The 141,294-nt window shown below is 46.1% G+C and overlaps 6 protein-coding genes across 8 annotated transcripts; 3 read left to right on the top strand and 3 right to left on the bottom strand.

Annotated features, from left to right (window-relative positions):
* The first annotated feature begins 7,046 nt into the window (after positions 1-7,046).
* Positions 7,047-20,041, top strand: LOC138391369 (schlafen family member 13-like). Its single transcript, XM_069481030.1, has 6 exons — positions 7,047-7,075; positions 8,369-8,514; positions 15,257-16,336; positions 17,029-17,160; positions 18,337-19,060; positions 19,254-20,041. Exons 3-6 carry the CDS (start codon positions 15,277-15,279, stop codon positions 20,026-20,028), a joined length of 2,691 nt encoding a protein of 896 aa, XP_069337131.1. The 5' UTR covers positions 7,047-7,075; positions 8,369-8,514; positions 15,257-15,276; the 3' UTR covers positions 20,029-20,041.
* A 19,087-nt stretch (positions 20,042-39,128) lies between these two features.
* Positions 39,129-47,047, bottom strand: SLFN5 (schlafen family member 5). Of its 2 annotated transcripts, XM_069481028.1 has the most exons (4): positions 46,004-47,047; positions 44,880-45,005; positions 40,266-40,986; positions 39,129-40,099 (listed from the first exon to the last, which is right to left on the bottom strand). In XM_069481028.1, exons 1-4 carry the CDS (start codon positions 47,013-47,015, stop codon positions 39,298-39,300), a joined length of 2,661 nt encoding a protein of 886 aa, XP_069337129.1. In that variant the 5' UTR covers positions 47,016-47,047; the 3' UTR covers positions 39,129-39,297. The 2 variants fall into 2 exon arrangements, with proteins under 2 accessions (XP_069337129.1, XP_069337130.1); XM_069481029.1 differs by lacking the exon at positions 40,266-40,986 and having other exon boundaries at positions 40,068-40,099.
* Positions 47,048-68,517: 21,470 nt separating this feature from the next.
* On the bottom strand, positions 68,518-98,544 carry UNC45B (unc-45 myosin chaperone B). Its single transcript, XM_069481027.1, has 19 exons — positions 98,377-98,544; positions 97,482-97,518; positions 96,608-96,783; positions 95,371-95,460; positions 90,478-90,645; positions 89,775-89,943; positions 87,553-87,723; positions 84,781-84,952; positions 82,030-82,330; positions 81,012-81,106; positions 80,681-80,822; positions 79,856-79,996; positions 77,305-77,432; positions 76,403-76,469; positions 75,615-75,728; positions 75,140-75,255; positions 74,202-74,319; positions 71,654-71,809; positions 68,518-68,778 (listed from the first exon to the last, which is right to left on the bottom strand). Exons 1-19 carry the CDS (start codon positions 98,542-98,544, stop codon positions 68,518-68,520), a joined length of 2,790 nt encoding a protein of 929 aa, XP_069337128.1.
* A 3,880-nt stretch (positions 98,545-102,424) lies between these two features.
* NLE1 (notchless homolog 1) lies at positions 102,425-110,941 on the top strand. Its single transcript, XM_069481026.1, has 13 exons — positions 102,425-102,442; positions 102,577-102,720; positions 103,674-103,891; positions 104,502-104,581; positions 105,771-105,847; positions 106,029-106,126; positions 106,470-106,662; positions 107,195-107,330; positions 107,477-107,523; positions 108,302-108,504; positions 109,678-109,837; positions 109,934-110,004; positions 110,585-110,941. Exons 1-13 carry the CDS (start codon positions 102,425-102,427, stop codon positions 110,595-110,597), a joined length of 1,458 nt encoding a protein of 485 aa, XP_069337127.1. The 3' UTR covers positions 110,598-110,941.
* Positions 110,942-113,221: 2,280 nt separating this feature from the next.
* Positions 113,222-118,916, bottom strand: FNDC8 (fibronectin type III domain containing 8). Its single transcript, XM_069481025.1, has 4 exons — positions 118,708-118,916; positions 116,402-116,768; positions 113,991-114,227; positions 113,222-113,374 (listed from the first exon to the last, which is right to left on the bottom strand). Exons 1-4 carry the CDS (start codon positions 118,914-118,916, stop codon positions 113,222-113,224), a joined length of 966 nt encoding a protein of 321 aa, XP_069337126.1.
* Positions 118,917-120,398: 1,482 nt separating this feature from the next.
* On the top strand, positions 120,399-140,929 carry RAD51D (RAD51 paralog D). Of its 2 annotated transcripts, XM_069482293.1 has the most exons (10): positions 120,399-120,685; positions 121,058-121,119; positions 121,307-121,425; positions 127,593-127,674; positions 127,919-128,053; positions 128,572-128,667; positions 132,335-132,425; positions 132,555-132,625; positions 137,909-138,073; positions 138,245-140,929. In XM_069482293.1, the coding sequence occupies exons 1-10, from the start codon at positions 120,604-120,606 to the stop codon at positions 138,326-138,328; spliced, it is 987 nt and encodes a 328-aa protein (XP_069338394.1). In that variant the 5' UTR covers positions 120,399-120,603; the 3' UTR covers positions 138,329-140,929. The 2 variants fall into 2 exon arrangements, with proteins under 2 accessions (XP_069338394.1, XP_069338395.1); XM_069482294.1 differs by lacking the exons at positions 121,307-121,425; positions 127,593-127,674; positions 127,919-128,053.
* The last annotated feature ends 365 nt before the right edge of the window (positions 140,930-141,294 follow it).

Below are 141,294 nucleotides of genomic sequence, written 5' to 3'. Positions count from 1 at the left end.
ACAAGCCAACCTTCCTATGCTCAGGGAGGATCACAAAGCCTTCTGCCAAGATTCAGATTAGCTGCAGTTCAAGCCTTGCCTCTGTGGCTTATGTAGATACATTCCAAATAACCATAAGTAAAACAAAACCAGCAACCAGAATGTAATCTCTTATGCTCCCACTCCATTCATGCCCCAATGCAAGTCTTCCAGAAGCAATAGCAGACTGAGGAAAACTGCAGAGAAGATAGAAGAAGGAAGCTACTGATGGAACGAATGGTGATTTAAAACCATCACCAAGAAGACTAAGTGAACCTTGAGTCTGAAAATACTAAAAAACAAATAAAAGTAAGTGTTATATTAGATTACAGCACAGACTACAGCTAAAGGACTTAATAGATAATGGCAAGTATGTGATATGCATAGCAGTGATCAGGAGAAAATTCATACCATTAAACATTTTGATCAGTAAAAATGAAGGAATGGAAATAAATTAATTAATTACCTGTGATGGTTAATGTTAGGTGTCAACTTGATTGGATTAAGAGATACCCAAATAGCTGGTAAAGCATTACTTTATGTCTAGGTATGTCTGAAAGGGTGTTTCCAGAAGATGGGTATTTGAATCAGTGGACCGAGTAAGGAAGATCTGCCCTCACCCAATGTGGGCAGGCACCATCCAATCCTTTGAGGGCCCAGGTAGAACAGAAAGGCAGGGAAAGGTGAATTCTCTCTTTCTTCTGGGGCTGGGACACCCATCTTCTCCTGAACTTGGACATCAGAACTCCAGGTTCTCTGGCCTTTGGACTCTGGGTCTTGCCTAGCAGCCCCCAGGTTCTCAGGCCTTCAGCCTAGGACTGAGAGTTACATTGTCAGCTCTCTTGGATCTCAAGCCTTTGGACTTGGACTGAGCCATACTGCCAGCTTCCCTGGCTCTCCAGCTTGCAGACAACCTACTGTGGGGACTTCGCAGCCTTGATAATCATGTGAGCTAATTCCCATAGCAAATCCTCTTTCTCTATCTCTCTATCTATCCCTCCATCCTATTGGTTCTGTTTCTCTGCAAAATCCTGACTAATATATACCCAATTCAAACAAAATAAAACAAAATAGAAAAAGAACAACAAAATAAATCAAAAAGAAGTGCAAAGAAAAAATAATGAATATAAAAGCAAAACCCAAGGAAATAGGAAATAGAAAAATAGTAGATCAAATTAATAAATCAAAATTCTATTTTTTGAAGAAATAAACTAGAAAACTCACTAGCAAACTTCATCAAGGAAAAAAGAAAATACTAATATACAAATTAAGAACTAATAAAAAGAAACAGAAACTGAAACAGAAGAAAAATTTTAAGCCAGGAGACTACTTTGAAGATTTCTATGCACATGAATTTTTTTTTTTTTTTAAACAGGGTCTTACTCTGTTGCCTGGGATAGAGTGCAGTGGCGTCAGCCTAGCTCACTGCAACCTCAAACTCCTGGGCTCCAAGGATCCTCCTGCCTCAACCTCCTGAGTAGCTGGGACTACAGGCACACGCCACCATGCCAGGCTAATTTTTTCTATTTTTTTTTTTTTAGTAGAGACTGGGTCTCAATACTTGCTCAGACTGGTCTCAAACTCCTGACCTCAAGTGATTCTCCCACCAGGCTCCCAGAGAGCTAGGATTACAGGTGTTAGCCACTGTGCCTAGCCTATGCACATGAATTTTAAAACCTAGAAGAAAGGATAATTTACTAGGGAAATACAAATGACCAAAACTGACTCCATTAGAGAAATAAAGCTTAAACATACCAAATTTCACAAAAGAAACAGAGATAAATGAGGCAATGCAAAAGGAGTATGTGTCAAAGTAGTCTGAGCCCCTGCTCATGCACCATCCTTGGGTCTTAACTGACCTGATCAAGCCTAAGCTTAAAAGCGGCTTCTTTAGCATTCTGGTGGGGTCTCTTCTCTTGAGAAAAACATTAATGAGATGAAATACAGCCCTTGTTGCTGTAGCTGGTCTTGAGGCTACAACTGATACTCATTATCTCACTCTTCTACCTCTGCTTCTAGATCTCCCCTCTCCCCTTGTTAGCATTTCTGCTGCTCTGGTGGCTTCCTGGTGGGATGACCTAGTCCTCATTACTTAGGGGTCTGAGTCTCTGGCACCCAGCCTTTCTCAGGTTTTGGCAAATCACATATCTGACAAAGGAAATAAATGTATTCAGAATCTATAGAGACCTCTCTAAACTCAACGGTAAGAAAATAAACAATCCAGTGAAAATAAAAAGTGGGCAAAAGATTTTAACAGCTATTGTACAAAAGATGATGTATGAGTGGCAAATAAGCACGTGAAAATATGCTCAAAGTTATTGGCCAGTAGTGAAATGCAAATTAAAACCACAATGAGTAGCATGACACATATTAGCGTGGCTAAGACAAAAAAATAACTGACAATATAAAGTGCTGGCAAGGATAGGAACTCTCACACATTGCTTGTGAGAATGCAGAATGATACAGCCACTCAGGAAAACACTTGTGTGGTTTCTTATTTTGTAAGAAAGATACACTTACTATGTGACCCAGCAAGCCTACTACTAGGTATCTATGCTTGAAAAGTGAAAACTTATGCTCACACGAAAACCTATACATGAATATTTATAGCAGTTCTGTTCATAATCAATAACTCTTGGAAACAACCTAAATGTCCTTCAGTGGGTAAGTGGTTAAACAAACTGGTACATCCAAACAATGAAATACCATTTGGCAATAAAGAAGAATGAACAGCTGATACATACAACAAGGATGAAACACAAAGGTGTTATGCAAATAAGCCAGTCTCAAGTGGTTACATGCCATATGATTACATTTACATGACATTTTGGAAAAGGCAAAACTGGGAGCAGAGAACAAATCAGTGTTTGGCAGGAACTGGAGCTGGGGGAAGCTTGACTATAAAGGGGCGGCATGAGTTGTTTTTTTTTTTTTTCTTGTAATGATGGAAATATTCTGTATCATTATTTGTGGTGGAGGCTACATGATTCCTTACATGTGTTAAAATTCATAGAACTGTACACAACAAAGTAAATTTTTCTGTACATAAAAAAGTAAATTCTCTCGTATTTTCATAAAGGATTTAAAAAGGCAGGGAAATGTGAACTGGGAAAAAGGAAGACATCTCATACAAAATAAAAGAGAAAGTGAGTAACCTCATTTGCAAAGATACATTTTATTTAAGTTATGGAATCTGAACTTAAGAAAGGTTCCCATATAATTGGCCAGGTCCTGGGTATATTGGTCATATCATCATGACCTTAATCATTTTCCACCTATGTCTAGGGGAAGGGTTAACACCCATGACATAGTGGGAACATAATGATTTTGTATTTAAAAAATACTTCCCGGCCGGGCGCGGTGGCTCACACCTGTAATCCTAGCACTCTGGGAGGCCGAGGTAGGCGGATCGTTTGAGCTCAGGAGTTCGAGACCAGCCTGAGCAAGATCGAGACCCCATCTCTACTAAAAATAGAAAGAAATTATATAGACTGCTAAATATATATATAGAAAAAATTAGCCGGGCATTGTGGCACATGCCTGTAGTCCCAGCTACTCGGGAGGCTGAGGCAGGAGGATTGCTTGAGCCCAGGAGTTTGAGGTTGCTGTGAGCTAGGCTGACGCCACGGCATTCACTCTAGCCTGGGCAACAGAGCGAGACTCTGTCTCAAAAAAAAAATAAAAAAAAAAAAATAAAAAATACTTCCCTATATTATCTTTACTGATTTTGCCTTTGGTATTTATATTTTTATTCTACCAGAATTGCTTTTGGAGTGAGCAATGCAAATTAATTTTGATTCCTATAGAGACAAGAGATAATCTCAGCACAATGTATAAAAATCTCTTCTCCATTGATCTGCAGTGCCAACTCTGTCATAGGTTTTCCATAAATAAGTGAGTCAGATATAGGCTCTATATTTTATTCCATTGCTTCACTATTTGTCCAATTACTATTCCTTTATGGTAAAATTTGATATCTGTCCATACCCTATTTTTCCTTTTTAGAAGTGTCTTAGCTCTTACATATAAACTTATAATCAGTTTGTCAAGTTCCGTGAAAATACTATTGGGACTTAAAATTGAATCTCAATAGCTCTATCAACCAATTTGAGGAGAATTGATGTCTTTCATATATTGAGTCTTCCAATCCATGGACATGGTATATGACTTAATGCATCTATTTATCATCTTTCAGTAAAGTTTCAGAAACTTTCCCATAAACACCTTTCAGATCTTTTCTTAATTCCCCCCCCCCACACACACACACTAATAGCAGCTGCCTTATGTTCCCTCAAAGACTCTTCCACTTGTTCCTCCAGCCCTAGGGGTAGTGGCTCTTGGCTGTAGTTATCTCCATAATACCTTGGTGTTACCTCTCTGCCTTTTCCATTATCTAATTGAAAAGTCTGTATACCTAGGAAATAGTTCTCTATTTTCAAATCTCTTGCTTCAAAGTAACTGTTCTTCTGACAGGACCCTGACTAGTAGAATAATAGAAATTATTCTCTAGAGTGATCCCAGGAAACAGACCCCCAAAGATACGATTTTAGTACTGTTAGGTTGTGTCTTTGGGTATCAGTTCTTTCATTTAATATTGTACTGGAAGTCCCAGCCAATGCAACCATACAAGAAAGGGCATAAGAAAAAAGTACATAGATTAGAAAAGAAGAAATAAAACTGTCATTATGCACATTTGATAGTATTGTATTCTTAGAGTAACTAAAAGAATATATAGCTCAATTCTGAAAATCAACTACAAAGTTTAGCAAAGTTGGTGAAAGATAGACATACAAAGTCAATTGTATGTTTGTAAAGCAAAAACAGGTAAATGAAATTTTTGTAAAAAAGAAAGAAAATAAGAGGCACAAGAAAAACTCCTTTGTTGGCTTGTTATTTATGCATTTTTATTCCAGTTTTTTTAGTGGTAGCTTTAGGAATTACAATATGCATCTTTAACTTATCACAATTAAATATTAAATGACTTAATGTATAATGAAAGAACCTTAAAATGATATAGGCCTATTTTTTCCTTCTATCCCTTATGCTGTAAGGGATAGATTTTATTTTCACATCATGGTATAAGCACCACAATACATGGTTATTTTTTCTTTAAACAATCTTTTTTTTTTTTTAAGATGGGGTCTCACTCTGTTGCCCAGGCTAGAGTGCATTGGCATGATCATAGCTCACTGCAGCCTCCAACTCTTGGGCTCAAGAGATCCTCCCACCTCATCCTCGCAAGTAGTCGGGACTATAGGTGTGTACCACAATGCCTGGCTACATTTTTTATTTTTTGTTGAGTTGGGGGTCTCACTATGTTGCTCAAGCTGGTCTCCAACTCCTGACCTCAGGTGACCCTTCTGCCTCGGCCTCCCAAAGTGCTGGGATTACAGACATGAGCCACCACACTTGGCCTAAACGAGCATTTTAAAAATAAATTTTAACGGTGTAAAAGAGCATCTTTTATATTTATCTCCATATTTACTATCTTTAGTGCTCTTCATTCTTTTCTATAGATCTGAGTTCCATTATGGTATCCTTTTCTTTCAACCTAAAGAGAACTTCCTTTAACATTTTTTTGTAAGACAGACTTCCTGGTGACAAATTCTCTAAAATTTTTTCTGAAAAGGTCATTATTTTGCCTCCATTTGGGAGGACTTTTTTCTTTGGATGGTTATAGCATTCTAGATTGACAGTCTTTTCCTTCAGTGCTTTATAGATGATTTTGGTTTAGATATAGGTTTGTACAATCTGTAAACAACATTTTAGAGAAAAGTGGAGAAATGTAAATAGGATGACATTAAGATTTGCTGAAATGGAAAGGTGGAGGTCATTGAAAAAAAGGAGGTTATGAAACAGTATGTGCATTATGATCCAATTTTAATAAAAATATGTTACATATACATAGAATATGCAATAGATTATATACATATATAGAATATATATATATGCATACATATACATATGATCCGGAAAGATATATACAACAAGGCGTTAACAGTGGTCAGCAGTAATCCCTGAGAGGGAGTACTGCTTGACATTTTATTTTCTCACTTTAGCTTCCACCGGAGCCTGGTTGTCGACCCAGAATTAACCGCATTAATCGCTGTTCCTGCCCTTGGGCTACTTGTCGCCAGCGGGAACTAGATCTACAGGCAGGGACGCTGCGGACACGCCTGACGCCGGCCCACTGGGCGCTCAGCAAAGCATGGGGAGTTACGAAATCCAAGTACTCAGACAGAAACTTGGCAGTGTGCGAAAAGTCTGTGACAGGGCAGACAATCAGAAAGCAGGTTGGTTTTCTCAGCGCACAAGTAGTCTGACGGTGACCAGGGTTGACCCAAGGTCGCCGCCAAATCCCACTCTCCAGCGGGCGCCGAGCAGCCCCGCCTCGGCCGCCCAGCTTGGACGAACCCTGCCACGAACCGATCGCGGTCCGATCCGTGCACCTGCAGCATTTTGGTGGGGGATCCGGGACAAAAGCGGAGGCTCAAATTCTTGCCTTGGTCTCCAGGACCCACTTTCCGGGGCAGGTGGGGACAGAACCCCAGCTTGGGATCTGGGGCAACTGGAGCGGGTTAGAAGGGTAACGCTCTGATGAGAGCTCGGCCGGACCCTCGGAAGGGTCCCGGGCAGGTGGGACAGCAGGCGCCAAGGAGGAGGGGCGCGAGGAAGGACCCGGGCCGCTGCGCCGGGAGCGCAGGAGCAGGACGGCTGCATGCGCCTGGGGAGGCTCTTCTCACCTTCTGAATAATCTTTATTGCTGCTTTTACTGTAATTTCGACAGACAGATGGCAGGGAGGAGCGAGGAGACCAGAAAGGCGGGAAGGAGGCAGGAGGCGGGAAGCAAAAGGGAACTGGGAACCGTCCCCTCCTCCCAAAGGCAAGCACGCAGTTGGCGCTTCTTTTCAAAAGGGGGCAAAGTTTCCGGGCTTTATTAGACACTCCGATTGGTCAGTCCACCCGCGGCGTCAGCACCAGCGCTGGTATATAAGGACCAGAGGCCCGCGCCTCCAGGCAAACGCGACGGGGACCTCGGACGCGCTGGAGTGAAAAGGTAAGAGTGGGGTCCCAGCTCTTTTTTTCCCGAGTCCGCAGAGTTCCCGCTTCTCCCCAGCCTCAGGGGTCTAGACTGGCCTGACCCCCCACGGGGCGGAGACCCGGGCGGGGGACCCAGAAGAGAGCCGCCGCGACCCCGGGCCACGTGTGTTTCTCTCCTCCCCGGGAGGCCCAGCGAGTAGCTCAGCCAATTCCCTGAAAGGCGCACTGTGGAGGGCTGCGCAGCAGGGCGTGGGGGGGGACTGGAAGGGATTGCGGGCGGGCTCGACCTGTGCGTCTGCTCTACGTGGAAAGCCGAAAGAGTCCCCAAACACCCGCCCGCCCGGTTTCTCCGGGGGCGGGACGGGACGCCCAGCCTGGGCTCAGTGCCCAGCGCGCTCTGGACAGATCCCAGGGCACTGAAGGCCGGGGCTTCCAGAGTTTTTGGAACTGGTAGAGTTGAGAAACCAGCTCTGCAGGTGATTGTGTGACTGACCAACCACTGTAAATTATTGTCCGTAATCTAGGAGCTAAAAAGCAGAATTAAAATTGCCATTACCCTGCGGGGAAGTTTATAATTTAGAGAGGGAAGAAATGAAAAAAATGTCTTCCTCGCACAAGGTCTGTAAAATGCAAGGGTACTATTGGAGGAGGGCAAAGAGCTCTATGATTTTAGTTTCCCAATAGGTCATTTCTGTCACAGCCCATTTCCCTTTCTGTTCAGTTTGTGCCCGAGGCTCGCTATCCCCACCTGTTTCCCTCAAACCTTTATCCCATGGTTGGGAGGGAGGAGTCTGCTGTCCTGACTTTACCTACAATACACCTGTTTTTACCTACAACACGCCTGCATGGGAGGCCTGAACTGTTTCCATCAACTTCCTCAAAGAAGTGAGAGGCAAGAATGTCACCTTTCTTTAATTATTCTCATGCCTTTGTGCTGGCCACTTACCAACTAGCATCCATTGCCCCCAGGGGCTTCTCACAGGCCCCTCTCCACTCCCCAATCCTCAAACCAGGGTCCCTGGATTCTGGGCCATTTCTCTGCATGTTTATCTAGCAAATCTAGTACAATAGGTTTACTTTGTGTCATGTAGCATTTTAAATGCTTTACAAATATTACCTCATTTAATTCTCACTAAAACCCTGAGGTAGGTTTTTTGTCATCACTATTTTGCTTCAGTAGAGAGAAGTCAAGTAAATGCCCCAAACCACACAGCTAATAAATGGCAGGGCTAGGATTTGAAGCCAGTTAGTCTGAATCTTCATCCCTGACCTCTGCTGCCTTTCTCTCTACATATGTTTTTGTGTATAGGTCCTTCAGGACTGATTTTGGTGGAAGGAAACAGCAGATAGTGCTAATTCACTGTGTTGGTGGGAACTCTGGATACATTTAAAGGTTGGAGAAAGTTATCCCGTAAACCCAACAGAAGCAGGTGCTTTTGTTTTTACACTTCTTTGGTAAGTGTCTGGATTTTTTTTTTTAATTCTCAGTTTTTTTATTGATTTAGTTCAATTTTATTTACAGCTCCAAATTTGTATGGAAAATATCTGCACAAAGAATCTGCAAGTGGCATTGATCATAATTTTCCTTTAAATCTAAGGATAGAGATGGAAATAAAGTTCCCTGAGCCTTTTCTGCCTGCAGGAGAATCTAAACAGATGGGTGTGGTTGCCATTTTGAATGCAGTTACCAATGAATAAATATCAGCATATACTCCTTTAATATTAAAGTGTATAGGGCAAAGAGAAAATATTTAACTTTGAAGTCCCCCATATATCAAAATGAATATTTTACAAAAGACAAGGATGTTTCAATGATCTTGGAATGCAGAACAGAGTCGTGAGAAGTATAAATTTCTCTGCAAGAGGGTAAGATTGTAGATGTGCCAGCCTTCATTTTTATCTAACAAATTTCTTCTAAATATCCTCACTGCTCCATAATCTCATTCTTTCTGTCACCTGCATAAATATCCACCTTATCTGTTTGGAGCTACTAGCATCTACTAACAAGTAAGAATTGCAATTTCAAGCCCTTAGGATAGATTTTTGTAGGAAAGGAAAATAAAGCTGTGATAGTCTACTTCTACAGTTTGTATATATCCCTAATGACTTCAAAATAGTTTTTGCATTTATTGATTGTTCTAAATTCTGAGTTTTTGTAAATTTTCAAATAATGCTCCCAACTATTTGTGGATTGTATTAATCTTTTAAGAAAATGCTTAATCTTGATTATCTATCCATAATTTTTCATTTGTCAGTTTACTCTGCCCGTATATTATTTCCCTTATTCAGTCCTAGAATCCATTGACCTTTTTACTTTGTCCCCATCCATTGGATCCCTGCTGCCCTCACTCTCTGTCCTATTTATCTTAGAATGCATAGTCCAGACATCAGTCACTTCCATGATAAAATTTGGGGGAGGATGGCTTTTTAAAAATTGTGTAATAATTCAAAATTCCAGAAATGTAAATTGAATATAGTAACCAAAATGCATGTCTCACCCACCTCTGACATTTAATAGGCTTACCATTTTGCCATATTTAACACAGGTCTTTTCCCCCCTGAACTTACAGTGTTATATATACAATTAAAACCTTCTTAACTCTCCAGTCTCATTCCTTTCCATCCCTATTGGTAACCTCTGTTAGGAAACCAGGGTGCATCCTTATTCACTATGTTTTATCCTTTTACTACACATATATATTCACAAATAATATTTATTGTAATTGTGTCTTTGCATTTTTATCTACATGCTATTATATGTAATTTCTGTAAATTTGCTTTTTGATATAATTTTTATTGATATAACATAGTTGTACATATTTTGAAACATGTAGACAGTATGTAATGATCAAATCTGGGTAATAGGGATATCTGTCACCTCAAATACTTATCTTTTCTTTGTATTGGGAATGTTGCAATTCTTCTCTTCTAGCTCTTTTGAAATATACACAATAAATTATTGTTAACTATAACTTCCCTCTTGTACTATGCAATACTAGAGTTTATTCCTTTTATAAGCATACCTACTCCTCCTCTTTTTTGGTTTCCATTTGTGTGGAATATCTTTATCCATGCCTTCACTTTCACTTTCAGTCTGTATGTGTCTTTATAGGTGATGTGAGCTTCTTATAGGCAGCATAGAGTTGGGTCTAGTGTTTTATTCCGTTCAGCCACTCTATGTCTTTTAATTGGAGAACTTGATTCATTTACATTCAATGTTATTGACAGGGAAGGATTTACTGTTGCCATTTTCTTACATTCGTTGTGTACTTCCTCTCTTCCTTTCTTACTGTCTTCCTTTGTGGTTAAGTGATTTTCTCTGGTAGTATGTTTTAATTCCTTGCTTTTTATTTTTAGTATATATAGTATAGATTTTTGCTTTGTGGTTACCATGAGGCTCACAAAAAACATCCTATGGTTATAACAAGTGTTTAAAACTGATACCAACTTAACTTTAACTACAAAAAATGAAAAGGAAACAAAGTTTTAAAACCTCTGTACACATTAACCCTGTTCTCCCCCAACACTTTGAATTTTTGATGTCACAGTTTACATTTCTTATATTACCTATCTCTTAACTGTTGTAGTTATTATCATCTCTGATAGTTTTGTCTTTTAGTATTCTTACAAAAGATGGAAGTGATTTACATACCACAATTACAATATTAGTATAACAAACACATTAGTGTCCTGTTCTTTTGGTTTGAATAACTCCTTTAAGCATCTCTTATGGGACAGATCTGGTAGCAATAAATTCCCTTAGCTTTAATTGTCAGGAAAGTGTTTATCTCTTCTTCCTTTTTTTTTTTTGAAAGATAACTTTGATGGGTACAGTATTCTTGGTTGGCATTTTTTTCCCTTCAGTTTCTGCTGGGAAGTCTACTGCCAGGCATCTTGGATCTCCCTAATACGTTATTTGCTTCTTTCTCTCAGTGCCTTCGGATCCTCTCTTTGTCTTTTTGCCTTTGTGAGTTTGATTAAAATATGTCTTGGGGTGTTCGTATTTGGGTTGAATCTGATTGGTGGCTTTTGCTCTTCCTGTACCTGGATATTTATATCCTTCTCCAGGTTTGGGAAATTTTCTGAGATTATTTCTTTTTTCTTTTTTTTTTTTTTTTTTACAGAGTCTCACTCTGTTGCCCGGGCTAGAGTGCCATGGCATCAGCCTAGCTCACAGCAACCTCAAACTCGTGGGCTCAACCAATCCTCCTGCCTCAGCCTCCCAAGTAGCTGGGACTACAGGCATGTGCCACCATGCCCGGCTAATTTTTCTATATATATTTTTAGCTGTCCATATAATTTCTATTTTTAGTAGAGATGGGGTCTAGCTCTTGCTCAGGCTGGTCTCAAACTCCTGAGCTCAAACGATCCACTCGCCTTGGCCTCCCAGAGTGCTAGGATTACAGGCGTGAGCCACCGCGCCCAGCCTTGAGATTATTTCTTTGAATAAACTTTCTACCCCTTTGTCTTTCTCAGTTCACTCTTTAACTCTGATCACCTGAATATTTGCTCTTTTGATGTTGTACCATAGTTCCCATAAGCTTTGTTCATTCCTTTTCATTCTTTTTACTGTTTTCTTTTCTGTGTATTTTTAAATAGTCTGTCTTTGAGCTCACTTGTTCTTTCTTCTGTTTGATCAATTCTGCTGTCAGTGTTCTCTGTTGCATTTTTCATTTCATTCATCATATTTTTCAGCCCCAGAATTGTTTGAATTTAAAAAATTATGGCCGGGCGCGGTGGCTCACGCCTGTAATCCTAGCACTCTGGGAGGCCGAGGTGGGCGGATCGTTTGAGCTCAGGAGTTCGAGACCAGCCTGAGCAAGAGCGAGACCCCATCTCTACTAAAAATAGAAAGAAATTATATGGACAGCTAAAAATATATATAGAAAAAATTAGCCGGGCATGGTGGTGCATGCCTGTAGTCCCAGCTACTCGGGAGGCTGAGACAGGAGGATCGCTCGAGCTCAGGAGTTTGAGGTTGCTGTGAGCTAGGCTGATGCCACGGCACTCACTCTAGCCTGGGCAACAGAGTGAGACTCTGTCTCAAAAAAAAAAAAAAAAAAAATTATTTCAATCTCTGTTGAATTTCTCTGATAAATTTCTGAGTTGGTGTTCTATGTTTTATTGAAGTTTGTTGATCTTCCTTAAAACAGCTATTGTGAATTCTATGTCTGAGAGATCAAACATCTTTATAACTTTAGGGTTGGTTTCTGGTGCCTTATTTTGTCTGTTTGGTGAGCTCATATTTCCCTGAATGTTCTTGATGCTTTTGCAAGTGCTGAGGGAATTTATTGCTACCAGTCTGTGCCTAGAGGGATTAGGTATTTATTTTAGTCTTTGCCGTCTGGTTTGTTTTGTGCCAGTCCTTCTTCAGAATGCCTTTCAGAGATTTAAAGCCACCTGTCATGTCCCCTGAGCCTATGGCCACTGCAGCCATCTCAGCCCTAGAGGACACTATAAGCTCAGACTTTCCATGAGCCTCAAGAAGACTCGGAGGTTGATGTGGCTTTCTGGCCACATTTGGACCTGGGGAAGACCCAAGGAGGGTTCTGGGTCTGTGTAAGAATGCTGGCCATGGATCTGCATCTAGAAGACTGTCCCAGTGTTCCAAATGGGCATGCCTCCCAGCAGATCCATGCAAAGGCAGGCTATGCCTGCAACTGCAGCAAGAGGGGCTAGAGTTGAGATTGGGCCCCTTGAGGATGTGCTCTGGGAAGGAGGCTGGTGGGCCCATCTCACTCACTCAGACAGGTGGGTATCACCCTGCAGGTCCCTGAACATGTGGAGTAGTTCCTTAGCCACAGCAGGAGGGACTAGAAGCTGAAACTGGTCCCACTCAACATCAGCTGTGGGATGTTAGTTGGTGAGCCCATCATTGAGGCTCAGATTCTTGCGTAGAGAGATATGGACGAGTCTCCATCTGGGTCCTTGTGGGAGCAGCTCTCAAGTAGGACCTCAGCTGAGGAAGGCTGGAACAGTGCCACAGGGCACCTTTCGGGTTCACTGCCAAAGCCAATATCAGTGGGCAAACAAGCTTTTCTGCCAAAGCACTAGTGTGTGTGATTCCTACTGGACCCCTTGGCAGATGGTTTTGGTTGCAAGCTTAAAGCCAAATTGTGCTATAGCCAAGTCCCTTGGGAGACTGAGCCAGTTTCAGGCTTGAACTCAGAAGTGAGCTTGGCAGGGCAGATCAGACAACTGAGTGTCAGTCTGCATTCTCAAAATGACCTTCCTAGGACTTGGGCTCCAAGTCCTGAGTCCTGAATCCTGAGTCTCCTCCAGAGAGATTTTTGACTGTGCATGGTACAGAATTCTTGTTGTCATGGGGAATATGAGCAGGTTACCTTCTATTCTGCCATCTTGGTGATATCACTGGAAACTTGGGTTTTTTGCTCATCATCATGCTTTATAAATTTATCTATGTTTATATCTGGGGGGGGGTTACTCATTTTATCTACTGTATTAATCTTTCCTTGTATGTCAGTCCTTTGTTTCCCATGTCAAAAATCTATCTTGTTCGTTTTGCCTGTTTTAAACTTTCTCCACTCTATTAAAATGTTTTTGTCCTTCTGCCTTTGCATCAACTGCCTCTGTCTTGGGATGACTTTATTTCCTACCTCAAAGGGAAAAGAGAAGGAATTAGAGCATGCTTAGTCAACTTCCTCCCTCCAAACTCACAAACCTACCTTCACCCATGCCAGCTAATTTCTTTTCCCCTCCTCCTGATTTTCTTCCTCATTCTGGATCACATTCCTTCCCTCTCTTTTCAGGGCCTTCAGTATTTCAATCATCCCACCTGCCTTCTAAATCTTAAAATTTTCACTTCCCTGCTGGATCCTTCCCATGCACGTTAAATATTTTGAAGCCTTTCCCAGTTCGAAAAAACTCTTCAGCTTCTTCTCTTCCTGCAGCTTCATATCACTGTACCTCTCCTCTTTCATAGCTTGATATATCAACAAGTTGCACAGACTCAATAATGTTATTTCCTTACTTCCCATTCATTCTCCAACACATTGCAAAATGATGACAATAATACAGGTTCCTTTACTGAATACCTGTGAACCAAAGCATAGCATTAAATGCTTGCTGTGAATTATCTTAATTAATCTTCATAATAACAGTCATATTAAGGTAGATGCACCACAGATGGAAATAACTTTCACCGGGTGTCAGGCAGGTGGGAAAGGGGAAGCGGGGATGAGTAAATTCACACCTAAGGGGTGCGGTGTACACTGTGTGGGGGATAGGCACACTTGTAGCTCTAATTCAGGCAGTGCAAATACAATATATGCAACCTAAACGTTTGTACCCTGGTAATATTCTGAAATTTTTAAAAAGGTACATGCACCATGTCTTATAGAGAAGAAACAGAGTTAAAAAGAGGAAACATTTAGGCTAACAGCATAACACTGTTAAATGGCAACTGGAATTCAAGCTGTCTTCATTGACTCTGGTGCCTAAGACCTTAGCCCCTTATATGTTGCCTCCTACCTCCTACTCCCCAGTTGTCTGAACAGCATTTTTCAAAGTCACCAATTATCTCAATTTTACTAAATCTCATAACACTTTCCAGTCATCACCTAGCTGCACCTGTCAGCAGTACTAGGTACCATAAAAGTTCAGCAGGTGACCTTGTTTGGACTTCCTTAATGCCATATTCCCTTGGTTTTTCTCCTACCTCTTTGGATTTTCAAGCTCAGTCCTCTCCGCAGTCTCCTTTTTGATGTTTTCTCCTTTTACTCATTCCCTATGTTGATATTCATTGGAAATTTGTCCTGAACAGAGGTATTTTCATGCCATGGTGCACACATCCCCCTCAGGTGATCCCACCACTCATGTGCTTCAGTGCTGATGACTTCACCTGGCCAACTCCAGAGCATCCTATAGGTCCTGGATTAAATGTTACTCCCTCCTGGAAGTCTTATTGAACTATTGTCTCCAGATTAATTCAGATACTCCTTTAATGTGTTTCCTCTCTTATAGTCCATATCACACACGATGATAAATGCTGATTTCATAGCCCCCTTTCCTGCCAGACAGTCAGCTCCTAAAGGGAAGGGACTATTTCCTATCTTGCTCAGTGGTCCATTGCCTTCTCCCAGCACATATTTGACACACATTAAAGATTTTCTAATAAATGAACTGCATGGATGGAACAATTAATTTCTTAGTCAAAGTGAAACAAATGTTCTGATAGTTTCATCTGTAGGAATCAACATGGAGAAAAATCAGTGCTACCTGGTTGTGGAACGATCTTGCCCAGACTTGGTCATCGAAGTAAAAGTCACTCTTGGAGAAGGAAACAGAACAAGCATGAAGACAATTCAGAAAAAAGAGAAGGCAAAATTTATAGAGGCTGTGTGTGCTTTATTAAACTCAGGAGGAGGAGTGATTCGCATTGAAATGGCAAATGAGGATGAGCACCCTGTGGAGCTGGGACTAGATTTAGAACAGTCTTTGAGAGACCTTATTGAGTCTTCAGATTTGCAGGCTTTCTTTGAGTTCAAGCAAGAAGGGAAGTGTTTTTACATTTTTGTTAAGTCTTGGAGCAGTGGCCCTTTCACTGAAGATAGTTCTGTGAGGCCCCGCATTTGCAGCCTCAGTTCTTCACTACACTGTAGATCTGGCACCTCTGTACTTCCCATGGATTCAAGACAGGCATTCAGTCTCCTGAAGACCAAGAAAAAAGATGCAAAATATAGTTTGATTAATGACGGATCTCCCCCTAGTAAAATTCCCAACGCTGACCATCAGAGCACCTCTGAATCAAATCCTGCATACAAGGTTTTCCAAATGAACAGGCTTAAATATGGTGAAATCTTGCCATTTCCTGAGTCTCAATCCATAGAGTTTAAACAATTTGGTACCAAAAACATCCCAAAATATGTAAAAGACATAATTCCAAAGTACGTCTCAGCATTTTCAAACAGCAAGGGAGGCTATCTTTTTATTGGAGTGCATAATGAGAGTAGAGAAGTTCGGGGATGTACAAAAGAAAATGTTGACCGAAACTCTTTGAAAAGTGTAATAGAAACAGCAGTTTCCAAGATGCCTGTTGTCCACTTTTGCTCTTCCAAACCAAGGCTGGAGTGTACCACAAAAATCATAGATGTGTTTAAGGGAGAAGAGTTGTATGGTTATCTCTGTGTGGTTAAAGTGGAGCCATTCTGCTGTGCAGTGTTCTCAGAACATCCCAAATCATGGATAATGAAAGACTTGGACATCCGCAGCCTGAAAGCCAAGCAGTGGGTGGACATGATGATAGATCCAGATCCAGGTAAGGGGAAGCAAGTGCCTCCCTCCCTGCCCTTCTGCCCCCTCAGCATCTCCATGTCCTCCTACATTCTCTGTAACTCAGCTCCTCACACCCACTCAAATTTACTTTCTTTAAATCCTCATGCTTTTGATATATGGAAAGTTTTATTGGGTGAGAAAAAGCCAAAATCAGATATTTTATGAATGGTGATTTCCCAGAAAAGAATTAGTAAAGAGAAATTTGCAAATGGATTCCTTTATTAAAATCCTCTAATTGGAATTTGCTAGACCCTCATAGTAACAATTACCTTGTACCTCAGTTTAGCATGAGATCAACCGTAGAAGACAAGAGCCAGTGTTGGGTGAGGTTTGGTTGGTTGGGGTTAGTGGAGGTACATGGGCAAGAATATAAAATACATGTTGATTAGAATTTAAAAACAGAGTGTTTTAAGTGTCTCTACAATTCCAGGAAAGAGCTATTCAAACATGGAAGAGGTAGCATTATATTGAATAGGAAAACACCATTCAAGATCAAAAAGAAGGGCTTTGTAATGGGGGATCTTTGGGAAGATTGACATTGGATCAAGGAAGGATGAAGTGTCTGACTTTGGGGCCTGATTGTACCATCTGAAGTGAAATTTAGGCACAGCTTTCAATGGCCTATTCTGGTGGTGAGAGATGAAATCCTACAGGATAAACTGTTCTTTCTTTCAGAGTTACTTTCAGAGTTGGCCGAGACTTTTGAATCTCAGCTGAGCCTATCAGGCAGGTCTCCACTTTGCAGACCGGTGTATTCCAAGAAAGGTCTGGAACATAAAGCAGATCTCCAGCAACATTTGTTTCCAGGTACTTAGTGCCAGTTTTTACACTAGGAGAAAGGGAGGTGATTTAATACAGTTGGTTAAACACAAGTCCGTGAAAGACTGTGTTCTGCAAATCCAAGTGTATAAAGTGCCACAAGCCTCTTGGGGATGAGTTTCAGGTACCCTGAGAAATAGCTTAGTGGTTGCCAAATCTGGCTGATTACCAGATATACTGTAGGAGGTAGTTAAACATGCAGATGTCCAGGTCCCCACCAAGAACTTATAAACATGTAATTTCCAGGGATGAGGACTGGGCGTGTGCATTTGAGCAGCTTTTCTCAAATTCTTCTGATGCTCTGCTGGGTTTGGAACCACTTATCTAGCACAAGTGTAGGCAAACAGGGGGGCACTGTGGAATAATTGACCACTACTGGTCACCATTTTGGAGATGGAGGAATCATATCTGTAATAAGAATAAAAATGTTCACCTGGTAGAATATAAAAACACAGAGAAAGCACAAGGAATTTGTCTTGAAGGAACTAGAGGGGATGAGTCACCAGTAGCCCAGAGGCAGCAGAAAATAATCATTGAAGACCACGGACAGTGTTAGGTAACCTGTTTCCCTGCTGCTCAAATATGTTTTTAGCAAGATTCTGTGCAGGAGTTCATACTTAGAAAAGGAAACCTATATTTCTTGATGAGGAAAATGACTTGAATATCTTCCTACATTGAAAATATTAAATGTGTGATCTAACAGTAGAACATAATATGCAAATATCCTATAATCTCTAGACATTTATTAAGGGCCTGATCGTTAATATATTATGTCTGCCTTAGGCCCATTTTCAGCCAAATAGTTTTCTTACTTATCTGAGATCTTGTAGCTATTAGCTTATGAGGATGGTTTTTTAACGTTATGCGATAAGAATATGAGGTACAAGCATAATCCAGCACATACATGGTTTTCACTTTCTCAGGCTCAGTAAATTCCATTTTAGTTGAGACACTCTACTCTCCATGAGATACATAGAAGGGAAGCATCATTCAGTTTACCACATTTGTAGGGTGTGTGTTAAAGAGTGGTGCACCAGAGGGGATTTCTCCTAAATTGCACAATTATCTGGGGGGGCTTTACTGTCCCTTTTAAATGTAAGATGTGATTCATACAAAATAGTGCAAACACATTTTGGAACTCTTTTCTATTTTTTCCACATCTAGTGGCATCAGGTCCTTTGAGATACACTCCCGAATCCCTCTGGAAGGAGCTATCCTCAGAGCATGAAGGGCTGGAGGAGTTAATAAATAGGCAAATGCGTCCTTTCTCCCAGGGAATTTTGATCTTCTCCAGAAGCTGGGCGGTGGACCTGAACTTGCAAGAGAAGGAAGGAGTCATCTGTGATGCTCTGCTGATAGCACAGAACAGCCCCCCCATTCTCTACACCATTCTCGGGGAGCAGGAGGCAGGGGGGCAGGACTACTGCACCCACACAGCCTTAACTTTGAAGCAGAAGCTGGTAAACACGGGGGGCTACACCAGGAAGGTGTGTGTCATCGCCAAGGTCCTCTGCCTGAGTCCTGCGAGCAGCACAGAGTGCTTGCGGGGTGCAGTCTCTCCAATACCTTACCCCAGTTCCTATAGCCTGGCAGACACCCAGCAAGTGGAAGCCTTGCTCCAGGCCCTCGTGATTGTCCTGCTCGGCTTCAGGTCTTTCCTGAGTGACCAGCTCGGCTGTGAGGTTTTAAATCTGCTCACAGCCCAACAGTATGAGCTATTCTCCACAAACCTCCGCAAGAACCGAGAGTTGTTTGTCCATGGCTTGCCTGGCTCAGGGAAGACAATCATGGCCATGAAGATCATGGAGAAGATCAGGAATGTGTTTCACTGTGAGGCAGACAGAATTCTCTACATTTGTGAGAATCAGCTGCTAAGAAACTTTGTCAGGTAAGCAGTTGGACCTTATGTCTATAAGTGTTATTTAATCTGGGTTTAATTTCTTTGCTATGTCACCTTGTTCCTTGAAAATTAGGTGGTAAGTTCATCTATGGCAATAGACCATTCAGGTGGGAATGATAGAGTAATTTTCTCCCTTTTTTTAGTTAGAGAAAACCTTAGTGTGTCATTTTAATTTTTACAGTAATAAGAAGATCTGCCAAGCAGTGACCCGGAAAACCTTCATGAGAGAGAACTTTGGACATATTCAACACATCATCATTGATGAAGCTCAGAATTTTCGCGTTGAAGATGGGGACTGGTATTGGAAGGCAAAAACCATCACTCAGAGAGCTAAGGATTGCCCAAGAATCCTCTGGATCTTTCTGGACTACTTCCAGACCAGCCACATGTGTTGCAGTGGCCTTCCCCCTTTCTCATACCAGTATCCAAGAGAACAGCTCACCAGAGTGGTCCGCAACGCAGATCAGATAGCCAAGTACCTACAAGAAATAATGCAGGTGATCAGAGAAAATCCTCCACCTAACCTCCCCTCTGAGTATCTGGCCATGAGCTGTGAAGCTAAATGGGTTGCAGGTGTTGCAGGCAACGTAACGGTTAAAGAAGACTTGGACTTGGAGGAGATGATGGTCTATGTAGCAGATGAGTGCCACTTTCTCTTGAGGAATGGTTACTCTGCCAAAGATATTGTCGTGCTTTTCAGCACAGCAAGTGAAATGGACAGATATAAAGATGAGTTTTTGAAAGAAATGAGGAAGAGAAAATTTTCTCAGATTGATGATGAATCCACTTTTACTGATGCCATATTGGACAGTGTCCGTCGATTTTCAGGCCTGGAGAGAAACATTGTGTTTGGGATCAATCCCAGCACAGCTGAGCCAGCCATTTTTGACAATCTTCTGCTCTGTCTGGCCTCCAGGGCAAATAAACATCTGTACATTCTCAGGCTTTCGAACTGAGAGGAAGACGGCAGTCTAAGAAGTAATAAAGATAAAATATCGCCTTTGTCCCTACAGTTTCAGAAAAGGAGTGACTATTCTGATCAGAAAAGTATTATTTTTAACAGCAGAGCCTTTAAAGAGAGCTAGCTTCAGAGTTGTTGCTATATTCTTTGAAAGGACCTTCTGAAAAGTCTGATTCTGATTGGTTGTATTAATTAATACTCTTCTTACCTTGGTATTCATATGCATATTGAAATTCCATTGTTAAAAACTTACAAGTATGTTTTCTTCACTAAGCCCAAAGAGGATTGTTGATATTTCCTTCTTTGTCCACACTTGGAAATGCAATGAAACATGTGACTGCACTACATGTCTTTTTATGAAGAGTTCAAGAATCTGTGCTGTGGTTCTTTAAATTTAAGGAAGAGTAATATGAAGTGGACCATTAATCTACATGCTGATTTCTTGGTCAATATGCACACCATGGTCAATTTCAAGCTAACTATGTGACATCAGCAGGTTCATGACATCCCTGAAAAATTAATATTTTGCCTTTGGGAACAGGTGTGAGCTAGCTCCAGTGCATCACTACAACTTCGGCCATTCTAGCAAAATTTGGTGTGCCTCTTTCCCATCCTCAATATTTTTAGAAAGAGGAAACATTTATATCAGAAAAATGGAATATTGTCAACTTTTAAGTACTTAGTTGTTTTTGCATTGACATTTATAAATATTGTGCTCTGGTCAAAATGTGAAATTTACCTTTTTACTGAACAATTCATAGCTCAGTTGAATTATCTCAAAAGGTGACTTTTTCAAGTGGAAAACTATTACGATATTCATACCTCTGAAGACTAATTTCTACTATTAATTTAATATATTATGCAATATATTAGCAAAAAGAATAAAGCTCACCAGAAATACATGGCCATGAAGCAGAGAAATGTTGCCACACAACATTTCAACATGAAATTTTTTAAATATTATGAAGCAATTGCAACTACAGAAGGATATCACAAATCAGAAATAAGAAAACAAGGATAAGACATGGCCCAACAAAAAGAGGGTCTGAAATGTAAACTCAATCAAGAGAGGAAGCAAAACACAAAATAATTTCAGAAGACTAGATTACGAGATGCACAAGGGACAATAGACACATGGAAAGCAGAGTAAGAAATCTGAAAATATAAATAAGAAAAACCAAAAAAGTAAATAGAAGTAAAGATTTTTAAGAGATTAGAAAGAGATACATACAGAAGATAGGCAATGCATTTTCAATGTCTATAAAATTGGAGTCCCTCAAAGAGTAAAATAAAGTAGTAGAACAGAACAAATATTTAAAATGATAACTTATTAAAACATGTCTGAAATAAAAGAACACCTGAATCTACATATCATAGAGGCCTATGGTGTATCTGGGAAGTTTAACACGGATACATAACTGATACACTTGTTGGGCTGTAAAAATAGACTCCACTGGCAGCCACACAAAAAGACTGACTCACTTATAAGAAGAAGAGTAACAGGTTGGCACCAGCCTTTTCAGCAGAATGTTCCATGCCAGAAAAGAGCCAAGCTATGCCAACAGAAGAGTCCTGGAAAGGAAGCATGAGCCATGGATGTGGAAGCCAATGTTTTTACATACAGCATGTGTATATGTAAGAACTCGGGGAATCTTAATCTCATGAACCCTTCCTGAGGAATTCATTGAAGGATGAGCTTCACCCAACCAAGAAATAATTGTAGAAACTTTGGCAAAAGGATTATCAATGAACACGGCCTATAATTAACTGCAGGATGATAAAAACAAGGCCAGGTGCAGTGGCTCATGCCTGTAATCCTGGCACTCTGTGAGGCCGAGGTGGGTGGATTGTTCGAGCTCAGGAATTCGAGACCAGCCTGAGCAAGAGTGAGACCCCGTCGCTACTAAAAATAGAAAGAAATTATATGGACAACGAAAAATATATATAGAAAAAATTAGCCGGGTATGGTGGCGCATGCCTGTAGTCCCAGCTACTTGGGAGGCTGAGGCAGGAGGATTGCTTGAGCCCAGGAGTTTGAGGTTGCTGTGAGCTAGGCTGACACCATGGCACTCAAGCCTGGGCAACAGAGTGAGACTCTGTCTCAAAAAAAAGAAAAAAGGATGATAAAAACAATACATAAATTACATATACCATGACAATATGGAATTCACATACTTAAGGAGAGAAAATACAGGAGAAGGCAGAAAGCTTTCTTATTGCCTCGTGGTCATAGCTGACAAAAAGATCACTACTTTAAATTGGTAAATAAGTCTGTTTATGAAAATTAAGTATATTTAGAGGTATAAACACTAAAAACAGAATACTATTAAATTGGATGATAGAGGAGACAATTTACTTTCATCAAGATAATTTTATCAAGGTTTATGGTAGGGAACTGTCTAAAGAAGAGGGTATTTTATAGCTATTGCATGTTTGTTTTATTTTTCCCTATGAATCTCTCTCCTGTCTTCTATAGTCTTATTCTACCCTAAAATTCTGTTCACTTCCTAGGCAAAGTGCTATAGATTTTGTTATGATTTGTTCCTTCTTCTAACCAATCCTCTCATGCTCTTATCTTTCACCCGTGGCATAGACTGCTGATTGTCTCTCAAGATTTATGCTTTTCTTTTTCTGTAATAATAATCATTTTGGGGGAGCAAATGACAAACTGAAACAAAAAGTAATTTTTCCCAGCCTCCCTTGAAGCCAACTGTGGCCACAGGACCAAATTCTGGCCAAAGGATATGAGCAGAAATGATGTGTTTAACATTCAGTAGGTGTCCTTAAGCAGTGCTTCTTGATGGGGTTTTTTTGGAGAAACGATGCATTTTCCCATCAGCCAATTCTGTTGAGTGAGTGAGTATTATTAAGTACCCCCAGAGAATTCTCTGGGCTCCCCCATAGTTTTTTTGATCTACTGTGTAGCCGCAAACCAATTTCCCCTTCATAATCAGGATCAATCACCCAGCCAGTAGGATAGCCACCTCTTCTCAGCAGCCTGAGAAGCCCAAAAAGACCAGGATGACTGGGTGTGGTGGCTCACACCTGTAATCCCAGCACTTTGGGAGGCTGAGGCAGTAGGATTGCTTGAGGTCAGGAGTTTGAGACCAGCCTGAGCAAGAGTGAGACCTTGTCTCTACCAAAAAAGGAAAAATTAGCCAGGCGCAGTGGTGTGCCTCTATAGTCCCAGCTAGTTCCCCACCAGGTAACAGAAATACTGCTGGCCTGGGGTGTTCAGCAAAATTGTTTCAAAGTAGACTAAGCAGGTACCAAGAGAACTATGGGGGTGGGAGGAGTGGGGGGTTGTGCCCAGCACTTTCTTGGGTGTCTCAGCACTTTCTTGACTTGCAACTGCCAGCACAGACTGGCCCTGACTGCTTTAGCAGTCCTATAGAGCCCTTTAGCCAATTGTATGCTGAAATCCCCATCTAGTAGAGAACTGTAATATCATTAAGATAACATGAGTTGCATGAGGGCACTATGTGTGTGTGATTTGTTTAACTGTGAACAAACAACGATACAGTGTAAAAGCTGTGCATCACTCATTGGGAAGGGATTTAAGACAACACCACAGGGTGAGCAGATGTGGATTTTGCATGCAAGAAACTCCTGTGGAAGAAATTCCTGTGCTGCTCAGGAGTAAGCATTCTAAGTAACCTCTAATAAACTCATCTAACTTGTCAAGCTGGGCTTGTCAGAGTCATTCTTTGGTCTCTTGGAAGCCTCTCAATTTGGGGGGTGGTTTTTCTATACTGTCATAGGATTTTCCCGAAAGAAGCCTTGACTTACAATTTAATGGGACCAGGACTATGTTTGGGTATTAGAACCTCCAAACCTACTGGGCCCAAAGTGACAGTGGCTGGTAAAAGGTCTACTCTATCCCACTTCCACCCCTTGGTTCTCAGACTGGTATATTCTGGTATATACTATCTTCCAGAGGGAAGAACCCCAACCTTGTAGACGTTGTCTCCCAGCTGGGGTGAAGCTAATCTGCGGCAGGCTACACCTTCCTTCTGTAAAGCCAGCTGATTCTGAGTGGGGGCCACATGGTAAAAATAGTGAATTCTGTGGCCTTGAGCCCATTGCTATCTATACCATTGTGGTATACCATGGAGGTAAGATGGGTTCCTTCGCTTACCATTGTGGCGATATGACTTCCTTGTTTGGAGGCAATGTTTTATGGCAATAAATAAGGCATTCTCTAAGTCCATGAAGGGTGATACTAGCAGGAACTTTGTGGACAGGGAAGGAACATTCACATCTGGAATATGTAAGTGTTCCTATGAGCCACCATGTTTCAGCTGGTTTCTGTTGGGACTGCTGCTATTTTGAGGACTCTGCACTGGCCTCTGTTGTCAGCAGGGTGAACACGCAGCAATGGTAGGAGCCTGATCAATCTTGGTAAGGGGAAGTCCACGTTCACTAGCCTGTGCTTACCCTCTCTTTCAGAAATGTTTGGTTATAACAGGATTCCAGGGTGTGGAACCCTAATTATAGACAATACCTTCCATGGTAGCTTAAAATCACAAAGAAAACATTAGGCCCAAATGGTTTCACTGGCAAGTTTTATCAAATGTCCAAGGAACAGATAATTCCATTTTACACAAAATATTCCAAGGTATTAAAAAAAGAAAGAACGCTCCTCATTTCACAAGAACATTATGAAGAAAACACCCTAGGCCATTCAAACCAATAAACAGGTGCAACTATTCTTCAATAAATGTTAGTAAATCAAATATTTATACATCATTTATCCCAGGAATACAACATATGCATTCTGCCAAGAATATAATACATACATTTATCCTGGGAGTGCCAGGTTTGATTTAACATGTGAAAATCAATTAATGTGATGTACCACATCAACAGATTAAAGGAAGAAAATGATGTAATTAGCTCAGAGGAGGCAGAAAAAGCACTTAAATGTTATTTGACATACATTCAAGATAAAAACCCACAGCAAATTAGAACTAAAGAGGAACTTCCTTTTCCTGGTAAAGGGTATTTTCAAATGTTCCCGCCACATGTTATACTGAATGATAAAATGGTGGGCACTTTCCCTTTGAAAGATTGAGGTGCTGGTTTAGGGGACCAAGACTGAGAAGTAAGAAGGGCCATTCTTGCAAATTCCCCACCAAATGGAAATCACCTTAATTTGTTTGACCTCTGTGTAAATTTGGGGGAGTCTGGTTTGGGATGTGATGAAATGTAGAGAAAAAGTAATGCTCCAAAATTCCTAGGGGGTGGTGGAGGAAGGCAGAGTGGAAAAGAGAAGTTGGAGCTGATACTAGGTGCATTGGTGCCCCCACATTATCAGGGGCTATTATCTGGCCTTTTTACAGCTGACCGGGCAGCATGGGCAGGGCCAGGAGGGGTCCCAGCACCCACAGCTGCACATCTGCGCCCACAGAGGGCTTCGTGGTGGGCCAAGGAGACGGTGGGAATGAAAGTGGTTTCTGAAGAAGGGCTGAGCCCAAGGTCTGGCCCAGGGGGTGAGGGAGGGTGCGGGGGGAGGAGGAGGAAAGTATAGAAGAGAAGGTTCCTTCTGGTTTCATCGGTAAAAGTTAATGTTACCTATACTAGTTTAATGTTTAACTTTGCTTCTTTGTTAAGAGAGGAAGCATGACTTGGTTTCTAAAAATTTTAACAGAATGGAAAATAACTGCTGGGCAGTGATCCAATCCTTCGTGAACAAAAATTTCATCGTCGTCACAGATGATGTCCAGAATTTTCCCATGAAAGATGGTGACTACCAGGAAAAGGCACAAAACTTGACCCAGAAAAAGAAATTATAGAGGAATTCTCTGGATCTTCTTACATTACTTTCAGTCTATTCACTTATTGATAGATTGTTGGACTTTCCCCGTCTTAGACCAGTATTCATGGGAAGAGCTGATGAGCATCTACAATGCGATCCAAAAGCCAAATATCTACAAGAAACTCAGGAGTTTGGCAGGAATAGTCCATTTAACACTGCTCATCCTCACCCCACTCCCTGTAGCTGAATGTGCTCAAGGCATTCCCAGCACTTTAAAAATTAAGATTAAATTGTAATTGGAACAAGAGGTGACCCTCCTGGTCAGACCAGGTCCTTGTTCTTTTAGAACAGTCAGTGGTTCTCAGCCGGGAGTGATTTTGCCTACCCGGGGGACATTTGGCAATGTCTGGAGACATTTTTGATTGTCAGAATTGGGAGTGCCACTGGCATCTGTGTTATAAAGGCCAGGGCTGCTGCAGAATCCTACAAGGCACAGGAGAGCCCCACCAATAAAGAATTGTCTGGCCCAATGTATGAATAGTGCCAAGGTTGAGAAACCCTGTGTCTGAGTAATGTTGTTTGTCTAAGGAGTTCATTCTTTTTATCAGAACATCAAGGAACATGGACTTGTATAGCTAAGCTTCTGAAGGCAACAAGGAAGAAAAGAGTGAGGTCCAGACCATTAGGGCATCTGAGCACCTGTATGAACACAGTGGGATGAACATGGAACTGGTGTCAACCCTGGAAAAGAAAGTCACGTTGGAGATCCCTCCGAGGACAGCAGAGCCAACTGCTCTACAGGATTTCCACTCTCTCCAGCCTCCAGGGTGAAGACACAGCTGTATATCCTGAAGGGTGATGACCGATTGGAAGGCCTCCCATCTAAGAGGAAAGAGGCAGCTCCTACCTCAGTCTGTGTGAAACTAGCAGATGAAGTGCTGGGAGTCCAGAGGCAGACTTGACACAAACGCCCTGGAATACGTGAAGAAAGACTAGTTCGAGGAATGACAGCGTGCGAAAGCAACAGTAAGTTGTAACACAAGGCAGCACAATAGAAGGGTTCTCGGTATCTGTGTGTGTCTGTCTGTGTGGTCTGTCTGTCTGGTCAGAGGGGTTGGACGTTAGACTGGGAACTCTGGGAGGCCTCAATGAGCAAGACCCGCCTGGGAAACCCTAGGACAGGAGCTTCCTGGTCTTGGCATTGCACACACAGCACAGTGAGCAAGAAAAGCCTGGATGTGTCGGGCAGGGCGGGTGGGAAGGACAGAGAGGGGCCGTGTGTCCGGCCTCGCAGGGGCCGAGAGAGGCGAAAGCAGGGACAGGGTGGACAAACAGCACCAGAGCAAACGTTGTCAGCTGCAAGTTATCATTTTTGCAACACTGATTTTTCTAGTTACTTCCCCCTTTTTCCTTTCTTTGGCTGGATTAGTCAATATGTTGTCAAAAAACATTTTTTTCTTTGGGTTATTGTGAAATCCTGCTATCACTATTCATTATTATTTCCCTTTTAAAAAATATTTCATCACCTCTCTCATTGCCTCAGCGTTCCCGAGAGAAATATTTTCTCCTTGACTTAACTCAGAGAGAGCCAAAAGGAGGAGCCAGCTGCCCCCAGGTGTTTTTGGCTCTGCTGAGTCCTTAGAAGTCCAGCGAGGCCTTACTGGGCCATCCCTGCTTAGAGACAAAAACCTGTGATTTGTCACCACTTCCTCTAAACTACCACAAAGCCTAAAAAAAATCACAAGCCAGAAAGACTTATAGTTCCTAAGAGAAAGAAACTACAAAATGATTCTTCAAAGGAGTCATTTTTCAATTATATATAAAAAGTAGCCCCATCATCTCCCTAGAATGTAGGCTTTTACTTTTCACTCAAGAAGCACAAGCTTGAGTAGACATGTGTATCACACACGGGAACCAGTTCTGGTAATTAGGTACAGGACTGAGAGATTTGCTTCATAATTTTATTATAAATATAAGACATGTTCACAGAAAAAAATGCAAGATTTGCCTATTATAAAATGACATTGTCTTGAACGGTTCACCCCAGAGCTGTACATGATGACATCTTAGTACAATAATTTATGTACAGTTTACAACTCTGGCTAATAGATGTCAGACTAAGGCCAGACCACATAAACTGGACAAAAACTGTAAAGATACAGCCAAAAATTAGCCAGCAATGCTGAGCTGCAGAGAAACAAGCAAAGGGTGTGGTCTCTTGCCAAAAATATCCAAAAAGAGTGGCCAAGAAAAGAAACAAAAAATTCTTGGCTTCCTTATATGACTCGTCTCTAGCCCTGCCCCAGAAGAAGTACTGGGAAAAAAAAAAAAAAAGAAAGGAAAAGAAAAAAAAAAGTGAATCAACAAAAGTCTGTTGAATTTTTATGAAAACAGATTTAAAGAGAAGCAGCTAAAAAGGTGAGCAGGCAGCTCCGGGAAACAGGGAGGAAAACACTGACCAGTTTCCCCTGAAGAGCTGCACCTGCCAGCTCCTGAGTGAGGTCTGTCGGGGTGAGGCCTGGCATGCTTTACTTTAACAAGATTCCAGGTCATGCAGAAGCGGCTGGTCTGCAAACCTCCCTTTGAACCTAGAATAGTTTTTTTTCCTACTAAAAATAGATGGATTCCAGATGTACTGACTCAGAATCTGCATTAAAATGAGATCCCTCCCCCCCGCCCCGCCCCCACCAGGTGACTCATATATACCTTTGAGAAGTGCTGGTTAGTTGCTACCTTTCTGGGTTTATATTATTAACCTGATGTATACTGCGGAGGTCCTGGCAGATAACATGTTAAATTAAACTAAATTTGGCCTCAGAGTGCCTCCCTCCTTTGAGTCCCTATGTAACAAACTGCCACCTTAGTATGTGAACAGACTGAAGGCTTAACTTCGGGGTATACTTTTTGTAACAATTAGCTGAGTCTCAGCCAATCACAGCAGCTGAGCTTTGACCAATCACAGGCTGCCAAGTGATCGTACCAAGTCCAAATAAGCTAACACGGTGCTGCAACCAACAAGCTGTTTGTGGGTGTCACTTCCTTTTTCTTTCTGTAGGTACTGCCTGCCAACCTTGCTGGGCAGAGCTCTCTCCTGGTTCTGAGCGCTGCCTGATGTATGAATCATTCTTTGCTCAAATAAACTCTGCTAAACTTAGTTTCCCTAACAGTTTTAACAGCATAAAACCTATCTGCTGCTGCCCCTACATCTGGACCCAGCCATTAGGCCTCAGTTGGTAGTTATAGGAGCCTTCTCCCACCACCCTCTCCAAGCTCCGCTCACCTCAGTCGGATGGGAGTTTTTACCGGGTGGAGTTGCTTAAACTTTCATTTCTTTAGGATCTGAGTCTGTGGATCTCACCCAAGTCTGAGCCGCCTGCCTTTACAGCTTATTCATGTCTTACAGACCCGTTAGGGCTCGATCCCATATTTAGGAGTTCCATTTTATGATGGAATTCTGATGTGTATGATTTAATGAATCAGATGACCCCTAGGATGCAGTAGGACCTCAGGTCACACAGTTATTTGGTGCCCAAGGGTCAGATGTTCAGTCTCAACAGGGCCCTGTGGGAAGCCTGATACTGACTTCACATGGACGGTATTTGTTGGCAGAGGATCTTCCATTATCATCAGGTCTGCTGGGTCAGCGTGTGCAAATGGCAGAGTATCTACACTACAACCTGGACCTACTACAGGGAACGTTCCTTCTCTGGCAGTCTGGTGACCAGAACATGGTGTTCTGGTTTCCCATGGATGTTCTTCACTAGACAGTTTCACTTTCAATCTCAGATTTTTCACTGTCTATACTTCCTAGAGCTATAGAAAACTCCAGTTTACTCTACAGTCTTCATAATTACTATTGTTGCCATAGAAACTAAATTGCCTTTAGAAACTAGATTCCCAAACTTGAATTCCCTGGGCTCTGCCCTCTACCGTCACTTCATCCTGTGCCATGACTGATGACAGCTGGTGTGCTCTGATGCCACCAGGTGAGTGTGTAAAACCATTAGCAAATAGCCTGAAAGGATGCCCACCCAAATCATGATAGTTATTGCCCCTGGGGGAAGAGGAGAGAAATTGGATGTGAAAGACAGCAAGAAAAATTCATATTTAGCTGTGGTATTTTATTTCTTTTATTGAAAAAAAAAGCTTGAAGCAAATATCTTAAAATGTTAACATTTATAAATTCCAAATGGCAAAGATTTATTATTTTTGTATTTCCTGCATTGTTAAAATCTTACCCTCCCCATTATTTATTATTCATTATGATCATGAGGGGCTTATCCCAGGGTACAGGTTGGTAGAAAACTAAGAAATTAATTCATAAAACCATAACATCAACAAGCTAAAAAAATAACACACCTAGAAAAATCACATCAAAATTATTGGTACAGAAACCGAAAGTCATAAAAAGCAAAAGCTATCTTTTTTCTCACTCTGGCACCCATTTGCTCTTCCCCAGAGTCAAACACTGTTATCAGCTTTTTAGATATACTTCCAAAGATACACAGTGCATTTACCTACATCAGCTCTATAAGCATAAGACAGACGTTTTTTGGCATGTGGCTTTGTTGACCATACAGCACATCTTAAAGATAGTCCCACATCAATACACATAGAGATCTCTCTTTTTTTTATGGCTTCATAGTATTACAGTGTGCTGATATGCCACACACTCATCCATTATACCCTTCTGGGTGGATGTTTACTACTTTGCAGACCTCTGCTATTAGAAATAAAGTGAAATTCAATTACCTGTACAGAAGTATTTCACATGTTTCAGTATACATGTAGAATAAATTCCTAAAAGAGAAATTGCTAGAGAAAGGGATATGTGCATTTAAAGTTTTGGTAGCTACTGCCAGAGTGCCCTTGATAGAAAGAAGCTGTACTATAGCAATGCAGGAAAGGTCTTTTCCCCTGCCAAACAATGTTATCAGACTTAATGGGTTTTGTCCATTGATACTTCTGCTATCATGAGTAATGTTTCCATGTGTTTAGGAACTGTTTAAAATTCCTTTTCTGTCTTCTTCTGTTGAAACGTTTGTCCATTTTTCTTTTGGGATCCTAGAATTCTTCTCTTTAATTTGTAGAAACTTTTTTTTTAAAAAAATAAGGAATTAACTATTTTTCTGTGATACTTGCAAATATTTTCCCAGTGTATTGTTTCTTGAACTTCTTGTGCTGTTTTTGCTATAAAGATAATTTTGTTTAATATTTTTGTCAATATTGTCTTCTCTGGTTTCTCATTGGAGGCCATACTTAGACATTCCCCATGCTGAGATTATAAAAAAAAGTCCTACTTTTTCTCTATGTACTTTTATGATTCCACATTTTTATTTTTAAGCATTTCATTCATCTAGAATTTATTTTGGTGTCAGGTATAAAGTATGGCCTAAGCTTAATTTTTTTCCAGCTAAGTATCCAAGTCATTCAATGTTATTTATTGCATAATCCATCTTTCCTCAGTTAATTTGAATGCCATCTTTAACATATGCCACACTCCCACATGTATTTGGAACTTATTTTTGGACATTTCATTCTGTTCCGTTGACCCACCATACATCAGTACCACATTGTTTTAATTTATAGTAGGTTTATAAGATGTCTTAATATTTGGTAATGCTAATTACACTCAAATTTCTTCTTTTTTAGATTTTTCTCGGATATTCTTGCTTTTTATTTTTCAATGAACTTTAAAATCATTTGAATGCTCTTGGGGAAAATCTGTCAGTATTTTTATTGGGATTACAATGAATTTAAAAATTAACTTAGTAAAAATGGATATATTTATGATTTTGAATCTTCTTATCCAAAAACATAGTCTGCTTTTTATCTGTTCAAGTTCTCTTTTGTGTTCTTTAGACTCATTGTACAGTTTTAGTCAGGCAGAGCTTGTATTTTCTTGTTACAGTTATTCTTAATTATTTTATCTTTTTACGACTTTTTATTATGACTTAATTATTTTATCTTTGTATGACTTTTTCTTTCATTATATCTTCTATCTAGATGTAGTTTGCAATATGAAAGCTATTGACTTGTTTGGCAATTAGAAAATAATCCCTAGAGACTTAACCCTATGTTTTGCTAATTTATTTGTTCACCCATCTTGAAACCACTACTTTTCTTCTCAGTTTATTTTTCTCTTGCTGGTATACATTATTCAGTGATTCTTTCAGGAATGGGCTATAGGTGATTTTTTTTAAATTTCTAGTTGTTGGAAGTCATAAAATCTGCTTATTTTGGCCTCAACCCTGAATGATAGTTCGACTGAGGAGAGAAGTCTAAGTTCAACATTGTTTTTCCACGGCAGTTTGACCACGCTGCCTATATTCTTCTTACATCCAATCCAATGAAATAGTAATTGTCAAATCCATCCTTCTTTTTGTAGATTATCTAAAATTTTTCTTTTTAGGATTAAATATTCTGAATCTTGACTATAATGTGTTACATGTTTGACATATATTCTTCCCACTATTCTGGAAACTCTTTTCGTCCAAAGAGGTATGGTGGTTGTGGTTTTGCCCCTCAGGGGACATTTGGCAATGTCTCCAGACATTTTTGGTTTCACAACTGACAACCAGCCCTGGGTAGGGGGTGGAGGAGGTTGGTGGATTTGCTACTAACATCTAGTAAGCAGAGGCCAAGGATGCTGCTAAACTTCCTACAATGCATAGGAAGCCCCTCATGACAAAGGATCATCCAGCCCAAAATGCCAATAGTGCGAACGTTGAGAAATCCTGAGACCCTGGTATTTTAGTTCTAGCTTTGGTCTGGCCAGTTAGGGGCAAAATGGATTTGGCCTCAGACTCAGGCCCACACTTTCTGTCTAGGGGATTCAGTCCTGGCTTTGCAACTACGGTCGTCCTGGCATGGGGCAGTGCCAGGCTCGGTATATGACTATGGTTTACTCCACTCTTTCCTACTCGTACTAATGCCTCATAGGTTTTAGTCAATGGAGAGGTGCTTGTCTTGTTTTTGAGTATGGCTATGTATATAGTAATGTTTTAAAATATCTTTTCCATTATTTTTATGAGTTTTGTTTTAGGAGAGGGATATTTCAGCATGTGACCTTCAAAGTCCTTATATAAAGGTATAAAGTCAATGAAATTCATTTTAGCAATACTGAAAGATAAAAGGTTAATAATATTCCAGAAAGCTTGTAAAAAAATATATCAGAGAAAATAGGAACTGCTGCATAGAAGTAATCATAGTAAATGGAATATGATACATACTATTTAAAAATTATTTTTACATTTATTTTGCTTGAACTTAACTAAAGAAAAAGCAATCAATAAAATTGAAGGAAGAGCTGAACCACAGAATATATTTCTTTAACCCAAGGACTTTTAGTTACTGAAAGATTAACCCAATATTAAAATAACTAAATTTGCAAAACACAAAAATGTTTGGAGCCATTTTAAAAGTTATTTTGAAATATGTATTAACATAGATTGACTCCTTACCATGAAAGATGACATTGGCACTCAAACTCCCTAACTTTTGTTCATTACTGTAATGGACATCTATTGTTTTGACCTACCCAACATCCTTTCCTCCTACTTTGGTAAGCGATATTCTTTTGGGGAACTAATCTTTCCACTTTACATTGAGCTTTGTGAAGATTTTCAATCAAGGCACCTGCCCTGTGCTAGCTAAGAATTGAGTACAGTGTCCAAAGTAGGCAAATACAACACCCTAACTGTAATTTGACCTTCATAAACCAAGTAAAGAAAATGGCAGTGGCCAATTCATACGTGGCACCTAGATCCCTGTAACTTCCCAGGTATCTATCCTCTGTAAGGACCATTTGGTCAACTTGTCCTTTGATTCTCTGAGTAGTCCCCCTATAATGCCAATAAATTCTTTTTTGTTTGTTTAAATAATCCAAAGCCTGCTTTTATGGATTGAAACCCAAAAGATCTATCTGACATAGAATATTTTTACTTTTTGAAGATTTATAACAGTCGTTTCTATAATCATAATTCCTACATATCTTAATTATATGTATGTGAATGGATTTAAAGTTTAACATCAGTCCAGTTACCATTACCCTTTAATTTCCCATATTGTTCGCTTAGCTAGATTTCCTTACTGAGTGATTTTTCTTCAAGAATGATTCATGGGTCCCGTATTTCTAGAATTCTTTCTTGTGCAAAAATACCCATGAGTTGCCTTTTTACTAAAAAATGTTTTGGCTATGTTTAATATTTTTAGGTCAAAATTTCTTTCCCCAAGTACTGTATACATGTTATTTCCTTGTCATCTTAGATGTTTCTGCTCATAATAGAGTATCAGGGACCATATTTATCCTCCCTTCTGAAACAATCACAAAATCAAACCAAATATATGAAACTAAGCTCTCAAGATGCTGGAAATCAGCCATTCTTCATTCCATGTCGAGAGTGGGATGTGGGAAGCTAATGAGGTCATCTCTGTGACTGCCCCAGTTTAATGCCTGTGGAAGGTTTCTAGGGTGCGGTTCAGAGAGGGAAAACTCAGGTACAGTGTGGCAGTCTTTCAACTCTTTTTTAATTGAATTTATGGACTTCTCAGATTCTTCTGTAGCATGAGACATCAGTGGGGAGTTTTCTTTTGTCCCTTGAGTTTTAATCTCTTTCAGGGTGGGTTCTTCCTCTGGTTCATACCATGTTTCTCTTCTACATTTTTTCCCTATAGTCTTTCTGCCTAGTGATCATACTACTTATCTTTCTAATTCTTAACAAGGGCAGCTCAGCAGAGTTCTTCTGTTTACCTTACGATGGTATAAAGGGGCTCTCTTTGACAAATTTCTTCTACTGGGTAGACTGTCTTCCTCTCCAATGTGTGGGCAGTATCTTCTATCTACTTTTCACAGCCCGATCTGCCCTGGTATTATATGGGACCCTCACTGTTAACCTGGTTTGTACCTTTCACTGTTGCCTATGACATTCCATTAAACCCAATGAATGCAATGAAGGAGGCAAAGCACCCAGGAATAAGACAGAGTCCCCTTCATTGAATTCACAGGAAATTCTAGAAAATACTTCCTACCTCTGCAGAGTCCTTGGGGACAGTCAGGGACTTCTCTGCTTGAGGGTCTCCCTGGTGTTTCCCTGAGCTGCCCACTCAATGCCTCAGCTGCCACTCTTTAAATCGGTCATATTAACCAGAAGTCTAGTTTTCTTTTTTTAAATGCACCCTCTGTACTAAGTACTACTTTGGGTAGGTGAGATAATAGCTATGACTTGACATAAATCTTTTCTACTCTGTTTTCAAAGTTTTCATGCACATCTGCTGGATGTTATATTAAGGCTGAGCTCCATTCTTTGCTTCTCTGTTGCTGGTAAACTTTTGGTTATATTTTTACTAATTTTGCTCATTCTTTTATGTATTGGTAAAGGGAGAATCTATGATCTGGGCTTATTCAAATCTTTATTCAGAATTAACAATTTTAATATTGATCATTTTAAATGTTTCTCTCTATACTATTCTAGAGTAAGCGATTTGCAATATATCCTAAGTTAGCTGCAAACCATTTCACGATAGACTAATTTCATGCTTTCCTGTGAACATGTCTTAAAAATTTTAAAGTAGAGTTCTTTATTGTAACTAGCTGCCAGAAATAAACCAATTCTAGGCCGAGCACCATGGCTCACCCCTGTAATCCCAGCACTGAATTCAGAGGCCAAGACAGGAGGATCACTTTAGCACAGGAGTTCAAGACAAGCCTGAGCAACATAGCAAGACCCCGTCTCTGCAAAAAATAAAACAATTAACCAGGCATGGCGGTGTGTGCCTATAGTCCTAGCTGCTAGGGAAGCTAAGGCAGGAGGATCCCTTGAGCCCAGGAGTTTGAGGTGACAGTGAGCTATGATTATGCCACTGTACTTCAGCCTGGGTGACAGAGTGAGACTCTGTCTCAAAAAAAAAAAAAAATCTAGTTTCAAGTTCACACTTCTTACAATGAAAAATTTAAATTTATTCTTGGGAAATAGCAGAATAAATCATAAACATTTTTAATAGAGAATTAACTCTGAATTTTTTAGGTTTTTTTTCCTTAGAAAAGATGGATTTGTTTGGCTTTAAGTACTGAGAGAGTTTCTGAGAGACATATGGCAAATAGGGAATTTGCACTTTTGTAGCAATGACTTTTGAAAGACTATCTGAAATCCTGAGGACGCAGCAGAACAAACATATTAGACTTACCTTATCATTTCATTGTTTAGCAAGTTAAATGGAAAACAAAATGGAACATTTGAGTCCAGTACATTCATCCCCTTAGGCCCTCTGTCATCTTAAAATCAATTAATAAAACACAGTGTGGGCCGGACGCGGTGGCTCACGCCTGTAATCCTAGCACTCTGGGAGGCCGAGGCGGGTGGATCGCTCAAGGTCAGGAGTTCGAGACCAGCCTGAGCAAGAGCGAGACCCCGTCTCCACTAAAAATAGAAAGAAATTATCTGGCCAACTAAAATATATATAGAAAAAAATTAGCCGGGCATGGTGGCGCATGCCTGTAGTCCCAGCTACTCGGGAGGCTGAGTGAGGCAGTAGGATCGCTTAAGCCCAGGAGTTTGAGGTTGCTGTGAGCTAGGCTGATGCCACGGCACTCACTCTAGCCTGGGCAACAAAGCAAGACTCTGTCTCAAAAAAAAAAACAAAAAAAACAAAAACAAAACACAGTGTGTCTTCCTGGGGGACTGTGGCACTCTTCTCTCCATGTAGTCACCTAAGATTCTCCACAGGAATCATATGAAAGCAGACCAAAAGAGCAGAGATTCCAAATAACCAAAAGGCACACATAAAGTATATTAAAAGACAGTGATCCAAAACGCTAACACCATTAAAAGAAAAAGTGGAAAATAATAAACTAATATAATGTGGTCCTGCAAAAAATTACAATGTGTAGCTTGGGTTCTTACATTATGAAATATGTCTCGGCCGGGCGCGGTGGCTCACGCCTGTAATCCTAGCACTCTGGGAGGCCGAGGTGGACGGATCGTTTGAGCTCAGGAGTTCGAGACCAGCCTGAGCAAGAGCGAGACCCCATCTCTACTAAAAATAGAAAGAAATTATATGGACAGCTAAAAATATATATAGAAAAAATTAGCCGGGCATGGTGGTGCATGCCTGTAGTCCCAGCTACTCGGGAGGCTGAGACAGGAGGATCCCTTGAGCTCAGGAGTTTGAAGTTGCTGTGAGCTAGGCAGACGCCATGGCACTCACTCTAGCCTGGGCAACAAAGTGAGACTCTGTCTCAAAAAAAAAAAAAAAAGAAATATGTCTCACCCATTCCTGGCTCCTGCAAGGGCAGGCACACTACCCCTCTACCCTTTCGATTCTCCTTGCCCATGCCATTCAAGCATTTCTGCATATGGCTGTTGTATTAGTCCATTTTGCGCTGCTATAAAGAAATGCCCTGTGGCTGGGTAATTTATAAAGAAAAGAGGTTTATTTGGCTCACGGTTCTGCAGACTGTACAAGAAGCATGGCGCCAGCATCTGTTTCCAGTGAGGGCTTCAGGGGCTTCCAATCAAAGTGGAAGTTGAAAGAGGAGCAGGTGTGTCACGTGGAAAGAGTGGGAGCAAGAGAGGCAGGAGGAGGTGCCAGCTTCTTTTAAACAACGAGCTTTTGTGAGAACTGGTAAAGCAAGAACTCACTCATTATTGGGAGGGCAAAATGCCACTCATGAGGGATCTGCCCTCGTGACCAAAATACCTCCCACCAGGCTCCACGTTCAACACTGGGGATCAAATTTCAACATAAGATTTGGAGGGACCAAACATCTAAACCATATCAGCTGTGTTAAAAACAATTTTAAAAAATTAGGTTATTAAGTATGAAATGTCCGATTTCCTTAAGTACTAAGTTTGACAGTTGGTATCATTTACATTTCATTTTGACACTTTTTGTTTTATTTTTATTGTGTAGGTACATCCTCAGTCTTTCAAACACACATTTGGCTTGTGATTATCTTTCAAATTTGTTTTTAGAGCAATTTTTGTGAAACCATAGCTAAGTCAAAAATTTGTGTTATTTCCTAATATGAGTTCTGCCATGGAACCAATGCAGCATAGACAGCTGGAAATATCAACGAAGTGTTTGGGAAGGATGTGGTTAATGAACGCCCAGTATATCGATGGTTTGAGAAGTTCTGTTCTGGTGATTTTATTCTTGAAAATGAGCCACGTGGGTGACCTGAGACCAAGCGGATAATGATGAGCTAAAAGCTGTAGTGGAAGCGAATCCATCTCGACCTACGCATGAATTAGCAGCAAGGTTTGATGTTACTATTCCAAAAATATTGGACAATTTGAAACAAATCAGCAAGGTAAAGAAGCTGGATAGATGGGTTCCTCATGAATTAAACAAACGTCAGAAGAGAAATTGTCTCAAAACTTGCCTTTCTTTGCTGCCATGACATAAAGGTGAACCATTTCTACACCATATTGTTACATGTGAAGAAAAATGAATTCTTTTTGACAATCACAAGTGTTTGGCATAATGATTAGATAGTGATAAAGTGCCGAAACACAGTCCAAAAGCAAATATTCATCAAAAAAAGCTAATGGTGTCTGCTTGGTGGTCCAGAACTGCTATTATCCACTATAGCTTCATGAAACCCGGTCAATGGATTACAGCGGATGTCTACTGCAACCAGTTGGATGACATGATGCGGATGCTTGTGATTAAGCAGCTGAGATTGGTCAATAGAGACAAGCCAATCCTCTTGCAAGACAACACTCAACGACATGTTACACAAACAACACTGCTCAAACTACAGGGACTTGGAAACTCTCTGTCATCCACCATATTCACCAGACCTTGCACCAACTGACTATCACTTTTTCCAGGCCTTGGGCCACCTCTTGCAAGGATAAATATTCAATTCTCAACCTGCTGCAGAAAATGCCTTTCCGAATGTCATCGCCACTTATCTCCAGGCTTCTTCACTGCTGGCATAAACGAGCTACCATTAAGATGGCAAAACTGTGTCAATAGCTTAGTTGCATATTTTGATTAATTGTACTGCTTCTTGTTGGAGATATAATAAACTACACTTCTGATTCAAAATAGGACATTTCATATTTAATGACCTAATACCTGGTGTCTGCCTGGCACATATACCTCAGAGATCTTGTGACTAGTTCTTTCCTTATTCAGCACTTCCATACCACCCTAAATAACCAATCCCTCCACCTCCTACCCCCCCTCACACACATACACACATGCGCGCACGCACATGCACACACACTATCGTTAAGTCTCAGGGCCCTCTAATTACTGACATCCCTAATTACTATTGGAAATTCTTTGTATTTGTTTACTTGTCTGTGTTCTGCCTCTGCCCCAAAGGAGGACTCTGATGTCTTGTTTGTCACTCATCCTCAATCCCCAGCACCTGGAGGAATATATGGCTTAGTAAGTAAATGCTCATTAAATATTTGATGCTTTAATGTTTAGATTAAATAGTTTCACAATTAACTAGAGGTCAGAGCTACCTAATTATTTCTTTGGGGTTTTCCATCAGATAGAAACATACAAAATATACAGATGTTTCCTTGCCCTGGAAGACAGACAGACCAGAAGATTGCGGGAAACAGCTGTTTCAGCAGCCGCTGGGTTGACTCCAAACACGATATTTCTTTCTAGGCCCGAAAATCGACGGACACTGTCCAATACAATACTATTACTCAAAATATCTGATGCATCCTTGATCTGTATTAACAGATGGGCCTCCCGGTTGAGCTGAAACGTTCTTCTCTTCCTCATTGCTAATAGTAGCTTATCTTTACATTTGTCCACTTCACTTCTTTTGCTTAAAAGCACAGCAATATCTCTGGGAGAATAACCATTCCTGAAGAAAAAATGGCACTTATCTGCCACAAACTTCACCATACTCCCCAAGTTCAAGTTTCTAATAATGTCTAAGTTGCCTGGTATACCCTGAGGCCATTCAGGTTCAAGGAGCATCTGTAGGTTGGGTGGAGAATTTTCTCTGATCTCCTGCATTACCTGTTGCAGGTAGTTGGCTATTGGATCTGCACTGCGGAATACTCTGGCGAGTTGTTCTCTTGGGTTCTGGTCTGAGAGATGGGGGAGGCCACTGCAATACATGTGGCTGGTCTGGAAATAGTCCAGAAAGATCCAGAGAATTCCTGGGCAATCCTCAGCTTTCTGAGTGATGTTTTTTGCCTTCCCGTACCAGTTCCCATCTTCAGTGCGGAAGTTCTGAGCTTCATCAATGACAATATGTTGAATATGTTGAAAGTCATCTCTCATGAACGTTTTCCGGGTCACTGCCTGGCAGATGTTTTTCGTGCTGAAAATGTAAGAAACAAAGTCAAGTTTCCCCATTAAAACAAAGAAAGCCAATTCTATTCTTAAATTCCTCTGGACATGGTAAAAACAATGTGAATCTTAGCATGTAAACTTAAAGCCACACTAGCCAAAGTTTCTCAGGAAAAGAAAGTGAACAGAGACAGACTGCGTACCTTACAAACTTCTTTAGGGGCTCGTTCTCACAGATGTAGAGAATGTGATCTGGTTGACAGTGAAACACATTCCTGATCTTCTGTATGATTTTAAGAGCTAGGATAGTCTTCCCCGATCCAGGCAAGCCATGAACAAACAGCTGTCTAGTCCTGCGAAGGTTCTTTGAAAGCAACTCATACTGTTTATCTGTAAGTAGGTGCAAAACCTCAGAGCCCACCTCCTCACTTAAGAAGGATCTAAACCCAAATAAGACTATCACAAGCGACTGTAACAGAGTTTCCATGTCCTGAGTGGTTGTAAGGTTATAGGACTCGGGGTAAATTTGCAAATCCGAACCATAATGAGTCTGTGATGTTCTATCAGGATTGAGCAGGAGGACCAAAGGAATGATGCATAATCTTCCAGTGTATCCACCTGTGTTCACCAGCTTCTGCTTCAGAGAATGGGCAACTATCATAGAATAGCCCTTGCACCCCGCATCCAACTTGCTGAAGACGGAATAGAAGATTGGGGTATTGTTCTGGGAAATTAGAAGAGCTTCACAGATGACTCCCTGCTTCTCCTGCAGACCTAAATCCACAGCCCAACTTTGAGAAAAAATCAATATTCCTTGCGAGACAGAGCGCATTTCTTTATTTATTAATTCTCTGAGTCCTTTATGTTGTGAGAAAAGTTCCTTGTAGAGGCTTTCCGGAGTATATACCACTCTATCTGGTAATACTAGACAGAGAAAAATTGGAATAAATTAGAGAATCATTAGACAAGCTAGTGATCATCACCATAGATAGTAGATTCAATCAACATTTGGACCCTACCATGTGTTAACAGGTTATACATTAGTAACAAAAAGATACAGCAATTCTTAGTCTGATGGAGCTGGTAATGGGCTGGTATAAACAGAGACAACAATAATTAAGATGCAAAGTGGTACATACAACTGGAAAGAAGTACACAAAGTATGATGTGAATACCAAGGAAAGGTATAGTTTAGGAAAGAGGAAAATATGAAAGTCTTTATGAAGAAGAAGACACCTGAGCTGATTCCTAAAGGCTGACTTTGAGTTACCCAGTTGAAGGATGGGAGACTAGAGACACAGTCAAGACGGGGGACAGGAGCAAGCCCAGGGAAAAGAAACAGCAAGGTCCATTCAGGTAACTCCGAGCAGTTTGTGTTGCTGACGTCTAAAGTGAGAAGCAAAGAGGTGGAGATGAGGATAGGGAGGAAGGCACTGAACCGCCATCTCAATACCTAGCAAAGATTACATACTGTACGGTTTTACCTATGTGCCATTTTGTAAAGCAAAACTATAGGTATAGAGAACAGATTGATCGTTGCCAGAGGTTAGGGATGGGGGCAGAGTTTGACTGCAAAGGGGCAGCTTGAAAGAGATTTTTTGGGAGTGATAGAACTGTTCTGTATCTTTTTTTTTTGAGACAGAGTCTCACTCTGTCACCCAGGCTAGAGTACAGTGGTGTAATCATACCTCACAGCAACCTCAAACTCATGGGTTCAAGCGATCCTCCTGCCTCAGCCTCCCAAGTAGCTGGGACTACAGGTGTTTGCCACCACATCCGGCTAATTTTTAAATTTTTTATAGAGATGAGGGGCTTACTATGTTGCTCTGGCTGGTCTCAAATTCCTGGGCTCAAGCCATCCTCCTGCCTTGGCCTCCCAAAATGTTAGGATTACAGGCATGAGCCACCGCACCCAGCCTGTTCTGTATGTTGACCATGGTGGTGGTGAACACAAATCTATATGTGTTTTAAAACCCTTAGGACTACATAACAAAAAGTCTTATTTTATGTATGTAAATTTTTAAAAATATTTTTAAAAGTACCTTTTAAAAAGCTTTTATATATTATATATAATATGTATTATATATTATTTACATTATATATAATATATATAATGTTCTTAAACCTTTTGGGGTCACAAGCCCAAATCTGAAATCTAGCTAAAAGGAAGAACTCTCTTTCAAGAAAAAAAATCAAATGCACACAAAATTTAAATTTCAAATTCAGCATAGAGAGAAGACTCAAGGATAAATCCAGATTTCTGTGCTTGGCTGGATGCAGGATGAACTCTCCAACTGATAGAGATAATGTAGAGAAATAGTAGCAAAATAATAATTAATATAGAATAATATGCAGAGTATACAGAAAAAACAGCAGATTGCCAGAGTGAGAGATCGATTTTGGAAATGCTCAGTTTGGGATACCTGTGCCACATCAAGCTGTCCAGGAAGCAACTGGACAAAGCAGCAAAGTCTGGGCTGAGAAATACTATAGTTATTTTCTATGAAAGTGGACTAAACCCAGGGCATGTCCTACTACTACTTTGATTTAACATTGTTCTGGAATAATTGGCCAAAGAACCGAAACAAGTACAAAAAAGCGAAATATATAAATATAGGAAGAGTTAGTTCAAAATTATCTTTGTTTTTGCATTAATAAGATTGTTAAGTAAAATTTTTGGAAATGGAACAATGCATATACTAAAACTGAGAGTTTTCCTACATGCTAGCAATTCATAATCAGAAATTATTATCACATAAGGATCCCATTCTGGGAATAAATGTAACATACACAGTAACAATATGGATAAAATTTTGAAACAATTGAGAGATATACCACATTTCATTGGTTATAAATGCACTTTAATATCTCTGAAGTCAGACTCCATCTTATAGCTTAACTGGAAATATTTTCTTTATTAGTGTTAAATAAAACAATAGTGTGATGTTTTAAGTTTCACAAAATATGGTACAAGAAGACTTGAGTCAATTCCTAAATATTCCATGCTCAACTATGAGAAAATTCACTGTTGTAAAAATGACAGTTCTTTCCAAATTTATTTATTGATTTCAGGTAATTGCCATCAAAATGACCTCAGATTAACTTTTTTTCTTTTTGATAGGGCAAAACGATTCTAAGATTCTTCTAGAAGAGAAACACTGTGATAACACCATGTTGGTGAAAGTGTATTTGGGTATATGTTTTGAATTACAATTTGGCGATGTTCATCAAAATTACAAACCATTGCTACTGCTTGGAATTTATTCTTAAAGAATACCTCAAGTATTTTGTAGAAAAAATGTATCTTGTAGCACTGTTTAAAATAGAAAAAGTTAGACATCATCTAAAAGTCTATCAAAAAAGACACTGTTAAACAAATGATGGCAGGGGTGTTTGCAAAGTTCTTTTTTGTTTTTTAACCTGGGTGTTGGTTACATAGGCTTCATTGTACAATTACTTATTCAATTATATCTATGCACTTTCTGTACATATAATATACTCCACAATAAACAACAGCTAAATATAAGAACATTTATGTTTAGGAATATTATGAAATACTGTACAATCAATAGAAGAATCAGGTAAATCCAGGATAAAGATTGTGACAAGATATACATAGACATTACTCAGATTCAGTCCTGTGCTTGCACATAGCTGTATACTGTGTTCATTTTCACTGCTGAATAATATTCCACGGGGTGACTATACTAAATTTATTAACATTTATCACTAATGGATTAAGCATTTCTTCATAAATTTATTGAACAAATGCGCTTCCTTTTCTCAGAAATGTATCTTTATAGCTATTGCCCATTTTTCTGTTGGGTTGTTTGGACTGTTAAAAATTCGTATAAATCACATCCACGGCTTGTGTAAAAAAATTGTATTAATGTAAGTTCTTTATATGTCTTTGATACCAATCGTTTGTCAGCTACATGGATTACAAACATCTTCTTCAAGTTTGTAGTTAAATCTTTCCACTTTCTTTAAGGTAGCTTTTGAAGAACAGGAGTTCCTAATTTTATTTATTACTTATCTATTTATTTATTTATTTTCAGAGACTGGTGCTCTGTCTCCCAGGCTGGAGAGCTGTAATCATAGCTCACTACAACCTCAAACTCCTGGGCTCTTGCGATCCTCCCACCTCAGCCTCCATGGTAGCAGGGACTTTTTTGCCATTGGTCTCTCAGAAACTCTCCCAATACTTAAAGCCAAACAAATCCATCTTTTCTGAGAGACAGAAACTAGAAAATTCAAAGAGTTAGTTCTCTATTAAAAACAGCGAGACCCTGCTATTTCCCAGGAATAAATAAATTTAAATTTCTCGTTGCAAGAAGTATGAACTTGAAGCTAGAATTGTTGTTTTTTTGTTTCGTTTTATTACTTATTTACTTAATTAATTTATTTATTATGAGACAAGTTCTCGTTCTGTCACCCAAGCTGAAGTACAGTGGCACGATCATAGCTCACTGTAACTTGGAACTCCTGGGCTTAATCGATCCTCCTACCTCAGCCTCCTAAGTAGCAAGGACTACAGGCATGTGACACGCCACCACACCCAGCCTTAATCTTCATGTAGTTAATTGTATCAATCTTTTTGTTTCAGTTTAGTACTTTTGTGTTTGGCTTAGGAAATCTTTCCTACACCAATGACAAAAATTACTCATGTACATTTTCTACTAAAAGTTTGTTTGTGATATTTAAGTCCTTACGCCTTCTGGAACTGATTTTGTATAAAATATAAAATAGGAGTCAATTTTTTTCCCATACAAATGAACAATCAACACATTCCAAAGCAACCAGAGATGACAAATTACCTGGAAAGTAACGATTCCGCCGTTCTTTCAGACATTCCAAATTCTTATGAGTGTACACAGCTCTGCTGCGGGGTGTGGCGGATGACAAACTCAGCTCAAGGACCATCTCAGAAAACCTGGAAAGATCTTGGGAAATAAGAACCAAGGGTTCAATATGCAAAAAGTCAGACCCCATCTTATAGCTGAGCTGTGTTGCAAAGTCTTTCTCTTGGTCTTATAACTCAAACCACAGCCCACAGATATTCGTGTTTATGTTGCAAATCAGCTCAGGAAAGCCTACTGAGGTTTCTTCTGGGGCGGGGGAGAATAGCATGGAACAACACTTTTTAATTTAACTATATTGAAAGAAAACCATTTTTATATTTTTAGAATGTGATTTTTTTTAAGAAATATGATTAGAAGATGTGAAGGTCAATGGATATAGACTTCTGAGCAGATTCTAAAATGGACTTTTGTTTTCTTTGGACTTTTGAAGAAGCTACCATTGATTTTCTTTTATCTAATTTCATCTCAGTCTTTCCTTTGCCAAGGTGGATGCATGTCACCAACACTGCTCTGTGACTTTTCAATAATGGTTAGCATCACGTTTTGTCTCCCAAAAGGAAATGTGGAAAAAAAGAGGGAAAGCCATGGTTTGGTCATCTTTTGGTTCAAAAATGGAAGTGGGGCAATGAGAAAGGGAGAATCTCTAATCCAGGGAACCAGACAAGAGTAAGAAGTCTGAGGAAAGTGATAGTAAGTTAAAGAGGACGTATCTGTACATGTGAAAAAGGAATTTCCTGAATAATTTAGTGCAAGTTCGTAATTGGGAAGGATAAGAAAAGATTAGAATATGAACATGACAAAGGATGTGAAATAGAAATAAGTAGGTCAAACAGCCCCCTGCACCAACCTCTAGTGGGGTTACAGCCTAGGGCATCTGCTGAATGCAGAATATTCAGGATGGTGGAGGGAAAGAAGGGGAGAGACCCCTCCTGCATCTATAGGAGTTAATAAATCAGGCATCTGCAACTCAGAGAGTACCTCTGTCCCCCCAGATTCCAAAGAATACCATAACACCCTTTCCTCTCTGTCCAGCCCACCACCAGCAAACGTTACAATCATTGTTGGTCTTGCTCCCTGACCTGGGTCGGCTTCCATCATCCAAGCGATCCATTCTTTTGTGGCCAGCTGTTTCACACTGCAGTCTTTCATCTGCCAGGAATTAGGATCTTTGGCAAACACCGCACAGCAGAATCGCTCCACCTTGATTGCACAGACATGTCCATGGAGGGCCCCTTTATCGTGTACTTCAAGGAATTTAACCACATATCGTATCCCACGCCTCTGTGCGCAGAAATGATGGACAGGTAACTTCTTAATACAGCCATTAACAGCAGCCCTCAAGGTGGTAAGTTTTATTTTGTGTTTTTCACATCCTATAACTTGATGGGTCTCATCATGCACACCAAAAAATGCATATCCTCCTTCAGTATTTGCCAATGCAGAAACACACTTGGGGAGTCTCTCCTTAATACATTGTAACACATTTGCTGAGAACATTATAAATGCAGTATGTGTGGACTCAGGAAAGTTGAGTTTTTCCAGATACTGAAGCTGTCCTCTATCAAATAAAGCAGCAGCCAAGGCCTCTATGTTACCTTCATATTGTGCATCTCCCTGAGCTTCCTGTGGACGTAACGAATTGGAATCATTTACATTCACTGGAGTCTTAGTCCTCCCTTTGAGGAACGCCAGAGCTTCCCAAGGACCCATGACATCAGTAGATGTTCTCTGTCTGTGGTACAAATTGGAGCACAAAGTAGCAACTCGTACACCAGCTTCTGTGTTCCATGATTTCACAAAAATCAAAAAGAGTTTTCCCTGCTGCATCGCATCTAAATAGCCTCTGAAAATCGAGGGCAAATCCAACCCTACTCCATGACTTTCATGATCGTAGTCTTCGTTCTCAATCTCAGCCTTGATCATGCCCCCACCAGAATTCAGCAGAGCACATACTGCTTGCATGATGATTTCATTTTGTTTCTCCTGCAGTTGAGGGTCCATTTCCCTCCTTTGCTGAGTCCCAAGGATGATTTTTCCTACATCTAGGACATACTCAGCAAAATTTGTTTCCAAATCAACCTTGAGACTCATCTTCTCAGCACTGGGTCTATTCCTGAATAGGTCTTTTCCTGAAATGTTCTCCTGAAAAACAGAAAGACAGAACTGTTAGAATAGGACAAGAACAGGGAGGCAGGAAAATCAACAGGTTAAGGCCACCCTTCTGAGTTTAGTCACTTCATTTATTCCCTTATAACTTGAGGCCAGATTCACGCATGAATTAAGTGTGTAGGGCAGGTTGAGGAGCTAAGTCCACTAGAAGCCCACTGCCACCGCAGAAATGATCAAGAGGTTATTTTTTTATTTTTTTAAGACACAGTCTCACTCTGTCACCCGGGCTAGAGTGCCGTGGCGTCAGCCTAGCTCACAGCAATCTCAAACTCCTGGGCTCAAGCAATCCTCCTGCCTCAGCCTCCCGAGTAGCTGGGACTACAGGCATGCGCCACCATGCCCAGCTAATTTTTTTCTGTATATATTTTTAGTTGTCCAGATAATTTCTTTCTATTTTTAGTAGAGACGGGGGTCTCACTCTTGCTCAGGCTGGTCTTGAACTCCTGACCTCGAGCAATCCTCCCGCCTCGGCCTCCCAGAGTGCTAGGATTACAGGCATGAGCCACCGCGCCCGGCCTAGGGGTTATTTTTATGCTATGATTTTGGTAACTTTCTGCCAAGTTCTCTAAGTGGCAAGGTCTCTCGGGTCACCTGCAGAAAATAAGAAGTTTTACAATGATACTCGTGGACTGGAGCCGGAAAGCAACTGGAAAGCTTTCAGAGGTGTCTCTGCAGTGTGCTGATGTTTATTGTTTTTCTTGGTGCTTTGTCTTTCTCCTCTCACTGAGACCTGGTCGATCCTCAGATTGTTTTATAGTCCAATTTGGGGAAGGAACCAATCTGATTGGGTTGGCAATTTATTATTGTTGCTATAGAGCAGATCTTTTAGCTTCTCCTGACCCAAATGGTTCCCATATTGTAAAAAAATATATATAAATATATATCCTAGCTCGGTTTCTGGGAGCAGAGGCCATTGAGGGGCAGTTTCAGCTAGAAGGGCATAGACAAGACTGAGCCTAACATCTCAGCACCAGGACACAGCTTGGTCCATATTCAGCTTGCTCCATAGTAACTCTACAAAACATTAAGCACTGCTGCAAAAAATGTACTTTAGTAGAAAAAAAGGATCTGAGATCCAGTAGGTAGTAAATCTTAGATATACAATATAAACATTGGCAAAAAGAGCTTAAGTTGACGTTGGGGTATTGCCAGGAAAAGCCACGTGTCCCAGCTGGCAAAAATCACCACTGGAATGGCAGGTCCTTTGTGAATTTAACTGTATCCCAAATCTAGTCTTAGTCTTCTAGGATCATAAAACTAATTTTTTTAGGATCCCAAAGTTGACAGGCCTGAAGGAAACTGATTTACTACCCAAAACTCAAAATAGACTGAAGTGTCTGAGCCAGAATGGTACTTGGTTACTGTTCAGTGAGAAATGTAACTGTCAGGGAACTCGGGCATTTATTTCAAAGTAACTGACACTCTTCCTGTAGGTATAGAACATGTGGAGCCAGATTTCAGAAGGTTGTTTGATAAGTGTGTAATCAGTTCAAAGGGGGGATTTTTATGACTTGATTGATCTCAATACCCAATAATTTCATGCAGCTGTGCTACAAGGCAATAACCTAAAGGAAGATGGCATGGTGCAATAGTAAATGGCTTGGGCCGTAGAAGGAGAAAAACCCGAGTTTACACTCTTCCCCCAGTATTTGCTAGCTTTGTGTCTTTGGGAAAATTACAACCTATTTTTTGTTTGTTTGTTTGGAGACAGAATCTTGCTCTGTCTCCCAGTCTGAAATGCAGTGGTGTCAGCCTAGCTCACAGCAACCTCAAACTCTTGGGCTCAAGAGATCCTCCTGCCTCAGCCTCCAAGTAGCTGGGACTATACATGCGTGTCACCATGCCACCACACCTGGCTAATTTTTCTCTTTCTTTCTTTCTTTTCTTTTCTTTCTTTCTTTTTTTTTTTTTTTTTTTTTTTTTTTTTGTAGAGACAGGGTCTCACTACATTGTTCAGGCTGGTCTTGAACTCCTGGCCTCAAGCGATCTTTAAACCACTTAAAGAAAAAAAATACCTGTCAACCTAGAATTCTACACTCAGTGAAAATACCTTTTAAAACTGAAGGTAACTCAATAACAAAAAGAGAAACAATACAATTTTTTAAATGAACAAAGAACTTGAATAGATGTTTCTCCAAAGAAGATTTACACTTGGCCAATAAGCCCATGAAATTATGCTCAACAACACTAGTCATTAGGAAAAACCAAATCAGAACCACAATGAGATACCACTTCATAGCCACTAGGATGGTTATAATGAAAAAAAAAACTGAAAATAACAAGTGTTGGTGAGGATGTGGAGAAATTGGTACCCTCATACATTGATGGTGAGAATGTAAAAATGTACAGACACAGTGGAAAACAGTTTGGCTGTTCTTCAAAATATTAGACATAGAATTAACATGACCCCGCAGTTCCACTCTTAGGTACATACCCAGCAGAACTGAAACTAGGCACTCAAACAAATCCTTGAGACTCAGCAAGTTACAAATGTTCATATCAGCACTATTTACAGTAGCCAAAAGGTAGAAACAGCCAAACGTCTATCAACAGAAGAATGGATAAACAAATGGTGCTATATCCATAAAACAGAATATTATTCAGCCACAGAAAGGAACGATGCACTGAATGATGCTTCAGTGTGGATGAGCCTGGCAAACATGCTTAGTGAAAGGAGCCACACACAAAAGGTCACATACTGTAAGATTCCATTTATGTGAAATGTCCAGAATGAATAAAGTCGCTGAAACAGAAATGAGATTGGTGGTTTCCGGGAACTGGGGGAAGAGGGAAATGAGGAGTAACTGCTTAATGGGGTTTGATTAAGAAGTCATGACAGTGTTTTGCAGCTTTATAGAGGGAGCAGTTGCACAACATTGTCATTGTACTAAAATGACACTGATTTGTTCACTTTAAAATGGTTAGTTTTATGCTATGTGAATTTCACCTCCATTTTTTAAAATTAATTTTCAAAATCAAGGTGAAATAATAACTTTCTCAGACATACAAACACTGAAAGAATTCATTAACAGGAGGACTGCAATACAAGAAATGTAAAAGAAAGTGCTTCAGGCAGGAAAAAAATGATACAGTTTAAAAGTACACAAAGCAGTGAAGAGCATCAGAAATGGTAACTACATGGGTAAATACACAAGATTTTTTAAAACATAAATCCCTTTAAAAGAAGAACAAAATTGGAGTACTAAAATTAACTGATTTCAAGCATTATTAGAAAGTTACAGTAATCAAGATCATGTGGTATGGGTATAGAGACATAAATAGATCCATGGAACAGAATGAAGAGTTTAGAAACAGACCCACACGTATACGGACAACTAACCTTCAAAAAGGGTACAGAGTAGAGAAAGTGTAGTCTTTTTAACAAAATGGACTGGAAGAGTTAGATATTCATATGCAAAAGAAATAAACTTCAATCCATAGTTTGCACCATTTATAGACATGTGCTCAAAAAATGCTATAGGCCCGAATGTAAAACCTAAAACCATGTGGAAATAAATAAAGACTGCCCCAATGAAAACAAGCAGAGGATATTTATTCAGAGCTCGCTGTATCAAGGGAGTCAGCCACTATCATTTGCATTTGGCAGAGACTCAAAGGCAGGCACAGGTGTGGGGAAGCTCTATAGTGGGGGGAAAAAGGAAGGCTTCAAGTATGCTCTGATTTGAGATTGTTGTCGTGGGGAAGGTGGAAGTAGCCTTGCTAGAAATGGGGCGTCCTACATGATTGGTTTGGAGAATATATTTGACCTTCTCTGGTTGGTCCTGAGTTGGAAGCAGGGGCAAAAATTAGGGAAGCCAGTAGTTACTGGCCAAGTCCTGACGGCTTTTGGCCAACTGGTTTGGCTTCCCTGACTGTTTGCTGCAGAGGTTGTGTTGGGAAGTGGGACACAAATTTATTTTGAATCCTGTCTCACACTGGTTCTAAAGCCCTTTCAAAATGTTATTATTCGGACAAAGGGGCTATTTTCCATTCTAATTTCTGTTTTCGAATTAAGTCTCCAATTCAGCTTTAACTCCATTGACAAAATGAGATGAAAGGCTGCGGCTACGTCAGCATCTTCTTTAACTCCTCAATGTTGTTGCAAGTTATTTCCTAGTCTAGCCTGAAAAATCGTCTCTAAATTCATCTTTTCTGTGTTTGCATGATTAAATTATGGTCCTAGAAAAATTGGCCGGGCATGGTGATGCGTGCCTGTAGTCCCAGCTACTCGGGAGGCTGAGGCAGGAGGATCACTTGAGCTCAGGAGTTTGAGGTTGCAGTGAGCTACGATGACCCACTGCACTCTAGCCCAGGTGACAGAGCAAGACTGTGTCTCAAAAAATAATATATGGTCCAATCGCTTTTTATTGGAAATATGTTGGGTATGGTTTTTAAGAGACCCTACTTTTGGGGCCTTTTTATTTTTTTACTCGAAGATTTACTATGGAAAGAGGGATCCCGTAGGTCCCTTTCTGAATCAATCCAATCAGCTTTTGCCCTCCAGGATTTAGCATTTGAGTTTCCAACTGACGTGTACAAGTTAATATACCTTAGGTAACCCTGAGTCACATGCAACCAAAAGAATTCTAAATTTTTCTATTAACATTTACTGACCTTATCTGGGCTTGGGGAAGTGCTTAAGCACAGCTTTTAATTCAGCTTCGTCCAAGGTTTAGTCTATAGTTGCCTGCTTCCTTGGCTCAATGAGAAGGACAGATCTTCAGAGGCACCTGGCATTTTGGAGTTTTAAGAGAGTTCTTGGTTAAAAGGAAGGGGTCTAGGCCGGGCGCGGTGGCTCACGCCTGTAATCCTAGCACTCTGGGAGGCCGAGGCGGGTGGATCGCTCAAGGTCAGGAGTTCGAGACCAGCCTGAGCAAGAGCGAGACCCCGTCTCTACTAAAAATAGAAAGAAATTATATGGACAACTAAAAATACATATATAGAAAAATTAGCCGGGCATAGTGGCGCATGCCTGTAGTCCCAGCTACTCGGGAGGCTGAGGCAGGAGGATCGCTTGAGCCCAGGAGTTTGAGGTTGCTGTGAGCTAGGCTGACGCCACGGCACTCACTCTAGCCTGGGCAACAAAGTGAGACTCTGTCTCAAAAAAAAAAAAAAAAAAAAAAAAGGAAGGAAGGGGTCTAGACAAAGGGAAGACAAGGGAGGAGTTGACTGAAGTGCAGGAGAGAGATCAGAGATACAGGGGAAAAGAGAGAGCTGGATACCAGGAGGCAAATGGACGGCAAGGACGGGAAGGATTTACTAGGGATATGATTCTTATTGGTTGTTGCTTCAGTGTGTCAAATTGCTCATGAGCTTTGGGCAAAGAATCTTTTAATGAAACAATTTCTGCTTCAGAATCTCATTTGGAGACCTCTGCATACCAATCAAAAACTGCTACCCAATTCGTTCTGAGAAATCGTATTCCTTTTACTTTTCTAAGGTGCCTCTCAAATGAACAGTTTTTTTCCAGTCAAATGTTCCCCAAAGTGGCCACTGAAGGCCCAAATCATCCTTGAAGGTATGACATTTAGGAAGGCAGGTGCACAAGGTAGCATTGTGCATGTAAGAAGCAGTTTTTCCTGAAGAGGGAGGATCTAGACCCCATGCGAGCTGGCGACTGTCGGTAGGAATGCAATGCTTGTACACTTCGTGTCTGAGGTCCCCAGCCTTACAGTTGGCCGCCTCTGAACACAGATATGATAATCTGTGCCCTTTCCCAGAAGGTGGAAAACCAGAGCGAACACTCTCCCTGGATCACAGTGAAGATCAAATACTCAAGATGGAAGGACAACCTCATCTGGTTTTACTGGTGACTCACAGCAAAGTTTTTCCAAGCGGACACCAGTTCAGGGAGAACCACAAACTCGCTGTCTGTGCGGCCAATGGAACAGGTTTATGGAGCCTAGGCCTGTGTTCTACCCTGTCATTCTCCTTCCCAGGACAAACACTGTTTAAATGGCACAACACAAACTAATACAAAAGAAAGCAAAAAGGAATGGAAAGGAACGTCTTGATTCCACCAAGGATGCTAAACAAATGGAACTAATTACCAAACCCAGTAATAAAACCCAGGTACCAAACTGAGCATACATATTAATAGCTGAGGAACTCAACACACAAAAAAGAGAAGTTCAGAGCCAGTGCTGACTTACCACATCAGCACACGCTCAACAGGCTGCTAGCGGCGAGGCACCAATGGCCTCTGTAGGTAACACACCTGGTTTGAAGGCTGGGGTCCGCAGTGATAGGAAGTGCAGATGGTATATTGGTGGAAGCTCCAGGAAAACTGTGGATATTAGTGAAGACTACACAGATGGGAACAAGCAGAGGCTATTTATTCAGAGCTCACTATAATAAGGGAGTCAGCCACCATCACTTGCATTTGGCAGAGACTCAAAACCAGGCAGGGCAGTGGGAAAGCTTTATAATGACCAAAATGGAAGGCTCAGGTATCGTGTGATTCGAGGTTGTTGTCACAGGGACGCTGCAGTCAGGCTAACTCGGAATGGGGTGCCCTGCATGATTAGTTTGGAAAACATATTTGGCTTTCTGTGGTTGGTCCTCAGTTGGAAGTGGGAGCAAAAATTAGGGGAGTGGCCAGTTATTGGCCAAGTCCTAACCACTGTTGGCTAACTGCCAGAGAGGTTGTTACTCTAGATTATGTACAGAGTACTCAAAAACTAATAATAAGGCCTGGGTCAGGTGGCTCACGCCTGCAATCCTAGCACTCTGGGAGGCCGAAGTGGGAGGATCAATTGAAGTCGGGAGTTCAAGACCAGCCTGTGCAAGTGCGAGACCCCATCTCTACAAAAAATAGAAAAATTAGCCAGGTGTGGTAGCCAGGTGCGCCTGTAGTCCCAGCTACTTGGGAGGCTGAAGCAGGAGGATCATTTGAGCCCAGGAGTTCGAGGTTGCAGTGAGCTATGATGAGGCCAACTGCACTCCAGCCTGGATAACAGAGCGATATACCCTGTCTCAAACAAAACCAAAACCAAAACCAAAACCAAAACCAAAAACAAACCAAAACCTAATGATAAGGAAACAACGCAATTAAAAAATGGATAAAAGATTTGAACAGACACTTCACCGAAGAAGATATATGGATAACAAATAAGCACATGAAATTATATTCAACATCTTTAGTCACTAGGGAAATGCCAATTAAAACCTCAGTGAGATACCACTACACACTGGTTAGCATGACTAGCCATATGCAGTATTGGCAAGGATGTGGAGGAATGGGAACCCTCACACACTCCTGGTAGGAACATAAAGTGGTACCATCATTTTGGAAAAGAGTTTTCAAAATGGCTACCCACAAATGGATGAATCTCAAAATAAATATGCTGAGTGAAAGAATCCAAACATAAAAGGGCACGTATCATATGACTCTATTTACATCAAATTCTAGAAAATGCAAACTAATGTATAATGTCAGAGAGCAATCTGTAATTGCTTGGGCAGGTGGGGGAGGAGCGGAAGGGAGGTGTTACAGAAAGGCATAAGGAAATTCTGGAGATAATATGTCCACTCTCCACTACAGTGAGGATTCCATACACATCAAAATGTGTCACATTGTAGACTTTAAATATGTGCAGTTTCTTGTCTGTCAATAATACCTCAATGAAGCTATTAAAAACTACTTACATGGAGAATTTTGAAAAAATGGGTTTAAAATATTTTATTGTAATATAATTAGCTCTAAAATCAACAGGAGATTTTTGTGACTATTACTGTTTTTTTCCATAGACACTAATTCTATGATAGGATTAGTGTTAGAGTCTCAAATTCTGCATATTCCAGATAGAGACCCTTACATGCACCCTAAATTCACTTGATAATAACGCCCTACCATTTCCCTTGGATATGGCACATTTACACTTCTCAAGCTTGCCGAGTCTTCTCTCAGTAGAAAACAGCAGGCTCTCCTAACCACCAGTGAAAATTACTCCAGCAAAATAAAAGAAAATGTTCTCTCTTCCCCTTACAGGTGCATAAAATCGGGAGGTATTCTGCTCCATTAAATAGTCCTTGTAGATTTTTTTTTTTTTTCTAGGAAAGGAATCCTCTAAGTAAGACACACCTGGTCTTCAGAGACTATTGCTCTGGCCTGTGAATGTGCCCGTCGGCCTTGAGAGATACTGATTTATGAATGATTGTTTACTTACGTCCTGTTGCCATGACTATAATACTGAAATCCATTTCTGTTTACTGATAGGTATACAGTAGTCCCTCCTTATCCTTGATTTCCTTTTCCAAGGTTTCAGTTACTGTGGTCAACCCCACTACAAAAATATTAAATGAAAAATTCCAGAAATAAGAAGTTTTAAATTGCACCCATTCTGAATAGCATGACGAACCCTCATGCTCTCCACTCCCTCCAGCCCTGGCGGTGAAACACCCCTTTGTCCAGCCATCCACCCTGTACGTGCTACCTCCCGACTGCCTGCCCTTTCCCTTAAGTAGACTGACTGACTGACTGTAGCAGTGCTTGTGTTCAAGTAACCCTTACTTTACCTAATGGCCCCAAAGAGCAAGAGTAGTGACACTGACAATTCAAATATGACAAAGAGAAGCCATAAAGTGCTTCCTTTAAGTGAAAAGGTGAAAGTATAGGGAAAAAAACATAGTATATAATTCCTACATACTCTATTTCCTACTATCTGCGGTTTCAGGCATCCACTGAGGGTCTTGGAATAAGCCCCTGTATAAAGGGAGACTACTGTAAAAACCTGTGAATTTTCATAATCAGGCAATGAGCGGATCGTGACATTTCCCTCTTCTTCCACTTGCATGGAGGTAATAAAACTTGTGACTGCTCATTTTTTAAAACAAAAGAGTTTAAATCGTGCGACATTTAAATGAATACTTCCGGCACAGGCTGCTCACACAGCTGCTCGCCTGGTATCCGGCCCCAGGAACTCTCCCCTCCCCACCCCGCGCCACACAGACGGATTAAGAATCAGTTTCTGTTTCCCCACCAAAGCAGGCACAGGCTCGCCCCCTTCGGATCTGGGCCAAACTTTAAGTCACAGCTCCGATCTCCTCCTAGAGGCTTAGCTCCGAACCACCACGTCCGCCACGCCCCACTGGTAGGGGAACGCGAGGGTCTATGATTACAAAAGCCCCACAGTCGAGCATCCCCGGTGTCCTGCACTAATCCTGAAGGATTTCCTTCCGGCTCCTAGGACAGTCCTGTGCAAATGGGAAACGGAATCGCTCCCCGCAGCCTCCGCGTCTGCGGACAGAATCCATAGAGGCTCTAGTTTGCCACTTTATTGAGGGTACAGCGCTGCGCGGGCTACCCCGGAGCCTGCCCACCCTGTCGGATGTTTGTTAGTTTGGAGACCGACCTTCCAAGCCAGGGACACTGACCCTATTTGTCCCCAGACCGCAATCTCCCTTGGCTTCCTCCTCAGGAGCGTCGGCACCCGAGTTAGCCGTTATCGCTGAAGTCCTTCGTGCTCCCGAACCATGGGGGCATTTGACCAGGCTTGGTTTGGTAAGATTTAGGCGGCGCCGCTCCGCGCCTCTCCCTCCTCCCCAGCTCGCCCCGCGTCCCAGGCTTCCCGGCGCCAGGGTCCCCCACGGCCCGCTCTCGTTGGAAGTTGCTCCGGAGAGTCAACAAACCCAATCTTGGGAGCGGGAAAGCAGCTGTCCCGGCAATCTCGGGCCTGGGGGGGCTGCGGTCGCCGCACCCCGCCTTCGCCACAGCGCCCTCGAGAACCGGCGGGGACCTGGGGAGATTTTTGTAGGATCTGCGCGAACAAGCGCGGGGGACTCGTTACCTGACGGTGCTTCTCCTCTGCAGCGCGTCTCCCTTCCGGAGTAAGCCACGGAGCCTTCCAAGTCCAGAACAGACCCTGCAGTCCGGGTCCTTATATCAGCCGAGCTCGGTGACACTTCACGGGGCGGGGCGTCGCGCAGCAGACGGACGGACGGACAGCCCAGTGGAGTCGTCTACACGGACTGGGAAACCCACTCCTGCAAAGAGGACAGCCTTGGTTAACTTTGGGTGGATTAAGGAGGCCGAGGAGGAGGCTTCTTTGTTGCTTTTCTGTGTTCTCCGATTAATTTTTTTGAGACTTGTAGTTCTTACTCCACCCAGGGAAGGAGATCTGGGCGCAGCCCGAGGTCCTCCAGACCTCCCGGCCCTGCTCAGGGTCTGCCCAGGACGCCCCAGGCTCCGGGGCGCTCCGCAGGTCTCTTCCCCCGCGCGCCTCCAAGTTCCGCATTCCTGCTGGAATTCGCCGGTCGGCGGGTGGAGCACGCGGGCTGCCGGGGCGCGGGCGCGGGGGCGGGCGGGGGAGGAGGGAAGGAGCGGGGACGGGGGTTGGGGAAGTTGATAGGAGGGGGCACGGCGCGAAGGGGAAGCAGAAAATTAAGCTTCTGCTTTCGCCCCCACCCCCTGCCCCCAATAATTCGTGGATGTTGATTCCACCTCCTTTCTTTTGCGGGTGCTTTAATTTGTAAAGGGGTGATGCCGCCGCCAAGGCGTGGCCGCTGGAGCGGATCCGGGCAGGCGCCCGCAGGGGCTTGTTGCCGACGGGAAAGAGGACCGGTTCTTTGGATTCCTCGCCTACTGCAGACTTCGTCACGTCCTGGGCTTATGCGAGACTGTCGGTTTTCAGATTGTTGCCTTAATTCTATTACCAAACTTGTGCTGGGCGCTCGCGAAGGGTCTGATGCTGCTACGCCCGACCCTGGGGACCCGCTGGTGCGGTGGCGCGCGCTGTTGCCGGGCGGTGGCCGCTGTGGGAAACCGAAGGGCGGGAGTGGGACCCCCGGCTGCGCAGGGGGGCCAAAGGGACGGGGAGCGGGCTGCCGGGGGTGGGGGACGGATTCAACCCGCGCCCCGGGGGTGTACGTAGCGCTTGGGGACTCCAGGAGCATTCAGTGCAGTTCTGAGTCCAGCTGCTCCTCTCTTGGCGCCTTCCGTCTGTCCTTCCTCCGCCCTCTTAAAATTCTGGTGAGTAGATGTTTGTCCATCTCAAATCTTCCAATGTCCGCGCCCAGAGCCCAGAGCACCCCTGGAGCCTCCAGGGCAAGACCCTCTCTCTCCCACCTTCTGCCTAGGAGCTCGAGGTCTCAGTGGACCGGGCAGAGGAAACAGGCCGCCTGTGAGCCGGAGCCAGGCGGAGACTGGGCCCTGGGTCTGGCCCGGGAGCGCTCGGCGGTCTCGCTCACTTCCCGAGCGTGAGCGTGTTTCTCCTCTGCAGCGCGTCTCCCTCCCGGAATAAGCCACGGAGCCTCCCAAGTCCAGAGCAGAGACCTCGACCCTGCAGTCTGGTCCTTGTATCATCGCTAAACCCTCCAGGGATCAGGCTCGACCAGACCCCTTGGGCATGAGGAGAATCCCGAGCTTTGAGCTATCCGGGGAACAAGGTCACTGTAGGACGGCACAGGTCTCTGGGGACGCTACCTCACTGCCCAAGCGCATTCCAAGCCCTGCCCAGAAAGCAGGAGGCTCCCGAGGCTCTTCCCCTTCCTGGGACTCCCGCATGGTCACTCCCTCCCCACAGGGGCCCCTGCAGGGCCGGACAGTGTGGCCAAACAGGGATGCTGGCCAATCGCCCGAAAATCAAGGCAGAGGGAAACGTCTGGAAGACATCACTTGTGGCCATCGCTGGAGCCTGGGGTTAGAGGATGACTCATCAATTGTTAAATGTTTCTCCAAGTAGCTGAGGTGTACATAAAGTACAAAAATAAAATAAAATAACAAATTGAACACATGTATTCACCACCCAGCTTAAACAATACATCGAAACTGTATGTAAATGGTGTCACGTGGTATGCATTCTGCAGAATCCACAAATCTAGATCACTCATTTTCACTGCTGTATGAGCTGGATTCTTCCTGCTCATCTTTCCATCTATCCCCTTTGGTCCCCAGATTATCTAGGTCTCCCCAACCTTGCCTGCAGAAGACCTCAGGACCACCAGCTGCCAGGTCATAATTGCTCCAGCCCCACATCCCCATCTCTGGCCCCGCCCTCCTCTCCCAATACCACTCCCCCGCCCCCAGTTCCCAAGCTCCTGGTGCATCATGAGGAAGGAAGTGTCTTGGTAAAATGTTGTTCTTCCAGCTGTTTGCACGTTTGTTTGTTTGCAGTGGGAGAGGAATAAGGACAGATGAGATTTATTCTGAGTATTAAATCAAGTTTTAAAGTAGAACCCTTAGCCAGGCGTGGTGGTGCACACCTGTAGTCCCAGCTAGTTGAGAGGCTGATGCAGGAGGATGGTTTGAGCCCAGGAGTTTGAGGTTGCGGTGAGCTAGGCTGGGGCCATGGCACTCTACTGGTGGTGACAAAGTGAGACTGTGTCTCAAAAAGAAAACAAAATCTACTTTGTTACAAACCACAGCAGTTGTTTTTGCCATAGATAGCTAAGTAGCATTTGGGGCTGATTGGTTGTCTGCCACGTGATTCTTTATGCAGGGACAAGAAATACATGTTATAGCAGAAAATGTCTTCAGCCAATACTTAATTTACAGGGTTACCTGGAAACTCCTTAAAAGTAGATCTGTAGTGCTAAACAGCCTGGTGAGTGGGGAGAGCATAGTCTTTCGAGTCAGATGGATGTGGGCACTGTCAAGCTTGAGGAAGCTATTTGACTTCTTTGAGCCTCACGTTCTTCAATTGTAAACAAAACAGCCCCCCCTCTAAGAGCTGTCATGAAGATTTCATGAGTTAAAAGTGAACACATTGGAACATGGTAGAGACTCATGGATGTTAGTGTCCCTTGTACTTTGAATTCAGAATTAAACTTTAAGAAACTCTTTTTAGTAAGATGAAAACAGAAACTCAGCTAAAATATATAAATGAGAATTTATACAAAACACTTTATAAGGCGATTCCACTTGTACCATGTCAAATATGAAGAAATTCACCCAGCAGTGAAGTACACATTTTAAAAATGAGTTTCATAAAGCTAAAACAAATTATCAAAATTATATATGACTGATTGGATGAAGGTAACTGAGGCTTTGATTTATGAACGATTTCAGGAAGAAGAATATAACTCCAAGGTAGTATCAACTTTGAGACAGCAATGGTTGGCAGTCTATGAACAAAAGGAACCAAGCTTATGCTGAGGCACAAGAAGTCAGACTGGAAATGGATTGTCCTTACTTGGCCCTTTCACTGTTTTGTGCTCATATACTTCCTTTTATACTCAGGTCCTGAAACAAAAACAAAACACAGGCTCTGCAACAGCTGAAGAAACTCAGCTCTCTCTAAAAAGGAAACTGACTTTGCCTAACCACTTCCTGCATGTGCTACACCCATTGAAGATTGAGACACAGCCTTGGTGGTATAGCGCTCAGAGGAGTTCTAGGGCAGGGAAACTATTCTGTATGATAACATAATGGTGGATATGTGTCATTAGACATTTGTCAAAACCCACAGACTGTACGACACCAAGAGTAAACCCTAATGTAAACTGTGGACTTTGGGTGATTAAGATGTGTCAATATAGGCTCATTTATTGTAATAAATGTATCCCTGTGGTGCAGAATATCAATAATGGGGGAGGTTGAGCCTGTGTGGGGACAGGGAGTATATGAGAACCTTCTGTACTTTCTGTTCAATATTGCTGTGGACTTAAAGCTGCTCTAAAAAATAAAGTTTATTATGTTTAAAATCAACAAAGAAATGAATAATAAAATTGAGGCACCCACCCCGCAAAAAAGAAAACTGACTTTACCTAACCACACTTCCCGTGTGTGCTGTGCCTGTTAAAGAAATGACCTCGGTGGTGTCGTGCTAAAGTGCAGAATGTCCTCATGTTGGTGGGGGTGCAAAAGGTATTACAGTGCTCTGACATTATGTCTTCATTTATTCTGGTATCTGTAAGGTCTACATGAATTACTGGGGAATCTTATTAAAAATACAAGTATGGGCTGGGTGTGGTGGTTCATGTCTGTAATCCTAGCACATTGGGAGGCTGAGGCGTGAGGATTGCTTGAGGCCAGGAGTTCAAGACCAGCCTGAGCAACATAGTGTGACCCTGTCTCTGCAAAATAAACATATATATAGCAGGGCATGATGGTGTGTGTGTGTAGTCCCAACTAACTCAGGAGGCTGAGGAGGGAGGATGATGTGAGCCCAGGAGTTTGAGACCAGCCTCGGCAACATAGCAAGACACTATCTCTACAAAAAAAAAAAAAAAAAAAAAAAAAATTTTTTTTTTTTTTAATTAGCTGCACATGGTGGCGCATGCCTATAGCCCCAGCTACTTGGGAGGCTGAGGCAAGAGGACAGCTCAGGCAGCAGTGAGGTATGATCTCACCACTCCAACCTGGGCGACAGCAGAGTCCCTGTCTCAAAAGAAAAAAAAAAATCTTTTCTTCCTGTGTATTGGTATCTTTAATTTGAACACGTTTCATGTTAGTTCATTGCCAAAATAAGTATATTCAAATTGGACATTCTCTTCCATGTGTAAAAGGTCTTCAATCTTTTGCTTGTCAAAAGAACAGCGGCAGACTCTATCACCATCTCTAATTCTCTTAGGCTCAAAGGAAAAGTAATAATTTGGTGATAGATGATTTTTTTTTCCTAAAAATAATGAATTGGAGATTTTGTTCCATCAAGGTATACACCAAGAAGTTGGAAAAACCAAATGGAATCGAGAGACTTTCAAAGCATGTACAAAACCAAAATTAATTCAATAAACAAATCTAGAATTCAGATAAACCAATGAAGAGGGGGAAAAAATCACAAAACTTACAGAGAATTTAGGATTGTTGGCCTGTTTTGGATTTAGAGAACTTCTAAAAATCTGTTATGCAAAGCTTGTGGGAGGCCATTGTTTTGGACTTGCCTCTGTATTAGGCCCCAGCAGACCAGACCAAACCCAAATGAAGTCACTTATGCCTAGTGTCAAGTAATCAAACTGAAACTTTAAGGAAGCAGGTAAATCCTCAAACAGACCAGTTTTTCCTGAAAACAGGAGATTCACAACAATCCGCCAGAACGAGCCCAGTCTATAAGTCAGCATAAGGAAATTTCTTGTTTTAACCCTTACAAGAAAAGCACATGCTTTACATAATAACAATCTCATCCTGACCTTTCCCAGGTATATTCTAAATGTGGAGAGTTTTAGGTCTAGCATTTGTTCTCTCCAAAGTAACTAATGAAACTTCAGTGCTTGGCTCTGAAAATTACAGGTCTGGATGGAAAAAGAAAGGATAAGCAAACAATGTCTCTCTGACACCTGACAGCTGCAGAAAAGCAGATATGTCTTTCCCGATGTTATTTCTAGCAAAGAATTGTATAAAACAACTGGACTTCTGAGACTGTTGCTGAAGTAATGAAAGTTCTAACAAGTCCGTCATCCTGATGGCTTGCTTAGCTCCCAGATGTGCTGTTCTGATAACATTAAAATTGACTCCTTTTTCCTGGCAGGGATATACACTTAAGAATTTGCTTTGTTAAGCCAGAAGAGAGAAGAACTTTTCCCTGTTCCCTTGCATGCGTGGAGATGATAAAATCTATGCTTCTGCTCAATTTCTTAAGAGTTTGGGAGTTTGTGGTTCATTGAAATTAACATTTCTTACCCAGGAACTGCTTGCCTGGCAGCAGGAATTTCAATCCATTCCCCAGTAATTTTGGAGAATAAATCCCTTGTCCCAGCCAACACACATCGTTAACTCCCACCTGCTGGTAGCCCCAGTTCCACCGAGCAGCTGTTGTTCCTCCATTCTTTCCCATAGCCTCTACGACTATTGCTTTTCAATGTTAAGATTTCATTTGCAAGGCTTCTGCATTGTACGGAAGGTAAAAACCACGTTATGACCTCAGTGTAACTGTCAGCTATGAATGGTTATGACTCACCTGACACAGCGTAACTGTCAGCTATGAATGGTTATGACTCACCTGACAATCACAGCTGTCCACACTGCAGCAAGCCTCTTGCATGAAAACCTGATAACACTTACAGTTTGGTTGGGGGTGAAGTCCCCAAGCTTAGTGGTGGATTTCCAGGACAAAACAAATGGAAGAAGGCAGAATGTCGCCCCAGCTATGCTCTTTTGGTGGATGGGAGGGTATCCTGGGGTTTGTATCACAGGTACTTCAGCTACCAACCAATCCCATGTGAGCAATCCAGCCAATTCTGAACAGTTCTAACACTTTCCCTTCCCAGATCTTACCCTCCCCCCCGCCTCCCCCTCCCTCCAGCCCCCCAACTCCCCCCTCCAGCAACACACCCGGAGCATCCTCAGCCCACCTTCCAGCGCCCCCTGCCTCAGGCTCTGCCCTAGAGGATTGGTTCTAGTTCCCAGGTCCACAAGAAATAGATGGGAAAAGAAATCTTGTTTCTCACAGGCCTCAGCCACAGGGGACTGGTACCCCACAAGAGTCTAGTTGGTCTTGGCCAGGGGATACACTGGGCTGTATGGGCTAGCCCAGGTCCTGCCCACCCATCCCACGTTGCCCTACAAAGACGCCCAAGACACTGCTCACAGGCCATCATGGGGAACACAACTCCTTGTAAATAATCTCAGAAACCTATTTGTACCCAAGACCCAAAGCTCACCTATCTTGCCTGGATCCCAGAAACTCGGCTCACAGAGTGATTGTTTCTCTAAAATCTTTGGCATTTATGAACGGTGAGGAACTCTATTACCTTGGTATTCAGATATACTGGGTTTTGAATTTCAATACTAGGAGGGAAACAACCCACAGACCTCAGAACCCCAAAGAGCAGTGCCAGAATGGCATATTGGCAGAACTGCATAGAAAAGGGAGGTGACACATGTCCTCCTTTGTGTGGCACTCGTTATGTTATTGTATTGGGTGCATTTTCCTTACCTCTCGTTTCCTTAAAGATGATAAAATCCTATGGGAGAGTACAGAGGTAAATTCTCGGTACCTCTTCAGCACAGCGGGTGCACCTGCCGCTCCTGCTCTGTGCCCCTGCATGCTCTCAAAAGCCAAAGGAGGAGGGACGTCCAGGGACTCTGGTGGCCTGCACCTGACTGAGTGTCCCTGGACTTGGGCATCCAAAGGCCCCCGTTCTCATCCCACCAGACTGCCACAGCCTCGCTTCAAACACTCTGAAGCCCACCTCCTTCTTTCTGTGTCCTCTGTGCTCCCAAGTGGTGACATCTGGCCTAGCCCCGCCACGCTGTCTTTGTGGAGAGGTCTCTGCCGGGTCTGGGGCTAAGAAGCGCTACACCTGGGCAGGAGAGGAGCGCACTGGGCAGCACCCACGCCCAAGGGGCGCAACCCGTCCTCGTGCTCCTAACGGTGATCAGGAGGGGACCAGAACCCTGAGGGTTGGGGAGAGCGCGGTTTTTGAGGATCTGGGAGAATCTCCTTAGCGGCTAGCACATCCACCCCGCGGGGGTCTGCACGGCTGCACCAGCGCGCTCCAATCTCCCGCCTGAGTCTGCTCCTAGTGTCCGGCTGGGGACGCCACCCGGCCTGGGTGCCACGGAAGTGAGGGCACCGAGCAACTACAGCATCTACTCGAATGGAAGGACAACAGTCGTGGCTGTCGCTGTGGGCCCAGGTGCTTCCCCACATCCTCAAGCAAGAGGCCCCGCTCTGCTGGCTGCTCGGCCACCCGGCAGGCGCCGCTGAGTCCCACACCCGGGCTGGCACTGCCATCCACGCCTTTCCCTGCCGTTGGCCGGGCTGGCTCAAGAGTTCCTGTCTGAATTGCCCCCATTCGCCTCGTCGCCGTCCCCCCCCCCCCCCCGCCTCGGGGGTTGGGGAGAAGGAGAAGGGAAATTGAGCCTCCTCCGCTCCTGTAAACGTGCACAGACACACATACACACACACACACACACACACACACACACACAGCTGAGAACGTGGTTTCCCACTCTTTATTTCTTATTGTTGAGATTTGTAAAGCATGAGTCTAAGGCAAAGATTCTTAGCCTCGCCAGGGCTCTGAGATTCAGCAACTGGAGGTGACCGGTGCTGGTGTTGGAGTTCAGGGAAAATGAAATCGAGCAAATATTTTCTGGGCGCTCGCGGTGTGCCGGGCTCCGCGCCAGGGACACCCCGGCAGGCCCAAGAAGGCCAAGGGCGCGCGGACCAGGCTGCGCGGAGAGCGGACGCGGACCCACGGGTCCTGGGGAGTAAGTAGCGCAGTGGGGAATCGGGAGGTTGATCCAGTTCCCGCTCCAGCTGCAGCTCTCACTGGGCGCCCTCAGCCACTCTGCCTTGGAATAAACGTTTCTCCGTTTCAACACTGCCCGCTCTCTTGCCCAGAACCCGTAAGTTACCCAAACACCCGGAGGCGAGAGGCCACCGTTCCTTAGGGAATTTACAAGTGTGAACTGCGCTCCTCGTCAGTCACCTGTTCGCCTAAGTGACCTGTTGGTACAGATTCACAAATAGGTTCGCTGGTCCTGGTATCACATTGTAACTCTACCCTCAAGGAACAGGGACTATCAAAAGGATTAAAGGAAGGGGACTAATTTATATTGAACCAGGTGCCTTAGATCATCATTTTATGTAATCCTTACAACTCTAAGAAAATGGTATTATTCCCTTTTTCAATTAAGCTTTTTAAAAGTGAAACAAAGACCAAGAGCAGTGGCTCACTCTTGTTATCCTAGCACTTTGGGGAACCAAGGCAGGAGGATCCCTTGAGGCCATGAGTTCGAGACCAGCCTGGGCAAAATAGTGAGACACCCCCCCCCATCTCTACAAAAAATAGAAAAATTAGTCAGGCATGGTGGTGTGCACCTGTAGTCCCAGCTACTCAGGAGCCTGAGACAGGAGGATCCCTTGAGCCCGGGAGTTGGAGGCTGCAGTGAGCTATGATGAGGCCACTGCACTCTACCCCAGGTGACAGAGCAAGACCCTGTCTCAAAAAAAATAAAAAAATAAAAAAAGAATACTACATTCGGCCGGGCGCGGTGGCTCACGCCTGTAATCCTAGCACTCTGGGAGGCCGAGGCGGGTGGATCGCTTGAGGTCAGGAGTTCAAGACCAGCCTGAGCAAGAGCGAGACCCCGTCTCTACTAAAAATAGAAAGAAATTATCTGGCCAACTAAAAATCTATATAGAAAAAATTAGCCGGGCATGGTGGCGCATGCCTGTAGTCCCAGCTACTTGGGAGGCTGAGGCAGGAGGATTGCTTAAGCCCAGGAGTTTGAGGTTGCTGTGAGCTAGGCTGACGCCACGGCACTCATTCTAGCCAGGGCAACAAAGCGACACTCTGTCTCAAAAAAAAAAAAAAAAAAGAATACTACATTCATTCTAGATAAAAGTCCTTTATTGATTAAATGTTTAGCAAACTTTTCCCACTTGGTGGCTGACTTTATTACACTCCTAATGATGTCTTTTGATGAATTGAGATTCCTAATTTTAGTGAAGTCCAGTTTATCAGTATTTTCCTTTATGGTTAGTACTTTTATGTCTCATTTAAGAAATATGTGCTTACTCCAAATCATGATGATATTCTCCAGTGTTATCGTCTAGAAGATGTCTAGTTTTACTTTTCTCCTTTAGATCTCTGATCCACCTGATGTTTGAGTATGTTGTGAGGGAGGGGTTGTTTCATTTTTTCCATGTGGATATCTAGTTGACCCAGTAGCATTTGTTAAAAAGTTTATCCTTCCCCTCAGCTCTGAATCATCACCTTTGTCATAAGTAAAGTATACCTGTACATGTGAGTCTATTTCTGAATTCTCTATTCTGTTTCATTGGTCTATTTGCCTATTTTTGTGCCAATATCACACCATCTTAATAACTGCAAACTATATTGATATTCACTGTTAGTATTCCAACTTTATTCTTCTTCAAGACAGTCATTGCTATTCTTGACTCTTTGCACTTTTATACATATTTTGGAAACAACTTATCGATCTCTGTCCCCTAAGAGCCTCAAAGTTTCTATACACCAACTTGGGGAGAATTTACATTCCTATAATGTTGAGTCATCCAATTCATGAACATAGTAATATCTCTTCATTTATGTAGGTTTTCATTTATTTCTTTCAATAATATTTTATAGTTTCCTATGTTTAGTCCTTCAATATCTTTCAAATGGTTTATTGCTGGGCATTTGATATATTTTATGCTATTGTAAGGGGCATTTTTTTTTTTAGAGACAGGCTCTCACTCTTGTGGCCCAGGCTGGAGATCAGAACTGTCAACCCTTCAATAAATGTGGGTAGAATTGGGACATACTGGCATGGCAGTACTAAATCATAGCTATCTTAACCATGCTAGAAAGGCAATATTAGTAGAGAAATTCAGATCTACAAACATATTACTTGTGTCATTCTTTTGTGGCTAAGTCTGACCTATAGAACATGTTCTTTGATCTGCCCAACATACATTCTTTTGTGGTTATATGCCTCTTTCATTCCTTAATAAGTCTAATCAGTCAATTGGATAGGGATGGAGCTCCTTCTCACCCTAGACTTGTATATATGACCCAGGCCTGGCCAATTAGCATTCCACCCCTGGCTCACGGATGGACATGTGACCTGCACTAGACATACCAGAGTCATCCCGGGAATTTTGCTGGGTTACTAAGAATGCTCCTCTTTCTTCTCTTCCACAATGAATTTTAACAACTACGTCAGTCTGGAGCTGCTAGAGAGTATCCTTCCTAGCACATGGAGAGAGTCTGCCAGAGAATGAGGTCAACCCAGAGGAAATCAAAGACAAGATATGGGATGAGAGAGAGAGACAGACACCTACATGGAGAATAATATTGGTGAAAACATTTGAACCTCAGGGTCTAACAATGTCAATGTCAGGCCTTTCCCTGGATAGTCAAGATATATGAGCCAATGGATTATTTATTTTTTGCTTGAAGTACTTTGAGTTGGTCTCTTTTATATTCATCATGTCTGCCTTGCTTGGAAGACTTTCCCAAGTAAATTGCAAAGGTCATGTTACAGTGTTGAACACACACTGCATTTCCATCACAGTTGAGTGATGGGAGTGGGCATGGGGCCAGGACAGATCACTGCAGGTAAAACATGCAGTTCTGAACAGCCTAATTCAAACAGTATGAGAGAGAAGGTTTGAAAACCAGCACAGATCAGCACTCAAATCCAACCACATTAACCTTTATAGTTGAATACCTGTTAGTTTCTATTTTACCATACAATCCATTTTCCAAAATATAAAGAACTTCAGCCCATTGTCCTGGCCTTTGGAATGGATACAGAAAGAATTATCCAACCTGTCTTTTAATCTTGGATGAAAATTACTCTAGAAATTTCTGAAACATGACAAATGTAAGGAGATAAAGAGCAAGAGAGCCAGTGAAACATCCAAACTTTGCCAGGACAAAGGGGAAGATTCAGGGAATAATCAAGTCTTTCCTTTATATTGAGACTTCATTGTCACTGCTATGATCCCTAGATGACCTGACACTCTGGGAGTACCCAGCCCAGGACTCTGCACAGTACAGAACCAGTCTCAGTAGCCCTGTGGGTCCCTGTCTAAGACACTGGTTTAATGAAGCCATAATCCATGCACTTGATGAGACATTCCCGGGCTGTCTGAATCACTTCTGCCTTCTTCTCGTCTGGTTCCTGTTTGCCCACGACAGTCAGGATCTCCAGGAGCTCACTCTCCACCAGCTTCTTGGCCAGCTCAGCATCAGCCGCCAGCAGGTTGTAAGCAATGACCAGGCCTCGGTGTTGGACTGACAGCCGGTCATGCAGGCAAAGCCGCTGTAGGATCTCCAACCATTGGGATGTCTGGAGAGGCAGAAAAGGGTGAGGAAGGTTCTAGGTTAGGGTGTCTCCCAGAATTCATGTGTTGGAAATTTGGTCTTTGGTATGGTGGTGTTGGGAGGTGGAGACTTTAAGGGGTGACTAGGTTGTTACAGGAACTAATGCTGCTCTAATGTAGGGTTAATTCTTTCAGCAGTGAGTGAGTTCTTGCATTTGAGGGACTGGATTAGTTACCACGAGAACCCCTCATGGCACCACATGCCACCCTTTGTGTTTTGCCCCTTTCATATGCACCCTCTGCCCCTTCCATTTCTCTACATGTTATGACACAGCATGAGGCCCTCACCAGAAGATGACCAGACACAGCCGCCCAATCTTGGACTTCCCAGCCTCCAGAACCATGAGCTAAGTAAATCTCTTTTCTTTATAAATTACTCAATCTGGTATTCTGTTATAGCAACAGAAAGACTAAGACAGAAAGATTAGAGGAATCAGTGGGGAGATAGAGGAGATTTGGAGATAAGATAAACAGAAAGGATTGGCCGGTAAGTTAGCTGTGGTCACACATCCAGAAATAGTAGATGGAATTAACATCCATTTATTTTTTAAGCAGCTTGAGAAGCAAAGGGGCAGGCCCACGGCATGCCTGAGCAATGGGGATGCACAGTGTTCAAAAGGAGGATTCTCACCCTGGGCACCTGGGTAACCCAGCTTCTGTCAACCCAGATGCCCTTTGAGAAATGAGTGCCAGGCATGCAGACATGCTCTCTACCAGGCCTGACTTTAACTGGAATCAACACAAGAGTCTGGAGTATATCTTCTCCTCCATTCCCAGCTGTAATGCAAAACAACTGCTATGCATGGGGAGGCAGAACTGTAGACTACTCCGATCACCCCAGGAGGCAGAAATGAAGCTGAGAATAGACCCAGAAGGCTTAACTCCTGTATCATTCAACAGACACACACAGGGCAGCAGAGTAGAATAGTCATCTTCATGGAGTTTGGAGTCAGAGAGACCAGTGTTCAGGTCCCAGCTCAGCCACTCACCAACTGCATGACCTCAGCTAAGTTATTTAACCTCTCTAAGCTCAGGAGCCTCATCTGTCATCTGCTATGCCTACCACTGAAATTGTGGTGGTTTAATGGGATGATATGTAGAAGGAGCTTAGCATGGGGACTGGAGCACAGAAGTGCTCAACAGGTGGAAGTGGAAAGGGATGATAATTTAAGGCATCATCCCCAAGATTTCCCCCTTGGGCTTCTTCATACCTGTTACCCTCACCTGGCATTTGTCAGCAGGGATAATTTTCTACATGCACTGCTCTCAGATGGGAGACAGACACAGAGGGGAAGAAAAGGCAGATTCTTGGCTTCTGAGTGTTGAAGCAGACTTTTGTAAACTCTGCACTGAGTCTCCTTCCCCAAGGAAAGGAAATCAAGCCCAGCTCGCTGTGGTAGGGCCCAGGGAAGGTTTCTGTGCTGAAGGGTCCAGGGCCCATTGCTCCCTGGGATGAGTCACTGGAGGCTCAAGAGAAGGGGCAATAGAAGCCCGGTAGTGTGGGACTCCGGGGCAGGAGGAACTGCTGCCTGGCTTTCCAGGGCATATCCCAGCTGATGCGAGACTGCTGTGTCGAGCATCCCACATGTCCACAGGGTCACACAAAAGATGGATCTGGGCAGCTTCACAGACTCCCCAGGATGCCCATGTCAGGACAAAAATGCAGCCAAGATTTCTGAGCCCCTCAGGAGGAACAAAGAAGTGGCCAAGAGTGGGTCAGCAATCCTGAAGGATTCCAATCCACTCCCACTAACTGGCTGTGCAGCCTTGGGCTGGTTACTTTTCTGCACCCCAGTTTCTTCATCTGTAAAGCAGGGATAACAATAATAATAATATCCACCTCACAGGGTGGTTGGGAGGATTAAGTGACTTAATATATGTAAACACTTAGAGCAAGGAGTCACAGAGCATCCTGCGAGGACCTGGCGACAGTTACATGACCACAGTTACTCCAGCAGAGGCTACTCTATGGCAGCGGTTTCATGGTGTGGTCTCCAAGCCAGAAGCATCCCACTCGCAAGCTGCAGAATCAGAATATCTGGGGAAACTGTTTTAACAAGCTGATTCTTATAGTTATGAGAATGCTCGCCTTAGGGAAAGAGGCTGAAACCCAAAGACCATGCAGGATGAACTCCAACCAGCAGAGACCCTCCCCTGGTGCCAGGACAACAGAAGCCCCCTTGGAACTTAGAGCACACGCCCACCCATACACACACCTTAAGTTGGCTATCTAAGAGAGAATGCCTTTAAACCACATGTGAGTATCTTTGAATTGAGATGTCTACATCTTTCACCATCACAGAAGATGATGAACTAAGTTCAGTTTGGCGAAATAAGGACAGTTTCATTTTGCACCCCCATGTTTGTGACTGTTTGTGACTGTGTAAATATCATTCCCATTACATCTGCTGTGATGGTCCCCGTCCCACCACAGGAGCTGGTCCTCGTGTCCACTGAGGAGAATCTGCAGCCTCTTTTCTAAACCCTGAGCTCCCTATAGTAGCCCAACCACTTTCACTTTTCTCTTGAGAAGCTCAGGAGCTCCGCAGCAGTAGTTAGAGTTGTTGTTATTATTAATAAGATACATGCACCACCAAAGGCAGTGGGTGAAATTACAGTGGGAGGGATTTGAGCTAGCACACTTGGGAAGTCCAGATAACGAGTGTAAGTGCAGAAAGGTACAGACCCTCCTCTGTTTAGTGGTAGCAACAGACACCTGGGGGCTGGGAGGGGTTACTGCGGGGTCTGGCCTCCCAGAGGACCATCCAGGACAGTGTCTGGGGGTGGGGAGATTCCCTAGAGCCCACCCAGCCCCTCCCTGTCCCCAGGGCCCGCTTGTACCACTTGAGTCATCTTGAGGCACAGTTTCTTGTGTGCCGCTGTCAGCATGGCCAGGGCCCCTGCAGCTGCATTCTGCACCTTGTCATCATCCTCCCCGCACAGCAGCACCACCAGCTTCAGCCGGTCATTCCCGTCGGCCAGGAACCGCTCCTGCACCTGTGGGAGACAGGTACGTGGCTCAGGGAAAAACGCCCACCACCTGCCCAGCCTGAAGAGGAAAGATGCATCTGAAGTTCTCTGACCCAGGATCATGTGGAGTCTTCCTCTGAGCAGCTTGTTCATGCCACCTCCCCCAGGAAGCCTTCCCTGATTGGCTGGATGAACTCCTCCAGCTAAAGGATCAAGGAAATAAGGGATTCCCCATGCAGGGTGAGTCACCACATCTGTTTGCATTCAGCTCTCCACACCAGGGGAAAGAGGCAGGCAGAGACTCCCGGAGAGTAGATGATGCCTGAAGAAACATGTTTCCCTTCCTTTGGGGGAAGCTTGGAAGGTTTTTCCCACAATGGATGGGGCTCCAGGGTCTGCTAAATGACTCTGCAGAGACTTGGGCAGAGACAATTAGGTTGCTTGGTATTAGGGAGCTGCTATACGGTCTCCACCAGGCGAGAGACCAGTCGTCCCTACAAGAGCCTCCTGGGGCCCAGGGCCCTGCTGTGTCCAGAGAGGTATTAACGCCCGGCAGCATGTCACTCCCACCCCCCTGCACTACCGTAAAGTCTGGTTAGTTAAGTTTAAGGGCATTTTACTGGGTCGGGTTTCCTAGCAGTGGAGCTCCAAAAGGGGACAAAGGCCACAGCTGCCCAGGTGTGACCCTCCACCTGCATCTCCCTGAAGCTGGAGCCGTGGTCACCAGAGGTGAGAGCATGGCAGAGGGGTCAGCATGGTGCCCTCTCATGGGCACAGTTGCTGCGAAGCAGCCGCCCTGCTGGGGACTCTATTCATGCCCTCTCACACCTCGAGGTGGCGGTACCTGGTTCTCATTGACAGGACCTGAGCAGAAGTGATGTGTGTCACTTTCAGGCCACCATGGGTGGGTACTACTGGTGCCTCTGGTGTCATGGTCTCTCTCCCCACGCACCACTGGAATGGAGATGGACCACAGAGGGGGAGACGGTTCTTGATGATCGAAGGAGTCTGGGTCCCCAGGCCATTGTTTGGAAGCGAGCCCCCTGACCCAAATGGGACTATGGCACAGTGACCGAGAAATGAGCCTCTATCCCGCCAGGGCCCCTGTGCATTTTGATTTGGGTTGTCACACCAGCTAGCGCCCCCCAGGGAAGGCTGCCTTCCCCCTCCCATTGTCTGTCTCTACCCCCCAGCCCTCCCCACCCCTGCCCTGCTTGGACACACCCTCTTTCTTCCACATGGCTGCCAGGACCCCCCCAGCACCCTGGGGGACTCTGGTGGCTTTATTTCTCCTGACTGAAACAGGCTTTGGGGGTCAGGTTTTCCTCCCATAACAGTGAGATCCAGGACTTAGGTATTGGCCGGGCACGGTGGCTCACACTCTGGGAGGCCTAGGCAGGAGGATCACTTGAGCTCAAGAATTTGAGACCAGACTGAGCAACAGCAAGACCCCGTCTCTACTAAAAATAGAAAAAAAAATTAGCCGGGAGGTGGTGGCTTGCATCTGTAGTCCCAGCTACTCGGGAGGCTGAGGCAGGAGGATTGCTTGAGACCAGGAGTTTGAGGTTGCTGTGAGCTAGGCTGATGCCATGGCACTCTAGCCCGGGTGACAGAGTGACTCTGTCTCAAAATAATAAATTTAAAATAAATAAATAAATAAAAGACTTAGACATTGAGGGCAAACAGACCGGGTCTCACACCAGCCCTCATGTTAGGAACAAGGAGGGCCACTGGGCCCAGCCCTCATGTTGACTTAGACCCTGCATTTATCTCTGAGATTGTACCTAGAGGCACAGCGATTCTCTGACAGGACAGGAAAAAGAAGACATTCACCAGACGGTTATAATCTGTCCCATTACTGGACCATGAGGCCTATGGCATGTTCTGAATTCATTTTCTTTTTTATAAATCCTATAGTTATTCTGTGAAGAGCGCAGCTATATTGCATTGCAATTTCTATGGAAACAGTGATAGTTCATGACATGCTAACACTGAAAATATTCCAAAAGGGTGTGTAACTGTATTTGGCATTTCTTCATTTGTGTATATATTTGGAGCTTCAATAAATGCAAGTGGTCTCAGCTTCTCTTGAGCTCTCAGAGGCCCTGGTCTGTCAACCTGCTTTGTTATGAGGTTAATTAGGCCCAAGGAACTTAGGGAAATGGCACCTTCTGCCTCATCTAGCCCAGGCTTTGGGGTCAAAGCCCCAGCTTGGGATACTACTACTTTGTGTTTTTTCCCTTCATGCATGTATGTTTCTCAGGGATCCTATAGGGAAGGGGGCCTGTAAACTAGGAAATATTTGGGGAGTCCTGGGTTCTCTGGCCACAGTAATAGCCCCCGATCTCGCCCCAGGTCCTGCCCTCTGGCCCCCTCTCTGCCTTAGCCACACCCACCCTATCCTGAGTCTCCGCCTCACCTCCTTGTTGACCACCATGTTGCACATGCACTCGGTGGCCGCCTGCCGCAGCTGGTCATGATTCTCAAACATGTAGTTCTCGATGTCTGGCAAGGCCCTCTCCTTAAAGATCTTCTGCCTAGGGTGGGAGGGTGGAGGAAGAGAGGCCCTTGAGTCCTCTGCAGTGAGCCCAAGGCCATCCCTCCATCCCGGTGGTGTCCCTCCCACAGCCTCCGCCAGCATGGTTGTGTGGCATTGAGCCTGCCTCCAGCTCCAGAGGGAGTACCCAGGAGCATAAACCCAATGACATAGCCTAGCATCTAGGCCACAGCAGTGGGCTCCGTGATGAACACGTCACCCAACTGAAGAGCCTCTGTGTCATTGTTGGCAAAGAGAAATTCTCTTTCCTGTTGGACATGAAGCCAAGAAGATGTGAAGTCCAGGGCTGGCCCTGTGCCCACAAGAGAGCAGAAGAGCCCATGTGAGGATTAAGACAACAGGGAAAGGAGAGGAGAGGCAAGAGAACAAGGACCCAGGGCAGCTTTGTAACGCCTGCCTCAAGCTGCACCTGAATCTGGTTGCCCCAGATTCTTAGTTTACATAAATCAATAGATTTCCTGTATGCTTAAGCCAATCAGAGTTGAGTGTTCTGCTACTTGCAACCAAAAGAATCCCAACCCAAGACATTCCACCGAACTCCTGCTTCCAAAAAGGTATACACTATCCCCATCCGTCCTCCTGGATATCTTTGTGCTACTTTAGAAAGAAGTGCCTTTGTGGTGTCCTGTGGCATCCCACATCCACATGTGGTCTTTCTGAGAGCTGACTCAAACCCTTCCCACTGCCTTTGATGCCGTGCTCTGAGGAGAGGCATCAAAGCAGGTTGCCTGTGACACTCCAACCAAACACTTTGTGGGCGCCTCTCTCCACCCCTGCTCCCTCCACCCCGCCCCACTCACCGGAGTTTGTCACTCCGCCCAGACAGGTTGGTGAGGCCCAGGAGAGCCTCGTAGTTCTGGATGCCGTCCCTCTGCGTGTCCAGGAGCCTCACGAGGGGCCGCACCACCTCATACACCTGTCGGGGAGGGGCAGAGGGGCGGGTCAGATGGGGACTGCGTTCCCCCAGCACCTTACGTTTATAGGCGCCCAGCTTTAAATCTCCCGAGTGCTTTTCCATACATCGTCTGATTTACTCTGCACCATGATCCTGGGAGGCGGGATTACCTCCTTTGCTCTGCAGATGAGATAACTGGGTTTGGGGAAGACGACCCTATTTGTCAGAGGCAGAACCAGGCCTGGGATACAGGTGCCACTAATGTAATGTATTTCACTCCCTGTGACAGCACCATGCCCCGCTCCTAGACTGGGGCTGGTGACAAGGAGAAAGCCCCCTGGGAGCAGAGGCTGCCGTATCCCACCCATCCAAACACCCACCCGCTCCCCGGGGAAGGCGATGTCCGGATTGGAGACAGCGGCGATCTTTGCGAGGGCGTGGGCTGCCTTCACCTTGCCCACGTCTGTGCCCTCCAAGGCCAGGGGGATCAGGGCCTGCAGGAAAGGGCAAGGTCACCACTCAGTCATCGAAAATCAGATACTTAACCACGATTCCCTCCCCCTGGTTCCCAGAGCACATGAAGGTCTTTACCCCCACTGCCTCCCACCCATCCAAATGTTCCTTCAGCTTTTGGAAAAATAAGTAATTGAACAAATGGATTTTTTACTTTCTGCCCAAGCCAAACCCCATCATAATCGCAGTCATTTACTGAGCACCTACTGGGAGCTAATAATTTCCATGCATTTTCTCTAATCCATGTGACATTCTGCAAAGGGAGTGTGTCATCCCCGGCCCCCCTGTTTTCCAGATGAAGAAATCATGGATTGGGGAGATTAAGTAATTTGTCCATGGTTACACAGCCAAAAAAGAGCAAGAGCAAGGTCTCGGCTACAAGTCTTCCCCATCTACCTTGGCTCCATGCTTCCTTCCAACAGCAAGGAGGATAAAAGGGATCCCAGAGTACACACCACGACACAGCATCAAGTCAAGCAGAAATTGGTTTGGGACTATGAGCACAGGCAGTGCAGATAGACAACCGAGTGGCGGAATTCCAGCAGGCTGGGTTGGGGCAGGGGGTACTTTATTCTTGGGCCCGGCGCACACACAGTGTGCTTCTCCCCCATAGGACACCTTCTAGGAAGGCAAGGACCTTGTCCTGTCCAATTACCTTGCCACCACCTTGAGCCACAATGGTGCCTCGGTCCTTTGGATTGTCACACAGTGCCAGGAAGACCCTGTAGGACCACCGAGAAAGGAGAACATTTACTGCACCAGCACAGCCTCAGGGACTCAGCAGACCAGTGAAACCCTGGACAGTGCAACTTGTGCTCCCAGAATTAGCAGCCCTGGGAAGATACCGGCACGGATGTAAGTGGCTGGGAAGGAAGTGAGGCCAAGTGGGGTTGCAAAGAGCCCCCATCCTGCTTTAGGGAAACAACCACCTCAGAGAAACTCTTTAACATGGGGACGCCCAGGACCTCAACCATCTGGCCTTGGTGTAATCTAGCACGACTCTCTCTGGTGCGCTCCCTGCTCCAGACATGCTGTCAGAGAACCCCAAATCCACTCACTCTCCCCCATCCTCAGTGTCTTTGCAGATGCTGCTCCCTCTGCCTGGACCCTTCCCTCCCTTGCATTTGGGTGGATCCTTTTCTTCCTTCAGGGCTCTATTGAGTTGTCACATCCTCCCGGAGGCCTTCCTGGCTGCCCACTCACCTCCCTCCAGTCCGTGCTCCAACCAGCCCTCTGGACTTTCCTTATCATGGCACCCATTGCATTGTACCGCAGCTGTGACCTTGCCTGCCACCCCCAGTGGGCTGCACAGAGACTGTGCCTTTAATCTCTGGGAACAAGGTAACCAGAACGGACAGGGGCTCCTTCCTGCTGATGCAAACTTCCACCTGTGATGACCCGCCCACCATGCTGCTTTTCAAAATTGAGCCTCCCTCAGTCCCTCTCCAGGTCCCTCAGTGGCTCACCCCCTCATTTAGACCCGCACCATTCCTATCTCTGCACAGCCTCCTGTTCTCCAGGCCCCTCAGCCCCCAGCCCTGGCCCACTGCACCACACCTGGCCAGCAGCTCCTTGGTCTGGTCGGTGAGAATGGCACTGTCTGCTTTCACCATACAGGCCATCGTGGAGATGACACCCGCCTTCAGAAGCCGCTTTACGCGCATGTCTACAAAATCCTTCTTGTCCTGGGGAGATGAAGGAGTGGCAATGAGGAAGGGGCCCACACACCAGGCCAGTTTGTATTGGAACCAAAGATAGTGCATATCTGAATTCTGAAGGTAGGTTGAATGGCCGCCAGAGATAACCACAGCCGAATACCTGGAACCCATGAATGCGTGACCTTACAAAAGCAAAAGTGACCTTGCAGGTGTGATTAAGTTAAGAATCTTGAAATGGGAAGATAATGTTAGATTATCTGGGTGGGCCCAATGTAATCACAAGGGTCTTTACAAAAGGGAGTCAGGGGCCAGGCGCAGTGGCTCATGCCTGTAATCCCAGCACTTTGGGTGTCCAAGGCTGGAGGATCACTTGAGGCTGGGAGTTCGAGACCAGTCTGAACAACATAGCTCAAGACCCCATCTCTACAAAAAATTAAAAAATTAGCCAGATATGGTGGTACAGGCCTGTAGTCCCAGCTATTGAGGAGGCTGAGGCAGGAGGATCTCTTGAGCCCAGGAATTCAAGGCTGCAGTAAGCTAGGATCGGGCCACTGCACTCCAGCCTCAAAAAAAGGGGGGTTGGGGGAGGCAGAAGATCAGAGTTAGTACTAGGAGATGTGAAAATGGAATGGAGCAAGAGGTTGGAATGATTCAGGTCTCCAACCAAGGAATGTAGGTGGCCTCTAGAAGCTGAAAAAGACAAGAAAATAGATTCTCCCCTAGAGCTTCCAGAAGAAAGCAGCCCAGCTGATACCTTGACTTTAGCCCAGTGATTCTGAGTTTTAGGACTTCTGACCTCTAGAACTGTGAGAACATAATTGTGTTGTTTTAGGTCACTATGTTTGTGGCAGTGTGTTATAGAAGCAACGGGAAACGAATACACTTCTCCAGATCCCTTCTCCAGACAACCACCAAGGTGTATACAGTATGTCTGCTGCTGTGCGTTTCTTCTCCTGTCCTTGCCCTCCCTGCTCCCAGTACCCAATACTGAGCCTGCAGAGTTGATACTGTAAGAAAATCAATCCCAGAGGCCCTCTCATTCACAGAGGAGTGACATAAAAGAAAGATAATCTAAAACATTAGATGACCCATATATTGCTTTCCTTGCAAAAGATTGGGGTGGGGTGGGGGTGGGGAGAGAATATGGGCTGCAGTGAAAGGGGACAGCAGGTGAAGCTGCCATGACAATGGATTGGGTTTTGCTGGAAACCCAAAGTCAGCCCAGGGTTGAACAGTCACCACAGATAATTCTCAGAGGGAGAAGTGGTTAGGAAGAGGCTGACAATTGTGGGCAATCGTTAGAAGCCACATGGGAGCTTCATAGCTGCGGAACATGCTCTATGCTCTTGCCTGGATGAAATCCTCTGCAGCTTTTAAAACTGATTCAGAGAATGAGATGACAACGAGGAAACCACATAAAGCATGTTTCCAGAATTGGGCCCAAAATGATAACTACATTCTGATTATAACTATGAAAATTAAAAAGATGTTCAGAGGGCCGGGCGCGGTGGCTCACGCTTGTAATGCTAACACTCTGAGAGGCTGAGGCGGGAGGATCACTTACAGCCAGGAGTTCAAGACCAGCCTGAGCAAGAGCAAGACCCCATCTCCACTAAAAATAGAAAAAGTTAGCCGTGTGTGGTGGCACATGCCTGTAGTCCCAGCTACTCGGGAGGCTGAGGCAGGAGGATCGCTTGAGCCCCGGAGTTTGAGATTGCTGTGAGCTAGGCTGACGCCACAGCACTCTAGCCTGGGCAATAGAGTGAGACTCTGTCTCAAAAAAAAAAAAGATGTTCAGAAAAAACAAAACCTCTGGCAGGTAATAGAACATACCAAAATTCTGACAGTGGTCACGCAGAGATGATGTCATTGTGAGTGGTTATTCTCTGTTATCCACCTTTTCATTTGTTTTGCAGCATGGTTATATTACTTTGATCATTTTTTAAAATCCAAATGATTTTACTGGCTGGGAATATTTTGCATATATATCCATATGCAAATGACATACAAATCACACCTTGTGTGCAGGGAAGCACCAAGGAGGGCCCCAGGGATGTGTGACATCCGAGCTAATACCGAGCCCAGTTCCTCCTACTTAGCACCCGCATTACAAATCCAGATATCCCAGAAAATCCACATCATTATAAATGCTGGAAATGTGAAATAAAATTGTCTTATATCCAACGCACACACAACGACATGAACTGCTAAGTTTCCTCAGGCTACAAAATTAAAACAAAGAAATAACTTGAGCGCCATCTGGTGGGGAAATTTATTAATACCACCATCGTCCTCAACTGCTCCGTATCTTACAGCACCCGCTCCTCCCCCCACCCCCACCCCCGCCCCCATCATCCCAAACACACAGCCCTGACACCACTCTCTTCGCTACTCCACCTCCTCTGGAGGCCCCGTGGCACAGACCTCTACCGGGCCATTCCCGCCCCCACCTTGGGGTGCTCCTCGGGCACGTGCTGCTTGGAGAACTTGGCGAGCTGGACGAGCTCCGGGATGACCTCCTTGACGTCGTAGCTGTTGGTGCAGTTCACCAGGGTGGTGGCCACCGAGTACAGGATGGTCTTGTCACTGCTCTAGAGGCACAGGGTGGGGGGAGGCAGAGAGGAGACGTTAGGACTGGGAGAGTGTGGCCGGTGGGGCTTGTCCTGGAGAGAGAGAGTGGCACCGAGGAGACGCACGGCTCTGCTCCTAAGTGGGCAGCAACGTCTCCTGCGCAGCCAACAGCTCCCCTGACAGCCTGAATAGGAATCTTCTCCCAAAGCTCCCTGCCTTGTGCCTCTTTCAAAAGCCCAGTCCGACACTTTCCCGTCCAACTGGGGTGGGGACAGGGTGGGAGCTGGACATCCTCCCCTCTGGCCCTGGTGGAAATCCCTCCCCCACTTCCTCCCCTTACTGGTGGAAAAGAGCCAGGAAGTCGGCCAGCAGAGGAGGGGAAGGGTCTAGGGGGTGGGGGGAAGGAAGGGGCCCAGACAGGCTAGATGGTGCCTCTTGGTCCCTCAATACGTCACTTCCAGAGGGCCCAGGAAAACACACTGTCTTCTTGTTCATCCTCCCACTGCCTGGAAAGCATGGAGACAGGTGAGTCCATTTTACAGGCAGGTAGAATGAGGGCCAGAAAGAGGGAAATGGCCAATCCAGGTTCACACAGCAGGTAGGGAGTAGAGCCAGAATGAGGATACAGGGATCCCATTCCTGTGGGCCTGGACCCAGTAGACCTTTCCTGAGGAACCAGCTTAGAGGGCAGACTCCACACTTGCCTTGGCCAGCTCGAACATGGCCTGCAGGGCAGGGATGTCCTGGACAAAGTCATCCTTCACATCCGCGTCCAGCGTGAGGTAGGCCAGGCCCTCCACTGCCCAGCGCCGGGTGCGGGTGTCTATGGACGCATTGCACAGCCACCTGGAAGGGCGGGGGCGGGGCTGCTGGGGAGGGTGCCAGGGTCGAGGGGGTGCAGTGATTTCAGGGTAGTGGGCAGCCGGTGAGGGCCCTTTCACTGTCTGGTGTTCACTAGAGCACGCCCCAGAGACCACTGCACGGGAGCCCAGGAGGAGACAGGGGTCCCGGGAAATATTAATGCAAGCCCCTTACTTGCGACACTGTTTGGCCAGCTTCTCTGTCGACCCTTCAGCAAACTGCCTGAGACCATAGTCCGTGCCGCCCGCAGAGCCGAGCTTACAGAGTCCCTGTGGAGAAGGGGAGACACCACCGCTTGGGGACGAGGCCCGGCTCAAACAGTTCCCCGTGGTCGGGACACTTGGCCCCTCTTTCTTTGCCTGGATCCTCTATGCAGACTATAATTCTCAGCTCAGGTGGCTCCTCTTCTGAGGTGCCTTCCCTGATGCTTCTAGGTTAGGGGAGATGTCCACAAAGCAGCAGGGGCTTACCCTGCCCCTTTTCCGCACGATTTGGATCTCACAGATGTTTTGTGTCTGCCATTTTGAAAAACCAGCGCAAGAAAAGGCTAACCGGATCTGCAACTCAATGGTAAACCCTGTTATGGCACAAAAACTGGCAGAGAAATCGTATCTTGTGGATAACAGATTCAGATGTGCAAAATTTTACCCAGGGGAAATTGGGCCCTTTTTAGGGGGGGAAAAACGTCTTCCATAAGCGAAAACTCACAATGGCAGAAGCTAAAATCAGTTTTTTAGGAATTGATATGAGTAAAAAGATTGCAGTGACTCAAATCTTCGCTGTAATTGTTTATAAGAAAAACAAAATATCAATAAAAATAATTTCAGTAAAGTGAAAATGGAAAAAATAAAACGGTTTAACAGTGCCATCTGGAAACTGAAGAAGGAAACAAACACACTTTTTGGAATTTCCTCGGGAAATACTGTCTGGACACAAGCTCATCAGTGTTAGTGCTGTTCATAAGCACAAAGGCCTATGAGCGTCCTCGGGGTTAAACGGCAGGGTCCGCCATTCTGTGTCCTCACAGCCCCTGCCTATCACCCTGTTCTGCAGAGGCCTGTGTGCGGGCCAGGGTGCCCCCCTCCAGCATGGTTTCCTCAAGGACGGGGGTCTGGGCTCATTCATCCTGGTGTCCCTGGTGCCTGGCATGGCGTCTGGTACCGGGAAGGTGGGTGGTACCAAGCCCACTCACCACCAGCGTGCGGATCTTGATTTTCTCATTTTTGGTGGTCTTGTAGATCTGTTTGAGCAGCGACACGCCATTGGTGATGATGAAGGTGGCGCGGCTGAGCTTGGTGGAGGCGTGGATGAGGGCCTCCACGGCCACCAGCTGGTCCGCCTCACGCTCCGAGCCACACAGCGCCACCATCATCTCCATCACGCCTTTCAGTCCCAGCAGCTGATTGCCCAGGTCAAAGGGGCCCTGTAGGATCCCTGACACCGTCTGGATGGCATTCACGTTCTTGTCCATGTCCTGGGGGTCAAACTTGCCCCTGAAACAGAGGGCAAGGGTGATCAAGAACACTGGCCTTTGAGGGCGGAAAGAGTGTGAGATTTGGAGGCAGACAGATTTGGGTTTGCATCCTTGACTCCACCACTCGTGTGCTGTGTGATGTTGGGCAATTCACTGAACCTCTCTGAGTCTCGGGTCCTGTAAACTGAGGATAGTACTACTCCTCCTCAGAGTTGTAGTGAGGATAAATGACGTAACAGGTGTGACTCAAGGATTTCCATGCAGGAGGGTTATTAGAGAGAGGTCTTGGGAAGAGAAGGAAGCAGGACTGGGCAGAGGGAGGCATTGGGATGCAGTCACCAGAGAGCCTCAGCCTGCAAAGAGTTCTGGAGCTAGGACGCCCCTCAAACTTGTGCCAAGTTGGGGTGAGTCTTTGAATACCAGCTGCCCTGGGAAGGGTGAGACAGCTCTAGTCAGCTGAGGCAAATCTCAAAGAGACGTAACAGCTACCAGCTGACAGCCTTTCCAGCAGCTGGGCAACCATGACACCAAAGGGCTCAGCACCATATGGTACCCAGCACACCGTATTGCTCTGCGACCTAGCCCGGGCGAATCACTTCTGTCTGGTGACCTGGTCTCAGTCCCTTCCCCTGTCAGTGAGGGTGTGGGCTTGCTGTCCAAGAGGGTTCTGTCTCGCTTTCAGAATCTGTTGTCACCTACCCTGTGGGAGAATCTCTGCATGGGGACATCAGAGGTGACATGGCCTCTGATGCTTCTGTGATCTGCCAGGTGGGTTCCATGTGGGGAATCGGGACAGATGTGCACAGCGGATGTGCAGATGTGCATGAATGAAAGAAGGCAGCATAGAATGGCCAGGAGAACTCTGGGCCCTGGGCTCTGGTCCCATACCTGCCTCTGTCTGCTGGTGACCTTGGGCAAGTCCTTCTGGGAGGAAGAGTCAGCTTTGGAAGCTCTGAGAGCCTCTCCAGCCTGGGCACTCTGTGTCCTGTGCCTCAGGTCTCCACCCAGCGCCCAGAGAACCCAGAGCCTTTCAAAACAAGTTGGGATCCTGCCTTTGGAGTTGGTTCCCAATGCCCCCTGGTGCCCAAACCTCCACACAGCCCCTGGCCCCTGACGAAGCAGGGTGTATCACCTCCTTGCTGCAGACCCACCAGGAGGGGCCTCCATCAGAGAGCCCAAAAGAAGACTAGCTGGGTGACAGTTGTTGGAAATCAATTCGGGACCTCCTGAGGGACCCAAGATGTTAACAGGAAAAGCTGAAGCTGAGGTAGAGAAAGACAGAGAAACCACAAGAAGCTTTAAGGGAACCAAAGTCAGGGATTAGTAGAAGCTGTGGGGTCCAGCAGGAGTTGCCAAATCTGGGGAGCTGAGAATGGTGTTTGCATTTTAAAGACTTAAAAAAAAAAAAGAATATGCATAAAGATCTGGATGTTCTGCAAAGACTAAAATATTTACTCTCTGGTTTGTCCTTTATAGAAAAGTTTGTCAACACCTGGAATAGAGAAAGGAGAAGCAGAGTGAAGGCGGAGTCTTCACCAGGTGAGAGCACTCGCCTGGTGCACTCACCGCGCACACGCAGCTTCCTGAGTCAAGGGCAAGTGTCTCAGAAATCTGAATAATTTACAAGTGTGAGAATCATTGCAATGAAAAGTTAAAAGGCCAAGTAGCAGTGAGGAAAGAAGGGCAAGGATTCATAAAGAGAAACAGAGACCCAGAGAGACACCCAAACCACAGCGATGACTGAGCAGCCCTGAGAAGGCCCAGGAACTCCAGCAGCTGAGGGCCCCGCCCCCGTCTAGCCTCTGCAAAGCCACATGTTCTAAAGTCTCCGCCCAGCCAGGCCTCACTCCTTGACAAGCTGACGTTTGCTCCTTTCAACCACAGAAGCCACTGGTAGGCTTAAAATACATCTAAAAATATTTTGGCATTCCTCCCTTTGAAAGGTGGAACCTAATTCTCTCCCCTTACTTGTAGGCCAGACTTAATTAATGACTTGCTCCTAATGAATGGAATGTCACAGAAGTGGACGGTGTGTGACTTCGGAGGCCAGATCATAGAAGACATGGCCCCTTCTGTCTTGCTCCCTCTTGGGTCACTTGCTTGGGGAAGCCAGCTGCTATGTGGTGAGGACACTTCAACAGCCTGTGAGAGGTCTGCGTGGAGAGGAACTGGGGCCTCCCGCCAACAGCTGGCAGCAAAATGCCAGCCATTGAGTGCACCATCTTGGAAACAGATCTTCCAGCCCCAGTCAAGCCTTCGGACGGCTGCAGCCCCAGCCAACATGCAACTGTAACTTCACAAGAGACTCTAAGCCAGAACCCCTCGGACACGCCACTGCCAAATTCTTGTTCTACTATGAGATAATAAATGATTACTATTCTTTTAAGTCACTAAATTTTGGGATAACTTGTTGCACAGCCATAGATAACTGATACAGAGCCCAACCTGTGAGGCCTCCAGGAAACTTACGTGATGTATTCCTCGCAGATCTTGCGGAAGTGCTCGCGCTCTGGGTCACAGCGCAGGTCGTCGTAGAGCTTGTTGATGAGGACAGAAGCCAGCATGCGGGTGTTGTCGGTCAGGGGCAGGCAGGACGGCAGGTCTGGAACCTGCCCCACCACCTTCAGGATCTTCCTCAGGCCTGCAGGGCAGACAGCGGCAAGGGTAAGACTCCTGCTGGGCTCTGTCCTCACAAACACACCCCTCACTCGGTAACGTCTTATCACGAGCTTCTCTCCAGCCCCGTCTGTAGGCAACACAAGCTTTATCCAGAGGGAAGTGCACGAGAATGGAGTCTAGAGTTCCTAGTTCAGGCTGGGCACGGTGGCTCACGCCCGTATTCCCAGCACTTTGGGAGGCTGAGGCGGGAGGATTGCTCAAGGTCAGGAGTTTGAGACCAGCCTGAGCAACAGCAAGACCCCGTCTCTACTAAAAATAGAAAGAAATTAGCCAGACAACTAAAAATATATAGAAAAAATTAGCTGGGCGTGGTGGTACATGCCTGTAGTCCCAGCTACTTGGGAGGCTGAGGCAGGAGGATCACTGGAGCCCAGGAGTTTGAGGTTGCTGTGAGCTAGGCTGATGCCATGGCACTCACTCTAGCCCAGACAACAGAACGAGACTCTGTCTCAAAAAAAAAAAAAAAAAAAAAAAAGTGAATGGTGGGAGGCGTGAATCCATGGGTGTTAGGAAGGAATTAAAAGTGCCTTTAAAAATTAAAATTGTTGGCCCGGCGCGGTGGCTCACGCCTGTAATCCTAGCACTCTGGGAGGCCGAGGCCGGTGGATCGCTCAAGGTCAGGAGTTCGAGACCAGCCTGAGCAATGAGCGAGACCTCGTCTCTACTAAAAATAGAAAGAAATTATCTGGCCAACTAAAATATATATAGAAAAAAAAATTAGCCGGGCATGGTGGTACATGCCTGTAGTCCCAGCTACTCGGGAGGCTGAGGCAGGAGAATCGCTTAAGCCCAGGCGTTTGAGGTTGCTGTGAGCTAGGCTGACGCCACGGCACTCACTCTAGCCTGGGCAACAAAGCGACACTCTGTCTCAAAAAAAAAAAAAAAAATTTAAAATTGTTTTAATTTTTAAAATTATTTATTTATTTATGAGGCAGGATCTTGCTCTGTCGCCTGGGCTGGAGTGCAGTGGCTTCATCATAGCTCACTGCAGCCTCCAATGCCTGGGCTCAAGCAATCTTCCTACCTCAGCCTCCCAAGTAGCTGAGACTACAGGTGTGCTCCACCATGCCCAGCTAATTTTTTATTTTTGTAGAGACCAGGTCTCGCTCTTGCCTAGGCTATTCTCGAACTTCTGGGCTCAAGCAATTCTCCTGCCTTAGCTTCCCAAAGTGCTAGGATTACAGGCCTGAGCCACCACACTGGCCAGCTTTTTTTTTTCTTTTAGAGACAAGGTCTCACTGTGTCACCCAGCTATGTTGCAGTCACAGCTCACCACAGCCTCCACCTCAGCCTCCCGAGCAGCTGGAACTATAGGCATGAGCCACTGCACTGGCTTAATTTTTTTTTTTTTAATTTTATATTTTCTTAATTTTTAAATTTTTTTTAAAACTTAAAATTTCTTACTCCCCACCCGGGGTCCCAAAAGCCTCCCTCAAATGCACGTCATTACTCCCGACTCCTCTCACCTCCCCAACCTCATCTCCTGCTTTCCCCTTCCGTTCCTGCTCATGCCTTGAGCATCTCCTTCCTCTTCTGTTCCCACACTCTGGAAGCTCCTTCTTGTCAACTTGCGCCTTCCCTCATCCACAAGCTTACTGCGGGTTTCACATCCTCACGGCTCACCTGTCCGAGCCTCCCAGCACAGTGGGCACAACGTGCAATACCTCAACATCGCAGCTTTGCATTCATACCTCAGAATTTCTCAACCCACATTATTTTTACCCACGTGCTATCCATTTTGGTGCCCTCCAAAAAAAGAAGAGAGTAACACATATTGCTCCCCACCTGAGCCATCCCATAAACCATGTGGTTGAGCGTAAATCCTAGTGCAGAGAAAAGAGGTTTGTGGTTGATGTTCAACCTTTCTAGTAACTGCAGAGAAGACCAGGGCGGTGTGGGGCTTGAACACTAAATCTGTTAGAGTCTCAGCACTGGCACGCTCACTTTGCTGAGATCAGTGAAAACCAAACAAGGGAAATGCAATAGCAAAAGATGATACATTTCAAGCTGGTAAAAGCTGATTTGAACCTTTTAGAACAAGGTATGGCCTTGTTCTATGTCATAAAACCTGTGAGAGAATTTGCCATAACAGATTATAAAGCCACAGGTACGATGCCTGAACAGTTAAAGAAGTTGATTTAGGTGAGGGGTAACACCCTGGGGCTGCCAAATTTAGCGACTGTCCGCTAGAACGTTTTTACTGTGCTTTAATAAAAAGTATACCTGATGCCATTTGCTGCCTTCTAGAAGGCCTTGTGAAGTATTTTACCAACCATGAGACTTCTGGAATGATATTACCCCATGGTGGGTGGAATCCTATGTTTTTCTACACTTGCCCCGTTTGTTGGGTAACTCCACCCGGGTGTCTTGGGGTGTGTTTGGGCACTTTCTGGGTGTGTTCAGGCCCTGACCTACACCTTCTGCCTTGTCCCACCTTTTCGGTTGGGACTGAAGACTCCTTCCAGGCACGAGTCTCATCTCTGTCACTTTCTGCTCAGTGCCAAGTACCCCGGTGCCCACTTAGAAGGCTCACGTGAGCCCCGAACCCTCCCACCTCCTCACCGTTATCCACCACGTAGATGGTGCGCGAGTTGTCGTGAATGGCAAGGTCCTTCCTGGGGACGTTCTTATTGAGCAGGTTCAGCGCCTGATCCCTGCCCTGGCCAGACACCTTCTTACTGACCAGCATGTCGAGCAGGTGGCTGGTGATCTGCTTCAGGTCCTTCCTGGTGTCTGAGGAACAAGAGGACAGGAAGAAATAGACGTGCGGGGAGTCTCAGATATAAGGGCCAGGAGTGGCAGAGGCTTTGAGATGCTGGAAACACTGAATCCACTGCTTCCTAGACATGTGAATGTCCCAGGAGAGCATAGCATTGCCCATGTCACCCCCTAAAAGGCCGGAAATTCCTAGACCACACCCCCAAGGGTCCTCCAGCCACTCTGAACACTGACTTCCGTGACAACCCATTCCGTTCTTGAACAGCTCTGGTTCTTAGAAAGCTCCTCACTTTCAGCAATGACTGGCAGAGCTCCAGGGACACTTTATGCAGTTTTTAATAAACTGATTTAATAAAATGTTTGCCGGAAAGGAAATTTATACTCCTTGTAGACGATTCACTCCGCGCAGATTCAGGCATGCTGAGAGCCAACTCTCCCGCCCCCTGGTGGATCTAGCAAGGCAAACGCCTTTTGCTGATTTTGCCCTGTCTGACCTCCCCGAGACTTAGAGAGAGATTTGTGTTCTCCTTCTAGGATGGAGCCCAAAGGCCGGCAGCCAGGCAGAAAAGGAAAGCTCTCCAAACCACGTCAGATAATACCTGACAAAGCCATTTCTTTGCAACCTGGAGAAGGGAAGACATAAGTGGACGTGACAGCTTGTGTTCAGATAAAGGTATGTCTTGGGGGTGAGATAACAGACTTATTCTGTGCGGGTCCAGAGGGCACAACTGGGACCAGAGGTGGGTAGAAGCTACAAGGAGATAGATTTGAAGTTGACATGTGGGAGGATTTTGTACAGAGATGTCCAACCCCAGGAGCACCTCAGGAAACACCCTGTCAGTATTCACGCTCCTGGGTAACCTCCTCCCACACTGGCCCTGGGACTTCCCATGTGACTGTGACACAACCAGAGGCTTAGTAGCACGTGCACATTGGGACCTGTCCATTTAGAATCCAGCCACCATGCTATAAAGAAACCCAAGCTGGAAAGGCCACCAGAGAAAAACCAAGGTCTCCTGGCCAACATCTCCAGTTAACCACCAGCCATCTAGGAGCCATCTAGGACCTTCCAAACATTCTAGCTCAGAAAAAGAAAGGGACTAGCTAACCATTAGCATGGTAAGTCAGAGCCACATCAAGAATCCAGGGCTCCAGAAGGTTAGCATTATTAATCTATAAAGAGCCGGATAGATAGAAAAAAGGAAGGATATACACAGTAGTGATAATAATGGTTATCTGAATGAGTGATTATAAGTATTTTTTTTCATCTTTACATAGTTCTATATTTTTCTAAATTTCTCCAGTAAGCCTCTGTTACCTTTTTAAAATTGTAGTAAAATGTACATAACATAAAATTTATCATTTGAATCATTTTCAGTGGCGTAAACTATACTCACATTGTTGTGCAACCATCATGACAATCCAACCACAGCAATTTTTTCATCTTGCAAAACTGAAACTCCGTCCCATTAGACAATAATTTCCCACTCCTCCTCCTCTAGCTCCTGACAAACACCTTTCTACTTTTTGCCTCCATGCGTTTGACTACTCTAAGAACCTCATATGAGTGGACTCATACTGTATTTATGCTTTTGTGACTGTTTTATTTTACTAGCACAATGTCCTCAGTGTTCACTCATGTTGTAGCATGTGTCAGAAGTCCCTCTCTTTTTTTTTTTTTTTTTTTTGAGACAGAGTCTCATTCTATTGCCCAGGCTAGAGTGAGTGCCGTGGCGTTAGCCTAGCTCACAGCAACCTCAAACTCCTGAGCTCAAGCGATCCTCCTGTCTCAGCCTCCCGTACCTCCCTTTTTAAGACTGAATAATGTCCCATCGTATGTGTACACCACATTTGGCTTGTATAGTCACCTGCCGATGGACACTTGGGTTGTTTCCCTCTTTGGGCTATTGTGACTACCGCTGCTCTGCCTGTTACTTTTACAACCAGAAAATACAGATAACAGTAAAACCAAGCCACCGCCACACCCAGGGAACGCCAGTCTGAGCTGGTGACTGACTCTCTCCTTCCCCCATGCCCTGGAAGTAAAACTGAAGGTTATCTCCTACCTAGAACCAGGGCTTCCTCCTTCCCTCGATGCTCCCGCTTGTCCTCCCCAGACAGGGAGTCAATGACGGCTTGGAGCAAGTTGCAGACGGCCAGAGACATCTCCTCGTTCTCCCCGGACATGAGGCTGCAGATTCGGTCTATCCGCACCGCGTGCAGAATCGCCGTGGCCTAGACGCCCAGTGAGAATCTCGGTCAGCTGCCCGGCCCCTCCCTTCCAGCTGCCATGCAGGTTGTCCCCACCCCATGCAGTAGGGAAATGAGCCCAGGCAGCTGATGCCTCATGGGGTCCCCTGGTCCTGGAAAGCTCTTGACACAAGCCATGTCCCTTTCCAGAGGTCAGGGCTGTGCCGTCCAATACAGTGGCCACTCGCCACATGGGACTGTTGGGCACTTGCCATGTGGCAAGACCACATCAAGATATGCTGTAAGTATAAAATACACACTGGGTTTCAAAGACTTAGCATGAAAAAATGTGAACTATCATAGCTTTGCATTCAGCTCTTCCCCACAAACCACTTTCAATAAATTTATCTTTGTTTAGTCAAACCCGTTTCCAGCTCAAGGGATAAAAGCACTGGAGCAATCTTTAGCCTTTGTATCAAGTTCTATTGATGCCAGCCACAGCCCTGACCACGCATGTCACCCTCCTGATCCTTGGACCAGCAGCCATCGGCTGCACCTGCCCCACAGCCAGGCCCTCACCCTGGCTCGGTGGCCACTGCACATGCCCGACAGGGTCCGCACTGCAGCCAGCATCAGCTCAAGCCTCTTGGTGTCCAGAAGCTGCAGCAGCAGGGCCACTCCATTGCCCTGGAAAATCTTTTCAGCCCCTGATTCCTCACGGCCTAGGACAATGAGGTTGTTGGCAGCCTAAGGAAGAAAGAGGCAGTGTGGGTTACAAGGGAGATACGGCCATCCAGGCCTTGACCCTGGGCCAAATACAAGAGCTGGTGCAAAGACTGGGTCTTGAGAACATTTTTCTATTCTCTCACCTTGTAATCCTACTCCTGGAAACATAGCCCAAGAACATAATACAAAAGAAGAAACAAAGTAACTTACATAAAGACCAATTTGATGCAATATATGGCAGCCATTAAAATCATAAATAAAAAGACTAAGAGTAACTTGGAAAAAAATTGGTAAATAGAATCAGAATCAGATGTTTACTATGATTATACTTATGTTAATATAAAGCTGTGCATACATTCTTATGGAGAAGAACTAGAAAAATGAAGTGTTCTTACATGAAGACTCATTTCCTTAAAATTTTTCCTTTAATATAATTTTGGCATTTTTTGTTTGTTTGCCTATTCAGGGGAATCTGAAATTGTAGGGATTCTCAGGAAGGCAGAAGGTGGCGAGCAGGAAGAGCACTAGATGGGACCTGAAAGCCCTGGGTTTGAGTTCTGATTCTGCTAGCTGGTAGCTGTGTGAGCTTGGGTGACTTACAGCACCTCTCTGGACCCCAGGATCCTCATCTGTAAAATTAAGCCGTTGAGCTAGAAGGGTCCCAAGTCTCTTCCCACCTAAAGCCTTCCACCGTGAGGATACATGAAACTTCAAAGGCCCCAGATCTGGAACAGGAGATCTCAAGCAGGACTTGAGACCCCAACGGCTGAGAGAAGAACTCAGGAGGTGGGAGGAGAGGGGATGTGGGCAAAGAGCTGGGGAGTGGGGTGCTGGGGAGGGGACTGATTACAGCGATCCAGGCAGGCATAATCAGAACCAGCATTATCAGCTAAGGGCCTTGTACTTTTCAATTTAAAGAAAAGTGAGCCAGCTGTAGTGGCTCACACCTATGATCCCAGCACTTTGGGAGGCTGAGGTGGGAGGATCACTTGAGGCCAGGAGTTCAAAACCAGCCTGGGAAACATAGCAAGACCACATTTCTACAAAAAATTAAAAAATAAAAAAATTTTTTAAAAGTTTATTCTGCTTGGAAAAAAAAAGGAAAAAAAAGTTTAAAGTTGTTTTATGTAGTTTTATCTATCACAACTCATTATATACTCTCAAGAGTTTGTTATGAAAAAATATTTCCAAGGAGACCAGACTGGACGAGGAAGAGGAGACCAGACCAGAAGAGGAAGAGGAGATGAGACCAGACAAGGAAGAGGAGATGAGACCAGAGGAGACCAGATGAGGAAGAGACCAGACCCGACAAGGAAGAGAGTGCTAAGTTCTTAATATGCAATACCTCATTCAGACCTCACGAACCATCCTATAAGATAGGTATTGTTCTTTATCTTGTTTACAGATGAGGAAGCTAAGGCTCAGAGAAGTTACAAAATCTGCCCAAGGTAACACCTTAACTCATGAAACTGAGACTCAAAAACAGGCCCGAATCCAGAGTCTCTGCTCTCAGCCATTATGCAAGTCAGATACCTTCTTTCTGCCTATATGGTTGTTCCCACAGCTTCCTCCGAAGGTGTCCTCAGGCTGGCCCTGGTGCTGAGCCACAACTGCTGTCCCGGTGATTTCCAACCCCACATTTTATTTTTACTATGGATGGGGGAAGGGGCACAGTCCTGGGCTGGAGGGCAGAAATTGGGCTTCTTGTGCTGTTCCGTCTCTGGACACAAGAGGGTGAACTCTCAGCGGGCATCTCTTGCACTGGGTCTCACTTGCCCAATCAGTAACATGGGAAGAATAATCCTACTCCTGGTGCCTGCCAAAATTACTCTTTTTTGAGATCATATATGGAAGAAATCTGCATAAAGGATGAGCACTTATTAGACTATGTAGAGATCTAGTTCCCAACCAAAGTTCCAGACTTAATTCCCAAAAGTTTCCAGCAAACTTGGAAAACTTCCAAAGGATCCTTACTTCCCTGCCTTTGTTCCTGCCTTTCCACGTATCTGAAAGGCCTCCTCATCTTCATCTACCATAATCCTACCTATCCAAAAGGCCTAGTTCATAGGATTCCGCCTAGAAGGTGTTTACGGACAGCTGTCCTTGAAGTGATCCATTTCTCCTACCTAATCTTTGGCTGTAGCACTTAAGACAGGCATCACTCCTAGTCTTACCATATAATTGCTGATGTATAGGACATCTTCTCCATAGAGGACATGTGTTGGTTTTTGCTTGCCTAATATCTTCTCCCCCTTTAAGTAACAGCAACTTGATTTTCCTCTGGTGAACAACCATCCCTCACTTTTAATCCGTACGATTTGGGTGGGGTCAACCCCACTTCCAAATCCAGAGGTAGGCATGTGATGTAGGCCTATTCAGAATTACTATAATGGGTTCAGTGAAGGGCAGATGACTCAATTAAAAGCATTGAGAATTACTCCTAGGACTTTTGCTAGGACCATTGACATAAAAACCTCTATTTTTGCTACAATTGGATAGTAAACATGGAGCTGTGAGGGGCTTTCACATGGAAAAAAATTCCTGAGGATGAAGCCACCCAAGAGCAGGTTATAGAAAGAGACCTCATCTGGAGGATAACATTGTTGGGAACCCTTGGATCTCAGATTCAGCTATTCCTGAAACTATTAGTAGAAGTAACCTGCCTAGGACAAATAAATTCTGTCCCCCGCCCACATTCTTTTTTTCCTTTTAAGCTGGGTTGTGTTGGGTTTCTATAATGTAGAATTGAAAAATAGGAACATCCTCAATTTGTTCATGAACTTGAAGGGGCCAAAGGCCTGATGTTTTTAACTTTACATCTCTTAGCATGGTGCCTGGTGAGACAGAGGGACCTCGAGGTGTGATGACTGATTCATTCAATCTCACTTTCCCTGAGCACCTCGAATGAGCTGAGCCAAGCACTGGAACCACAAGGAATAATTAGACATAGTCCTTGCCCTCGAGGAGTTCTGAATTTAGTACAAGGAGGTATGAAAATGGACACTTTATAACAAATAGAAGTTCCTAGGCAGAGAAGTGGGCATGGGGAAAAGGTGTCCCAGGGATGAGGTATTCCAGGTGGAGAGAACAAGATTATATATTAATAATTATAAAATTAATAATATCACCATCTCCTGTTCTTCCTGTGGCCTCTTCACTAGCTCCTTTCTCTTTCTTTTCCTCTGCCTCATCTATCAGTGGAACCATCATAGTGCTTAAGAGCACAGGCTCTGAGCTCTGAAAGATTTTGGTTCTGCCAGACAGGGTGCCTCATGCCTATGGTCCCAGTGACTCCGGAAGCTAAGGCAGGAGGATCACTTGAGCCCAGGAGTTTAAGACCAGCCTGAGAAACATGGTGAGACACATCTCTACAAAAATAGAAAACTTAGCCGGGCATGGTGGTGCACACCTGTAGTCCCAGCTACTTGGGAGGCTGAGGCAGGAGGATCTCTAGAGCCCGGGAGTTGGAGGATGCAGTGAGCTGTGATGACGCCACTGCACTCTAGCCTGGGCAACAGAGCAAGACTTTGTCTCAAACAAACAAACAAACAAAAAAAGATTTGGTTCTGCCACTTACTACACGCATGACCTTGAGCAAAATCACTTACATTTTACAAATAAGGACTATAGTGTATTTGCCTTATAAGATTGTCAAGAACATTAAACAAAATTACAAATATAAAGAATGTGCCTGGCACAAAGTAATTCTCAAAAAAAATTAATAAATAATATTTGCATAATTTATGGATTTATTGACCACAAAACTAACAAAAATTTCCCAAATATCGTCTGTCAAGTTCTTATAAATGTAAAACACTCAAATGTTCAATTTTTTTCCTCTTAAGAATGACTGGAAGGGAATATGGAAAAAAAATGCAACAAATTTGATTAAGAGGATGATCATATTGGTAAATATTTTAATATTTCAGAATAACTTCCTTAGAATATCTTTAAAGGGAATAAAACATTATTTTAATGTGTCCTTGTTTCTCACGGCCGAAATTATGGTGAGGTAAATGGAGCCCTTGTCTTGAGTGCAAAATTCAAAGGGGCTCCAAAAACTCAATAATTGAGATAAATAAGGTTTAATGCAATATTTTTATTTATTTTTTATTTATTTTATTTATTTATTTATTTATTTATTTTTTTTTGAGACAGAGTCTTGCTCTGTTGCCCGGGCTAGAGTGAGTGCCATGGCGTCAGCCTAGCTCACAGCAACCTCAAACTCCTGGGCTCAAGCAATCCTTCTGCCTCAGCCTCCCGAGTAGCTGGGACTACAGGCATGCGCCACCATGCCCGGCTAATTTTTTCTATATATATTTTTAGTTGTCCATATAATTTCTTTCTATTTTTAGTAGAGACGGGGTCTCGCTCTTGCTCAGGCTAGTCTCGAACTCCTGACCTCGAGCGATCCACCCGCCTCGGCCTCCCAGAGTGCTAGGATTACAGGCGTGAGCCACCACGCCCGGCCAATGCAATATTTTTAAAAATCAAAATCAATGCAAAAAATATCCATGATGAAAAAAATATCAAAAATTTAAAGAAAGGCAGGATCCCCACTGGATTCACCCTAATCCCAGCCCTCCATGTAGTTTTTTAAGTGTTTATCCTTTGGCCAATTTTTCTTCAAGTTCTTCAAGGACACCCCCCACCTCCGCCTCCCTACCCCCAGGACCGGGTTACTGTCGAGACTGGCAGGTGCCGGGAGCGCCCTCTGCTGGCTGACTGGCGCTAACCAGCGCTCACCTTTTCCAGCTTATCGGCGTCACTGTTTTCGTCCAGGAGGATCTCAAACATCTTTTGCACCCTGGAGTCTGTGGAGAACTGCACACGGAGCTGAGGAGAGAGAAGGGGGTGGAGAAGAAGGCAGCGGCGGTCCACATCATTTCAGTCTGTTCCACATGCAGTTCGTCTCAGTAACTATTACAGTGTCTACTCTGGGACCAGCCACGTTCATTCATTCATTCAACAAACATCTACTGAATAAACTACTACGTGCCAGGCACTGTGCTAGATGCTGGGGAGAGAACGGTGAGCAAAATCAAGTCCTTGCCCCACAAAGCTCACAGTCTAGTTACATTCCTTATCAGAGGCTAGCAAACCATTAGCTGTTAGACATTTAAATAGGAGCTAAAACAGAACTAGGTCTCCGGGCTCAGAGACCTGAAGCAGTTTTCCAGCAACTGAAACCACTCTGTTCGGATGTCTGGCCCCTCGTGCACCCCACCCGAACCCACTGCTCTGGGTCTTTCCTAAAATGACCCAAACCATCACCCCTCATCTCACCAGCCCCTAATGCATGTCCTACTACTTTGCTCTGCTGGTCACACTCCTGCCACTTCCTTTGGGGTGGAGAGATGTCTATCCTCCCGCCACCCCTTCTCCGCTCTCTCCTTAGTCTATCCTTGAGTCTGCACCCTGGGCAGCACTGTGGTCCCACCACAGGGCTGCTGCAGACGCACGGAAGTTGCTGCATCTTGGAGCGAGGAGTTGAATGATCGATGACCCTCCTGCTCTTACAGAGGGGAAACGACACCCCAAGGCATCCCTCTGAAATTAGCAGCCGAGCCAGGATGGGAGTGCAGGAGTTCTCCCCCTGGTCCAGCTTCTCCCCACCACACTCCATTTTCCTAGAAAAGATTTCATGCTCCTACGGGGTCCTCACTCCCCTCTGTTCCTCATCAATATCCCCCAGTTCCCAGGAAGCTCATGGTACCTAGCAAGAGAAGATTATGTGGCAAACACACTAAGTTATTATAATTTTTTTCGAAAGGCCCCATCTGGAATTTAAAAGACGCGTGCTCTAGCCCTGGCTGGGTTGTGCAGTCGTCACTCACAGACAGGTGCACCTGCCACTTGCCGTCTGCATCTCAGAGCATGGAGGTAGGGCTAGCCCTGCCCTGGCGTCCCACTCTCCTAACCCATCCCTGCTCCTATGGGGAGAGGGTGGGCAGCCAAGTTTGTGGGAAGGGGGCTGGCTCACCTTCTCCTGGATGCTGGTGTTGAGCCTCCTCAGCGTCTCCTGGAAGTTCTGGTTCCGAGGCTCCAGGGTGGCACAACGCTGCACGTCCTTGAAGGCCTGGTCCAACTTCCCCAGGTGCTCCAGGGCCTGGCATCGCCGATACAGAGCCTTGATGTCGGAGGAGTTGATGTCGATGGCTATTGAGGGGAGACAGGCAGGGCCTCAGGGGACCAGGCTGCAGACCACTGTCCCCACTGCCCCAACTCCAAAAATCAGGCTCTTGCTGGGCTTCTGTGTCTTCCTTGGAGATTATCCACCCATGTGGACCACCTGGCTCATGCCTCTCCTTTGTTAGAGAGACAGTAAGATCCATAGAGTCTCAAGGGTGGAAGAGAGCTTAAGGTTCATCTCATCCAGTTCCTGATGCTCCAGTTTCTGCTACAGGATGCCTGCCAAGGGCCTGGCAAGTTGGTACTTGCATACCTCCAGTAATGGGGAGCTCCCTCCTTCTCAAGACAGCCAGGCAGCTCCATCAGAAAACCCATCCCTCTTCCTACCTGAAATATACTGCCTGTGACCTTGCCCATTTATCTTAAGTCCAGCTTTGGAACCCTGAGATGAAATCCAATCCTTCCTCCTTGTGACAACTTTTTAGGTATTTGGAGGTGGCTCTCCATTCCACCTGCGAGTTGTCTTCTCTGGGCTAAATATTGCAGCTCCCTCAACTGCTCGTCACACGATGTTTCTAGGCCCTTCTCCAGCTGGGTTCCTGCCCTTCTCAGCTCACTCAAGACTATCACTGTTTATTACCCAAAATGACAACCAGACCAAAACCCAACACCAACCACTCGGAGGAGAACGTGAGAGGGCAGGTTTGGGAGCGGGAGTGGCTCACCTCTGGAGGCATCTGAAGCTGCCTGGACGTAGCTCTCCTGAGACATGGGGAAGGAGAAGACTCGGTTAATGCGGGCCCAGTGCAGAGACAGCCAGAGAGTGTCCCCGAGTGAGGGGACAAGGTTTGCTGGGGGAGCTGCAGGCTGTCAGAGGCCTAGAGTGTGCCCCTCGCTGGGCATGGAAAAGGGGACAGGCTTTGGCAATAGGAAAACCCAGCTTTGAATCCCGGCTCTTCTAGAACCTGGGAGATCTTGGCAAGTTACTTAAGCCCTCTGAGCCTTGAGTTTCTTATCTGTAATATGGGATGACAACAGCTACCTCCCAGGGTTGTTACAAGATGCTGTGAAATAGCAAGTGAAGCCGGACACGGTGGCTCACGCCTGTAATCCTAGCACTCTGGGAGGATCGCTTGAAGTCAGGGGTTCGAGACCAGCCTGAGCAACAGTGAGACCCCGTCTCTACTAAAAATAGAAAAATTAGCTCGGAACTACTAAAAATAGAAAAAATTAGCTGGGTGTGGTGGTGCTCTCCTGTAGTCCCAGCTACTGGGCTGAGACAGGAAGATCCCTCGAGCCCAGGAGTCTGAGGTTGCAGTGAGCTAGGCTGACACCATGGCACTCTAGCCAGGGCAACAGAGTGAGACTCTGTCAAAGGAAGGAAGGAAGGACGGACAGACGGAAAGGAGGGAGGGAGGGAAAAAGAAATATCACGTGAAAAGCTCCTGGCATTAGGCTGATTCTGATCTGGGTGCGTTTCTGTCTCTGCAGAGCAGCGGTTGGAGGCACCCTGCTGCAGCCTGAGGGGTCCGGGGGAGCCAGCTGGGATGGTGGCCAATTCCTATCAGGAGGAGGGGGCCGCCTCCACACCCTTGCCCCCAGCCCCGTCCTGCTCCAGACCGTTTTCAGGCCGCAGGCTGCCCGGTTCCGATAGAGCGTGGCCAGTAGGGTCTTATCCTTGGTCAGCTTCAGGGCCTGGCTGTAGCTCTTTGTCGCGGCCTTGTAGTCCTGGCGCTGGAAATGCTGGTTCCCTTCCTCCTTCAGCTGGACGGCTTCTGCCTCTGCCATCTGTGGGCACGGGAGCAGCTCTGTCTGGCCAGCCCCTCACTCCAGACCCAGGGCTGGGCCCCTGGTCTGAGGTCCAGGGCTCCAGGCTCCCCTCCACCAGGGCGGAAGGTAGGGATTCTGCCTAGAAGGGACCCACCTGCAGCACCCTCAAATCCATCGCCCCAGAAGGACATTACAGCATTTGCTCAGAGCTTGGCCGGGGTTGAAACAGGCCTCACTCCCTGTCCCTCCCAGCAGGTGAAGCCACCATGCCAAAGGCCTGGACTTCATTGTAGGCCTTAAAAGTCTGCCTTGTCCCTCCCCCGTCTGGGGAACACTCCAGCCCAACTCACTTTCTCAGCGAGGACAATGGTTTCGATGTGGCCCCTGTGATGTTGCTCCCCTGAGCTCTCCTGGGTCAGCCTCCAGCCCGCCAGCCCCAGTCTGCCCCGCCCAGCCCCCACGCAAGACATTTTTATCACCCCTGCCAGTGGCTCCAGACCATATTTGGCCACAGGGGCAGGTGCCCCTGGAGTCATTGATACTCTGGGCCCTCCCTCTCCCCAGACTGGACAGTTGCAGCCACGTGGAGGTGTTGGCTGGCCTCTGCCCAAGCACCCGGCTCAGGGTGTCCTGGGGGCTCCGGCATTCATACCCCAAAGAGTGAGAGAAAGATCCAGAAGGGACAGGAACCGCCCCAGTATGCACCCCTCCCTAAGCACAGAGATAATGCCCCTTCCCCACCTCCATCCCAGATAAACAACCTCCCCTCCCTCCCCCAACCACTTCTATTTTGGGAGCAGAGTGACAGCTGAGGGACTGACCATCTTGGGCACACAGAGCAGCTGCCCGGGTCCCCAACCAACTGGAGACTTCCAGAAATGCCTTTCTGGTTGGGGGGAGGAGGGAAGGGAGGAGGAAAGTTCCTTCCCTTCTACGTGTTCACAACACCTCCGTCCCTCAGCATTCACTTGCTGAAAAACGTCTTTGCTTTTCAGAAAGACCCGCAGGACTTGCTAATTCGTTTCAAGTGGGTTGGTTGCTTGTTCTGGTCTGTTTGTCCCCCTCTGTACGAGTGAATATACACAGCTGACCTCTCCCATCGGACAGGGAGCTCCCTGAGAGTGGGCTCTGTTGTCCCCCGCAAGACTGAAATCTCTTAGGGAAAGGCCTGGGGCAGATTGGAGGACTGTACCACCCCCATCACACTGGGACAAGCTGAGGCTCCCTCCTCACAAGGGGTCTTCCTGGGACAAGAACTGCGTATTCACCATCACACAGGGGTCTCTCCTGGGGCAGAAATTGCTTCTCCTCATCTGACCAAGGGTTCCTGAAGCAAATTTATGAGATTGTCCCCACTTGGACCAGAACGCTCCCATCTTTCAATGTCTCCAAGCCTGGGCTATAAGCTCCCTCCCGGAAGGCAAGGACAGCATCCCAGGCCACTTGTCCCCCCCAACTTCCCCTCCCCCAGCATAGAGCCTGGCAGAGTCGGTGCCTGATGCGTGTTTCCTGAATGAATGAATGAATGAATGCACGAATGGTGTCTTCGTGCTGATGATTTGCTGCACTCAGCTCCAGTCCTCCTCTCTGCCCCACACATGTGTCTTCAAACTTGCCTGGCTGGGGCTGAGAACACCACTGAAAAAGCACAGGGAGAATCACCCACACTCGACTGTGCTCCTGGCTCTGTGGGCTCGGACACGCAGCTACGTGACCTTGCACAGCTTCTCCCACCCTGCTGGACACAAGGCCCGGCCCTGACACATATTTATTCAATGAACAAATAAATGAATGGATGGAGGGATGAACTCCCTGTGGCTCCTGTATCCCAAACCCTGGGCCCCTTTGTGGGGCAAGCTCTCTGCAGCAATGAGGTAATATGATAAATGATCCCGTCACTGGCAGGGAACTGCAGTTCTGTGATTTTAGGTCCAAAGGATTCTAGATTCAAATCCTGATTCAGTAATTCATTCCACAAGCATGTCTTAAACATCTGTTATGTGCCAGGAACTGCGAATCATAATGGAAGCATAGAACACTCACGAGGGCAAGGATTTGTGTATACTGTGTTCACTTACATAGTCCAAGTGTCTGTAAGGCTGTGTGGCACATAGAAGGTGCTCAAGAATAGTTATTGAATGAATGGGTGAAATAATTCCATGGATCTGTGATTTCTAAATGTGAGGATACCAGGAGAGAATTTAACAGGGTAATATGACATCATGTCAGAGAAGGTTTCCCTGAGCAAGTGATAAATGAGGTAATATACGTAGAGCTCCTAGAACAACGTCTAGAAGGGACTAGGTGCTCAATATACTTACTGGATAAATGAATGGATATTTAAAGCAAGACCTGAAGAATGAGGAACTATTCCTGTATTAGTCTTCTCAGGCTGCCATAGCAAAATACCATAGACTGGGAGGCTTAAACAATAGAAATTTATTTTCTCACAGCTCTGGAGTTGAAAAGTCCAAGATCAAGGTGTCCTCAGAGCTGGTTTCAGGTGAGGCCTCTCTTCATATCGTGCCTTCTCACTGCATCCTCACATGACCTCATGTCTGTGTGTGCGCAGGGCAGCAGTGGGAGTGAGGGGTAGAGACAGAGAGAGAGCTCTGGATATTCTCCGTTTTCTAAGGGCACCAATTCTATCTGATTAGGGCCCTACCCTTATGACTTTATTCATTAACCTTTATTACCTTCTTGTAGGGCCTACCTCCAGATACAGTTACATTGGGGGTTAGGGCTTCGACACATGAATTTAGAGGGGAGGGGGCAGGATTTGTTCCATACCAGTTCCAGACCCAGAAAACTGCATGTGCAAAAGCACTGATGCAGGAAGGGTCATAACTTGGAAGAACTCAGGAAAAGCCAGAAGGATTTATTCTAAAAGAGAGGAGGGGTGGCTGGAGACAGCAAGGCTGAGTGGACTATTTATTATAAAGAGTTTGGTTTTCTCCCGTGTATAAGGGAGCAATTGCAGGGTTTCAGGGCAAAGAGTAACAGACCAGATTTTGGGTTTGGAAAGACCACCCTGGCTGCATTGCACAGAGCGGATGGGAGGAGGCGGGAATGGAAACGGGGGCTTGTCAAGAGGCTGTTGTAGTGGGGCAGGCAGGAAATGAGGGTGACTCTGTCCAGAGTGTGGTCATGGAGGACAGATCCACATTACGTCGGTGAGGCAGACTTGGCAGAGCTTGGGGCTGCCTGGGTGAGAGGGAGGAGAGAGAGGAGAGTTATCCAGGAAGATCCCGTGTTTCTACAACAGAGCTCAAGTTCATTGCTCTCTGTTTCAGTTCATCTGTACAATGGGGAGAAAAGGGCTGTGTGAGGATTAAATGAGTTGTGTATTGAAAGCACTGAGAACAATGCCTGACCCACTGCTGTCATGATTATTATTGCTTTACCGTGTTGATAACTGCAAAAATGGTTTGCTTTTGTACTCATCAAGTATTATTAATTGACTTGACCTATCTGAAAAAGAGTAATAACTTCTGTCCTCAACCTAGTAGTTGCTTCTGGCGTTGCAAGCCTCCCCCATCCCCATCCCAGGGGTCCTTCTGCCTCTGTGATCTTGGGGACAATTCACCTCTCAGAGCCTCGGCTTCCTCATCTGTAAAATGGGACAACAATCCCTGCTGTGAAGAGTCACAGGTTGATTGTATCCTGCAAGGCACTGGAGGGACTAAATGGGGAGGCGGCGACGCCCTGCCCCCAGGGGAGGCAGTTGAGGGCAGGGAGGACTCGCAGGTGAGTCCATTTCCAACCCGGGAGGCCGGGCGCGGCGTGGCGCTTCTCCTCCGCAACACCAGAGGGCGATGTGTCCGGCTGCGGCCCTGCCGGCCCACGGAGGCGGCGCTCTGGCCCGCCGGGGTCTTTCTCCTCCACGTGGGGACGCAGTATGGCGGCGGCGGTGGCGGTGGGTGTGCGTGAATGGGGGCCTGGGTGTCACGGCCGGGCGCTCGGGCCCGGGTCCCCGAGGCCAGAGGGAGGCGAAACGGGGGCCTTCCAGACGGGCGGCGAGGGTGACGCCCAGCCCGCTTGTTCGCGCAGGACGAGGCGGCGGCGCGTGACGTGCAGCGGCTGCTGGTGCAGTTCCAGGATGAGGGCGGGCAGCTGCTGGGCTCCCCGTTCGACGTGCCCGTGGACATCACCCCCGACAGGCTGCAGCTCGTGTGCAACGCGCTGCTGGCCCAGGTGAGCGGCCGGCCAGGGCTGCCCCGCATCCCCAACCCCGGGCGGGCGGGATGGGGTTGAGGGTCCTCACCGAGGGTCTGCGGTTCAGGGTCCCCCCGCTACTCAGAGATAGTGGATGACCCACCTGGCGTGAGTCATCACCTACTTCTGAAGAGGGTCAGAAGGTGCAATCAGTGGAAAAGCGCTTTACACGCCGATCGTCAGGGTCCTCCTGCGGAGAGAGGCTGCGTTTTGAACATTGATTTCTTGTCACAGCCCTTCGAGATCAGACTCATTAATATCCCCATTTTACAGTGTGGCCCAGAGAGACTAAATTATTTGCACGATGCTGCGCAGTAGATAGTGGATTTGGGATTGGAACCCAAATCTGTCAGGCTCAATACCCAATGCTCTTAACCTTCAAGCTAGTGTTTACAGAAGTGGTGTCCTTTGGGGTGGGGAGAGGATGTTTAAAAAATGCAGTTCCTGGGCCCCACCCGAGATTTACTAAACCAGACTTTGAGGTGAAGCTGGAAGTCCACATTTTTAACCAGCTTTTTGGATGCTTCTTACACAAATGCAGCATAATGTAGTGATTTCGAAAACACTGCATGATGCTGTATGCTAACTCTGATCTCAGACCTTATAACCTGGATTGGTCATTAGCAATAGGACATTGAACTAATTACTTAGTTGCTCTGAGCCTCTGCTTTTTCATCTATCAACTGGAAATATTACTGTCTGCTTCCCAGGTAGTTGTGAGATTCAGATAAAGAATTTCAAAGTGCTGTGTGAGTGTCCTACAATTGCTGTCCAAGAATTAAAAAGGTCAATGGGAAATGTTGGGGGTATCCCAAGCAGGGTGGCTGGAAAGGAAGAAGCTTCACTTCCCACAGCTGAGCGGGAAGCATCCCTGGCAGAGGTGGCCCCGCACATCCTTCGATGAGGGGTTGCCCTTTACCATTGCCCTCTAGGAGGATCCCCTGCCGCTGGCTTTCTACGTCCATGATGCTGAGATCACCTCCTCACTCGGGAAGACACTGGAGTCCCAGGCAGTGGAGACAGAGAAAGTCCTAGACATCATCTACCAGCCACAGGCTATCTTCAGGGTCCGGGCTGTGACCCGCTGCACCAGCTCCTTGGAGGGTCACAGCGAGGCGGTCATCTCTGTGGCCTTCAGCCCCACAGGAAAGTAAGGACAGCTGCAGAATCGTGGAGGGGGTATGTGGGTGTGCAGCCTCTGTCTGGGGTGGAGAGGGTCTCTCAGAGTTATGATTGATGGGGCCTTGGGCTGCCTACCGTAGACCCAGGCTCTGGGCTCTGCTTGCAGTTAAGGGAATTTCCCTGTGGGGCCTGGTCCCAAAGGCCAGGGACACCTGCCTTGGACAAACTTTTCCTGGACTTGATTTCAGGGGATCTGAGCTGCAAGCTCAGCTCTGCCCCTTCTGAGCTGTGTGACTTGGATAAGTCACTTAACTTTTCTGAGTTAATTTTTCATCTGTGAAACTGGGATTAGTGGCTTCTCATGATCTTATGAGAATAATGAAGAGCTTCAAAATCTGGTTATAGTTGTGTCCATTCCTTTCAGGAAGGAAGAGGAAAGAAATGGCCTCTTAAGGTCTTCTCCCAGGTGGCAGCGTCAGTGTTGTATTTCTCCTTTAGGGGAGAGGAGAGAGTCCAGTCCCATTTTCTGTTCACAGAAAATGATTGATTAGGTGGCAGAAATGCACGTGTACAGTATCTGGGGGTGGGCCAGGCTGGTTGCCCACCACTGCAGAGGTCAAATGTCCTCTCTTCCCCAGGTACCTGGCTAGTGGCTCCGGAGACACCACTGTGCGCTTCTGGGATCTCAGCACAGAGACACCGCATTTCACTTGCAAGGGTCAGTGTGCCATTAGCCAATTGGGGGGGGCGGGGTAACACAGTGGTGGGTGGCCGATCTGCTCAGCTCTTTAGTTCCTGGGGAGGCCCAGAGCTGATTCCAACTCCTTACCATCCAGTTAGTGGCTGTGTGTTCCTAGGTAGAAGCAGCGGCTTGAGCACAGCCAGCCACTTCCAAACAAGCAGAGACTGGACTAAGAGTCAAGGTGGGGTGTGGGGAGGGGCTGACTGGCTGGCATCAAGGAGAACCTGGCTTAAATCCAGCCTCTGCACAGTGGTTTTCAAATTTTAGTGCACATCAGAATCACCCAGAGGGCTTGTTAAAAACAGATTGCTGGGGCCACCCCCAGGGTTTTAGTTTCATTAGCTCTGGGGTAGGACCTGAGAGTCTGCATTTCTGACACATTCCCAGGTGGTCTGGAGACCACACTTGGAAAGCCTCTGCTATACCACAGGCTAGCTGGGTGACCTTGGGGTGGGGGTGGGGGTGCTCCCTTTCTAAGCAATAGTTTTCTCATTGGAATATGGGGATGATAATTCTTGCTTTGCCCAATACTTGAGAGCTTTTGTGAGAATTACAAGGGGTGACTTGTATGAAAACACTTTATATCATATGTCAGATAAAGAATTACTAGAAAGTGCCAGTGTTATCTGTGCAACAAGATGCACAGCTCTAAAACTTGGAGTATGTTCTCCCTTTGCCTAAAAAGCCTCATCTCTCCTTTTGTTCGATCTTTCTTTCTTCCTTCCTTTCCTTCTTTTCTTTTCTTTCTTTTTTTTTTTTTTGAGAAAGTATCTTGCTCTCCATTTCCCAGGCTGTAGTACAGTGGTTCAATCATAGCTCACTGCAGTCTCAAACTCCTGGGCTCAAGCCGTCTTCCTGCCTCAGCCTCCCAAGTAGCTGGGACTACAGCCATGCACCACTGTGCCTGGCTAACTTTTTTTTGTTATTATTTTTTGTAGAGACAGGGTCTTACTATATTGCCCAGGCTGGTCTTGAACTCTTGAGCTCGAGCAATCCTCTCACCTCGGTCTCCCAAAGTGCTAGGATTATAGGCGTGAGCTGCCGCACCTGGCTTGGATCATTCATTTATTCAGCAAATGGCTAAGGAGTAGCTGTAATCTGCCAGGCGTTGCTGGGCCCTGGGGATAAAGACACATTCTCATTTCTCCCTCCCCTGCTTTCTTAGGACACAGACACTGGGTCCTTAGTATATCCTGGTCCCCAGACGGCAAGAAGCTGGCCTCAGGATGCAAGAATGGCCAGGTAGGTGGTAACTAGGTAGGTGGGTAACTAGGCAGGGACTCGGGGACACCCTCCCTGGGGGACAGTTCAGAATCAGGTTCTGGAGTCTTCAGGGAGGGTTGGATGGGGGCTGGGGGTGGGGGATTTTGATGGGACCAGGGACCGATTGGGGAGGGTTATTCAGTGAGCTTCTGTCCTTCAGATTCTCCTGTGGGACCCAAGCACAGGAAAGCAGGTGGGAAGGACCCTCACCGGCCACAGCAAGTGGATCACGGCCCTGAGCTGGGAGCCCCTCCATGTGTAAGTGATGCTGCCCCAGCTGGGGCAAGTGAGGAGCCAGGGGATCTAAGCTGTCACCTTCTCTGGTCAGGACAGAGAAGCTTTACAGGAGGGGATGCCACGGGCAGCCTGCATGATGTTGGTGGTGGGAAAGTCGCCCAGTTCCAGACCTGCGTTGCTGCTTGGGAGGAAGTTTTTCATCGTGGGGCTTGAGAACCACCTTGTAGTACAGCTGGGTCTTGGGGTCAGAAAGCTGTTGAGAGATTGATTGTCCCTGGTCTTTGAGCTGGGAATGGGGAGATGCTGTAGGCAGATGGGCACTGCCAGGTCACAGGTGACGTCACACCTCTCTTCCCCTCGCCAGGAACCCTGAGTGCCGCTATGTGGCCAGCAGCTCCAAGGACGGCAGCGTGCGCGTGTGGGACACAACCGCAGGCCGCTGTGAGCGCATCCTCACCGGACACACCCAGTCGGTCACCTGTCTCCGGTGGGGAGGGGACGGGCTTCTCTACTCCGCCTCCCAGGACCGCACCATCAAAGTCTGGAGGGCTCACGACGTAAGAACTGGGAGGGTTCAGGAGCCAGTCTGGCAAATCTCAAGTCACAGGACACTGGCGCTGGGAGCAACCTTGACCTCAGCGAGTCCAGCGTTTCCCAGATGTGCATTAGGAGCCCCCGTCTGGGGATGCTTTGGGAGCAAGGGCTCTGTGGTTGGTGCTGCACCATAGTGGGGATCCCAGTGTCCCTGTTAGATAGTCAAGCTCTGGAAATTCCTGCTGTCGGAAGCCTGTTTAGCTTTATCAAACTGCGATACCCCAGACTTATTTGACTGGAGCCCTTTTATTCTGGCGTGCTTAACCTGTCTGTCTTGTGAAACATATTCAGAAATGTTGATCTGGATTGGTGCCCTCATTTTACAGACGGGGAGAGACTTGAGCCCAGAGGGGCGATTTGATTGAGCTCACAATAAATGAGGGATGGAACCTTGGGGTCCTGATTCTTGGTCCTGTACCACCCGTCTCCTGGGGCCAATCTCCCCAGGGTGGAAGGTGCTGTGTGTGTGTGTTGACCTGTCTCCCTCTGCCCTAGGGTGTGCTGTGCCGGACTCTGCAAGGCCACGGCCACTGGGTGAACACCATGGCTCTCAGCACTGACTACGCTCTGCGCACGGGGGCCTTTGAGCCTGCTGAGGCCTCAGTTAATGCCCAAGACCTCCAGGGCTCGTGTGAGTGAGCGGGAGAAAGAGGGGAGAGGGCTGCTTGGGAGAGAGGCCATTTCTTGCACTTAATGGGGGTGTTTGCTGTTTGTGTTGGATTTTCTAACCAGCCTTGTTCCTCATCTCCTTTCCTCCCGGTCGCTACCGGGACACAGTGCAGGAGCTGAAGGAGAGGGCTCTGAGCCGATACGACCGTGTGCGGGTGAGTGTGTGCCGCCCTCGTGCGTCCCCTGCTCCGGACTCTTCCCTGTCTGCAGCACTCAGACCCCTGTCCCTTCCAGCCCCCGCTCAGAATGTACCTATTCCAGAAAGTTGTTCTAGATAATCCTGGCTTGCAATCTTAAAATCTTAATGCCCTAGGGATCATTTTATTTCATTCCTTGTTTTGTTTATTTGCCTATTTATTACATTCCCAAAGTATCTCTTTTTTATATTATTTAATTTGTTGTTAAGTTTTTTGTTTTAGGTTATTTACACATTCACTGGTCTGAGTTTCAAAGAATACAAAAAAGTGAAGGTGAAAAGTCTCCCGTCCCTCTTGCATAGTCACCCATTCCTTCTGGAAGTATCCAGTGCTGCCAGTATCTTGTGTCACCTTCCAGAAATTTCATACCCCTACGTGTGTGTGTGTGTGTGTGTGTGTGTGTACAGTGTACACACACGCATACATATGTACATACAAGGACATAAGCCACATAAAATCCTTATCCTTTTTAACACATAATTTTGTGCCCTGCTTTTTTGTGTAATTTTATATCTTAGAAATCATCCCATGTGTGCGTAGAATTTCATTTTCCTTTGGAGTGAAGTGGCTTGCTTGGGCTCACATGTGAGTGAGTGGCAGACCTGGGCCTTGTTCCTCCTAATCCTGGCCTCTGGCCACTCCTGTGTTGAGTAATCAGTGGCGTGTGTTTGCTGCTGAGGTCTGGCTCCCCTGTCTAAGACCACGTCCAACACGGTGTGCTTTCTGCCTCCCCTAGGGCCTGGGCCCAGAGAGGCTGGTGTCTGGCTCAGACGACTTCACCTTATTCCTGTGGTCCCCAGCAGAGGACAAGAAGCCCCTGGCACGGATGACGGGACACCAGGCCCTCATCAACCAGGTGCTCTTCTCTCCTGACTCCCGCGTCATGGCCAGTGCCTCCTTCGACAAGTCCATCAAGCTGTGGGACGGCAGGACGGGCAAGTGAGTGGGGGCGGCGCTGCTCCTCTCTAAAGAGCGGACAGTAGGGGAGCCTGGCGCTGCCGCTTACCAGCGTGCGCCTGCTCCTCTCTGAGGAGTGGACAGTAGGGGAGCCTGGCGCTGCCGCTTACCAGCGTGCGCCTGCTCCTCTCTAAGGAGTGGATAGTAGGGGGAGCCTGGCGCTGCCGCTTACCAGTGTGCGCCTTTTGCAAGCCTGTTTCCTCTTGTGCAATAGGCAGACCCGCTACCTCAGCTTTGTTGCAAGGTTTAAATGAGATGGTATATTGAGGACCAGCACTGAAAAATGCTAATTCATTTCATGTCTTAGGGGAAAAGTGATCTTAGAGGTAGTGTGAGGGCAGGAATGCAGCTCCAGGGCAGGCGAGGTGGTAGGTAGGTGTGTGGTACCATCACCGTGTGGCCATCCTCAAAGTGCAGGCCACAGACCAGCGGCATCAGCATCGCCTGGGAGCTTGATAGAAATGCAGAGTCTTGGGCCCCAACTCAGACCTTAAGGGTCAAAATCTGCATTTTAGCAAGGTCGCCAGGTGATTCTGCCACCCATCCAAGTTTGGGAAGCCTTGGCATAATGAGGTTCAATACCCTTGGGGTTAATCAGGTTGGCAGAGAGGCAGAGGCCCAGGCCAGAAGGGAAGAGGAGCCAGGGAAGCCGTGAGTGGGGCTCGGGGGAACTTACGTGTCAGTCATTGCGGGTTTTCACACAGCCACCCTGTGAAATAGGCAACTCGGTTCCTTGTTAAAATAAGGAAACTGAGTCTCGGAGATGCCTGATGGTTTGTCCAAAGTGACACAGCTAGACTGTATTGCCTCGAAAGCTCCAGGCCTTTTGTTCCATGCCCCCTGGGAGCAAGCAGCCACTGTGCTGGGGGGAGTCAGGCAGATGGGCTAAGCGGGTGGCTGCACTGGAGCCTGTGACATGCAAAGTCGTGCGCGTATGGAGGCCTGGCAAGAGGCACCCTGGAAGCAGCTTGTTTGGGGAAGTTTTGCAAATAGTAAAGACCGGCAGTGATTAAAATGGTCTGGGGCGGGGCCAGGCAGTATGATTTTGTAAAAGTTCCCAGGTTATTCTAACAGGCAGCCATGGTTGAGAACCACTGTGTGGGCACGGGGAACCCTTCAGACATGAATATCCATCACCATCTTCCCCTGGCCCAGGTACCTGGCTTCCCTGCGTGGCCACGTGGCTGCCGTGTACCAGATTGCGTGGTCAGCTGACAGCCGGCTGCTGGTCAGCGGCAGCAGTGACAGCACGCTGAAGGTGTGGGACGTGAAGGCCCAGAAGCTGGCCACAGACCTGCCCGGCCACGCGGATGAGGTAGGGCCCATCTGCGTAGGCAGGGGAGGGGCTGGGTTGCAGCCCAGCTGTCCCCCCCCACCTCCCTACTTGCCTTCCTCTTCCTCCTCGGTTTAGGTGTATGCTGTCGACTGGAGTCCAGATGGCCAGAGGGTGGCAAGTGGTGGGAAGGACAAATGCCTCCGGATGTGAGTGTGGAGGTGGTGGGTGGCGCTCTGTCCCTTGTGGCGTAGAATTCTGCAGGGCCCTGTGGGGCTCTCACTGTCCCTGAGGAGGTGTGGGGTGCAGGTCTTCCGTGGGCAAGTGGGAGAGCCACTGAATTGCGGAGGCCAGGGGAGACCCTCTCCAGAGGGGGCGTCTAGGGTTTCCCCAGCACTGGGCTTTGGAGTCACAGGACCCAAGTTCAAATCCTGCTTCTGCCTTGTAGTGTGCAATTGCAGAGAGCTTGGTTAACCTGTCTCTTGAGAATCGTCAAACTTTCGTAGACAGGAGGGTCAAAGACAGGGTGAATACTCTCTGGGACCTAAAGCATCTGTACTTCTGAAGGATTGTCACTGTTTGGCCGTGGGCATCCCAGGGCCAGGCCGAATGAGTTGCTTTTCCTTGCCAAGGCAGGCAGTGGGTGGGGAGCCTGATTTTGGGGGTGGCTAGAGCAGGGATGGTCACTGGCTCTTGATGACTCCGAGGGTGAAGCACAGCCTGTTCCTCACGGTGGGCCCTGGGATCCCCTGGCAGCCTCCTTTGCTCACACCCCTCCCCTCTCCACAGATGGAGGAGATGAGAAGTCCCACCGTTCTCTCTGACCCCCGTCTGGACTCGGCTTCTGCCAGCTGCCTGCGCTGCCAGAGAACAAGGGCCAAGGTGGCTGTGCACACACCCTCCTCACCAGCGGTGACCTGAGAACGCACGTGGCCTGCTGTCCTTGCAGACCCTGGTGGGGTCTCCCCACAGGGCCCCCAGCTGTGGCACGCCCTAGAGCCGGAACTGTCACAGGCGGTTCTCACTGAACTCGGCCCGTGACCACTGCCCTGTACCTTGCTGGTGCTGGCCGGCCGGGGCGAGGCCTCTGGTGCCGCCGCTGTTCGCAAGTGTCAGCTTTGTCAGGGTCAGACCCCAGGCTCTGTGACCAAATAAATAACTTATATTTTGTGTGTCTGGGTTACAGGTTCTGTCCTAGAACCTCCAGGGTTCAACCAAGGACCCTAAGTCAGTTTGTCTAGTCCCCTCCCTCGTACAGGAATGCACCAAACCGCACTGACCCTCCCTTCTCCCTGTGCCTGCAAGGGAAAGGCCAGGATGATAGTGGCCAGAGGAGAGTCTAAGGCTGTGCTGTCCACTGTGGTAGACACTGGCCGCATGTGGCTGTTTACATCAACTAGGATTAAGTTCAGTTAGACAGGCAGTTACTCAGTCACGCTAGCTAGAGGCCCCAGTATCAGCACAGATAAAGGTTTTCATCCTCAGAGTCCTGCTGGCCAGGCTTGCTCTGGGGGATGCCTCTGCCTCTCCTGCAGCACCATTCGGAGGCCCTGCCGGCACAAGCACTGCACTGGGCCCTCGGGATGGAGAGGGGAAGGCGATGGCTGTCCCAGGGGATGCCCTCTGCAACAGGAGACAGTGGTATGGTACAGTGCATAAGAATTTGGAGAAGTGGGTATGGTCTGATATGGAAGGCAGTTTTGTTTTTTTTTTTTTTTTTAAGAGACAGGGTCTTGCTTTGTTGCCCAGGCTGTAGTGCAGTGGTGTCTTCATAGCTCATTGTAGCCTCTAACACCTGGGCTCAAGTGATCCTCCCACATAGCTGGGACTACAGGCACATGCCACTGTGGCCAGCTGATTTTTTTTTTTTTAATACCGTACAAAGACAAGGTCTCGCTGTGTTGCTTGGGCTGGTCTTGAACTCCTGGCTTTAGGCAATCCTCCTGTCTCAGCCTCCCAAAGTGCTGAGATTACAGGCGTAGCCACCATACTTGGTTCTGGCGGGTGGTTCTTTGCCCCATGAGAACTTTCAGGTAATGAAAGGAATCTCCACCAAGATCTCAGACCTTGGACCAAGACCTTTCCCTGCCTGCACCCTGGCTCCATCGCCCCTGCATCCGATGCCAGACCGGGCCGTGCTATAATCTCAGGTTAGGCTTTCAAGCCATCCTCACATGAACTGCTCAGGGCCACGGCACTTCTAATATCTGGTTCCTTCTCACCCTCCTCCAGCCCTGCCTACAATTTTGCTCGTCACCTAGCTATGCTGCCCAGCTCCTACCCTGCACGTCTCTGCAGTGCGTCTGCGCGAGGGGCAAAGGGAGCTACCAGTGGCTGAGCTCCTCAGCGCCAGGTACTTTTTCTTCTCTCACAGACCCTGTAGCCATGCCTGGAAGGTGCTCATGTCCCCAGATTTTTGATGAGAAAACAGCAAAAGCAGCCTAAGTGATTAGCCCATGCCCTCGCATTCTGTAAGAGGAAGAGGCAGGATTAAACCAGATCCTGCCCTAAAGCTTATGCAGTTTGTACTTGTCCCTCCAGAGCTCAAGTCTAGCCTAACAGTCTGTGTGTGGGCTGCCACGTCTGTCCTCAATCGCTGTTTCTCTTGGTTTAAAAATGTTTTAGTCTTTGAGTATCAGGGTCCCCCACTCAGGACAGGCTGATGGCAGAGCCAAGCAGTGGGTGGTGGTAGCATCCCATGGCCCAGCCCCTTGTTGTTTGTTTGTTTGTTTTTTGAGACAGAGTCTCACTCTGTTGCCTGGGCTAGAGTGAGTGCCATGGTGTCAGCCTAGCTCACAGCAACCTCAAACTCCTGGGTTCAATCCTCCTGCCTCAGCCTCCCGAGTAGCTGGGACTACAAGCATGCACCACCATGCCCGGCTAATTTTTTTCTATATGTTTTTAGTTGTCCGGATCATTTCTTTCTATTTTTAGTAGAGACGGGGTCTAGCTTTTGCTCAGGCTGGTCTCGAACTCCTGATCTCGAGCGATCCTCCCGCCTCGGCCTCCCAGAGTGCTAGGATTACAGGTGTGAGCCACCGCACCCGGCCAGCCACCCTTGTTTTCCATCCCCCCACCTGTCTGGACTCTTGGTCCTGACCCTTCTGCGGCTGTCCACAGCATGAGGCAGAATTTTGGGATGCTGGATGACCTGCGTTTCTTTAATGGGGGACCTGGACCCAGCCCAGATCTGGGGAAGGAGGAAACCTAGGTGTGGGCAGTGGCTGAGCCTGGATGGGCCTGAGATGTCTCCAGGTGAATGGGGCCCCCGTCCAACCTTGGCCCCAGCCCAGGGGTGGGGTTCCGGTACCACTCTGCCAGGCCTGGGCCGGCAGGGTGGTCAGCGGTTCCCTAGCATCATGCTGGTTCCTGAGGGCCCTGGGCCGAAGCTGAAGGTAGGTAAGGGGCTTCCTGGGGCTCTCCCTCTTAGTAGGGAAACAGGTATTCCAGATCTTCTAGCCTCCGCATCTCCTCCAGCCCCATGGACACGGTTTTCCGCTGGGGTTCCTTGCGCTGCACGGTGATGTGGATGGGGTTGTTCTCAGGGAAGCTGTTGAAGTCAGTGGCCACAGTTGCAAACTGAAGTGAAACAAGAAAACCCCTCAGAATTCCTCCCCAGACCTGAGCCTGGCTCTCTTTTCATCTCTGTCACCCTCTTTTGTCGCTACGTGGTATCTTAGCCTTATCCAAACTAGCCTTGACACAGGAAACACATCCAAAGAGGCGTGACTCAAACTTGTGCCTCCCCAGTTGTGTGGTTTCCAACCAAAGAGCTGCCTGTGCTCAGGCCTGTCCCCTGGGCCCTTGCCCACCTGCAGGCTGTTCCTGTTCCATCCCCCTTTATTTAGCCTGTCTTCCCTCTGTTTCCTTCAGTGCCCTTGATTTCCCAGCCCCCTCACCATTATTGGTGTTAGGTTGAGGAATCCAAAACCCAGGGGCTTTGGAAGATGAGCATTATAGTGATGCTGAGTGAATACATTAGTTTGCATTCCTAGTGGGCCCCAGAGTAGCTTAATCCTTAAAACTAACAGAAAAATGCAGCCTAGTATTGATGCTCATTGGCCCAGGCAAAAGACAGCCTGGCAAGGAGATGAGTTGTGGGGGTACAGGGGTGTTCCCAACCTCCAAAGCCCCGGTTCCCTGGTTTCAGACTCCCCTCCCTGACCCCCCGAGCCCCTCTTCCCCCAGGGCTCACTTTGTAGGGCTTGCACCACTTGCCCACCCCCGCTGTGTTGGCCGCGCGGACAGTGAGGCAGTAACACGTGTTAGGCTTCAGCTCCATCAGCTTGACGGTGGTGCCCAAGATCTTGTTGAAGATCCACGGAAGGTTCTTTGCCTTGGGTGACTCATCTTCTTTTTCCTTGGCCACCTCCTGTAACAGGACCTGGTAGAAACTGACCTGCTGCTTGCCCAAGGCATAGGTCCAGGAAATCTAGGGGAAAACAGAGCCCCAAGGCTTCCTCAGACGTCTCTTGTCCTTCCTGTACCCTCCACCCCAACTGGGGTCAGAATGCCCCACTCCCATGCCCTGATCCTGCTGGGCTCGGGCAGGTCTGATGGAAGGTAGGAGGCACTGCAACACTCGGTGTGGAACCACCTGCCCCACGGCATGTACTACTCTCCCTGGGCAGCCCTGCTCACCTTAGAGTGCACCCTCATTCCATATTTCTTCTAGACTGTGTTAGTTGAGAGGAACCTTAGAGATCATCTTGTCCACCTTGCTCATTGCAAGTGGGATTACAGGTTCAGAGAGGGCAGGTGACTGGGCCATGGTCACACAGCAATTAAGTGATAGCACCAAAGTTCAAACCTATAGCTCTGGAGCCCATACACCTTATACTACAATTATGGCTGCCAAGCCTGGCTAGGCATCTCAGGGAGTTTTTATAATGACTCAGATTCCTGAGCCTGCTGTCTCCTATCTGCTCTCATTCTCAGCTTCTCCATGTAGGCCAGTGATTGTCAAACTTTAGTGTGCAGTAGCATACCTTGGAGAACTGTTAAAATATAGATGGCTGGCCCCCACCCCCACAGTTTCTGATCCAGTAGGCCCAAGTGTGGTGGGGGGAGACAAGAATTTAAATTTCTAACAGGTTTCCATGTGATGCCGACACTCTCCGTCTGGGACCACACTTTGAGAAACACTGCTCTAGGCCATCCAACAATGGACCTTCCAGGGTTGTGTTCCTAAAATACAACTCAAGGCCGGACATGGTAGCTCACACCTGTAATCCCAGCACTCTGGGAGGCCGAGGCGGGAGGATCGCTCGAGGCCAGGAGTTCAAGACCAGCCTGAGCAAGAGTGAGGCCCCGTCTCTACTAAAAATATAAAGAAATTAGCCAGACAACTAAAAATATATAGAAAAAATTAGCTGGGCATGGTGGCGCATGCCTGTAGTCCCAGCTACTCGGGAGGCTGAGGCAGGAGGATCGCTTGAGCCCAGGAGTTTGAGGTTGCCGTGAGCTAGGCTGACGCCACGGCACTCTAGCCCAGGCAACAGAGTGAGACTCTGTCTCAAAATAAATAAATAAAATAAAAAAAGCTAAAATACAACTTAGATTGTATCTATCACCTGATATAAAGCTTTTCTGTTTTTTGAGACAGGATCTCTCTCTGTTGCCCAGGCTGGAGTGCAGTGGCATCATCATAGCTCATAGCAACCTCAAATTCCTGGGCTCAAGTGATCTTCCTGCCTCAGCCCCCACTAAGTAGCTGGGACTAAAGGTGTGCACCACCACGCCTGGCTAATTTTTTCTATTTCTAATAGAGACGGGCGGGGTCTTGCTCTTGCTCAGGGTGGTCTCGAACTCCTGACCTCAAACAATCCTCTTGCCTCGGCCATCCAGAGTGCTAAGATTACAGACGTTAGCCACTGCACCCAGCCTCCTATAAAGCTTTGTGCAAAGCTGCTCCCTATTGCTTACTGAAAGATCTATAAAATAGCCTAACATTGGAAGACCTCTGGAAAATGACCCCAGAATGACATTCCCCCACCTCTCCCCTTCCCGTGGCCAAGGGCAGTGCTACATGTAGCCCCTGGACAGGCAGCAGCAGTATCACCTGGGAATTTGTTAGCAATGCAGACTATCAGGCTTCACCCCGGACTCTCTAGGTATGGGCCAGGAATTTCAGTTTTAACAAGGTGATAGGTGATCTGTAGGTAGAGTGATGAAAGTGTGAGAAGCCCTAGATTAAGACCTGGGATCAAACGAGGCTACTCATCTCCTCCCACACTTTGCCACCTGTGAGCCTTTGCTAGGGTCAGCCCCTCCATGGAATGCCTTTCCTCCATCTCTGCATGTTTAAATCCTACCTCCATGTCCCAGCTCAAATATTACCAAAAGCCACCAAGCTTATTCCTGTAGCTGGAAGTAATGTTTCTTTTCCTTTGAATTCCTGGTGGCACTTGATTTGAACTTTTCCTACAGCATCAAGCCCTTTCTATCTTGCACTGGAGTTCTTTACAGACATGCCCTCTCTGCCTTCCTAAACCATGAACTTGAGGTCAGAATGCAGGTTGTAGGCATCCTCGCACTCCCCACGAAGCTTAGCTGAGCGCCCGGCACAGTAAGCCTCAGCTGAATGCGGGAGCGAAGGAAACGCACCACTGCTGTGGAATCGCTGACGGTGTGTTCAGAGATGAAGGGGGCCTCCGGCACATCCACGACCACAGAGGATTCCGAGTGTGTTGAGGAGGTGTCTGTATCCAGCTCAGGGTTGTCAAGGTCCAGCAGCCCCCTGGGGGCCATGTGGGACTTAGCTTGGGTGCAGAGGGCCAGGTCCCCGTTTTCTGTAGTCTTGACCATTGAGGAAAAGCTGAGTCTGTTCAGCTCCCCCTCCAGCATCCCTGCAAAGAAGCTGCTGTTGGGCTGGGTGACGGCCAGTTTGATGGGGTTCATCAAGGTGGATGAGATCTGGGAGATGGTGGTGTCGTCGGAGCTGCATTCAGAATCCTCCATTGGCATCTGCTTCCTGGAGCGGGAGGAGAGACAGGTGGGTCAGATGAAGGAGGCCACCCAGGCCATTCTGCCCCAGAGCAAGCCTGGGGTCCAGGCTGTTTCTCATGTTTTTAGATGTTATATAAATAAAAGGTATCATTCAGTATATACCTATGTACAACTTGCTTTTTTTCACTCAACAGTGGGTTTAGATTCATCTGTATTGATACCTATAGCTCTGGTTCAGTCAGTTTAACTGTCGTATGGTTTTCCATTTCTTGGATATTTGTATTGTTGCCAATTCTTTGCTATTACAAAGGAAAACCTTGTGCATGACTCCCTGCTATTTAACATTTTTTTACTGATGAAGTGCACCAATCCAATACTTACTGTATGTGTGAGGGGCTCTGAAATTGCCAATGCTATTTTAGTTCATTTTTATCACACTGGTCTCCACCAACTAGAAGGATTTCCTGACCCATTAATGGGTCAAAATCCACAGTATGTGGATCCCTTACTTGAGGCCAGCCTCCCACATCACAGTTGATCGATGGGCCAAGTTTTCCCTCCTTGAGTTCCAGCCCCATTGACCTACCTCCTGAGAAATCCGGATCAGCCCGGAGCCCCTAATGCTAGCCCTGGGTGGATGTTTGGAATAAATGATTCCTCCACCAAGGCCCTTTGTAGGCTGGTGGGTCCGGGTGTTGATGTCGTTTATACTTCAGATCGTCCTAATGAATCCATAGTTCAGACTCACTTCTTGGAAATGCCGATGCTGACATGGGCACAGAAGGCCACTGGGCACCGGGCTCCATGTTGGACCTGTCCTCCTGATCTTCACAACAGCTCTGCTGGCTTGGTGTTAGCCCCGTTGTGCAAATAAGGGACTGAGGGTCCCTGATCTTAACTTGTCTAAGGCCATAGATCTAAGTGGCAGAACTTGGATTTGAACTCAGGCCCCTAGCCCAAGACTTTCCCATAATACCATAAAGTTTCCTACAAGCATCTGTCACTTTAGCCATATCTGTTTACTTACAGGCCCTTTAGGGGATGGACACCATGTCCCTCTCATATAATTAAGACTAGCCACATAGTCTGTGGAGCCCCTCATTCAAAAATTAAGAATTTCAAGACAGTGACAGCAGAGCATTAAACTAAGCACAGGCCCCTTCCAAGTGTGGGGCTGTGTGTAACTGTACAGGTCACACACCCATGACGATGCCCTGCATATCATTCCCTCAGCCCTCATACTCTGTGTCACCACCCCTTCACCTGCTAACTCCTTCCCTTCACTGGAGATTCAGCTCAAATACCACCACCTCCAAGAAGCCTCCCTTAACTGCACTGTCTCCCAAGGTATCCCAAGCCCCTCTTAAGCCCTCTGGTTCCCAAGGCGTCCTGTCACAGCACTTACCAGACCATGCTGTGTCACTCTCATTATTACCCGACCCCATCCCCTGACCTCCATGAACCAGACTAGGAGCTTGTCGAAGGCAGGAACTGTGCTTTCCAGAGCTATATTCCCAGGACTTAACGCTGGGCCAGATACCTTGAGCATGTGCTCAAAGGGTTTTGTGGAATGAAGCAGAGGAAACCCAGACTCACTGAGGAGGAAAGATAAGCCTTACTCTACAGGAAGGCAGGCTCTGGGGAATGTATCAGGCAGGTGAAGAGGTCTGAGGGCGAGGAGCTGTGGGGGTGTGGTGCGTGGTGACAAGGACCGCAGCCAAAGCAGGATGAGGAGCACATCAACAAAACTGATTAATCCAGGAAGGCCTCCTGGAGTAGGAGGTCCACATGCCTGGAAGAACTGATCTGGAGCTCAGGAATACATAGACAGGTCCAACCTGCACACATGGTCTTCCCTGGGAATCCAGGGACTGGGTTGTGACAAGGAAGTGAGGCTTTAAGTTTCTCTTCCCACCCCCCAGCACCAGCCTCAGAAAGGAGGAAAGACTGGACTTGTGTCTTACGGTAGATTGATGGTATCTTGCTTCAAGAAATTAACCAAACTGCCTCTTGTGGAAAGTGGGAGTCCTTTGGTGGTGACCGTCCGGTTCATAGACTTGGGGTTTGGAAAGGGCTTTGGCAGTTGACCGAGTACATTCATAACGTTGAGGTTTTCTTTCTTCCTTATGGCCTCCTCCCCATCTCCCACTTTACAGACTGCCTCTGATGCCATCTGGTTTGTTTGGGACCACAAGCTGTCAACCATGCAGGACAACCAAGCTGACAGGAAGCAGAGAGAAACTATAGGGGCAGTGAGCCCACCCTTAGTTTGGGCGGGATGGGGGTGCAATGAGCTGACTTCATAATCATCACAGAGTGTAACAATTAGAGGCCAGCCTCCCCTTGCTTGCAGGCTGCTGCTGCCAGGCTTGCTTGTGGCCGCAGGGACCAAGGGCCAGCGCCACGAGGTGGGTAGTGCCCTGGAACAAACTTCATGCCCCCTTAGGCCCCTTCCAGCTTTAATTCGTTGTGTTTACGGCAGCCCTGCCCTTCTCTGAAGATCTCAAAATGCCAACACCCGTGTGCTGCCCAGGGCAGGAAGAGAAGGACGGTGAGAAAAAGGCACCTGGGCATGGAGGGAGGCGGCCGGGACCCTGGGAGGGGGCCAGTCGTGGAAAGGGTCTCTGGGGGTGGGAAACTGTCTGTAGATGCTGAGGTTCTACATCTGGAAACCAGAGGCAGCAAACCGTGCTGCATCCAGTTGTGTGTGCGCAGGGAAAGCCCAGATGGTTCACGGGGGTTCAGAGCGCACATATGACCAGGCTTCACTGCTAGAATTCTGAATGTGCCACACCCGCACTCTGGAGTCCCTTCATGTGTTGCGTGAGAATGGCAGGTGTTGCAGAGGGACACAAAGATGGGCCACACGTGATCTGTGCTCTCAAGGAACCCACTTTATAGTAGGAAAACATATACAACTTCAGAGGGTGGGACGGGGCTGTTAAAGCAGCATTGGCTATGCACTAAGGTGTGGCTTGGAGTCCGGTCCTGTGCTCACTAGCTGTGTAACCTTTGCCAATGATTTAACCTCACTGAGCCTCAGTTTCCTCATCTGTGAAACAGGGATTAAAATAGCACCTCCCTCATAGGTATGTGAGGAGATAACCATGTAAAGTTGTTTTATTTCTTCCAGTGGACAAGGCAAAACAAAGGACATTTACAAATACCAGATCATATTCTTTTGTGTTCTGTATGCCCAAAGGTTTCCCACCCATAAAAAAAAAAAAAAAAAAAAAAAAAACTTTTGGAAAATACAGAGAAGCAGGTGCCCTCCGTGTGCTTTGCTGTTTCTTAGCACCTGTCACACCGTCTCTAATAATCTGATTCGTCTGATTTCTTTTCATTGTCCCTAACACCTAAAGTAAGCTCCCTGCGGGTAGGGGATTGTCCCCAGCGTTTGGAAGGGAAGCTGGCACACAGGAAGGCCTTTAGAAGGTCTGTGTGTGTGTTGGGGAAGAAGGTGGAGGCTAGATGCCGCCGTGGACAGCGTGCTGGGCGCGCAGGGGGTCGTGCCTCGCGAGCGGCAGCGGAAGGGGACCCGGGGCCAGGGGCGCGGCTCTGCCCGGCGAGGCCGGCAGATGGCGCTGCAGGCCTGGCCCACGCCGTGCGCGCGAGCCTGGAACCCGGAAGCGGTGGCTCGGCCCGGGCAGGAGGGCCCTGGGCGCTGGAGTCCCGACGGGTCCCGGGAGGGCGGAAGGTCCCTCCGCCCCCCACCCTCCGCGCCGCCCGCTCCTCCCACAGCTGGCACGCCAGTGCTACTTCAGAAAGGCTTGGAGAGGGGCATCTGGAGAGGGCCCCGCGGATGCCCACGTGGCGGGCAGCCCCCGAGCCTGCCCGGGCTGTCCCGGCCTGCGGGGAGCATGGGCGTGCTCAGGGTCGGACTGTGCCCGGGCCTCACCCAGGAGATGATCCAGCTTTTGGGGAGCCGTGGGATCAAGACAGGTGACTGCGTGTGCGCGTGCCAGGGAGCCGCGCGCCCTGCACACGGCCTGGGTAGACCCATGGGGGCTGACACCGGTGCCCTGGCATGCCTGCCGGCACTTCCCCTCCCTTCCTGGAGGGCCACTTCTCTCATCAGCCCCCCACGCCTCTGGAGAGGCTCAGGAGGGGTGGAAGTGGGGAGCCAACCCCCGAGGCGGGGCAGGACCCCTACTGTGTGCCAGGCACCTGGCCAGGTCCGGCGGCTTTTTTATTTGACTCAGGCCCCCAGAGACTGCTGCTGGGAGGTAGAATTGATACCTGATTTTACATATGAGGAAACACCAACTGCGGGAGGGGGCCGCTCTTCCTGCCAATCACGTGTTTTGTTTTCAGTGGTGGACCTGGTTTCTGCAGACCTGGAGGAGGTAGCCCAGAAGTGTGGCTTGTCTTACAAGGTGAGCTCCCAACCTCCATATTCCAAATCTGGGTGTCTTTAAATGTCCATCCTAAACCAAGGGTAACAGAGGGTTTCCAGGGATTAAGGGGGGACAGGGGGTGCATGGTGCCAGCTCCTATGGGCCGGTGCGTTGCTGAGCAGTCTGGGCTGCTTTGGAGCCTGACCCGCCCCTGCCCCTTTGGCAGGCCCTGGTCGCCCTGAGGCGGGTCCTGCTGGCTCAGTTCTCAGCTTTCCCCTTCAATGGTGCTGATCTCTATGAGGAACTGAAGACCTCCACTGCCATCCTGTCCACCGGCATTGACAGGTTTGTATGTGTACTTGGGGAAGAAGGTGAGAGGCAGGAGAATGGGGCTTTTTCTCAGCCTGGCTTTTGATGCTTTAGTCTCTAGAGAGCAGGTTTTTAAACAGTGGCGAGGGCAGCATAGATAGATGAGAAGGCAGGGGGTCAGGACTGAGTTCTCTTCCCCTACAACAGGTTATGGGGTTTCTCAGCCTTGGCACTGTTGGTATTTTAGGATGAGTAATTATTTGTTTTGGAGTGGAGGCTGTCCTGTGCCTTGTAGGATGCCTTGCAGCATCCCTGGCCACTACTGCTAGATAATCATAGCATTTACCCCTCCTCCAGTTGTGACAATTAAAAATGTCTCAGGCTGGGTGCATTGGCTGAGGCCTGTAATCCTAGCATTTTGAGAGGATGAGGCAAGAGGATTGCTTGAAGCCAGGAGTTCCAGACCAGCCTAGAAAACATAGTGAGACCCCATCTCTACACAAAAAAATGTTTAAAAATTAGCTGGCAGTAGTGGCGTGCACTGGTACTCCCAGCCACTCGGGAAGCCGAGTTTGAGGTGACAGTGAGCTATGATGAGACACACTACTGCCATCTTGCCCTGGCAACAGAGCGAGACCCTGTCCCCCTCCCCCACCAAAAAAGTCTGCAGACATGGCTAAGTGTCCCTTGGGAGGCAAAATCACCCCGGGTTGAGAAGGAAGGTTCTATAACACAAGATGTAGTATCTCATTGTTATTCAGCAGATTACAGTAACTCTTCTCTGGCCCTGCCTCCCATTTCAATTGAGGCTAGGGCAAGAGCACATCGACTGAGTGCCTGCTACGTGCAGGCATTGACTATAGTTAATAGGTAATCTCTTCAGTGACCCCATGAGTTAGGAGATTATTAACCCCACTTGAGTTTAGCTAACAGGAGTGAGTGACAGAGGTGAGATCCAAACCCAGGGGTATTTGGCCCAGAACTGGGCTCCTCCACCACACTGCGGCAGTAGGGAACAGGAGAGCTCAAGTAAGGGAGCAGTTACCTTCTGCCATGTTGTTGGGGGTGGGGAGGGAAGAGTTGCAAGAAAACAGGTATTTTCTGGCCAAGTGAGTCCGACCTCTGTCCCATCCCTTTTGTGCAGAATTTGATGACTAACTCTGCCACCACAAAGGTCTTTGGATTGGTTTGGCCCTTGCTATTTCCATAACACTTCCCTTTGCAAGGTTCCTGTGGCACGGTCTTGCTCTCTCTCCCTGGTTGGGGATTCAAATTTGTAATCCATCAAGTGCTGACTGAGGGCCAGCGTGAGGGTGCTCAGCGTGAGGTGTCTTCAGCAAACCTCACCAGGTGCCCACAGAGTCCCAGATATGTGCAGGTGATGCATACACGAATGAGGCCTGGCTCTGCCCTTACGGTGTCTAGTGGGTATGGTAGGAGAGCAGGTGAGCACGAGAGAGGTGTGGCACACAGGGAGGGAGTGATTAGCAGGAAGCAGATTGGCCTTGGGGAGCTTATAAAACCGGCAAACACGGAGGGAGCAGTCAAGTGGTAAACTGGAAGCACTGCAGCTGCAGTGGGTCCCTGCGGGGGAGGTCAGAGGGGTTCTGGAAAGCTCCAAAGGATGCGGACCTTGGGCGTCGAGGAGCAGATGTGCTTTCGCTGAGTGCTTACACTGTGCTCAGCACTTCAGGGTCCATGATTTCATTTATCCTTCACTACCACCAGTGAGCACGTTACTGTTAAAATCATTGTTGTATAAATGAAGAAACTGAGACTCAAGTTAAATGGCTTGCTCAAGGTCACGCAGCCAGTAAATAGCACAGCAGGCACTCGAGGTCATGTCTGTCACACTCCTTAGTCTAAGAATGTACCTCTAACTGGGCTGCCTGTTGCCCGGAGGTGGAGGCCACTGTGAGAGTAGAGTCATAGGCAGTGGGTGGAGGCGAGCAGGGTGGATGGGTGCAAGAGGCCAGGAGCAGCTCTGATGGTTGGTGCTGGTGTGGGGTGTGTGAGTCCCATGTAGGGCAGGTGACAGTGGGAGACGTATTCAAGAAGAACTATGACAGCCCTTATGACCAGGAGGGATGTGGGTGTGAAGAATCAAAGATGATGACTCACTAGGTTTCTAGCCTTCCTCACAGTGTGCTGTGGACAGTTGATGGATGTAACTTTAAAACTCGATGGGAGGGGAGCTCTGTAATCAAAAGCTTCAGAAATGCCCGATTAACCCAGATTAAACGGGCTTCCCTGTTGTAAGCCTTCTCGGAGCCTTTAGTGCCGAGCTGCAGTGCGAGTCCCTACAGGGTGCTACGGCGTGCAATGGACCTTGGGAAAAGCTGTGTTAATGGGGAGATTGGGGGCTCCTTGAAGGCTGGAGCTGTGTCTGTTCACCTGTGTCCCCTCATTTTAGAATAAGGCATTCAGGCGATGGTTGAATGAATGAATGAAAAATGGCTAAAAGGCGGTTCAGAGGGAAAGGTGGAGGCTACATCCCGGAAAACACCTGTGTTCTAGGCAGTGGTAAAATCCAGGTGTACTTCTGCTCCTCGAGGCAGGCTGGGGGTCTCTCTCCCTGTTGACGTGCTGAGTTAGAGGTGATGGGGACATAGTGGTAGGAAGATCCTCTAGGCAGAAGGACACATGGAACAGAAACACAGGTGAGGAGTGGGCTGGGAGGTGGATTTACGGATACCTTATGCAGACTGATCCTCCTGGCCAAGGATGTGGTTGATTCCCAACTAGAGTCACGAGTCAACCCTGGCTGCACATGAGAATCATCTGGAAAACCTAAAAAGCGATATCATGAGTGGCTCCCACCTCTAGAATGCCTAACTTAATTGGTCTAGGCCAGTGGTTTCCAATCTTGTCTGCACATTAGAATCACCTGGGCAATTTTTTAAACATTCCAAATCCCAAGTGGGACACAGGCATCAGTATTTTTTGAAGCTCTCAGGTGACTCCAATGTGCAGACAAGTTTGGGAACTGCTGAAATAGGCATCTTTTTAAAAACTCCTCTGGTGGTTTTAATGTACAGGCAGGATTGAGAATGACTAGTCTAATGGTTCTCAAGCGTGCATCAAAATCACCTGGAGGCCTTATTGAAACTCAGATGTGGGCTCCACCCCCAACCCCCAGAGTTTCTGATTCAGTAGGTCTGGGGGGTGGGGGCAGCTGAGAATTTGCATTTCTAGCTAGTTCCCAAATGTTGCTGATGCTGCTGGTCTGGGACCTACGCTGGGGTTTCCCTTATCTCAGTGGGAAGAATGGGATCCAGAGTGGCAGAGGCTGGATGCTTGTTAAACAGAGATGGGGTGAACACAGTTATCTCAAGCCACAGGGCTGGACTGGTAACAGAGTGTTTTTGAGTAGCAGGGACCTGTAGGTGTAATCATGGAATTGACATAGATGGGTGTTTACCGAAGTGCTGCTCGGCTTATCCAGAGAGGTCCTGGGAGGTCTTCAAGAACCATTTCCAGGACTGGAGGCTGTGAAGGGGACTGCAAGGTTAGGAAAGGGATGTGTGTGCTCAGGCATTGGTACAGCCTATGGCGTAGGAGGGTGGGTGGTGATCTGTGTCACGTAGTTCAGGGACAGAACCTGGATTAAGAATTGGCTGTGTCTTGAGGTTTGTCCCAAGGCTTCCACAGTCAGCGTTGACAATGCAGGAACTAAGTAAAAGTGATAGCACTGTTCTACTACTCATTTCTCTGGTAACGTTTATTGGGCGCTTCCTGTGTTTCAGGCACTGTGCTAGTGCTGGGATGCAAGAGGGAGAGGGCCCAGTCCTTGCCCCAGGGCGCTCCTCAGCCAGATGAAGGAGACAGACAAAACAAGCAAATAAAAAATAATTACAAACGCCTAGAACTAATAATTGAGTTCAGCCCGGTCTCAGAATACAAGATCAACACATAAAAATCAATTGCACATCCCTCTACTCACGATGAACATGTGGAAACTGAAATTAAAAACACAACAGCATTTACAGTTGCTTCAAAGAAAATGAAATATTTAGGGATAAGTCTAACAAAGTGTTGTAGGATCTATATGCTGAAAATGAGAAATTGCTGATGAAAGAGATCAAAGATAACTTAAATAAATGCAGAGACATAGTGTGTTTATGGATTGAGAGACTCAATCCAAAGATGTCAGTTCTCCCCAAATTGATCTGTAGATTTAATATAGTTCCTACCAAAATCCCAGCAAAGCTTTTTTTGTCGACATGGACAGACTTATTCAAATAATTATATAGAAAGGCCAGTTTTACCTAGACTAGCTAAAACAGTTTTGAAAAAGAAAGATAAGGTTGAAGGAATCACTCTACCCAGTGTTAAGACTTGCTCTATAGCTACAGTAATCAAGACAAGTGTGCCATTGGCCAATGGATAGATATTTAGATCAATGGAGCAGAATAAAGAACCCAGAAATAGACTCCCACAAGTATGCACAACTGATTTTTGAGAAAGGTACGAAAGCAGTGTAACGGAGGAAAGATAGCCTCTTGATCAAATGGTGCTGGAACTATTGGACATCATAGGCCAAAATAATAATAATAAACTTCACATCTTATACAAAAATTAACTGAAAATGGATCATGGGCTTAAATGTAAAACATAAAATTACCAAGTTTTTAGAACAAAGCATTGGACAAAACCTTTGCCAACTAGGGTTAGGCAAAGAGTTCTTATTCTTAGGCTTGACACCAAAAGTATGATCTGTTAAAATTTTGATTAATTGGACCTAATCAAAATTAAAAACTTTTATTCTGCGAAAGAGAATGAAAAGACAAGTACAGCATGGGAAAAATACTTGGAAGCCACATATTCAACAAAGGACTTATATCTAGAATATGTAAAGAATTCTTAAAACGATATGGTAAAAAAAATGAATAATCTGATTAAAACATAGGCAAAAGTATGAACAGGCATTTCACCAGAGAGCACATGTGGGTGGCAAATAAGCACATAAAAAATGTTCAACATCATTAGCAGTTAGGGAAATGCAAATTAAAACCGCAATGAGATATAACTACACACCTATCAGAATGGCTAAAATAATAGTGATAACACCAAATGCTGATGAGGATGTGGAGAAATTGAATTAGTGATACATACATTGCTAGTGGGATTGTAAAATGGCATAGCCATTTCAGAAAATACTGTCAGAGTTTTTTATAAAATTAATGTGTTTACCGTATAACTCAGCAATTGTATTCTTGGACATTTATCCAGGAGATATAAAGACTATACACAAAGGTTTATAGCAGGTTTATTCATAATAGCCTCAAAGCAGAAACAACCACAGTGTCCTTGAGTGGGTGAGTGGTGACACAAACTGTGGGACATCCATGACATCCATACCATGGAATACTGCTCAGCAATGAGGAGGAATGAATTATCCGTACATCCAAAACTTGGGTGGATCCCAAGGAAATCATGCTGAGTGAAAAAAAGCCAATCACAAAAGTCACGTGGTATATGATTCTATGTACATAACGTTCTTGAAATAACAGGGATGGAGAACAGAGTAGTGGTTGCCGGGGGTTAGGGATTAGGGGTGAATGGGAGGGGTGTGGCTATAAAAGGGTAGCACAATGGAGACTTAGAGTGATGGCAATGTTCTGTGTCTTGATTGTGGTGTATGCAAACCTGCATGTGTGATAAAATGGAACGATATTCACAGACACACACTTGAGCGCAGGTAACCCTGGTGAGATCTGAATAAGCTCTCTGGATCGTACCAATGTCAGTTTCCTAGTTGTGATTCTGTGCTATAGTGCAGTACATCTTATAGTGCAAGGTGTTACATTAGGGAAAACCATGTGAAGGGTAAGGGACTTTTTTGCAACTTCCCATGAATCTATAATTATTTCAAAGTTAAAAAAATTGCAAATTATGGGAAATGTCAAGGAAACCCACAAGGGGCTGAGATGGGGGATGAAAGGAGAAAGCAGAGGCCTCTCTGGAGAGGTGATCTTTAAGCTGAGAGTGGAAGGATGAGGAGAGACCAGAGGAGGAACATTTAGGCACGCCCTTCCTTCCAGAACAAAGCTCCACCAGGAGAAGCCTCCTGGCCAGAGACATTGAAAGCATCTCTAGACAGAACCAGTGCTTGGAAGGAATGTCTTGGCTTTTCTTCTTCGTACCTATTCCCCTCTCTTCTCCCTAACCTATGTTGACTCTCTTTTGTCTTCTGCCATCAGCCTGGACAAACTGCTCGATACTGGTCTCTATACTGGAGAAGTGACTGAAATTGTAGGAGGCCCAGGTAGCGGCAAAACCCAGGTACATGTGAGGCCAGCAGCGAGGGGGATTGAGGGAGGTGGATGTGTGGCCCTGGATCCCTCGGGGAGCTTCTGCCAGTGCACTCAGGGGTTCAGAGCTCAACAGAGAGAAGATGGGTGATGAGCAGTGGAGCTTGGACTTGGCTCATTTGTGTCACTGGAATCTGGGCAAAATTTGGTGGGGAGCTCCCTTTTTAGGCCCTCTCTGAGGGTTCAAGTTCACCCACTCCCCCGTCTCTACCCAGGTATGTCTTTGTATGGCTGCAAATGTGGCCCATGGCCTGCAGCAAAACGTCCTATACGTTGATTCCAGTGGAGGGCTTACAGCCTCCCGCCTCCTGCAGCTACTTCAGGCTAGAACTCAGGATGAGGAGGAGCAGGTAAGGGGGCAGGACGGCTGGGTTCCATTGAGATTTCTGACCCAAGAAGACCCCGTCATCCCTTGCATTGCAAGAATTTGGGTTGTTGGGGTTAATAGTCAGTTCCTGCTTTGAAACTTGCTGTTCTATTAATACATCCTGTATTTCTTAAGCCTCCCCTTTAATGCCATCATCCCAGCTTGGGTGCTGCACTCACCAATCCTTCCAGGAAACTCTCCCAACTCCTTGCATACCCTAAGTCAGGGTTGGCAAGCAGCCAGCATCTGTGTTTCCAGTCCATTTCTTGCCCATGGCAGGCATCACTAATTGGTCATATCACTCTTTGCCACTGAGTTCTGAGTAAGTTTACAGCTCAGCACCCAGGCAGCCCCTGCTGTGAAAACTGGCCCATTAGACAAAGCCCATTTGCTATCCTGGACCTGGGTCCTTGCATCTAGGTGCCTCTTCCTTTTCAGCCTTACTTCGACCTCCTACTCCCTCTTATCCAAAGCCCCTGCTTCTCTTTTCCACCTTTTCAGGCAGGAGCTCTCCAGAGGATCCAGGTGGTGCACGCATTTGATATCTTCCAGATGCTGAATGTGCTGCAGGACCTTCGAGGCACCGTGGCCCAACAGGTAAGCCTGCTATCCTGTCCCTCCTTGCTTTACTCAACGTGCCAGCTGCTATCTGTATGTGGGCGGGTGTCCTACTAAAGACTCAGTTTAGAAATGCAGATGTGCAGTCTGGTGACTCCAGCTGTGCTTGCCACTCCCTGGATGGAATTCTTAAGTGCTTAATTCATATGTCTCATTGCTGACATGCTCATCTTCCCTGCTGAACAGTAAGCTCCTTGGGTGGAAGGATCGTGTCATATCTATCTCTGCATTCCCCTTGAGATCAGTTAGGAATACTTACTTTCAACTGCAAGTAATAGAGGTTGACTGACAGAGACTTGAACCTTGAGGACATGTAATTATCTCTTATGAGTCTGGAGGTTGCCAGGTCCAGACTATCAGGGTACTAGACTGTGGTCTGGTTCTCTTGTTCTTCCCCTCATGATTGCAAAGTGGCTGCTGTAGCTCTAAGCATCTTGTCTTCATACATCCATGTCCATATTCAGGGCAACGAAAGATAGATTATTCTTTTCTGTACCACTTCCCTTTTATCAGGAAAGAAAAATCTTTCTCCAGAGCCCACTAGTAGACTTCCCTCTTCCCCTTACAGCTAGTTGTCCAAAACTGAGTTATATGTGTATCTTGGACCAGGGGCTAGGCCCACCTTCCCTGAAGTCAGGAGATTTCTGTCCAGTGCTTGGACACGTTCAGACCTGACAAAGGATTGAGAATGGCATTGGGTTGGTACTGTGCTACTCCTCCTAGGTGCTTAGACAGGATTTGGTGCACTGGTATATAGACTGTTAGATCCGGAAGACATCTTGAAGATAGAATAGCTCATTGCAAACTTTTTCTCTCACCCCAAACCATGACATGTTCTCATGGACATACCCAGGATTGTATATAAAGAAAATGATTTTTACAAACTTTAGAGCATATAATAGTTGAACAAATACTTGCCATGGAAGCTAATAGCTGGTTATGACCCACCAGTGTGTTGAGATGAGACGTTGAGTAGTGCTGATCTAATCTAACCCTTTCATTTTTAGACATGAGGAGAGCAAAGGCCAGAGAAATTGAGTTGCCCGAAGTCACCACGTATTTTGGATAAGAACTAACCTTATTGAGCAAACTTCTCAATTCCAGGTTGGCCAGAGACTGCCTTCACCTCCTAGAGGCTGAGCACTGCTCCTGCCACGTGGCCCTTTCCACAGTGGGTTTATAGTATGGCCACTTGCTTCTTCAAGGTCAGGAAAGTGAGAGCAACTAGCCACACCAGGTCTTATATAAAATAATGTAACAACAGGGCCAAGCACAGTGGCTCATGCATGTAATCCCAGCACTTGGGGAGGCTGAGGCAGGAGGACTATTTGAGGCCAGGTGTTCAACACCAGTCTGGGCAAAATAGCAAGACCCTGTCTCTACCAAAAATAGAAAAATTAGCTGGACGTGGTGGCATGTACTTGGGAGGCTGAGGCAAGAGAATCCCTTGAGCACACGAGTTCAAGGCTGCGGTGGTTGCGTCACTGCACTCCAGCCTGGGCGACAGAGTGAGACTTTGTCTCTTAAAAAAAAAAAAATGTAATCACAGGAGTGATATTCCATTACCTTTGCCATAGAATGTAGCCTAACCAAGAGAGTGACATTGCAACACCTTTGACATCTTACTGGTCAGAAGCAAGTCTTGGGTCTTGCCCACATTCAAGGGGACAAGATGATACAAGGGCTTGTACCTGAAGGTGGGAATCACAGGGGCCCCCTTAGGTTCTGTCTGCCACAGATGACCTGTGGCAGAACTGTGAGATAATAAACATGTTGTTTTAAGCCACTAAGTTCGTGGTAACTTGTCATGCAATAATAGAAAACATGCCATCCAGTGGTCCTGCTGTGAAGAATATAGTAGCTTCATAGTCACAAGGAGCAAAGGGCTTGCCATCCAATTGTAGCCAGAGAGTTCAGCCTGCTTTCCTGTTGAGCCTAAGAAATACTGATTTATAGAAACACCCCATGTATTTTTAGAGACAGATATGATTTCAGAAGTCTCGCAAGGCTTTGCCCTAAAGGAAAATGTAAACGTGTTAGTTCGCATATCAAAAGCTGCCTCACCTCAGGAGGGCGTCTCAATGGTCAGTAGCAGCTGCTTTCCAAGGCCACTGTTGCAATCCGGGCCTATGGCTCTCACCTGTTTTGAAAGACAAAGCAGGTCTTGCCTAGAGCCACGGGATGCCGGAGCTGATCAACAAAGACAGGCCACCAGAGATAAGAGCTGATCATAAGATATGCTGCCCAGACGGAACCATATGGTTAAAATAAATAGCATAAGAAACAGCTCATGCTTGACTTCTGAAATCTCTGTTCTAATACATAATAGCCAGAGCCATGATGTCTCTGTTTTTGGTAAAGTAATAGCCTTATCATAAAACTTAGAAGTTTGCCCTAGAAGATTTTATAACTCGTTGTTCACCTAGGTAGAGTTAGTTGAAGGGTCTGTAGTAGCCTTTTAGAAGACTTTGACCCGAAACCAAACTACCTATTATTATGTAAATCCCATTACCCTTGGCAACCGAAAACCTGTACCTGTGCTATAAGTATCTGTGTAAAACTTCAGTCTTGGTTGCATTTCCACGGGAAGAGATATAACCTTCCGGGCACCCTGCTTTATCTATCTTCATAAATTTTTACTTTATAAACTATATCTTTGGCTCTGTGTATTATTTTTATTTCTGTTTCCTACTATTTTTTCATCCTTTGTGACAAACCCTGCCTGAGGGACCTGAACTTTTGCGGGGAGCGTAGCTAACTCCCTGCACTCTCCCAGGGGTGGGAAGTGGGACTCAGCTCATTTCAGTTTTAGCTTCTCTCTTTTCGGCATCTTCTCCTAGACGAGCTGGTGACTGGCCAAGAGTCAGTAGCTGGAAGATGAAGGAACACGTGCTAAAGACAGAGCAGATTGTGCTGAATATCCAACACTTGACCCATATGAAGTAAAAAAAAAAAAAAAAAAAGTTGTAGAAAGAGAATCTGGATATAAGAAGTAAGGGAGAAGAGAAAGGAAGCATCAAGTCAGTTTAGGCTCAGAAAAACCAGGAGGATGCTAATGATTGTATGTATAGAGACAAAAAATTATGGTTGAAAGATGGCCTTGGAATTCCTCTTAGAGGAAGAACTGTCTTTCTTTGGAAACATTTTAGACAGGGGAGATGAGGGCCTGGAGACACAATCTAGGAGGAGGCAGTGAAGTAAAGAGAAGGCTAACCTCTTCAGCCAGGGAAGTGAGGAATTTGGGAGTGGAAGTTAGCAAGAGGGAGAAGAGGGGAGGGAGTCAGAGAAGGAAAAAGGCCAATGGAGGGAGGCTGGACATGGGAGAAACATGGCCACCTAGAGGTCCATGGCCAGGAGCCACAGGTCTCTGAATCAGATGTCTTGCAATTTGGCTATTTTGGTGTATTTGTGATAGCCTGTGATTTAAACCCTCTCTTTCTACCCAGGTCTTCAGTAAAGTCTGTTATATATACCAAGGTGGGAGGGTGTGGGCGGAGGCCTTGTGATGATCACATTCGGTGATGCCTATGCGTGTGTTTGGGATGGGGGAGGTTATTTCTTACTGATTTGGGATAGAGGAACAAGCTTGATGGGTGTGCCCTGGAGGCCACCTGGTTCATGAGACCTGCTTCCCTCACCCCTCCAGGTGACCAGTTCTTCAGGAACTGTGAAGGTGGTGGTCGTGGACTCAGTCACTGCGGTGGTCTCCCCACTCCTGGGAGGTCAGCAGAGAGAAGGTGAGTGGTATGGCGGAGCCTGGGCTCAGGGGAACACGAGCTCGCCTCCCAGCTCTGGGGTCTGGTCACCAAGCGGTCTCATCCCTGGCCTCCCGCTGCCCTCTCTCTCTGCCTCTCCTCTGCCCCCAGGCTTCGCCTTGATGATGCAGCTGGCCCGAGAGCTGAAGACCCTGGCCCGGGACCTGGGCACAGCAGTGGTGGTGAGGAAGCAGGCTTGGCCATCGCACTCGGTTTCTAGTTAGGGCTAGCTCTTTATTTCCCCTAAATGGCAGCTTCCGAAGCCCAAAGTGGCCCCTTAGGGAAGCAGCATAGAACATAGCCTAGCTCCCTGGGTCAGCTAGACCTCTGCACCCTAAATAGCCAAAGGGATCAGGGACTGTCTTGTTTTTCTTTCTAGTTTTTTAAAAGTCAGGGTTATTGAGATATAACTCGCTTAGAGTACCTTTCTCCTTGTTTGAAGTTTGGCTAATGGATACAGTTGTATGTAGTCTTGTGACCCCACCGAAAGGTCCCCCAGCCCTAGGCAACCACTGATCTGTTTTCTGTCCCCAATAGTTTGGCCTTTTCTAGAACTTCATATACATAGATCTTTTTTGCTGTTGCAGTAACTTTTTCTGCTTATGAAGAAGTATTTTAAAAGTCTGCATGCTTCTCATAGAAAGGGTAAAAATTAAAAGTTGTAATCAATCTCCACATCCACAGAAACCATATTAATATTTTTATATATCTCTTTAAAATCGTTTTTCTGCATATATACTTTCAACCAATTTTCTAACTAAACTAACCTTGTTAAAAAAAAAAAAACAACATAACTTGCCTTCTCAGTCTGTTTCCCATGTTTTTATTTTTTATTTTTTTTGAGACAGAGTCTCACTTTGTTGCCCAGGCTAGAGTGAGTGCCGTGGCGTCAGCCTAGCTCACAGCAACCTCAAACTCCTGGGCTCAAGTGATCCTCCTACCTCAGCCTCCCGAGTAGCTGGGACTACAGGCATGTGCCACTATGCCCGGCTAATTTTTCTATATATATATTTTTAGTTGTCCATATAATTTTTTTCTATTTTTAGTAGAGACGGGGTCTCGCTCTTGCTCAGGCTGGTCTCGAACTCCTGACCTTGAGCAATCCACCCGCCTTGGCCTCCCAGAGTGCTAGGATTACAGGCGTGAGCCACCGTGCCTGGCCAGTTTCCCATGTTTTTAAATAGAATCTTTAAGGATTTCATTTTTAGCCAAGAACACACAGTGGGGAAAGGACAGTTTCTTTAATAAATGATGCTGGGAAAACTGGATATCCATGTGCAGAAGACTGAAACTAGACTCTTATCTCTCACCATATACAAACATCAAATCAAAATGGATTAAAGACTTAGATCCAAGACCTGAAAGTATGAAACTATTAAAAGAAAACATTGGGGAAATGCTTCAGGAGATGGATCGGGGCGATGATTTCTTGAGTAATACCCCAAAGCACAGGCAACCAAAGCAAAATTGGACAAATGGAATCACATCAAGCTAAAAAGTTTCTGCATTGCAAATAAAACAGTCAACAAAGTGAAGAGACGACCCACAGAATGGGAGAAAATATTTCCAAACTACCCATCTGATAAGGGATTAATAACTAGAATATATAAGGAGCTCCACCAACTCAATAGGAAAAAATCAAATAACCTGATTAAAAAATGGGCAAAGGATCTGAATAGATATCTTTCAAGAGAAGACATACAGATGGTCAACAGACATAAGAAAAAATACTCAACATCCTTAGTCATCAGGGAAATGCAAATCAAAGCTACAATGAGATATCTTCTCACCCCAGTTAAAATGGCTTTCATCAAAAAGACAGGCAATAACAAATGATGGTAAGGATGTGGAGAAAGGGGAACCCTCCTACACAGTTGGTAGGAATGTAAATTAGTGCAACCACTATGGAAAACAGGATGGAGGTTTCTCAAAAAACTAAAAATAGAACTACCATATGACCATATGGGTATATATCCAAGGGAGGGAAAAATCAGTCTATGGAAAAGATATCTGCACTCCCACGTTTATTGCAGCACTATTCACAATAGCCAAGATTTGGAATCAACCTAAGTGGCCATCAGTGGATGAATGGATAGAGAAATTGTACATATACACTATAGGATATTATATAGCCACAAAAAGAATGAAATCTTGTCATTTACAACAACATGGATGGAACTAGAGAACATTATGTTTAGTGAAATAAGCCAAGCACAGAAAGACAAATCTTGCATGTTCTCACTCATGTGGGAGGTAAATATTAAAAACAATTGATCTCATGGAGACAGAGAGTAGGATGGCAGTTACCAGAGGCTGGGAACGGTAGCGCGGAGGGGCAGATTAAGAGGGGATGGTTAATGGGTGCAAAAATATAGTTAGAATGAATAATATTTGATAGCACAAGAAAGTGACTATAATCAATAATAAGTTAGTGGTATACTTTTATTTATTTATTTATTTATTTATTTATTTTTGAGACAGAGTCTCGCTCTGTTGCCCGGGCTAGAGTAAGTGCCGTGGCGTCAGCCTAGTCACAGCAACCTCAAACTCCTGGGCTTAAGCGATCCTCCTGCCTCAGCCTCCCGAGTAGCTGGGTCTACAGGCATGCGCCACCATGCCTGGCTAATTTTTTCTATATATATTTTTGGTTGGCCAGCTAATTTCTTTCTACTTTTAGTAGAGACAGGGTCTTGCTCTTGTTCAGGCTGGTCTCAAACTCCTGACCTCGAGTGATCCACCCGCCTCGGTCTCCCAGAGTGCTAGGATTACAGGCGTGAGCCACCACACCCGGCCTACTTTTAAATAACTAAAAAAGTAGAATTGGAATGTTCCTAACACAAAGAAATGATAAATGCCTGAGGTGTTGGATACCCCAATTATCCTGATTTGATACATTGTATGCCTGTATCAAAACATCACATGTTATAAAGATATACAGCTATTATGTACCCATAATAATTAAAAATTTAAAAAGATTTTTTTAAATTTCATTTTTAGCAGCTACATGTCTTTGTCCAATGTCTTTTATTGTGTTACACATAAAATTTACTATCTTAACCATTTTGAAGTATATGGTTCAGGGCTGGGTGTGGTTTCTCATGCCTGTAATCCCAGCACTTTGGGAGGCCGAGGTGGGAGGATCGTTGAGGTCAGGAGTTCAAGACCAGCGTGAGCAACATAGTGAGACGCCATGTCTACAAAAAAATAGAAAAATTAGCCAGGTGTGGTGGCTGGCGCCTGTAGTCTCAGCTGTTCAGAAGGCTGAGGCAGGAGGATCACTTGAGCCCAGGAGTTTGAGGTTGCAGTGAATTATCATACCACTGCCCTAATGCCCAGGCAACAAAGCAAAACATTGTCTCTAAAAAATAAACAAATATACAGTTCAGTAATATTAAATACATTCACAGTGTTGTACAATCATTACCACCATCCATCTCTGTGACTCTTCATCTTGTGAAACTGAAACTCTGCTCAAAAGTAACTCCTCATTCTCTTCTCTCTGAGTCCCTGACAACCACCATTCTACTTTCTGTATCTAGCTTTTGACTACTCTGGATACTTCCTGTAAGTGGAATCATATGGTATTTGCCTTTTTGGGACTGGCTTATTTCACTAGCAGAATATCCTCAAGGTTTATCCATGTTGTAGCATGTGTCAGAATTTCCTTCCTTTTGAAGGCTGAATAATATTAATACTGCATTGTGTATATTTGCCACATTTTGCTTATCCATTCTGTGTTAATGGACACTTGGGTTGCTTCCACCTTTTGGCTACTGTGAGTAATGCTGCCGTGAGTATGTGTGTGAATGTGGGTGTACAAATACCTCTTTGTGTCCCTGCTTTCACTTCTTTTGGATGTATACCCAGAAGTGGAATTGGTGGATCATATGGTAATTCTATTTTTAACTTTTTGAGGAGCCACCATACTTTTCCAGAGCGGCTGTACAGCTATACATTATTTTGTTTAAAATGCCTATACCACAGAGATCCACAGGGATCAGCAAATTTTTTCTGTAAAGAATCAGATAGTAAATATTTGAAGCTTTATGACCATATGGTCTGTGTCACCACTCCTCAACTCTGCCAGTATAGCACGAAAGCAGCCATGGACAAGACATAAACAAGTGGGCATGGCTGTATTCCAATAAAACTTGATTTACGAAAAAAAAAAAGTGTTCAGGCCAAATTTGCCCTGTGGGCCACAGTTTGCCAACCCTTACTATTCCATAATGACCTAACAAATTCCTGATCGTCGGGCCTTTAGGTCATTACTGGTTTTCCTCTATTAGAAATAAAACTTCAGAGGCCGGGCGCGGTGGCTCACGCCTGTAATCCTAGCACTCTGGGAGGCTGAGGCAGGAGGATGGCTCGAGGTAAGGAGTCCGGGACCAGCCTGAGCAAGAGTGAGACCCCGTCTCTACTAAAAATAGAAATTATCTGGACAACTAAAAATATATATAGAAAAAATTAGCTGGACATGGTGGTGCATGCCTGTAGTCCCAGCTATTTGGGAGGCTGAGGCAGAAGGATTGCTTGAGCCCAGGAGTTTGAGGTTGCTGTGAGCTAGGCTGACGCCACGGCACTCTAGCCCCGGCAGCAGAGTGAGACTCTGTCTCAAAAAAAAAAAAAAAAACACCCCAAAAAAACCCCCCCCAAAAAAACAGTGAACATCCTTATATCTAATTCTCTTTGCACTTCTCATTGCCTCTAAATAAATTCCTAAATATATAATTGCTGAGGGGATGCATGTATTTTTAAATGTCTAGATATGACATCACCAAATTTCCAGGAAGGTTGTACTAATTTGTGCACCCTCTAGCAGTGTAAGAGGATCTATTTCCCTATTTTTTTAATTCTAATACAAAGTTCCCAGGCCTCCTGTCCTGGCCTTTGGATGTATGTGATCACCTGCTGTCTGCCAGGTTCTGGCTTAGGCCGTGATGATGACAAACAGGCCCCAGCCCCCGCCCTTGCGGGGTTCATCTGGAAGATGCTCTGAGGTTCAAGTTGCTTACCTCTGTGACTAGCGTTGGTAGAGTAGTGCTGACTGATCAGATTAGGAACCCCCTCCAAACTCTGCCTGACCCTCATACCCAGACAGACCCAGACATGAAGGGCTGGGTGGATGGGGTCTTTGGGTGCCGTCTTTTGGGTTGGGAGTATAGTAGGCTCAAGCCCACCACTGGCTTTCCTTTAGAAATGTGCAAATAGCACTGCTTTTCCCCAGACATTTGCCCCATTGCCTTGTTTGAGGTCAAGCCTGAGACATCGAGGCTTAGTGGAAAGAGTTGGGTGCAAGTCAGGAGCTCCAGGTTCTAGTTCCAGACCTCTATTAAGTTACGAAGCCTTGGGGAAGTCATTTCTCTGTGCTAGGCCTCAGTTTTCCCATCTGTAAAATGAAGCAGTAGGAATGGATGTTCTCTATACTAACACTATGGATCTTTAAGTCTGTCTTTCTGCTGCAGGTGACCAATCACATAACCCAAGACAGGGACAGCGGGAAGCTCAAACCTGCCCTTGGGCGCTCCTGGAGCTTTGTGCCCAGCACCCGAATTCTGCTGGACACCATCGAGGGAGCAGGAGCATCAGGAAGCCAGCGCACTGTGTGTCTGACCAAATCTCCCCGGCAGGTGAGCCTGCCCCAGGGGGATGCCCGAAATCTTGGGCCTGGTGGAGGGGTTGGTTTCCGTGCCCACAAGTGTCTTACAGAAGAATTCTTTAGATGCTGAGACCCTGCAACAAAAGGGGCTGCTCACCTGAGGTACTTAATTCCACTTAGCTTTCTTTCCTGTTTCTTCCAGCCAACAGGTCTGCAGGAGATGGTAGACATTGGGACCTGGGGGACTCCAGAGCAGAGCCCGGAGTTACAGGGAGATCAGACTTGACTGGTGCTGTTGAGTGGGGAGCAAGGAGACAGCGAGGCCCCCAACTTTCCTTCCCAGTAATGCCTGCTGTTTACTGCCACCCAGCACTTGGGACTGCAGAAGTTCTCGGGCTGGCCAGAAGAGACATCTCAGTGTCCTCAGCTTCACTCTCTGGATGCATATAAAGCTACAGGCGAGATAGGATGCTGTGGTGGGAGGGCCCAGAAATTCATGCTGGTGCCATGTTTCTACCATGTATGTTTCCAGTGGGAGCCAAGTTCACCCTGGCTTGGGGCATCTGTGAAGAAGCATGTTAGTGACCAGGTGGATAACACTGTCACCGTTGTGTCCTGTGCTCCATCCTGGCACAGAGACCAAGCCAGGAAGCCTCTAGCTTGCCTTTACTTCTGTCTCTCTTTCTGTCTCTCTCTCTCTCTCTTTTTTTTTTTTTTTGCCTCTGCTTTTCTATCTGTAAGATGGGGGGCCACTTTCCCCTTAGCTCTGTCTCTGAGTTACTGGGTGGAAATAACCTTATAAATGCAAAACTTCTTCAATTATGTTCTGCTCTTAAAAATATAAGAAGGAAATTCCCTGAGCCCCAGAGCCACCTGATTTCCCCCCAGAAGGTTTTTCAGTTTCCCCCAGCAAGGCCCCCAAGAAGTTATTCCTCCTTTCCTCTTGCTGATTTGGTTTCACACACCTGCATGCATCCCCGTGACTAGGTGAGAATGGGAGCTCGCTGCAGTCCCAGGGATATAATTTAACAGGAAAGAAGGATATGACCTGCTCCTGGTGAATCCAGCCACTTGTTTAATATGCATGGTGCCCTGTGGGGCCCCTCCACTGTACAGAGTAACCAGAGGTGCCAAACCATGGCCTTGCGTATAAACAGAGGAGAATTTGCACAGGAAATAGAGCCAGCTGGAAAGATTGATGGTGACGTAAATAATACATGGCTAATCTAGTCCTTTATGCAGAAATTCATTGCTGGTGGCTCTGAGATGCAATATAATTACACCTCTCTTCCTGCCAGCTGTACCAGAGCCTAGTACCCTAGTGTATGAAATAACCCCACTGTCTGTCACCAGCACTGTGGCCCATCCTTATGAGAGCCATGACCCTGAGTGGGAGGGGAGGATGATGCCAGGGAATGAGAAATAAAAGGCAAAGTAGAAAAATAATCAGGATTGTTTACTGGCCACATGTTTTAAAGGAAGCTCTCTTTTCTTGGTTAGAGAGCCTGTTATGTAACTAGTGTGTCTTGGTTTCAGGAGAAGAGGGTCAGAGTTACCCGCAGAAGAGACGACAGTTAGAGGTGATGGACGAGGCAGGGATAGAAGCAGGAAGCACGGAGCATTGGGAATGAGTGGCAAGCTGGCTTAAGGGTGTCAGACTGAGGACAGGGTTGGCTGGGGGGACCCTCACACTGTTTCACAAAAGACTCCAGGAGAAATTACTCTTCAGTATCTTTACACTATGGATAGTTGACACATTCCTGCCACCCTAGTAAGAAGCAGTACATTAAGCTAGCAACGGCAAATTCCTGCCGCCCCTGGTACCATTTGGGCATCCTGAACCCATGGCAGACATCACAAATCAATCACAGGCATTCTTTTTTGTGGAGTTCGAAGTGTTCTTGGAGTTTTTCTCAGTATGGCACTCCAGGTAGCCACTACCAATCAGTTGGAGTTGGCATTCAAGGTGGAACTTGATTGCCTTCTCTGCCCTGGGCCATCTCTATGTGATGAATCTAGGTGCTTTGTACCTGACTGAGAACCCTAGGACTGCAGTCTGAGAGGCCTGTAAAGATCATCTGGCCTATCCTGTCTTTTGTTTTTTTTTAGAGACAGGGTCTCACTCTGTCGCCCAGGCTAGAGTGCAGTGGTGCAATTATTAGCTCACTGTAACCTTGTACTCCTGGTCTCCAGCAATCCTCCCACCTCAGCTTCTGAGTAGCCAGGACTACTGGCATGTACTACTGTGCCTGGCTAATTTTATTTTTTGTGGAGACGAGGTCTCACTATGTTGCTCAGGCTGGTCTCAAACTCCTGACCTCCTCAAGTGCTGAGATTACAGATGTGAGCCACCCTGCCCAGCCCCATCCTGTCATTTAACAGAAAAGGAACCTGAGGCTGAGGGAGGAGAAGTGACAGTCCCAGTGGCAGAACAGGGGCTGTAACCAGGACTTCTGATGTGTAGACCGTGCATCCACACAGGGAATCTGACTCCCACTCAAGGCGCCATAGGCCTCACCCAGGTGGCCGCTCTGGCCCCACTTGGGAAGGTTCTCCATCCACTGCTACTCCAGACCACCATGAGACGTTCCTGCAGGCCTTGCCCCTCAGCCTGCTTCGTCCTTTCGACCTTGCTCCTAGAGCAGGGCTCTGTCTTGCTTGCGTGCTGCCAGTGTGCTCTCTGTTCCAGCCACGCCACAGTGTGCGGTCCCCTGACAGGCCTCGGGCCAGGCTGGCTCTCCTGCCCAGTGCCTTCGGCTCCCTTTGCTGGGTGTCTGCCCCTGCCCACCCCTCACCGTGTCTGGTGCACACCCACCCTGACAGCCTCCCATTTTTATGCCTCAACTGTGGTCTACAGAGATGTTTATAATAACTTCCCTGTACTTTCTGTTCACGTCTGCCCATGGGCTCCCACTTTTTTTTTTTTTTTTATGTTTTTCTCTCCATGGTGTGGGAGCTTGGTAATTATTAAATATATATGAATGATTTAAAATATATATATTTAAAAATTTAAAAATGAAAGACTGGCTCTAGCTCAGCCTTTCCCTTAACAAAGCATCAGCTTTCAACTCCCCTCTGCAGAAGTGGTTTGAGGCCCGCGGGCACTTGCCAGTCCTTAGAAAAAGATACATGAATGACCGGGCTTTAATGTGTTTTAAAGATGGCAAAGGAGGAATGCAGGAATAAAAACACTCTTGATCTGGTCATTGGGTGCTCAGAGTCTCTTTACGTGTCTTTCTACAGGGGACTGTT

This window comes from Eulemur rufifrons, chromosome 9 (assembly GCF_041146395.1).
Source record: "Eulemur rufifrons isolate Redbay chromosome 9, OSU_ERuf_1, whole genome shotgun sequence".
Lineage (NCBI taxonomy): Eukaryota > Metazoa > Chordata > Mammalia > Primates > Lemuridae > Eulemur > Eulemur rufifrons.
This window is presented reverse-complemented; position numbering and strand designations above follow the sequence as displayed.

Excerpts from the sequence above, each read along its gene's own strand:
- UNC45B (XM_069481027.1), bottom strand. The coding sequence starts at position 98,544 with ATGGCAGAGGCAGAAGCCGTCCAGCTGAAGGAGGAAGGGAACCAGCAT. Across the intron at positions 90,646-95,370 it reads ACGCCGATAAGCTGGAAAAG|GCTGCCAACAACCTCATTGT; the intron begins GTGAGCGCTGGT and ends TTTCTTCCTTAG. Across the intron at positions 80,823-81,011 it reads CTGGCCAAACAGTGTCGCAA|GTGGCTGTGCAATGCGTCCA; the intron begins GTAAGGGGCTTG and ends CCGCCCTTCCAG.
- FNDC8 (XM_069481025.1), bottom strand. The coding sequence starts at position 118,916 with ATGGCATCAGAGGCAGTCTGTAAAGTGGGAGATGGGGAGGAGGCCATA. Across the intron at positions 116,769-118,707 it reads CAAGATACCATCAATCTACC|GAAGCAGATGCCAATGGAGG; the intron begins GTAAGACACAAG and ends CTCCCGCTCCAG. Across the intron at positions 113,375-113,990 it reads AGTGGTGCAAGCCCTACAAA|TTTGCAACTGTGGCCACTGA; the intron begins GTGAGCCCTGGG and ends GTTTCACTTCAG.
- NLE1 (XM_069481026.1), top strand. Across the intron at positions 103,892-104,501 it reads GCCTTCAGCCCCACAGGAAA|GTACCTGGCTAGTGGCTCCG; the intron begins GTAAGGACAGCT and ends TCTCTTCCCCAG. Across the intron at positions 108,505-109,677 it reads TGGGACGGCAGGACGGGCAA|GTACCTGGCTTCCCTGCGTG; the intron begins GTGAGTGGGGGC and ends CCCCTGGCCCAG.
- LOC138391369 (XM_069481030.1), top strand. The coding sequence starts at position 15,277 with ATGGAGAAAAATCAGTGCTACCTGGTTGTGGAACGATCTTGCCCAGAC. Across the intron at positions 17,161-18,336 it reads CCAGCAACATTTGTTTCCAG|TGGCATCAGGTCCTTTGAGA; the intron begins GTACTTAGTGCC and ends TTCCACATCTAG. Across the intron at positions 19,061-19,253 it reads CTGCTAAGAAACTTTGTCAG|TAATAAGAAGATCTGCCAAG; the intron begins GTAAGCAGTTGG and ends TAATTTTTACAG.
- RAD51D (XM_069482293.1), top strand. The coding sequence starts at position 120,604 with ATGGGCGTGCTCAGGGTCGGACTGTGCCCGGGCCTCACCCAGGAGATG. Across the intron at positions 121,426-127,592 it reads CTGTCCACCGGCATTGACAG|CCTGGACAAACTGCTCGATA; the intron begins GTTTGTATGTGT and ends TTCTGCCATCAG. Across the intron at positions 127,675-127,918 it reads CAGGTAGCGGCAAAACCCAG|GTATGTCTTTGTATGGCTGC; the intron begins GTACATGTGAGG and ends GTCTCTACCCAG.
- SLFN5 (XM_069481028.1), bottom strand. The coding sequence starts at position 47,015 with ATGAGTCTCAAGGTTGATTTGGAAACAAATTTTGCTGAGTATGTCCTA. Across the intron at positions 40,987-44,879 it reads GCGGAATCGTTACTTTCCAG|TATTACCAGATAGAGTGGTA; the intron begins GTAATTTGTCAT and ends TTCTCTGTCTAG. Across the intron at positions 40,100-40,265 it reads CCCCTAAAGAAGTTTGTAAG|TTTCAGCACGAAAAACATCT; the intron begins GTACGCAGTCTG and ends TGTTTCTTACAT.